The sequence below is a fragment of the Balaenoptera borealis genome (assembly GCF_965194805.1).
Source record: "Balaenoptera borealis genome assembly, chromosome: 2".
NCBI lineage: Eukaryota > Metazoa > Chordata > Mammalia > Artiodactyla > Balaenopteridae > Balaenoptera > Balaenoptera borealis.
In genome coordinates, this window is record NC_138867.1 from 113836740 (window position 1) to 113958062 (window position 121323).

General features: G+C 38.4%; 3 protein-coding genes across 10 annotated transcripts in view; 2 read left to right on the forward strand and 1 right to left on the reverse strand.

Moving 5' to 3' along the window:
- The first annotated feature begins 7011 nt into the window (after window positions 1–7011).
- SEC24A (SEC24 homolog A, COPII coat complex component) lies at window positions 7012–111332 on the forward strand. Of its 4 annotated transcripts, XM_082378904.1 has the most exons (27): window positions 7012–7197; window positions 7825–8053; window positions 9830–9907; window positions 40211–40290; window positions 49443–51354; window positions 64276–64758; window positions 69054–69224; window positions 71139–71216; window positions 71792–71952; window positions 72244–72416; window positions 74734–74836; window positions 75868–75994; window positions 77542–77651; window positions 79841–79953; window positions 81326–81444; window positions 86103–86158; window positions 87251–87457; window positions 88305–88425; window positions 88745–88903; window positions 94957–95130; window positions 98017–98127; window positions 99787–99962; window positions 103517–103654; window positions 106171–106275; window positions 106601–106693; window positions 107860–107963; window positions 108386–111332. In XM_082378904.1, the coding sequence occupies exons 5-27, from the start codon at window positions 51258–51260 to the stop codon at window positions 108498–108500; spliced, it is 3294 nt and encodes a 1097-aa protein (XP_082235030.1). In that variant the 5' UTR covers window positions 7012–7197; window positions 7825–8053; window positions 9830–9907; window positions 40211–40290; window positions 49443–51257; the 3' UTR covers window positions 108501–111332. The 4 variants fall into 4 exon arrangements, with proteins under 4 accessions (XP_082235030.1, XP_082235031.1, XP_082235032.1 ...); XM_082378905.1 differs by lacking the exons at window positions 7012–7197; window positions 7825–8053; window positions 9830–9907; window positions 40211–40290; window positions 71139–71216; XM_082378906.1 differs by lacking the exons at window positions 7012–7197; window positions 7825–8053; window positions 9830–9907; window positions 40211–40290; window positions 64276–64758.
- Window positions 11445–43209, reverse strand: SAR1B (secretion associated Ras related GTPase 1B). 4 transcript variants are annotated; one of them, XM_082379007.1, is made up of 8 exons: window positions 43058–43179; window positions 33699–33814; window positions 33043–33118; window positions 29001–29120; window positions 20438–20503; window positions 18866–18969; window positions 17682–17813; window positions 11445–16407 (listed from the first exon to the last, which is right to left on the reverse strand). In XM_082379007.1, exons 3-8 carry the CDS (start codon window positions 33098–33100, stop codon window positions 16291–16293), a joined length of 597 nt encoding a protein of 198 aa, XP_082235133.1. In that variant the 5' UTR covers window positions 33101–33118; window positions 33699–33814; window positions 43058–43179; the 3' UTR covers window positions 11445–16290. The 4 variants fall into 4 exon arrangements, with proteins under 4 accessions (XP_082235133.1, XP_082235134.1, XP_082235132.1 ...); XM_082379008.1 differs by lacking the exon at window positions 43058–43179 and adding an exon at window positions 42827–43022; XM_082379006.1 differs by lacking the exon at window positions 33699–33814 and having other exon boundaries at window positions 43058–43209.
- Window positions 111333–115362: 4030 nt separating the features above from the next.
- CAMLG (calcium modulating ligand) overlaps window positions 115363–121323 on the forward strand; it is an 8340-nt gene continuing 2379 nt past the window's right edge. Inside the window, exons 1-3 of one of the 2 annotated variants that reach the window (XM_082379000.1) lie at window positions 115504–115882; window positions 117466–117926; window positions 121283–121323. The exon at window positions 121283–121323 is cut by the window's right edge and continues 2 nt beyond it. In XM_082379000.1, coding sequence (XP_082235126.1) covers window positions 115711–115882; window positions 117466–117926; window positions 121283–121323 — 674 coding nt within the window. In that variant the 5' untranslated portion in view covers window positions 115504–115710. Of the gene's footprint in view, window positions 115883–117465; window positions 117927–121282 lie in introns of both variants that reach the window. The other variant, XM_082378999.1, reaches the window with a different exon arrangement.

Here is a 121323-nt window from a genome sequence, read left to right on the forward strand (position 1 = left end):
GCCCCCAAATCCCACTGGGGTCCATCTGGGGGGTCCTGCTGCACTCCACTGATCCCCAAGGAAGTATAATAAGTGATACCCAGCCAGAGTCTACTCACTGTCACAAGCACAACGAGCTTATACGAGAAAGCACTGAGGGGGCGAAGAGGGCCTGCTGGTTCCAAGGGAACCACAGCCGTTCCTGATCAACCCACATCATCTGAGGCCTGCCCGCCCACCCTGTGACCCTCCACTCCCTTGCTGCTCTGCCCCTGCCAGTGCCCAGCCCGGTGGCTCTGGGAAGGGCTTCCCAGAATCCTTCCTGAGCTGTGCCGTTTTCTCAGGGGACTCCCAGCCAGCCAGCCGCCAGTGCCGGCGGAGGGCTGCGAGGGAGGGCCAGTGCCCAGATGGGGGGCATGGGGCTCAGACTCGCCCACTGCAGAGAATCGCTCTGGGACTCCAACTTTCCTTCCTTCCTTTGGGGCCAGTCTCGGCCGAGGTCTGATCACTCCCAGATAGCTGACCAGACCAGACCACTTGCCTTTTCAAGTTTCCCAGTCCTGCTAAGAGATGAGCTTCTTCCTCGGTTTCCTTTTGGAAACTCCTCTTTCCAACAAGCAGTGGGATCCCGGGGCCCAGGACGTGTCAGTGACGGCCTGCTGGGGCTGTTTTAAGTCTTGCTGGATCTTCCTGGTTCCTCTCTCCCTCCGAGCCTTAACCCCCTTTCCCAGCCATTCCCTCCCTCCCCACCATCACCGTCCTGCCTTTCCCACCCCACCCTCTAGGTCCCAGGTAGTAGCTCTGAAGAGTTTCAGTGGAGTGGCCCCAGGGTGACAGCTCAGGGAACAAACAAAAAAAGGAATTCAGTGAAAATGTGTTTTTCTTTCTTTTATGAATTACTCGTGGATCACTTCTGCCACTGGTAAAGCCAGAACTTCTCCAACAAGAACCTTGCAAAAGTCCAGTGAATCAGTCGAATCATTCTGTGGATGCCAAAGAATATTTTGACCATAATACAGCACAGCCTGGACCTGACAACTTGTCACTTGGACTTTTTTTTAAATGGAGCTCTTTAGCAACCAAGTATAGAAACATGTTCATTGCACACGTCCAAGAGGCGAGCCCAAGCTCTTGGACGAGGATGCTGTTCTGCTGCTGGTGTTGGATTTCAGATCCCCGGGCTGGGCCCACTGTGAGCTCTCCTGAACTCTGAGACTCACTGTGGGAGGAGACTGATGGCGAAACCAGCGTGGCAAAAGTGTTACCATGGGGTTGCCCCCACGTGACACACAAAGCGCAAATCAGCGGGATGGGGAAGCAGCTCGAGCACCCATCCCCGACTCCAAATTTTCAAGGTACGACAGTGGCATGATCATCGACACTCAGTTTCATGTGAATTTTATCAAAACAGGAAACAAAGACAACGACTAAGTTTAAAGGGTCGGACAGATTTGTCCAGTCGGAGCAGACTCGGAGTGGGCTTCGAGGACTCTGGGCGTTGGGCTGGCATGAGCTACCATGTAGAGTTTAGTCTGCCTGCCCGCCCACCTTGGTAGTAGTGGCCAGTGCAGTGTCAGCATCAGCGTCCCAACCCCATTCTCTGTTTACTGCCTTTGAATAGACCTTCCTTCCCAGTGCTTCGGGTCACCTCGGGCCACAACCTTGTCTGTGCTGGATTGCTCGGTCTGACCTCACAGGAAGCAAAGGGACGAGCTTTCAAGAACAACCAAACTCTGCCGGGGGATGGGGGTGCCAGGAATGGCTCAGGTCCGGTAGACCCAGTACTTGCCTGTTTACCCTTCATCCATCCTGAGGCAGAGTCTGGGCTCCCTGGGGGTGAGGCTAGGGAGAGAACCAGGGTGGGAAGGTAGTGGGTCTGGCCAGGCTCTGGACTGGGTGGGCCAGGCCAGGCAGCCAGCACTCTTCAGAGGGGCTCTACTCAAGTCGGCCTCTGGATTCCGACCCTCTTCCCGATTGGCTCTTGCTTTGGATTGAACTATCCCCGGGGCCCACATCCTGCACGGAGTCCAAGTGTCTGTAAGGCTGGCTGGCCGGGGTCTCCCAGGCCACGCCCTAGAGCTGTCCTTGCCTGGCAGCTGTCCATCCCTAGGATGTCCACCGGGCTGCAAGAGGACAAGGATACCGGTTCCCACTGCTGGCCTTTCTGCTATTAGCCACGGCCCCTTCGCTCTTTTTCCAGCCTGCCGACGGCTTTGCCGCCTCGGAGGTTAAGATGGGAAGCTGGGAAGAAGGCAGCAGGCCTTTTCCAGACCAGAGGCTGAGGCAGATCTTTTGCTTGACCGTGTCTGCCCACACTCACTGGCCCTCCTCAGGGAGGGAGAAGCTGCTCTGGAACTCATCCGGGCTGTCACCACCCTCCCAGTCCCCACTGCCCACCTCCTTCCCCCTCATCACAGTGAGAGAGGATAATGTGCGAGGAAAGTATTTTTATGGATCATAAATGTATTTTAGAACAAATAAGGAGAAGAAAGGTAGAAGGATTTATTTTACTAAATGAGCTCTGACTCAGTGACAGTGTGTGAGCATTTGCAGTGTAAAGGTCTCAGGTTCCTTGGAGAAGCCACCCAGGTTTCCAAACATGGGTGTTGGACTGTGGATGTGTGAGCCTGTTCCAGAGCACACCTTGTGTGTGTCCGAGTGCATGCGTATCTGTGTGTGTCGTGTATGGGCACACGATGGGACTTGGGGGACAATTTCTAGAGAATCACCTGCTCGATTCTAACAGACATTGGCAGCAGCTGGATTTGGCATTTCCTTGCTTACTGCCAGATGTGGCCAACCTCTGCCCATACCCGAAGCTCTGTAGAATGGCCTGGGTGCCTGTAGCAAGGCCCTTGGGGAAGCCACTTCCCATGCCCCTGGCCCAGCTGGCCACATTGGCCAAAGAGTCAGGCTGGAGTCTGGGACCTTTGGTTGTTCTTTAAGGCACTTCCTGCTACTTTGTCCCTCAGATGCACAACACTCTGTGCTCCACATCGGCTCGGGGTGGGGGGATGATATGAATGTCACAGGAGGAGACACCTTCTGTCTTTGTTTCAATGAAAGTGATGTGCCATTTGTTAATATACAAGAGAAATATTGAAAATATATTGAAAAGAGCAATTTTAAATTATTTTTGGCTTATGTTGCAATATTTATTTTCTTGTATTAGAAAAGATTCCTTTGTAGAGAAAAAAATGTATTTTTCATTAACGCAAAAACCTATTTCTCCTTTTTGTACATTGTCCATGTTCGCTACCCTTCACGAGCAATAGAATGTATGGCCGCCTGGGGGTGGCCGGTGCCCGCGTGCCCTGCATGATTCTGTGTTGCCGCTGCCGCGTAGCTCCCAGTCCCATCCTGTCCTGCTCACTCATGGGGGTCTTCCAGAGCCCAGCCCCCACTATGGCCCGTGTCTTCAGGACCCCTCTGCACTCCTCGTGTGTTGGCAAACGCAGTTAATAAAGCGATGTTTTCTGTGCTGGCTGGTGTGAGGCTCTGTTGCACCAGGGGCGGGGGGTAGGGGTTCAGTGAAACGGCGAGCGTTCCCTGGGTGTCCCAAGGGACGTAGCGAGTGCGCAGTACGCACCGGGGCTGGCGTATTTCATTTGCTCCGCACTGCTGTCGTCCCCTGGAGTTCCGAGTGGATGATGGAGCTTCCCAAAGCCACACCCCTGGTAAGAGGTGAAGTTCAGCGTTAAAGTCGGGACCCCTTGAGCCACCTACCTGGGGCAGTGGGAAGGTTTGGGAGGAAACTCGGGCCTCTGTCCCTAGATCAGGAAAGGCTTTTGCCCAGGCTTGTTTTTCACTCATTATTTCCTGAGTACTTACTCCGGACCAGGCTCTGTAAAGTGTGGGGAATGTAGCCACCATCTCTGCCCTGGGGGAGCTCACGGTCCAGCAGGGACACAATGAGGGAACTGGGAGGTACCATGGAGGCCTGGGCTGATTGGGCAGGGGTGCATTCAGGTTACTCTGAGGAAGCAACACCATTCGTTCATGCATGCATTCAATCATTCATTCATTCACTTGACAATTAGTCTACTGAGCATACATCTCGTTCTGCCAGCGTGCTGGGTCGTACACTGTGGATGGCACCAGGACCCTGCCCTCCCGGAGCTTCCAGGCTTCCAGGCGATGTAGACTTGAAGAATAACTAGTTGCTCGTCCAAGGGGAGCTGGCTGGGAGGAAGGGACAACAAGCCCTCTGGGTAGAGGGCTCGGCAAGCGCAAAGATGGATTAAGCTACGTGCAGAGGGGTTTTGAACCTCCTCTGAGAGCCCAAGGGGAGGCTGTGTGCAAAGGGGCTTGAATTGAGACTCAAGGAATCTAGCTTCTGGGGCCGCTGACTTAGTTGTTAACCACAGAGAACTGCCCCATTTCCTCACTGATGCAATAGAAGGTAAGTCCCCGAGGGCACCTCCAGATCCAAAGTTCTGTGATTCCCCCCGATGCAGAAAAGTGATGGAAAGAAACCTGGGGCGAGTGTATGTGCTTTGAACGCCTATGGAGGGAGGTGTCTCTCACCGAGGGGCCACATCCCTGCTGCTGGGACCTGGGAACCCTGTCTGACAGAGCTGTGTGAGTTCTTTCAGGGCATCCAGCTGAGAGTGAGAAGGGCTCACTCAGCATCCTCAACCGCAGTCAGCATGAGGTGCTGGTGGATCAGCCCCAGGGTTGAGGGGGCTCCTGCTCGGCCAGCCCCCCTAGCTGTGGTTTGGGGCTGTCAGCTCTCTGGGCCAGCTGCCCTGGGCTCGGCACCCCAGCCTCTCCCTCCTCCCAAATCCAGGCCCACTTGGCCACAGTGCTCCAGAAGAGTGATGCAGGGGCTCTGTGGCCAGGCCTGCAGCTGCAAAGCTGTGGGGCAGGAGAGGTCAAGGTACGTGTGGGTCCAAAGCAGCAATGGGCAGTAGAAATAAAGTGTGAGCCACATATGTAATTCTAGTAGCCACATTTTTAACAAGTAAAAAGAAACAGGTAAAATGAATTTTCATAACATATTTAATGCATTATATCCAAAATATGATCACTTGAACCTGTAATCAATATAAAATAATTACTAATGAGCCAGTGGCACAGGAATCCGAGGGGAGGCCAGGTGTCCACTCCCCCCGCTTCGTTCATGCACACATTGATTCAGCGCTCACGGGGCATCAGCTGCTAGGCCCTGAGGACTCTGGGATGACCACATGCCCCTGTGCAGAGACCAGGCCAGTGTGGGAGACAAACTTTAATCTGATAGTCCCAAAGCCATGTGCAATGACACACAGACTGCGTGGCAGCGGGGAGGGACTCTCGTGCCCACCCTGAACTTGCCTTGTTCTTGTGAAACTCCTGCAGGGTAGGATCTGGGACGCCATCTGCTGCCCAGCCCTGATGCCGGATGATATGTGGTTTTTTTGCCACAATTTTTTTAAAAAAAGAATACTATTTAGGCAAAAAAAAGTAACCCTGCTACATTTAATAATGTATGACTGCTTTGCTGCAACAACAAACACAATGTTAAGGAAAAAGAAGCCATTCTAAAACATTAAAAAGAAAAAAGAGGGGATTCCCTGGCGGTCCAGTGGTTAGGTCTTTGTGTTCTCCCTGCCAGGGGCCCCGGCTACAATCCCAGGTTGGGGAACTATGATCTCGCAAGCTGCGCAGTGCGGCCAAAAAAATTTTGTTAATTAAAAATAAAAAAGAGTTCACATTGGGCCTCTCTGCCTTTCCTAGAGCACCCATGACTCCCCTGGGCCCCCCAACTCAAACTCAAGTCTTCTTTTTATTTTAACCCAACCCTCACAGTTTTTTGCACAGCGCTGTAAGAAAATATGTCTGACCCAGGCTGAGGAAACCAGGGTTCTAGTCTTCTCTCTGCCGTTGACTTGATGTACCTCAGTTTTCCCATCTGTAAAATGGGAGAACAGGTTGGGGATACTGCTTTCTCTAGGTCCTGGGGGGGAGGGTCCATGGTCAGAGGATGTGGTCAGTGAGGATCAAGTGAGAGCCTGCCGGGGCCCTTCATTTTACCTTAAGGCCAGCTGGGTGAGGTGGGGCTGGCTGGCAGAGGGGGGCTACGTGAGCCTCCAGACTGAACTTGGACAGAGCAAGAGCAGGAAGACGCTCCAGGCTTTCACACAATCAGAATGACATCATGGCCGCTGATTCATCTGTCACCAGGTGAGGGGTCAGTAGGAGCATAGCATTAGCCATGGGTGTGATCATGAGGTGAGACACAAGGTCCGGTTGGGACGGTGACAGGGTTAAGCACTGAGCAGGGCCTGCAGGCACTGGAAGGAAGGTGAGGTGTCCATCCTCCAGGCTTGGGAATGGGACCGAGGCCTCCCTGGCAGGGCTGGGGGGGGGGGGCTCTGTGATTTGGGTGACAGCAATTGTAGGGTGGGCTTGCCCAGGTCTAGGGGTTTGTGTTCAGTGGGCAATTCCCCCTTATTGTCCCTCCATCCTCAGTTAACATTAGCTGACTGTGGCCGTTCAGGTCCAGGGAATTCATCCATGAACACACCATAGAGGAGAAAGTGACTAGAAATGGATTCTTGTGGGCCTTGTGGTAATGGAGAATTAGGGACTGTGTTTTGGCCCTTTCTGGGCCTCAGTTTCCTCATCTGTCAAATGAGGATGAGAGTTCCTGCTGGGCCCACCATGCAGGGTGGCTGAGAGTCACAAAGTGGGCAAGGATGTGAAGGGAGCAGAATGAGGAACCACTGACTGGGTGAGGGGAGGGGGAACAGCGGTTTAGGCAGAGGGCGCTCTGACGCTGGCAGACTGACCAGAGGCCAGGAGACCAGAGGGATTTGTTTACTGACTCCCGGAATCCTAGAGGTGAAGCCGCGCTGTTTACAAGTTCTCACGGGCCTTCCTACGCCCAACCAGGACACCTGTGGTCTGGGGGCAGGGCAGGGACTGGCCACGTGCGGCCCGGGAGGGGTCGGCTAAGGGCGGGTTGTAAGCACCTGGTGTTCATCAGGGAAGCCACTCACGTGATGCCTGTGCCGGTCAGCTGCCTATGCCTGAGAAACACCCACCTTCCCAGCATTCCCGGTTCCTCGGTGGCCATCCTGAAACCTTGTAACCCAGGAGGCCCGAGGTAGCCGAATTCCTCCTGTCCCGCACCCTCACCTCCTTCTGCAAAGAAGGAACGTTCCATTGCTAGGGACTGAACGTTGGGAGCAACACGAAACTCAGAAGAGCGCCAGGGTTTGCAGGAGAAGCCAAGTAAGAAAAGTGACTCAGCAAAATAAACCATCACCTGTGGATATTCTGAACTGCTATCTTGGGACTCTGGGTGATTGCCCGGTTCTGGCGACAGGTGCTTGGTATACAAAACTTTGTTTCCCACATGCCAGCTGTAATATTCATGCTCATCAGCTTACAGAAGGAAGCCTAGCAGGCTTGGGAAGGAGCTGCCATGGACGGGCCTGATAGCTGCCTCGTCCAACGTAAGACTCCTAAATGGGTTCACGGCAAAGGGAGCAGTGTGCCCTGTAGGGACGTCAGGAACCAGAGGGGATGCTTAAATCTTAGGGACCCCTCTGCCCTCCAGGAGCACATCCTTCTGGTCAAGGAGGTGTATGGGACCAGTACCAACCTGCACCATCAGTCCTGGGTCCTACTCGGCCCTCATCCGAGGAGCTGCATCGGGGTGATAGGACCTCAGTGTTTAGAGGGGGGTGGAAAGCACATCTTGTCCACCACCTTCTCTAGGACAGCCTCTGAACTCTAGTGACAGAGAGCCTGTCACTTTATAAGCAACCCACTGCTAAGCCACCTGTATTAAATTAAAAAATGTCTTCCTTAAATTCAACTGTAATTGTCACTCTGAAACGATGTTTCTATTCACAGGCGGTTCTGAGCCCGGGAGCCACAGAAGTCAAGTCCAGTCCAGTGTTCGCTGGGCAGCCCTTGGGCTGTGTGATGAGTTAGGATACGCTGCCCACCTGACTTTTCAAGTTCAGGACTTTCCTAGGGGATGAGAAGGCAGGGTACCCCCCTCATCTACTCTATTACGCTTCTCCTGCTCGATGGATGGAACCACCAGATCCCCACACTGTGCAGGCAAAGCCAGTCCCAGGTAAGAGGTGCATGGAGAGGGGGGTCAGAGAGGGACAGATGTGGTCTCAGCTCCCCACTCCCAGCAGTACCCTCAGGGAGCCCCACTCCCTCAGCCCGATGTCTTGTAGGTCGTGTAGCTGTGTCAACAGCTCCAGCTTGTGTTTTATTTTGACCTCAAACATGCGTCTTCCCCGTTGTCAGCGCCACACATTCTGGTGCACATGCTCAGTGTGGCATTTTGGGGATACAAGTCTGTCCAGATGTTCTCAGCTTCAAATAGTGTATCCTGATCTGATGGCCCCATGAGCAGGCTCTCCTGGTGGATCCCCGGCTCCTGCCTTGGGTTGGAAAACATGGTCATACATCATAAAATGCTGGTTTGGGAATCAGTGTTAGAAGTAGCCTACTTATCATGACAGGTGAGAAGCAGGTTGAAAGATGGGAAAGATCAGCCCCGCTCTTCTGCCTCCTTCTCAGTTCAGGCCTCATGTTCTCGTCTTTCCCTCCACTGACATTTCCGTCTAAGATGCTCTCCACACAGCACCTCTTCGGGCTCTGGGCTCTACCGGCCCCAAATCACAGCGTGCCCTTTTCTGCTGTGCCTCTGTCATTGCTGTTCTGTCTGCTCGCACTATCCTCTCTCACCCCTTCTCCACTAACCAGTTTATACACCTTCAAGATTCAGCTCTGGTGCCCCTTTTCTAGAAACCTCGATGGTGTTTGGGGGCCTTTCCCTTTTGCCTTCCATGGTGCCTTGGGCAGATCTCTGCCCGTTTTTCATCATTCCATGCCAGTCCCCAGCAGGCAGGTGTTGAGGAAATTCCTGCTGACTGACTGGTGGAAGGGCAGATAGAAAGTAAGGCCAAATGTCCCAACCTGAATCCAATACCAGCACAATACTTGCAAAGTCCCTGGTGATAACGGTTTTCCACACGTAAGGTTTTGTATATGAGAGAGAGAAAAAAAGAGAGAACCTGGTGAGTAGGGACCCCGCCTCCTATTTTGCCCAGCACAGCCCTGCGCGTGGAGTGGTGGGCAAAGGCTGCTGCCCACATACCAGGTAATCAGAGGGTCAGGCACTGCTTCTCCAAAGATGGAAGGCAGATTGAGGCCCCAGAGAATCCAAGAGGGGTCCTCCTGCCACCCGACTGCCAGAGGCCTGTGGATTCTGAACCTGGCCCCACATAGAAGCTGAGGTGGAGAAAGACTCAGACTGTTCTCTGAATATCTTTGTGCCGCTGCCATCTGCTGCAGTCGGGAAAGAAAGCAGCGTTGTGTGGTTTCCTTCAGGAGCCGTCAGAGCTGTGTCCCCATGCAATAGAGCCCCTAGTTGTAAATAAGGTCTGGGGCCCAGAACAGGGCTGGAGCTCTCCTGTTCTGCACCTTACCCAAAGAGGGGCTCTTGGCCATTCAGATCTTGAAAGTGAAGTCCCTAGAATGGAGGAAAGTCAACGTGCTTTTCTCCAGACTGCAATCAATCTGGCGTGGCTTCCCAAACAAGAGGTGGATCTAGAGAGCTCAATCCAAACCCAAGGGCTAGGAGAAAACCCTAAAAATGGTGCTGTAACTTGGTAATGTTTATAATCTCTAGTTTCTGAGATTTTGCTAATCCCGGATGAAATGAGACTACAATTCCACTGATGAGGTTCACATTCAGTTCCTTTTAGCTCAAGAAAGTAGTAAAAACAAATCTCCATTTTTTTTTTTTTTAAATCTCCATTTTTGACCCCCAAGTGTTTCTCTGTCCACCTGTACCTCACCTCCAATTATTTCTTCCCTTTGTTTATTTTACCAGCCATGAAACATGACACCTGTGAAGATTTTTGACTGGAGGACTGTTACCCATTAACCCAGGCCCTTTCAATACAGTCAGGTAAGAAAGCTCTTCAGTTTCTTTTTGCAACATTACCAGCTTGTTTGTAGTGGCATAGTGCCATCACTGAAGTCACAGTGACTTTAATAAACATGTTAAATGGTTCACCGTAATGCCCCCAATCAAAATCCACATTCCAAAGCAAGGCTTCCTTTGTTTACTAAATAATAGCCAGAAAATTATTGTCTTGGTGTCTGATTTTAAATAAATTGAGTTAAGAGCCTTTGTAAACACAGGCTCTGACCTTTGTCAATTAACTGAATCCCCAGGTGAACCCTTTATAAGGGATGCAGCAGAAACAGGGCCTGTTTTAGGACCTTTGTTAATCATCAGGTTTCTAAGCTGTTGTTCTCACCTTTCAATTAGGAGGATGGTGGCCACCACCCAAAGGGCTTCTTTTACAGTTTCCTAGTTCCTCTATTCCCAAAAAGGTGCTTTTCACACTCTTTTAGGGGCTATGACATTGCATTACTTGTAGCTTTAGTACAAATATCAGATAGTCTAGTGGGATATTATATAGCTAAAGTCAAGAAAATGAGCTAAATAAACTGGACTTTATTTTCTTAGCATTTATCCCTTCAGTGCATTCACTACCTACCTATTAGTTTCAGTTCAGCAGATAACTTGAGTCCATACTAAATCTCTATTTGATGGACCCAACTGTAATAGAATCATGATTGTTTATGTTAAGAGTTAGCACAAAGCTTGATGTCCTGCACACTGTTAGTGGGAAGGTTAAAGGGATGGCTGTAGAAAGGTTTTATATTTGGATTTAAGTCTCAAAAGTAGCTTGATAATCCTTAACAAAATGATAAAATTTTTCATTCGAATCACCTGAGGAGTTGAAAAAAGTCTGCTTCCTGAGGGCAGCCTGGGATTTGGGTAATTCTGAATTGCGGCCAAGGTTGAGAACCACCGACTACAGGTTACATCGACATAGGATTTACTAATAAATGAATTCTCAGGGGAAAAAAAGAAAAGATAAATCTTTTTCTTCACTGATTGGCCAATGACCATTTAGTGTTACTAGTATTTAGTGTTATATTACTGTTTTTCCTAAATGAAAATCCACACACTTTGGCACCAGAAAAACCTGAGAACCTTGTTGAAGATTCGGATTACTGCCCTCCACCCCACCCCGGATTTACTGAATCACAATTTTTGGTGGGATTTTTTTTCTTGTGTGTGTGTGTGTTTTAAAGCCAGCTCCCCCCTGGCCACACACACACACACACACAGGAGATTCCGATGCATACTAAAGCTAGAGAACCTTGATGTAGATAAAACCAACCAGCTGCCTTATTTTTCACATTTCAACTGAATTGGCATTGTGTAAGTCCTACTACAATGCGCCCATGAGTTGTTTTCAGTCTTACAAGGCAAATTAGGCCTCGGTACTTAATTTAAGCAAAGGTTCCTTGGAATCCTTGCACAAAGGGCACGTTCTATAATCTTGATAATTTCAAAGTCCAAGAAATTTCTAATAAGCACAATGAAAATTACAATTGGATGGTAAAAATGGGACTTGACACCAGAGTGTTTCAGAGACCAGGTAATCATTTTATTTTTCTATTACTGACACTCAAATTCATAGGGGGGTGAAAAGACAATAGAACATAATCAAAATAACACACAAACACAATTCAAGGACATTTAACCAACTATGATAGCTGTTCTTTGTAAAATATATAAAGGTAAACAAACATCTTTATATAAATTAATGCTTAACAATCTGTATACACTGTAAAACAATTGTTAAAATTCACACTAAGATGCTAGTGCAAGCAGTGGTGTACAAAAGTGCAAACAAGGTTAGTGATGAAAAACTTATCACTGACTTACCACTTCAACATACTCTGCATTCAGTCAAATACTGAAGGCCTCACCACGGAAAACACTTTGATCACTTTTAAAGTTATGTGACTACATTCACCCTGAGCGCTCTTGCCTCAGTATGGCAACTGATTACGAGTTCAGGTTAGGAGCAGCACCAGGGAATCCAGAAACCCATGTGAAGTTGGCACATTCTGATGTGAATCTTCATACTTGATAATGAAAACAATTTCAAGGACAACTTGTATGTCAGAAACTGTAGAACTGTCACCTCCCTTTACCCTGAAATATTTAAAACTAAAATTAAATCTAATTCCCCCGCTTCATTTAAAATACATGCTGAAGAAGAATTCATCCACTCCAGTGTGGCTTTTCCAGAGAAAATAATTCTGCATGAAATCACTCAAAAGCCTTTCCCATTTCTGTCCTAAGATCTATTTGGGGTGGGGGCACTCCTGAAACAAAGTTTACTTTGGATAAATTTGCTTACTTTACTGTGATTACTTTGGATTCTGTTTAAAAGTGTGGTCAAAGCCCGGAAAAATCAATCAGAGGTATTAAATATATTAGCTACTTAATGTTCTAAATTATGAGGACAAAAATTAGTTCAAAATTGCATCTTCAACAGACTCTGTAGATTCCCTTTATACTCAGGGATCTTTTTATCCAGGTGTGAGCTGGGGTATGTGAGGGGTAATGGTTCCAGGGTTCAAGAGTAGAAACATGGTTTTAACAAAATTCCAATCACTTTACACAGAGGCACAGTCCTATATTTTTAAGAGCTTGTTCTCTTTCTTTTCCTTTTCATCTTTTTTTCTGGTTAAAAAGCACTAATTTGCATTTCAAAAGGACAATGATGGAAATCACCAGAAATATAAATATGGAGCTTTGAAAATTTAGTCCTTAATTGAAGATATACTGTTTTCTGAACTCTTAACTATTTATTACAAAAAAAAAATTTTAATGTTTATAGAAAACCTTTAATTCCCTATTAATTTTGCATCCAGAAGTTTATATTTGCTAATCTCTATTTTTTTCATGCTCTCTTGGAGATTTGTTGAAGCTTCACCAACTTTTACATACGTTTAAAATGATCCAAACAGGGACTTCCCTGGCAGTCTCCACGATTCCAATGCAGGGAACACGGCGATCCCTGGTCGGGGAACTAAGATCCCGCATGCTGCATGGCACGGCCAGAAAAAAAAAAAAATCCAAACCATATACTCTAAATAAAATCAACACAAGATTTTTTGAGAGACTTCCTTTTATATTAGCTATTTTCAAGGTACTCTGGTCAAAATTTATTTGGCAATAGAAGTCTTGCAAACTTCAGTCCTGTAAGTGACTAAGACTGAAATGCTACCTTGAGTCACATACCAAGTACAGTTTCAGAAAATGTAAACCTGTCTCCTGAAACTCTCAAATCATGTCAACTAGAGGTATTCTGTTTTTAAGGATGGAACTTGTGAAAATGCTGGGTTAATTAAATCATTTTGCAGAAGGCAAGAAACACTATTATCAAATATTACTCTATTTTAATGATTTACAAGTAGCTTATGTGCTGGAAAGTGCTACACAGAAGTGTGAGCCAGTTGAAAACTAAAGAAAAGAAATGTTCTGTGTATACATTGTAAACCACAGTAAATTTGTATAAGTACACAGGCACACAAAACTAAAATTTAGATCTATGCAGGCAATATCTGAATTCATACTTCTTTGGCTCTCAAAGATACTGGGTCAACTAAGCCAATGGTGAAGAATATTTTTTCATATGCTTTAGGAAATATCTGTGCCCCAATTTTTAAAAATGCTATAATCTTCAATCTAAAAATTCACCAAGATAAACTGGAATCCATCAATTTAAACAGTTACACAAAAGTATAATTAACAGCAGTCATTGAAACAGGTGTGAGGTTAAGAAGCTCTTCTTTAAAAATATAAAAGCCAGCTGAGACCCTCTATTTTTCGTTTTGGACTTAAGATTTTAAAACATCTTTTGAACACTTCCTGATTTGTATGGAATCCAATCTTAACTTGTATACAATAGTGTTAATTACATTTTCACACTTTACAGTGGGAGGAACAAAATTAACCTATGTCCCCAATACTACCATTTACCCAAAAACTACTCCGCAAATGTACACACTTGCACAGGCACATACAGAGTATATGTTTTCCCCATGTGCTTTTACTGCTTCTTGGCATTCTCTTAACTTGCTTCTCCTGAAGGAAGCAGTGACTCAGTGTATATGCTCTGAGGAGCTCTCAGAGCTAGATGGTAAGCCCAATGGCTGGGGAACTCCGAGGCCCATCTCCCTGGAGCTGGCAGGAAAGTGCAGCTTCATTTCCAGAGGTTCAGGCCATAAGACTCTTACATCATTGGGAAAATATCCACAGTTTAGCTGTGGTCCACAAAGTGACTTTGTTCCTTTGATCCCAGTGACAGACCTAGAATGAGAGTTCTGGAACAAGATATTTTGTACCAGAAAGCAAATCCCCTCTAGAGAAACCAGTAAGCTTTTTCCTTTATACCAACTTATAACACAAATAATTAACTTCTCAATTATCACAATAGATACTAGGAAATACTTGAAGAAAGGCATGTCCCTGTAAATATTGAAAAGGTACCATCAACAAGAGGCAATTACTTTTAATAAGGCTTAATTCTGTCTAGTCAAGATGTTAAAAATGAGTACTTTAAATATATCTGGCAGAATAAACCAAGAGGCTGAAATGTCATTTGCTACTTTTCCCATGGTGCTACTGACGTTTCTAGGCAGGGAGAAAGCTATTTATTTTTGTTTAGAAGGAAGCTGAAAGTGAAATAGAATAGGTGAATTCCTAAAACCAAATGTCATGGTGAAATGACCTTGTTGGTTTAGCTAACTGGTAATTCCTTCCAGGCATATCCTTCAATCCTTATTTGCTTCATATATTACATTATTGATGACAGAAAGGACTACAGTAACTCTGATTTGGACAATAGCTAGATAAAACACTAATTCTGATATTAAAATTACTCTTGATGGAATTGGAGCAATCTATTCTCAATGGAATTGGTTAAATATACTACAAAACCTTGGTTTATGACCAAGAGAGGAAACCTTAAGTTTGACAGTCTTTAAAAATAAATATTTGGCACTTGTCTTTCAGCTAATTATGGGAATCTCCGACATATGGAAAAAAAGAACTCAATTTCTCAGGAAATTAAAATGCTTTAAAAAGCTAACTAAAATCTTATCAGAAAGCCTATCAATGAGGCTTGCAGACACTATCACATGGCAAGAATTGTATCTAAAAACAAAAGCCTTTTGTGCTATAAAGTGAGAGCTAGCTGAGAATAACTAAAAAAAAAGAGAATTAAATACATGGATTCATTTTCTTTCCACCAAGAAATAAAATATGCCCAAAATGCAAAAGAGCTGTAGGACAGGAGCAAAATCCCCAAACATCTCAGTGACAAATGAAGGAGAATAGGCTCTTTTTCCTCAGATGCACGCCTCCACGATGAAACTGCGCACAAGACCCTACTTGTCGTTTGCCCTGGAGAGTACCATTAAGTATAAAGAGACTGGGGAGTACCTCTAAATGTAGGGAGACTGGTGCCTGTCACTACTTTTGGTGAAGAGGCACAGAATACCAAACCAGTAAGATGGAGCACTTCAGAATCAGACAACTGGAATGGGCCTATCAAACCAAAAATTAACCTTGGGTTGTACCAGAAGATGTGCTTTTTGGCAGAAGGCCGATCCCACAGGGACTAGGACATGGACCCCATCAGCACTGGTAATAGCAGTGTTACAGATAAAAATACACATGATTCAGAGATAAATGTGGTATAAGGTACAACCAAACACAACTTGTCTCCTGGAAAATGCAAAAGCCTCTAGGAACTTAAGCATTATTCTAAATATTCTGAAGCAGTCTCCTTTCCCAGTAACCCCCTCATATAGATAATAGTAAACATACAAAATTTCAGAGCATACTAGCCAGATAAGACACATTAAAATGAAACATTTGCCCAATAAGGGTGCCAAACATTAGGGTTTGCTTTATTGCATGACGTTTGCATAAGAAAAAATAATGAAAACTGTAAGGCATCATGCAATCATCAATAAGCTAATTATTAACTGTTCACTTAAGATAGGTGGACACATAATCTAAAATTTAAAAACTAGTTCCAAAAAAGTACATAAAAAGTTTAACATGATGAACTTTTAAATATGGTTTACATTTGTAGTTTCATATTGTTAAAAAGTGCTTCAAAGGTAGTCTGGAAAGTTGCTCTTTAAAAATGGTGCTGGGGGTAATGTTAGATTATAAACTGTAAAATCTAATTATTTTTATGGAATTAGAAAGCTACATTGTGATATTCAGCTTACTTGAATCAGTCTTCAATTCTCACTCAAATTAGGTTGATAAAATATTAATAATCTAAAAAACATCTGTTTTCTAACCAACAAGTCTATTGAGTTCAAGTTATGCATGTTGAGTGATCAAATCTCTGAGTAGGCCTGAATGGTGAGACCTTGAACTGATGCAGGCTGGTGTTAATCAATGTACTGAGCCATCCAGCGGAAGCCTTCTCCATAGCCTTGTCTTTTGAGCACACTACACATAAAAACTTCTAAGGGCCGGGCATTCAGTTCTTTCAGAGATACACTGCCCTAGAAGAGAAGATAGACATTATGTTGAATGACCCCTTAATGAAATAAAAGCTCCACTCCCCAGGAGAACTGCAGCTCGTACATCTTAGAACAAAGGGTGACTGTGATAAAGCCACGGCTGTTTGGCATCCGAGTACCCTCCCTTAAACACACAGGACGTCTCCTCTCACTCTACTGGAGGACAGGATGTCTGCTCAGTGGGACAGAGGTGAGCTTGTGAGGCACACAAGAATGAAAATAATCTGTGACTTAGAAAAAATTCAAGTTACCTGGGACAACTGGCTTCACTTATATTAAAAACAAACATTCTCTGAGTAGGTTTATGACTAAACAAGGCATTTCTTAAAATTAATGTGGAGCAGTGACTTTCCTGGCGGTCCAGTGGGTAAGACTCTGAGCTCCCAATGTGGGGGGCGCCAGTTCGACCCCTGGTTGGGGAACTAGGATCCCACATGCAATGCAGCATGGCAAAAAAAAAAAAGAAAAAATTAATGTGGAATTGAGTTATTAAAAAGAAGAAACAGAAAATAGACCAAAGTCTACCACATCTAACATAAGAGTCTCCTTCCATAGGCTGCAATATTTCTCTACTCTGGGATTTTTCAATACTAAGGTCCTTCCCCAAAACAAATACCAGTAAAAATGAATGCAAAAATAATGTGTCTTAAAGCTTATTATAAAGTATATGTTCAGAAAACCCCAACACTGCTATGGCCAAGTTTACATTTTATTTTTATCTCTGTTGAACTCAGGGCTTAAACACTGAACTGAGGGCCTAAATACACTACTGGTATGCTTAAACATTCAAGTATATTATTTAGTGGCTAATTCTGAAAAATTATGACAAATAAAACTTTGAAAGCTTTCATGTAGTTTCTCATAAGCATAGGCTTTGACATTTTTGATATCACCAAGAAAAGGTTTCATTTCATTCAGTGGTAGAAAGAAAATAAATGAGAACATTAAAAAAAGACCCAAATGTACAAATGACAGTTTTTAAGAAAAAAAATGAAAATGGGCTTATGAGGTAGGACAATAGTAATTTAAAGACATCTGGTTATACACCTGAAACTAGTATAATGTTGTATGTCAACTATACCCCAATTAAAAAAAATAAAAAAGCCAGACTGTACCAATTAAACCGATAAGCATGATTACTGTTAGGGGTAGTGTGGGAACAAACTATTTCAGAAGATTAAAAATAAATAAAAAGATATTTATACTACTGAATGAAATATTCACACTTGTCAAAAATTTTCCTTTTTTTTTTTTACCTTTCCTGTTGTCTGACCATATAAACCAAACATCTCTCGCAACCTCTCTTCACTGATGGCTTCAGGTCTGTCAATCTTATTTCCAAGAATCAGTATAGGCACATTAGCAACAGTTTCATCTGTCATTAGTGACTGAAAAAACAAAACAAAACAAAATGAACGACAAGATGTTGATATGAAACCATCTAAAGGGTTCATTGTGACAAGCTACCAAATGGGTATCAAGGACTGATTCTCTATCATACCCGTCAGTTTGGCTAACTTTCTTTGGCAAACTCTCCCTACATTTTAAAGTGAGCTCAACAAACCCAAAGCTCAATTCTTCTGCCTCCCTAAGTCTCCTTCTGTAAATGCTCACTCTGTGAATAGACCCAACACTTAAAGCATGCAGACCTGGTTTCATTTCTAGTTCTGCTGCTTTTGAGTTGTGAGATCTTACACAAATAAGGCTCATTGAAGTTCAAAGAGAATTTGCAATAGTACCACCTACCTTATGGAGTTAATTTGAGAATTAAATGAGGTAATATGCACAGTGTCGGGCACAAAGTAGGAACTCAGGAATTCCCTGACCCTGTTCCATGACCAGAGAACCTATCTGGACTTTTCCACATGAATAAGTACTTGTTTGCTTGCTCTAGGCAGAGGCATGGTCAGGTCAACCTTCCATCAAATCATGGACCTGCTTTCTCTGTGGACCCAGATCTAGCACTGACCTTGCCTACTGCTTCTGAGCCCCTTTACGAAGCATGTGACCTGGGAGACGGGAGAGGAGGTGGCTACACATGGCCCTGATCACTCCTGGGAGCGGTGACAAAGATAGCATGTTATGCCATTTCCAGGTTCTGGCTAACTCCTAAAGAAACCAGCATCCTAGGAGGACCAGGGGCTTAAGACAAAGCCACTACAGGAATGTAGCAGACATGAAATATACTACAAGGGCACACTCTGCACAGAGTGAGCCCAAGCCTTCAGGAAGGAGGTCTGCATTAGTACCTCCTCAATAGCTACAATTACTCCAAGCTACTCCCCCTACATTCTAAGTAGAATAATCTCAGAACTCCACAAATTGTCAGGAGTTACATCAGAGGCTGCAAAAAAGCCACACTCTGATACCTACATATCCAACCTATTTCCTCAGGCTTACCAGTGATTCAACTATGTTTAGTTTTAATTATTTAACTTACATCAAGTTCTTCTTTTGATTCTAACAGCCTTTCATGGTCTGCACAATCCACCAGAAATACAATGCCATTGATAGCAGGAAGGTAGTTTTTCCACACTCTTCGAGCTAATAAAAACAATCAGGAGTTAGATTTTATTTGCTGGTCAAACCTAGCAGATAGTTTGAGGGAAGAGTCCAATAAGATATCAAGTGTAATTATCCCTTAGCTGCTGCTACTTCACTATATACTCAAGTTAATCTTTCACCCAATATTGCCAAAATCTTTCCAGGTGACCAAAGAAGAAATAACAGGTTTTCCTTGATTGTGGGCAAGTCAAATACTTCACTCTGCCCCAATTTTCCTATGTTAGAAGAAGAATTAATATTTGCTACTAATGGACAAGGATGCACATTAAGTTCATTGGAGGGACCACTACTATTTCTTATATGCAGTATTCATTTTTCTGACATTCCTGGTTTATCAGTTTTTTGCCAGTGATAAATCTGGAGTCAGTGACAGAAGGAAATTCGTATCGGGTACAGACTTGTTAAGTTAAAATAATAAAGCAAACTGTTCTACTCATAAGAGAAATTAAAGTTTATGAAACCATTAGGGTAATTTTTGCCATGACATTCTCTTTTAGAGGGGAAAACAGTTTTGGGGGTACCCTAGGGGAAGGTAACTTTTTTTTCTGACTTCAGTTTTATAATACACCTTAAAATAATATAGAAATGAAGTCTCAAACTCCATTAGGTTCTAAATCTAATCATTAAATTCCAGGAATTAGTTTATGTATATTTTAAACAATTGATATATGTCTCAAATGTGCTTTCACTAACCACAGGCTTTGTAATATTCATTATTTATGAATTACCATGTGGTGGATACTGCTAAGTCCTTTTGGGGATATTAAAAAATAACTAGGATTTCAGTCCCAGAAAGTTTAGTAGAGGAAATAAGACAGTCGTTCCAAACTTGCAGATATGTATACAAACGCACTAATTGCTACGTAAGTATAGTTGAGAGCACTCCCAGCTGGGAGTGGCTTCTCAGGGGAGGCAGCAGGACTTACACTGGGCCCTGAAGGTGGGTTACCTATGTGCAGATGGGGATGGCATAAGCACAGAGGTGGGAGAACACCAAGATGGTTTGGTTTGGTTGGAGTAAAGAGAATGGGAAAGGGTATAGTGGGAAATAAAGACTCAAAAAGTAAAGTGCGATCAGATCATAGAGATCCTGAGTGCCAGGTCAGTGAGTTTGGCCTTTATTTTACAGGTAATGAGTTAGCCACTGAAGGTTTTTCATACAGAGCAATAACATATTCATAACATGATTACGACAGTAAGCGAAAGGTGGACTGGAGCAGAGAAAGAATGGAGGCTAAATTTTACTCATATGCTTTACCACCAAAAGCAATTCAGACTTAAATTGGAGTACCATGAAAATCATCCTCTGCATTTAAAGCATTTATCTAGGGGTAATAACTCCGAAATTTTAAGTCTACTCTGGCTTTCTTTGAATAGAATGAGATTTCATGCACTGGAACATAATGGTCACATTTTTATTAAATAAAACAAAGCAACAGAATCTCACCTTGAATATGTCCACCCAGATCAAAAGTTGTAAATGTCATGCCAGCAATGGTTAGTTCTTCTGACGCTAAATAATAATACAAAATATTTTAACAACATGAAAATTAGAAATCCATTCCTGGTATATATTGCCACTTAAAGTTTGATTTACTTTAATTGCAAATAAGGTCAAATCAAAAAGGAATTCTCTGTTGTAACTACTATATTCCATTTCATATTGCCAATATAATGCACGTAAATGGTAATATTCATTTCTAGTATTCACTACCCACCACAAATCCAACACTTACTTATTTTTCCTTCTCTATCCTGCTGAAATTGACAATTATTTACTGTGAATTCAAGTGACTGCTCCAACCTAATAATTTTTCCTGTAATTCATCTTAAACGATAAAGGTGAAATAACAGTATTCTCTCATGGCTGTCATATTTGGCAGGAGACAGTCTTTAATGACAAACACAATTATAATAAAAAATTTGGCTATTATTTCTTCAAATATTTTTTCTGCTCCCTTCCTTCCCCTTCTGGGACTTCAATGATAGGTTTGCTAGACTACTTAATACTGTCCCACAAGTCACTGAGGCTCTGTTGATTTTTTTTTTCGTCATTTTTCTCTTGTGTTTCTTTTAGTTTCTATTGCATTGACTTAAGTTCACTGGTCTTTCCTTCTGCAGTATTGGCACTAATTTGCTATTAATTCTTGGGACTTCCCTGGTGGTCCAGTGGTTAAGACTTGTGTTCCACTGCAGCGGGTGCGGGTTCAACCCCTGGTCGGAGAACTAAGATTCCACATGCCGTGCAGTGTGGGACACCCTCCACCCCACAAAAAAAATTGCTATTCATCCTATCTAGTGAAAATTTCATTTCAGATATTTTATTTTTCTTTTCTATAAGTTCCATTTGGTTCTGTCTTCTTTTTTTTTTTTTTTAAACAACAGCTCCTGTTTATTTTTTAATTTTTATTTATTTATTTAATTTATGGCTGTGCTGGGTCTTCGTTTCTGTGTGAGGGCTTTCTCTAGTTGCGGCAAGTGGGGGCCACTCTTCATTGCGGTGCACGGGCCTCTCACTATCGCGGCCTCTCTTGTTGCGGAGCACAGGCTCCAGACGCGCAGGCTCAGCAATTGTGGCTCACGGGCCTAGTTGCTCCGTGGCATGTGGGATCCTCCCAGACCAGAGCTCGAACCCGTGTCCCCTGCATTGGCAGGCAGATTCTCAACCACTTCGCCACCAGGGAAGCCCTTGGTTCTGTCTTATATCTTCCATTTCTCTCCTCATTATGTTCATGTTTCCCTTAAATCCTTAAGCATATTCATAACAGCTATTTCAATGTCCTTATTTGCTAATTCCATCATCTTTTTTACTTCTGCCATCATCTTTGTTACAATCTGTTTTTACTGATTAATTTTTCTCCTGGTTATGGATCATACTTTCCTGCTTCTTTGCATGTCTAATAATTTTTTATTGAATGTTGGATTTTTTAAAAATTAATTAATTTATTTATTTTTGGCTGCACTGGGTCCTCCCTGCTGCACGCAGGCTTTCTCTAGTTGCGGCGAGCGGGGGCTACTCTTCCTTGCAGTGCGTGGGCTTCTCATCGCGGTGGCTTCTCTTGTCGCGGAGCACGGGCTCTAGGCACACGGGCTTCAGTAGTTGTAGCTTGCGGGCTCTAGAGCACAGGTTCAGTAGTTGTGGCGCACTCGCGGGCTTAGCTGCTCCGCGGCATGTGGAATCTTCCCGGACCAGGGATCGAACCCGTGTCTCCTGCATTGGCAGGCGGATTCTTAACCACTGTGCCACCCGGGAAGTCCCTGGATGTTGTATTTTGTTGTACCCTTTTCAAGAAAGTTGGACTTTGGGAATTCCCTGGCGGTCCAGTGGTTAGGACTCAGCGCTCTCACTGCGGGGACCCTGGTCGGGAACTAAGATCCTGCAAGCCACGGGACACGGCCGAAAAAAAAAAAGAAAAGAAAGTTGGACTTTGTTCTGGCAGGCAGTTAAACTGCTTGCAGATCAGTTTTTAAGTTTTGTTAGGGCAGATCTAAAGTAGCCTTTACTTTGGAGCTACTTTAGCCCCATTACTAAGATATGATCCTTTGGAGTATTCAACAAGGTCTCTCCTTTTTGGCTGGTGCGAATTTGGATTCCCGGCCCCATGTGAGCTCTGGGAATTATTTGGCTAACAACTCCACTATAACTGTTCTTCCAGAAATTATTCTTTGACTGGCCATGTGTAGTTTCACCCTATGTATGCACAGATTGGTATTCAGCCATGAAAATATCTGGAGTTCTGGGATTTCCCTGGTGGTTCAGTGGTTAAGACTCCGTACTTCTACTGCAGGGGGCCCAGGTTCAATCCCTGGTCAGGGAAATAGATCCCGAATGCATGCCACAACTAAGAGTTCGCATGCCACAACTAAGACCCGGCGCAGCCTAAATAAATATATATATATATTTAATTTCTGGAGTTCCTTCTCTGCAGAGCTCCTTCCTCTGTGGTAATCTGCCCAGCAAATTCTAGTCACCTCAGCCTCCCCAAATTCTGGTCTCTGTCTCCTCAAGTCAGTAAGACTACTGGGTTGTTTGGGTTTCCTCTCCCTACACCATGATCTGAAAATTACCTCCTGTGATAAAACTTGAATAGAGAAGTGTTTGTTTTTCTTCTCTCAGGAATCATAGCCCTGTGCTAGCTATTGCCCAATATCTGATAACAGTTGTAGTATATATTTTTGTCCAGTTTTCTAGTCATTTACAGTGGGATGGTAATTCCAGACTCTGTTATTCCCTCATGGCCAAAAGCAGAAGACCCCCTACAATTACAATGAAAGGTTCAGTATAATTGTTAACTATTCAGTATAACTATGAGACCCCAGAGTAGTTTATCTTGCTAAAAAATTCTGTATGAAGACTGCCAACTGAATGAATAAGTAATACAATTTGTGTTCAAAGCATGATCCTTTCCAATAAGGAAAAGATAATGCTTGGATGTGGTTGGCAAACTACCTCTATGGTTACAATTCCTCAGTACACTCCCTGCTTTATAAAAGAAGTCCCAATTTGATTAATTAAGATACAGAACACTGTTAACATCCCAGCAAGTTCCCTCTTGCCCATTCCCAGTCAGTCCACACCTCCACTCCCAGAAGCAAGCACTGATCTGAATTCTATCACCACAGGTTTGTTTTGCCTGTTTTAGAATTTTATATAAATGGTATCATATAGTATATAAATTTTGTGACCAGCCTCTTCCATGCAATATAATATGCATCGTATGTATCAGCAGTTTATTCCTCTTTCTTGTTGAGTAGAATTCCATTGTTTATCCATTCTTTTTTTGAAGGACATCTGAGCTGTTTCCAGTTTGGGGCTATTACAGATAAATAAAACTGGTATAATAAACATTCTTGTATGAGGATTTTGGTGAACACATGTTTTTCATTTCTCCTAGATAAATACCGAGCAATGGAACTGCCAGATCATAGGGTAGATATATGTTACCTTTTTCACATATGCTTTTTCTTTTTAAATTTTTATTGGAGTATAGTTGATTTGCAATGTTGTGTTAGTTTCAGGTGCACAGCAAAGTGAATCAGTTATACATATATACCCATTCTTTTTCAGATTCTTTTTTTTTAAAGATTTTTAAAAGATTTATTTTAAATATTTATTTATTATTTATTAATTTATTTTGGCTGCGCCAGGTCTTAGTTGCAGCACATGGGATCTTTGTTACCGCATGTGGGATCTTTAGTTGCGGCATACAGGATCTTTTGTTGCGGTATGCAGACTCCTTAGTTGTGGCATGTGGGCTCTAGTTCCCTGACCAGGGATCGAACCCGGGCCCCCTGCACTGGGAACACGGAATCTTACCCACTGGACCACCAGGGAAGTCCCTATTTATTTATTTATTTTGGCTGCGCCGGGTCTTAGTTGAGGCACGTGGGATCTTCGTTGCCAAGTGCAGGATCTTTAGTTCCGGCATGCGGAATCTTTCATTGCGGCATTTGAACTTTTAGTTGCGGCATGCATATGGGATCTAGTTCCCTGAACAGGGATTGAACCCGGGCCTCCTGCGTTGGGAGCGAGGCATCTTAGCTACTGGACCACCAGGGAAGTCCCCAAATTCTTTTCCCATATAGGTTATTACAGGATATTGAGTAGAGTTCCCTGTGCTATATAGTAGGTCCTTGTTAGTTATCTATTTTTTTAAATTTCTTTTTAAAAAATTAATTTATTTTTATTTTTGGCTGCATTGGGTCTTCATTGCTGCACGTGGGCTTTCTCTAGTTGCGGTGATTGGGGACTACTCTTCGTTGCGGTGCATGGGCTTCTCTTGTTGCGGAGCACGGGCTCTAGGCACGTGGGCTTCAGTAACTGTGGCATGCAGGCTCAGCACTTGTGGCTCGCGGGCTCTAGAGCGCAGGCTCAGTAGTTGTGGCGCACAGGTTAGTTGCTAAGCAGCATGTGGGATCTTCCCGGACCAGAGTTCAAACCTGTGTCCCCTGCATTGGCAGGCGGATTCTTTTTGTTTTTTTTTGAATTTTTGAATTTTATTTTATTTATTTTTTTATACAGCAGGTTCTTATTTGTTATCCATTTTATACCCATCAGTGTATACATGTCAATCCCAATCTCCCAATTCATCACACCTCCCCGCCCCCCAGCTGCCACTTTCCCCCCTTGGTATCCATATGTTTGTCCTCTACATCTGTGTCTCTATTTCTGCCCTGCAAACTGGTTCATCTGTACCATTCTTCTAGGTTCCACATATATGCATTAATATACGATATTTGTTTTTCTCTTTCTGACTTACTTCACTCTGTATGACAGTCTCTAGATCCATCCATGCCTCTACAAATGACGCAATTTCGTTCCTTTTTATGGCTGAGTAATATTCCATTGTATATATGTACCACATCTTTATCCATTTGTCTGTCAATGGGCATTTAGGTTGCTTCCATGACCTGGCTATTGTAAATAGTGCTGCAATGAACATTCGGGTGCATGTGTCTTTTTGAATTATGGTTTTCTCTGGGTATATGCCCAGTAGTGGGATTGCTGTGTCATATGCTAATTCTATTTTTAGTTTTTTAAGGAACCTCCATACTGTTCTCCATAGTGGCTGTATCAATTTACCTTCCCACCAACAGTGCAAGAAGGTTCCCTTTTCTCCATACCCTCTCCAGCATTTGTTATTTGTAGATTTTCTGATGATGACCATTCTAACTGGTGTAAGGTGATACCTCACTGTAGTTTTAATTTTAATTTGCATTTCTCTAATAATTAGTGATGTTGAGCAGCTTTTCATGTGCTTCTTGGCCATCTGTATGTCTTCTTTGGAGAAATGTCTATTTAGGTCTTCTGCCCATTTTTGGATTGGGCTGTTTGTTTTTTTAATATTGAGCTGGCAGGCGGATTCTTTACCACTGCGCCACCAGGGAAGTCCATAGTTAATCTATTTTATATATAGTAGTGTGTATATGTTAATCCCAATCTCCTAATTTATCACTTCCCCCCACGTTTCCCCTTTGGTAACCATAAGTTTGATTTCAAGATCTGTGAGTCTGTTTCTGTTTTGTAAATAAGTTCATTCGTATCATTTTTAAATTAGATTCCACATATAAGTGATATCATATATTTGTCTTTGTCTGACTTTACTTCACTTAGTATGATAATCTCTAGGTCCATCCATGCTGCTGCAAATGGCATTATTTTGTTCTTTTTTATGGCTAAGTAATATTCCACTGTATATATGTACCACATCTTCTTTATCCATTCCTCTGTCGATGGACATTTAAATTGCTTCTATGTCTTGGCTATTGAAAATAGTGCTGCAATGAACATTCAGGTTCATGTATCTTTTTGGATTATGGTTTTCTCCAGATATATGCCCAGGAGTGGGATTGCTGGATCATACAGTAGTTCTATATTTAGTTTTTTAAGGAACCTCCATACTGTCCTCCATAGTGGCTGTACCAATTTACATTCCCACCAACAGTGCAAGACGGTTCCCTTTTCTCCAGACCCTCTCCAGTTCTTATTGTTTGTAGATATTTGATGATGGCTATTCTGACCAGTGTGAGGCGATACCTCATTGTAGTTTTGACTTGCATTTCTCTAATAATTAGTGATGTTGAGCAGCTTTTCTTGGGCTTTTTGACCATCTGTCTGTCTTCTTTGGAGAAATGTCTATTTAGATCTTCTGCCCATTTTTTGATTGGGTTGTTTGTTTTCTTGATATTGAGTGGCATGAGCTGTTTGTATATTCTGGAGATTAATCCCTTGTTGGTCTCTTCATTTGCAAATACTTTCTCCCATTCTGTGGGTTGTCTTTTTGTTTTGTTTATGGTTTCCTTTGCTGTGCAAAAGCTTTTACACTTAATTAGGTCCCATTTGTTTATTTTTGTTTTTATTTTCATTACTCTAGGAAGTGAATCAAAAAAGATATTGTGGGACTTCCCTGGTGGTGCAGTGGTTAAGAATCTGCCTGCCAACGCAGGGGACACAGGTTTGAGCCCTGGTCCGGGAAGATCCCCCATGCTGCGGAGCAACTAAGCCCGTGAGCCACAACTACTGAGCCTGCGCTCTAGAGCCCGCAAGCCACAGCTACTGAGCCCGCGAGCCACAACTACTGAAGCCTGCACACCCTAGAGCCCGTGCTCCGCAACAAGAGAAGCCACTGCAATGAGAAGCCCACGCGCTGCAAACAAAGAGCAGCCCCTGCTCGCCACAACTAGAGAAAGCCTGCGCGTAGCAACAAAGACCCAACACAGCCAAAAATAAATTAATTAATTAATTTTAAAAAAATATATATTGCTGAGATTTATGTCAAAGAGTGTTCTGCCTATGTTTTCCTCTAAGAGTTTTATAGTATCCAGCCTTACATTTAGGTCTTTAACCCATTTTGAGTTTATTTTTGTATATGATGTTAGAGAGTATTTTTAATTTCATTCTTAAAAATATGGAATGCTTCACGAATTTGTGTGTCATTCTTGTGCAGGGGCCATGCTAATCTTCTCTGTATCATTCCAATTTTAGTATATGTGCTGCTGAAGTGAGTACACATATGTTTTTTGATTAATTGAAAAATATTAGTTGAAATGACTGTGAGCCACAGGAAGGTTGAGATAGCATCTGTTTTGTGCCACTGCTTTTACTCCTAGTACTTAGAACAATGTCTGACATAGAGCAGGTGCTCAAAAACTATTTGTTGAATAAATTAAAAAGGGCAACATCATAAAATTTTTAAAATGACTTACACCTAATATAAGACCACTGTGTAATCTCTTCCATTTCTGTTGTTTTTGCAGATAATTTTATATACTCAATTTCACCATGATCATTTTTCTTTAACAGTATTGTTCTTGTATCAGAATCTTATTTGTCAAGCCTCACTTTCCTCTCCTAATATAAAAAAAAAAGTATCAATTTTACAAAGTCCTCCTTTTCCAACTTCACTCACTAACAGCTTTAGAGATAAAATGGTAATTTGTTTTGCTCTGTTTTCCTTCCTTGTTCTTTGTATATTTACTGAACTAAATTAACTATCATATTATTTACTTTTTAGTCCAGTTCTCAATTTTATACTCATTATTAAGGCCAACACTTATTATTTCATAATTAATCTATGGATTAACTTGTCTTTAAACTCTCTGTGTACTTGATTCATCGTCTTTTCAACAGTAAAAGTAAGTTCACAGGTATTTTAAGATTAGACTTCCGTTTCTAATAATTTTATCACTTTAACATTAACTTTACTTTCTCAAACAGTACCTATTACACAATCTTATATACAGGATGATATGTATTAAGTGATTTATAGAATCATTATTAATGTCTTTCAGGTAGTCTTTCTAAAAGGAAGCACAGTAAATTATTTTTTAATTATTTTAAAATTTTCTAGGGAATTCCCTGGTGGTCCAGTGGTTACAACTCGGCGCTTTCACTGCCGTGGGCCCAGATTCAGTCCCTGGTTGGGGAACTAAGTTCCTGCAAGTCGTGGGGTGTGCTCAAAAAGAACACCAAAAACCAAAAAACAAAAACTTTGTATAAGTGTATGAATACATGCCCTGTTTTTTGGAATAATTCTATGGTCTTTATATTAGAAATAGTTCAGGTTGTTAGGACTAGAAAAATAACTGGTTAATAAGTTGAGAGCTACCAGCAAAGTATAAGACTATAATCTGTCCATTGAATAATGATTAAAATAGTACAGTTCTAAAATTTGAAAGAAATTTAGGTTATGTAACAAGCTAATGGTGACTATTTATAACCTAAGCAATATGTTGTTGAATATCATATCATAATCCCTGAGACAATAACTTTTTAATTCCTCTAGCTGGACAATGGTATACTAACTGATAAGAAGATATGAGTATTATTTCAAGATCTAAATATACTCCCTAGAGTTGGGTCACTTATTATTTACTATACTATTTTAAGAACAGGTGAAATGACCTGATCATAATTTATCCACCAAAAAAACAAACAAAACCTTTTGGTTAGGGCCTATGAATTGGTATCACTTGATCAAGTAATATATTGTATGGGAGAATATACTTACTGGGATGTAACGTTGGGACATGTTGTCCAAGTCTATCATCTTTTAGCATGTGTAGCAATGTTGTTTTTCCCGCATTATCCAATCCAAGAAATACCAATTTACCAGTTTTCTTATATAATCCTGCAGAATAAGAGCTATGATTAGTCAAAGTGATATCTGACACAGACTACACAAATAAAATGACTTTAAATAAAAGTATAATATAATATTCACAATTTAGTTATTTAGATACTTTTCCTAATTACCCCAGATTTTTGATAAAGAAACACTTATTAACCTTTTGAACTTTTAAGATTTTATAAATTGGCCTGAAAAAGCTTGGATATCTAACCTATTTTTAGTTTTGAAGAGCTATTTTAAATCTATTATGATTTGGGAAGTCAAATCATTATAAAACTAAACTTTGCCCCGATCAATAAATGTGTGTGTGACCTAAACTTATCTTGCAATGCCAAAATGCCAATTCCCTTGACAATTTATCTTAAATCCTCTTTTATTTTATTTTCGTTTATCCCTTGATAAATATCTGTATCCTCTACTAGAGAAACACTCATAAAATACTTGACATCATGTATTTATAAAGCTAGACCAAAAGAAAAAGAGTATTTTTCCACAGATAAAAATAAATTAACCATTTTTGACAATAAAAATTACAGTGAGTTTTTTTCAGTAAAAAAGTTTAGTTCACTGTCAAATTTCCCTGAGAATAAAGTTAAACTATTCACATGATTGCATAACACTACGTAACAACAAAAATATCCAAGCACATAATTTTAAATATATCAATCAAGCATTGACAGATAAAGTGATAAACAGATAAAGACAGCATTGACCAATTTATAGTAGACTGGCATTTACTGCAAAATTCCATATTGAGCTATATATATATGTGTGTGTGTGTGTGTATGTGTGTATTTTAAAGACTTTTCTTAGAGCACTTTTAGGTTTACAACAAAACTGAAAGGAAGGTACAGAGATTTCCCATATACCTCTGTCCCCACACATACATAGCCTCCCCCAAGAGGACAAAAGTTTAATGACACATATTCAACAGTATACAGAGTATTTTCACCACCCTAAAAAGTCCTCTGTGCTCTGCCTATACATCCCATCCCACCCAAGGCCCAGCAACCACTGATCTTTTTATTGTCTCCATATTTTTGCCTCTTCTAGAATGTCATGTAGTTGGAATCACTCAGTATGTAGCCTTTTCAGATTGGTTTCTTTCACTCAGTAATATGCATTTTAGTTTCTTCCATGTATTTTCATGGCTTGATAGTCCGCTTCTTTTTAGTGCTGAATAATATTCCATTGTCTGGCTATACCATAGTTTATCCATTCACCCACTAGAGGACATCTTGGTTGCTTCCAAGTTTTGGCAGTTATGACTAAAGCTGCTACAAACACCTGTGTGCAGGTTTTCGGGTGGACGTAGGTTTTCAGGTGGACGTAAGTTTTCAACTCCTTTGGGTAAATACCAAGGAGCACAACTGCTGGATTGAATGGTAAGAGTATGTTTAGTTTTATAAGAAACCAACAAACTGTCTTCCGAAGTAGCTGTACCATTTTTCATTCCCACCAGCAATGAATGAGAGTTTCTGTTGTTTCAGATCCTCACCAGCATTTGGTGTTGTCAGCGTCTGGATTTGGGGCATTCTAATAGGTGTGTAGTGGTATTGAACTTCATTTTTCATGTCTTTAATTGTCTAACACCCATGGAATTACATGAGGACAGGGAATGCAGCAGCAGCTCAAAAAATACTTAATCAATAAATGAAATTTTTAAGACATTAGTCAATTACAGATTCAGGCCATCCATCTTCTAATAAGTTCATGCCAAAATTACATCTAGTTCTTTACCCACATTTAAGTTTAAGAAGTAAATTATTTAAGTCTTAATCTTTTGATCACATATTGACCAACAGTTCCAATCCTAAAGAGAAGACTGTTTTCCATATTTACTTGAGCTGGGATATTACATCTCTCCTTTAATTATAAATCTGACTAATAATCTCCTTAAACATTTCTATTTCTTAAAAGGTTTCTACATAGACTGTTTCTAACCAATGCACTCAATCTTACCACTCTTTCTTTTTTCTTAATATTTAATTTTATTTATTTTTGGCTGCGTTGGGTCTTTGTTACTGTGCACGGGCTTTCTCTATTTGCGGTGAGTGGGGGCTACTCTTCGTTGCGGTGCACGGGCTTCTCATTGCGGTGGCTTCTCTTGTTGGGAGCACTGGCTCTAGGCATGCGGGCTTCAGTAGTTGTGGCTCGCGGGCTCTAGAGCGCAGGCTCAGTAGTTGTGGCACATGGGCTTAGTTGCTCCACGGCACGTGAGATCCTCCCGGACCAGGGATCAAACCTATGTCCCCTGTATTGGCAGGCAGATTCCTATCCACTGCACCACCAGGGAAGTCCCTACCACCCTAACTTTTAAATAGTAAAAGTGTACAGGATAATATACTAAAAGGGAACAACTAGAGCATTTAATCTTTAAACTGAGTTGGACTAAATTCTTATTTTGTGGTAGGCACTGTTAAGCACCTGCATACATTATTTCACTTAATCCTCAACTCTGTGAAGTAGCATTATTATTCTCTTTTTTACAGAGGGGAAATGAAGACTCAGAGTTAACTTGCTCAAATGCTGAAGTCAGATCTGAGATTTGAACCTATGTCTGATCCCAAAGCTTTGGTTCATTTTCATTTCTCTATACTGCTTCCTAAAGTTAGCACTATTAACCTTCTTGTTCCTGATTGTGATGCAATCTATTTTGCCTTTTCAACATAATTCAGCATAGATTCATTGTTCTATAAACTGAGATATAGATTCCAACATGTTATAACCCAAAGCCCCAGCAAAATAAAGTTTAAAAGCCTCTATTTCTGACCCAGTTCTTGCAAATATGTGACAAAATATTTCAGTCTGATAAAAAGATTTAAGAATTCTCTTGGAGGTAGTATAGAGAGATCTGACATTTGACCTGTAGTAGAGCAACAGTATAAAATAATGTGAGGAATTATATTTTTTAAAAGAAAAAAAAAACACTCTGGGTTTTAAAAAATTTGCAATTAAGGAAGGTTCAACTAAGAAATAAAAATACAGTGACAAAATTTGATCTTACATTTTTATCCTTTTAATATATAGTAGTCAAACAAAATTCATATTTCCCAATCAAAATTTATTTCCTCAGTCAAGATTATGTTTGTGGAGAAAGAAATATTTATATAGGAGATATCATTCCATAAGTATGGTTGTGGCCAGTTTAGAACTATGTTGACCACTCTGTAATTACATGAAATGCTTCTCTTTCTGCCAGTTTACAAGATGATGGTTATAAGGAGACTAAACTTAGGACAAAATTTGAAAATAGGAGACTAGAAATATTTTCATTACTTTTTACAATAATAAAATTGTGTATATCCCAACATAAAAGTTAATCAGAAGCCTGTTTCAGGGAAAAAAAAAAAAAAGCCTGTTTCACCGAAAAATGTGACAAGTCAAGGGTGTCAATAAAAGAATGGGAAGCAAAGATTTTTCCTATCTTTAAAATCTATAAAGAGAGGAAAATCACTAGTCAGAATTGCTGGGTAAACAAGACTCATTTAGTAGGTTATAAAATGCCATTTATAATATATGAGGTACTTTATGGAACATGCATTTTTATAATAATAATAAAAAAAGAAACAATGCATTGGATTCCTGTGAGGATTACATGAGGTAAAGCATGTAAAGCTCTTGTGCAAACTGGCTAATAAATGGTAGCTATTCCTGTTAACAATATGCTTATCAACAACCTTAAAAGATAGGAATTATTATTATTTTACAGATAAGGAAATTAAGGCTAAAGTGGAGAAAACAGTTTGTCTAAGATTACTTTGGAACAGGTAGAATGAGTAATTGAACATGTTTGTATGATTCCAGAGCCCACATTTGTAACTACTGGGTTACATACAAAGAGGCTCTGGGCAAATAAAAGATACTTTTATATAAGTAGGATTAAATGGGATAACAAAAGAGAACAAAGGGCCAACATTACCTAAAAACTGTAGCACACTGCTGAAACCACTGTAAATCCAGTCAAATATGAAGGACATAGCCAAATCTTATAGGGTCTGGAAAAAAAAGTGTTTTGAATTTAGTAGTCAACATTAAACACCAACAACATTAAACATCAACTGTGAGTAAATAATCCTACAACCTTACTACAAAGAATTAAACACTCTTTTCCATGCCAGTCTAACCTGATCTATACTGATGAATAAAAAACAAAATGTCATTAAAATACCAAGTAGAGACCATTCTTTGCCCCTCAAAGTAGCAAACATGAAAAAATTATAACAGTCAAGACTAGAAAAAATGTGGTAAAAGAAGCATTATTAGTGGCAGTATAAATTGGTACAAATCTTTTTCAAAACCAATTTGACAATAATGTATCTGTTGATACCATTTGACCCAAGAATTCTACTTTTAGAAATTGTCCTAAATATGGAAAAGCTTATGTATAAAGATGTTTATCAAAGTGTTCCATAAGAAAATTTTTAGAAATAATCTATGTTCAATAGTAAATTAAATATAGTATCTATGGCATATGAAATATTTACCAAAACCTCGGAGTAGGGGACAGGAGAGAAGGGAGAAAAGAGGAGAAGAAAGGAAATTGATCATGAAATAAGTTTCCGAGTCTGATTTTACCGATGTGGAGTAAAAACCCTTTTTCTTTTTCTTTTGTTCTTTTGTAGCAGTTGGTACCAGATAGTAAATTTCTGGGTTTGTTATCTTTCTGCATTTTTCAAATTTTAATCATGTTACTAAATGTAAAAAAAAAAAAAAAAAAAAAAGATTAAATCACAGTAGAAAATACAGAGCATAGTTCAATTCATCATTTACTTGACATGTACTTGATAAACTAATATAGCTAATATGGAAAATAAGAGAAAAAAAGCCTCTTTAGAAAAAAAAATCACTTATACAAAAATATGCTTTCAGATCAACAAAGTTCATTTTCTAGAGCTGAACAAAAAAACCCAGGCCCAAAACTTGGGCCAAGTCCAAAAAGTTTGAAGGGTTGTGCTATGTTTGATATTCTTCAGACTAAGTATGACACACAATACTGCTTTCTATAACTGCCTCTCCCTCCAGTGGGCTGCCAAGCTGGACACAGATGGGCCCACCAAACTCAATATTCCTAGAGGGTAAGATGTTGAGAGCACATCACCTTGAGAGTCAGAAACAGAGAAAAGAGACAGCCTACCTCCAGTCTGTACAAGGCCTAGCAGTGTTTACTAGGAAATCCCCTGGATCCTGGCAATAGATTCTCCCCTCTTCTATTAACTTCTTACTTGAATTAGCATAAGCAGAATTTTGTTCTTGCAATCAGTTGATTCCTGATTAAGACAGAGTGGCTGGCAAACTATGAATAGTTTCATTTGTCAGTATCACAAGAATGAGAACTACAACAGCAACATAAATATATAAGAATCTATTATCTTAGAAGTTCTCATTTTACTCAAGTTGAAAATTATACCTCCTTCTACTATTATCATTTTAGGTCATGCAGGAATTGAAACTTAAAGTCAGAGAAAATATATACAGGTGGCTTGTCTTTTCTGAAGATTCTGAGGTATATGCTTTTCAAAGGGAATCATAATAATTTTCACTGTGGAGAATCAAATGAAGTAGTGGTGTGTTGAGATATTTTATTTAATTTAAAATACATTTACCTAGTTCATATTACATCCAAAGTCCTGAGCTAGACATCATGGGGAATACAAATATTGATGACAAACATGGCTCTTTCTCTCAAAAAGATTATAGAGTGATAAATTAGCTACACAAATGCAATTAAACTGAAAAATGTTAAAACTGAATAGGATATTATCTAAAATGGTCACAACTCACCCTATAGAGTTTCAAGACTTATTCAAACACAAGGGGAAAAAAATGCCCATACTGTAAATCCTAAGCTACTAGGGGAGTAATGATCATAAGAGCATAAAAACAAAATAATAAAAATAAATAACAGAGATATGAGGTATTTATGTGCATACCAACAGAAAGAGGTATGGTATGCTCACAAATACACTTTATATTTTGTATGAAAAAAGAAAACCAGTCCTGCTTGTCTCTACATCCGAAGTCCTATTTCTATAGTTCTATGGTGACACCAGGGTACAGCTAAGGAAAGGTTTCTTAGATGGTGTTTAGCCTGAATGGGTACAGCAAAAAGTTGGGAATTGTTAGATAATATGACTGGGGTTAGGGGACTGCAAACTGAGAGTAAAAAATCAACGGTGCTAATTAGTGATGCAGAAGCCAGATTGATAAAAAAATCTGAGACTAAATTTAGACATTAGGTCTTCATGCCTGCTACTTTTAATATATGGACATAAGAAATGATGCTGAATCCGCCTTTTAATTTAATAAAACAAAGCAAAACAAACAAACAAAAAATATCAGCTACCATTTATTGAACCCCTACGAGCATTATGGTCTAGAGGTTAAGAGCAGGAGCTCTGGTGCTAGGACTTTACTATCTACTTTAGGTAAGTTACTTCACTTTCCTCATCTGTAAAATGGGGATAACAATATTACCTGAGATGGTTATTATGAAGATTAATTACTACACGCAAAGCATTTAGTATTTCGCATGGAGGAAGCATTTAATTTTAGCTGCTGTTATTATTATTTCTTCTACTACATGGCCCACAGTACTAGACACTTTACAGATATCACCACTAAATACCCCAACAACCTTTCAGAGTACATATATTATTGTTCACATTTTACAGAAGGAGCTGAGGTTACAGTAAGTGAAACTCAACTATCAGTGATAGGCACAACTAAGTTTCAAACATGAGTCGAACTTCCACGTCCATCCCCTTTCCCTTACATTGCATTGGCTCTCTAAAGCTTTATAACAATAGTTTTAAAGGTTTAAATTTACTTAAGTCATTACATACCATTTTTAAATAACTCCAGCTCATGACTCTGACATGCAATTCCTTCCTCTCCCACACATCCCACACCCAGTCATTTCTTAGTTCTATCAATTTCTGCACTGAAGTCTCAAGCCTTCTTTGATTCTCACAGGAGCCACCTAGTCAAGAGCCTTATTGTCACTTTCCAAAACTACCGTCTTAACATCAAAATGTGTTTCTACCCATCTGTACATGCCCTCCAGAGTAGCTTCCCCAAAATGTCATCTTGGACTTGTTGCATAGTCAGGGTGACTATAACTCCCAGTTTGCTGGGGACAGTCTCAGCAAAGTTATTTCAGTGTAATTATTAACAGTGCTTCCTCTCACTCTCAAAAGGGTCCTGATTTAGGTTAAATTTTATGGCCACTCTATGCTTGTGGATGCAGAGCCACTGGAGGTTTGTGAGCTGAGAAATGATACAATCAAACTCCTAGGCCAGTATTCCACATTCCACTCTTAGCTACCTTTCCAAGTTTAATACATATTACTTCCCTACTTGTAGCTTTCCCCAGGCCAAAGTAAACTGCCTGCCATTCACCACTGGTGACCTGGACTTTACTACCTTAAAACCTCTGCTCATTATCCTTCCCAGCATCAGAATATTCTCCCACTATCTCTGCCTAAAGTCTCCTTGCCTCCAGCACCAGCCAAATGCTATGAAAGAAATTAATTCTCACTTGAGGGACAGATATAGGTGGAAGAACCAAAAGAACCCAGGAAGGGTAAAAGAACTAGAAGAGAGAGGCAAGGAAAGAAGTTAGCCACATTAAATGCAGAGATGTCACAGCTAGCTTTGGTGACAAGGAGACAACAGTTGACAGCATGAGTAGCCTGCAGTGGAGTGGTAGTACAGGAGAGCCTATGTCTGGTACTTAAAGCACAGCAGAGCTGTGTGACCTTGAACAAGTTAAAATCTCTCAGGGTGTTTTAAGAGCAAATGAGATACAATGCACAAAGTAAGTATCAATATTTAAAATCTGGCTTCTGTCATTATTGAGAAGAGAATGGGACAGGACGTTAACAGGTGGATGGAGGCAGTGAGGAAATTCTTCTTTCAAAAAGTTTGAAATGGGATGAGGGAAATGAGATTTTCTTCTTAAGGAAGGGTGAGGCTTGAGAATGTTGATAAATTTAAAGGAAGGAGCTAGTGGCAAGGAAGAGGTTAAAGATGAGAAAGAGAAGGAGTTAACCAAAAGGGTCAAAGGCTCAAGAGGAGCCTGGGCAGAGAGCACACTCTTTCTCTAAGATGAGAAGGAAGGAACCCAGGAAAGATGAAGAAGGGGTGTAACTACTGAGCCCGCGAGCCACAACTACTGAAGCCCGCATGCCTAGATCCCGTGCTCCGCAACAAGAGAAGCCACCGCAATGAGAAGCCTGCACACCGCAACAAAGAGCAGCCCCCGCTCGCCTCAACTAGAGAAAGCCTGCACAGCAACGAAGACCCAACACAGCCAAAAATAAATTAAATTAAATTAAATAAAAAAAAAAAAAAGAATAGCTATTGTGGGGAAAAGATCAAGTTAAAAGATTGCTAAAAAGAGCCAGGGACTTCCCTGGTGGCGCAGTGGTTAAGAATCCGCCTGCCAATGCAGGAGACGTGGGTTCGAGCCCTGGTCTGGGAAGATCCCACATGCCGCAGAGCAACTAAGTCCGTGCGCCACAGCTACTGAGCCTGCGCTCTAGAGCCTATGAGCCACAACTACTGAGCCCACATGCCACAACTACTGAAGCCTGCGTGCCTAGAACCCGTGCTCCGCAACAAGAGAAGCCACCGCAATGAGAAGCCTGCCTGCGCACCACAACGAAGAGTAGCCCGTAGCCCCCGCTCACCGCAACTAGAGAAAGCCCGCGCACAGCAACAAAGACCCAACGCAGCCAAAAATAAATAAATAAAAAATAAATTAATTAAAAAAAAAAAAGCCAGTTGCTAGGGTTGAAAAACATTCACAGCAGTACCAACCTGTACTGATTTCTATACCCCACCCCCCCCACCCCCCAAGCAATGCTCAGCTTTAGAGAACAAGGAGCAAATGGGGTTTAGGGACTTCCAGAACAGCAAATGAAAAAAAGACAGGGGAGCAGAAATTTGACAGTACTAGCGACAGAGACTGAAGTAATCTGATCAGAAGTTCAGGCTGAGTGGATAAGGTATAAACGCAGATAGCACATGGAATGGGGTGGGGATCAAAGGCAGGCTCCTCACAGAACAGAAATGGAAGAATAGGGGAAGAGTCTTTAGCTAAATAGCAGGTGTAGATGTAGTAAAAGGGTGCGAGAAGTGAAAGGTGGGTCAGAATTGTGCCTGAACAGTGGAGGAAAATGTGGGGTTCAGAATTCAAGAAAGGATTGGGTCTGGGTGGTGGCCAGCTCCAAGGCCTGGCTCTGGCATGGGCAGCTGAAGAGAATTAGAGGTGAAGGATTCGGGAAGCTGGGCTATTCCACACTGACGGGCAGTGGAATCATCTAGAAGATTGGAGGGCAGGGTTTTAGAAAGCAAGACTGTGAATCAAGTGGCAAAATCCTTACTGAAGATGACTGTTGGTAGGTGAGAGCCACGAGGACTCAGGGAGGGTAGAATGGGTAAGCCATGCAGGTAAATGGATTTTTTGCATAAGGATGGTACCAATTTACTTTTGTATAATTTGTCCCAAGATAACTACTCTAATAACATATATGGGGAAACTATTCTTTAGAAATTAATGAGATATTTACATTTCTATAAAGTCATGGTTTCTGAGATCCTTAAACAGAAACTCCTTAAGCTAGGAGTCATTAGTCATTTTAAAGTAGAGGGAGTGAAGTAAGTCAGAAAGAGAAAAACAAATACCGTACGCTAACACATATACATGGAATCTAAAAAAAAAATAAAAAGAAAAAGTTCTGATGAACCTAGGGGCAGGACAGGAATAAAGACGCCAACATAGAGAATGGACTTGAGGATGGTGCAGGGGGCGGAGTAAGCTGGGACAAAGTGAGAGAGTGGCATGGACATATATACACTACCAAATGTAAAATAGATAGCTAGTGGGAAGCAGCTGCATAGCACAGGGAGATCAGCTTGGTGCTTTGTGTCCACCTAGAGGGGTGGGATAGGGAGGGTGGGAGGGAGACGCAAGAGGGAGAGGATATGGGGATATATGTATATGTATAGCTGATTCACTTTGTTATACAGCAGAGACTAACACACCATTGTAAAGCAATTATACTCCAATAAAGATGTTAAAAAAAATAAAATAAAGTAGAGGTAAAAATGCCAACTAAGAATAAAAGTTACTTAGCCACAAACAGATACCTGAGCCCTGAGAACAGGTTACACAACACCATGAACACACTATTAAGACATGTGAAAAGCAAAGGTCAAGAACAAGGAAACATATACACGTCAGCAGATTTATTTATTGCATGAACAGCAAACAGGAAAAGTCGCTAAGCAGATTAGAAAAGTGATCTACTCAAGTAACATGAAAATCAGTGCAAAGGGTGTAATGGAACAGAAATTCTCAAATTACAAATAACTTCTGAAAGCCTTGCCTCATTAAACTCATAAGGACAATTCCATTTATATGAGATGTCCAGAATAGAACAGAATCTATTTAGAATAGATAGAATAGAATAGAATAGAATCTATTTAGAGTAAATAGGTTAGTGGTTTTCAGACTGGGGGGAAGGTGAAATGGGGAGTGGCTGCTAATAAGTACTGGGTTTCTTTTGGGGGTGATGAAAATGTTCTGAAGTTACTGGTTATGGTTGCACAACATGATGAACTAAAAAAACACTGAATTGTACACTTATAAAGGTAAGAAGTGTATGTACAAGTACCCTTTATGGTATGTACTCTCTCTCTCAATAAGGTTATTATTAAAAAACAAAGAAAATTAAATGTTGAAAATTTACATGGACTTTTAATATTTATAACTAATACAAGTAATTCAGCAAAATCATTTAGGTATGAACTTTTAAAAAATATACATAAGGAAAAAAAATACACATAAGATGACAAGATATAAATACTCCAAAAAGTAGTGCTGGTAGAAAATAAAAACTATTAATATTCTAAGGAGGTAAATCCTATTCAGAATAGAATTCTAGAATCAATACATTAATAACTTTGGGAAGCAAAGCATGGTAGAGCTGTGGTAAAATGGATGGAGTGCCTGTCCTAGAATTTAAAAAATCTAAACTGAATGCATCTTTTTTTTTTTTTTTTTTTTTGGCCACACCATGCAGCAAGGGGAACTTCCCCCACCAGGGATGAAACCTGTGCCCCCTGCAGTGGAAGCTCAGAGTCTTAACCACTGGACCACCAGGTAAGTCCTGAATGTGCATCTTTCGAAATACCATAATTTCATTCTGCGAAAGCCAATCTTTCTGAGTGCCAGTTTGCTTCTCCATATAAGGGAAATACCACCTGCCTCACAGAATGTTAAGAATGATTAACTATGATAATGTACATGAAAACACTTTGAATACTACCCCATATAAGGTGGTATTAATTCACTCAAACTAAATTAGTTAAAATTCAAAGCACAAAACTTTTAAATGCCAATTTTCAAGTTAACTTCAATATTAACAACTATTAATATGAAAAAGTATTTTTTCATAATGTTCTGATTTTACTTCAAATATTAATAGCACCATCACTGTCACCAGAAAAGGCATTAGAAGAGTTTCCTTCAAATCCAGGTAAGGAAATTTCACTAGGAGAGATTAATCACAATTTTCTACACAATTTTGTCAGGCTTATGATTAAAATATGTACAAATTCCATAAGATCAGTATACTATCTGTAAACTAATTTAGGAACTATACATACCTCTCTCTCAGATTCAAACAGTACTAGAAATACAAAGGCCAAACTCTGCTTGACCATGTTTTGTAGAATTTCAGCAAGGCCCTATGCCTTTCAGTCGTCCCTTGATGTCCTAGAGGATTGGTTCCAGGCCCCTACACCCCATCCTCAAGTCCCTTATATAAAATGTCATAGTATTTACATATAATCCACGCACATCCTCTAGTATACTTTAAATGATCTCTCAATTACTTATAATATCTAATACAATGTAAATAATAAGCGAATAGTTGTAAATACAATGTAAACGCCATGTAAATAGTCGCCAGCACTTGGCAAATTCAAGTTTTGCTTTTTCAAACTTTCTGAAATTTTTTCCCCCAAATATTTTCCATCCGTGGTTGAATCCTTAGAGTGGAACCCGTGGATACGGAGGGCCAACTCTGCTAAAAGTATGGACAGTGACAACGTTGAATGTTTTAAGACAATGTTACTTTATAAATACTCACCCCTAAAATTGTTAAATTTTCTTTTTACAACCTTTATTGAAACAGTGATGCAAATAAAAAAAAAACTCTAGAAAACATTTTAGGATTGAATGTATAGCAATTATAATAATGGAACTAAAAACTAAACCTTTTAGTTCGTGTAATGAACAAAAAGTACATAATCAATTTTCCTTTAAGGGAAAGTGATGCTCGATTGAAATAAGGTTAAATCTATGACAAATATAAATAGGATTTTTTAAGAGGAAAGGAAAAAAACTCTATATTAAAAAAAGTTGTGCACCTGAGTACTGAACTTGCCTATAATGAATTAAGAAAAAAAAAAAACAACTGACATAAGCAATGACAAGTTCAATCATTAAAATACTTTTAACTCAAATTGTTCTAAAAGCTATATACAAGGAAGAGAAACTTTTCAATACCATGATTTGAAAATTATTTGCTTAGTAATATTTTGCAGAAAAATAATTTGAGTTTCAGCCAAGTGTACTTAAAGAAGAGGGTGGAGAAATAATGAATCATTACTACAGAATTCTGATTTATAAGCTTCAAATGATGTGGCAGTGATTTTCATTTCTGATAGCCTACTCTTTGGTGTCAATTCTTGCTTGAAGTGCAAGGCAAAGGAGGGTTAAAATGTACCCTATTTAAACTGCTAATCTGCATAATTAATGACAATGCTTCTTTAATATTTCTAAAATGAAGGCAACACCGTCCTCTTCTGCAAACTCAGAAAACACCAATGAACTATCCTAAAGTTTTTAAAGTTCAAAATATTTTGGTGACGAACGCAAGCCCACTAAAACAACGTTTGATATACACATTGCTTTGAAATGTCAGCACCACTAATTATTGATAAAATGTAAACCTTCCTGTATTCCTCATGTGTAAAATAGAGATGATACTACTACTTCCTCACTGGATTGCTGTGTGCATAGCTAGCGCCTTACACATAGTAGAAAACAAATGTTCCTTTTCTTCTTTCATTTGCTTCATTTAGACTTACTCTAATTCGTATTCTAACACTCAACACTGAACACAGGACATTCTTCAGTGTGAGACACAGTGGTAGTATAGAACTTGATATATCAATAAAAACGTGCAACTAATATTATGTTTAGTTTTTCAAATTAAAAGGATTTCTTCACCTCATTTTGCCCCATGTACCTAACACCTTAAATTCCTGACGAGTTCGGTTTTTTTGGTCAACAATGTCAGAGTTTTAGCTGTTGTCAGAATCAATTTCTATCTTGTTGGAAACTCTTGAAATAATCCCTAAATCATTGCAGTTTTCCCCCAACAGTGTATCTTTTTCCCAGTCAACTGGGACTTGGGCTATGGGAAGACGTTAACCACTAGTGGGAAAGGAAGTTCGATTTGTCCCCACACTAAGTGGGAGAGCTGAGAACAACACGCCGCGTCACAGCCTCTTGAGCTGTCAATGATCCCCGCCGCCTTCACCTTACTCGGTGAGGAAACTGAGGCCGAGGGGAAGGAAGGGCTTGCCTGCAGTTTAGAGTCATCTCGTTCATTCCTGAAATAACCCACCGTTTGACAGCAGCGGTGTCCTATCCGGATGACCGTCAGAGAGGCCCCGCGAAGCACGAAAGGAGCCCGTCCTCTTTCCCGCCGCCAGATTCCAGGGCAGAAAACAGGAGCCCCTTCCTCGCCCGGCTACAGGCAGGGGCATTGGGTGGGCCCAGGCCCGAAAGGCGCTCCTTCCCCGGGGCCCACAGCTGCCGCCCGCCGGTTCTCCGGGCAGGAGAGGCCGCCACTTACCTGCGATTGGAGAGAACACAATTCCTTGCTTGGCGTCGGCCCTACTCACTCCGACACCGAACTGCAAAGCGCGATGGCTGCCGCTGCCCTAGTCCGCGCTAGCTCCTTCCGGGCCGGTGGGTGCTTCTCTCCCGAAGGTTCGCAGGACAGCAGCGCCGCGCGCCTCCAGTTCCGCCTCCTGGCGGTTCCGCGGCCAGTCCTACCGCTGAATGCTCCCAGAGCTGGGGCCTGCTCCCCATACACGCCTGAAGGGGTTGCAGGGGCTGAGGGCCTAGGCAGGGAAGGTAACACCGGTTCTTAGCTTGGGGAGATTATACGTGACATGCTTTCCTGAAAAAATACATTTTCAAAGTGCACCTGTTTCTTGAGTTCAAGTAATTTACAAAATGTAACTATGAGCTTTAAACAAGACTGTCTTGACCCCAGCCGTTCTTTGCTCATGGATGTTACTTTTCTTAAATGTATTCAAATGGGAATACTTGGGTGCCTTGAATGAAAGTGTGATGATAGTGCTTCCAAGATTGCTCTTAAGCCTAGGATTCTAGGTGATGTGGACAGAACAAGGAGGTGTTTGGGGACTGAAGCGGAGTTATTTGATAGATTCCCAACAAAGCCTGTAACCAGCTCAGCTGGATCTCCCCCTCTTTCGTTCCAGACTCAGGAAATGCCTTACCCCATTGGTCCTCCCTTCGCACTTGTTATTCTTTCTGCCAGAACTGCTTCCCCAAATCTCTCCTCTCCACCCAGGTAACTCCTATACACTCTTCAGGTCTCAGCACAGATAGCTCTCTCATCAAAGCCTCCCTCTCAGACTTGGTTAAGCCCTCTATTTCAGGTTTCCCCAGCAACTGTACAATTTACCTTATCATTGAAGTTATCTTGCTTATAATTTTACAGTTAAATATGTATGATTATTTATCTACAGCCTCCCCCAACAGGCATTCTAGAAACTTCCTTAGGTCAAGAACCATATCTGCCTTTCCCCTCTTAAACCGTTTTCAGTGCTTGGCATACAATAGGTGCTTAATACATATGAGCAAGTGATTCATTCATAATATGAAGGACTCCTAGCTACATTTTTGTCCTCAAGGGGTTAAAGAATTTCCCTGGAGTCCATTGGTCTGAGCTGGAGGAGCCTGCTGTTCCAGTCTGGGTTCACCTCTATTCTCCTTTCCACTCACCTAGTCTTAAATTCAGTTTGGTTTAATAAATACTTTTAAGTAGCTTGAGGCACTTCACCAGGCTCCTCAAGAGTACTCCACAGCTCTTTTCCTGGATTGCCTTTCTTTCCTGATATCCCTGGCATTTTAGTGAGCCTTTAGATAGAAATCTAAATTATGATTCCTGCTGACTTCAGCAACAGATTGTAAATCCTCTAGGAATGGGGGAATGACAATAAGCAAGACAGTCTCTTTCCTCCAGGGCCTTTCGGTTTGGCAGGGAGATGTGTTTGTTCACAACTAACTATAAAAGAAGGTAGGAGGAGAGAAAGGATAGCAAAGTACAAACTTATGGTAGGGGTGAGGAGGTGGAGAGGCAGGAGATATCAGTGTTTGAGGAGAGTCTAAAGGATACATAAGATATTTACCCCCAATCTTTTTGAAGATTGTTATTGTTATAAAAGTAATACTTAGTCATGGTTAAAAAGTTTGGAAAATCCAGAAAAACATAATGGAAACAAAAATCACCCTCTGTCACACCTCACAGATATAACCAGTTTTATAAGATTATAATCATACTATGAACAGTTTTGTAAAACGTTTAAAATTAAAAACATTCCCATGTAATTAAGTATTCTTCTAAATCATGAATTTTAATGGCTGCATTTTTATTTATTTATTTATTTTTGGCTGTGTTGGGTCTTCATTGCTGTGCATGGGCTTTCTTTAGTTGAGGCGAGCGGGGGCTACTCTTCATAGTGGTGCACGGGCTTCTCATTGCGGTGGCTTCTCTTGTTGCGGAGCACGGGCTCTAGGCGCCCGGACTTCAATAGTTGTGGCTCGCAGGCTCCAGAACGCAGGCTCAGTAGTTGTGGCGCATGGGCCCAGTTGCTCCACAGCATGTGGGATCTTCCCGGACCAGGACTCAAACCCATGTCCCCTGCACTGGCAGGCAGATTCTTTTTATTATTTTTTTTTAATTTATTTATTTATCTATTTATGGCTGTGTTGGGTCTTCGTTTCTGTGCGAGGGCTTTCTCCAGTTGCGGCAAGCGGGGGCCACTCTTCCTCGCGGTGCGCGGGCCTCTCACTATCGCGGCCTCTCTTGTTGCGGAGCACAGGCTCAAGACGTGCAGGCTCAGTAATTGTGGCTCACGGGCCCAGCCGCTCTGCGGCATGTGGGATCTTCCCAGACCAGGGCTCGAACTCGTGTCCCCTGCATTGGCAGGCGAATTCTCAACCACTGTGCCACCAGGGAAGCCCTGGCAGGCAGATTCTTAACCACTGTGCCACCAGGAAAGCCCAATGGCTGCATTTTTAATAGAGTATAATAGTTAAGAGTACAACCCCCAGCTATAGACTATGGTTCTAACATTATTAGCCACTTGAAGTTTCAGTTCCTGTATATGTAATATGGGGATTAATATCCAGCAGGGATAATATATCATAATGAGAGAATAACATTCAGAAAGGAATAGAGATGGGAAAAGCATCAGGCAAGTATTATGGTTTGACTAAATAGCTTTCGACAGGACTACCAGGGACCTTGACTCCCAAACTGTAGAGCCTTTCGGAGGTTCTGAGCAGAACAGGAATATGGTCAGCCATATTTTTGAAAGTTTGCTCTGGCAGCAGTGCATGGGTTGTATTGGAACAGGTCAGGACTGAAAACTGAGATCAGTAATGAGACAGCTGCAATCACAGAGGTGAGAGGTAACGTGGGGCGGTGCTGGGTCAGTGGGAACAAAGAAATAGGGAGTCAGACATGACTGATTACATGTTGGTAGCAAAAGTAAAGGAAATACCAAAGTTCAAAGTTTTAACTTGGATTAGTGAGTCTACTTCTATCTCCACTACAACCACCTTACTGCAGGCCACCATCATCTGTGGCCTGGGTTACTGCAACAACTCTTCTTTCCCCACCAGTCAATTACCCTCACAGCTGTTGGACTGATTTTTTTTTTAATGGATTCATCTTAAGGCATGAATTAGATCAAATTACTCTGCTGTTTACAACTCTTCAATTGCTTCCCAAAGTCTGTAAACTCTTTACAATGCCTTATAAGGCTCTTGCTGCTCTGCCTCCTGTATTTCTCGAATTTCACCTTGTGCCATTCTGCCTTGTTCACCACAGCAAGCTCATTCCTGCCTCTGGGCTTTTGTAGGTGCTGTTCCCTTTGCCCAGTGTCCTTCTTCTCCCCATCTTCTCCCTTTGTATGGCTAGCTTCCTTGTCCTTTAGATCACAGCTTAAATGTTACCTCATGTCCTAACCCTCCTATCCAAATCAGATCCCTGCTTCCTATTCTCTATGTCACTACCAATACCTCAACAGCACTTATCAAATTCGAAATTTATAAAGATATATTTATTTACATTTTTATTGCATTTCCTCCACTGTAAACTCCACAGAAGGAAGAGATCCTATCTATCCTGTTCTGTTTTTGCTTGGTGCCTGACATATGGAAGGAATTTAATCAATATTTGTTGAATGAATGAATAAATCAATGAAAGAGCTGATGAGTAGAAAGTACGATGAAAAGATAGGTTTAAAGGGGAATTTATATCTCAGATCTCTGATACCGTGGTGCCAGAGTGTGTGTAGATGGGGCAGGGACAGAGCGATATCTTCAGAGTTAGAAAAGGAAAAAGAGTTGGCATTTGATATTGTACCTCCAGTGCTACTCAGGGGAGATAGGGTCTGACCAGAGGCTAACACTATTTCAACTACACTACCAGGTCAGTATCAGATGGGACACAATGCAGCGTAATAGGTAAGAATAAAAGAATTAGAGAACAACATAGTTTAGAAACAAGTGCTAGTGGTGTGGTTTGGGCTACAGTTGCAATATGAACGTAGTGAATTAGTGAGGCTCAAAATATTCAGAATAGAAGATTGGAAGAGATGACGCTTTAAATTTATCCATTCAAAAATGTTTATTGAATACCTGTCAAGTGTGAGGCCCCAAGCCAAGTGCTGAGAATACAGTGGTAAATAGGACACTGGCCCTGGTCTCTACTTTCTTACAGTCTAAATAAGGAGACAGACATGAAATCAAAACGATTACCCTGGGCTTCCCTGGTGGCGCAGTGGTTAAGAATCCGCCTGCCAATGGAGTGGACACGGGGTTTGAGCCCTGGTCCGGGAAGATCCCACATCCTGCAGAGCAACAAAGCCCATGCGCCACAACTACTGAGCCTGTGCTCTAGAGCCCGTCAGCCACAACTACTAAAGCCCGCGTGCCTAGAGCCCGTGCTCCGCAACGAGAAGCCACCGCAATGAGAAGCCCGCTCACTGCAACAAAGAGTAGACCCCACTTGCCGCAACTAGAGAAAGCCCACGCACAGCAACAAAGACCCAATGCAGCCAAACATAACTAAATAAATAAAATAAACTTATATATAAAAAAAAGTTACCTTAGAATTGTCACGATATGTATAGAATTTTATTCCACTGAAGAAAGATAAACATAAACACAAGTATATAACAATGATGAGAAGTGCTATGAAGAAAAAAAGCAGGGTAAGAGGGATAGAAAGTGAGCATGGAGGGTATGTTGTTGTATAGGGTGTTCAGAAAAGGCCTCGCCATAAGGTATCATTTGACTAAAGAAGGGGTGAGAGATTGAGCTAGATGTGTGTCTTGAGGAAGAGCATCCCGGGTAATGGAAATAAGTATTAATGCAGACTTGTGCTTGGGTAGCTAGAGAGATAGCAAGTGCTGAGTGAGAGGGAGTGTAGAAGATGATGAGGGGAGAGAAGTAGCAATGTCAAGTCATCTGAGGCCTTGTAGGCTATGAGTAGGACTTCGGATTTTACTCAGAATGAGATGAGAAAAGCCATGCAGAGAAACTTTAACTTGATGGAGCAGGCAAAGGGAGCAATTACAGGTTTAGGGGTATAGGAAAATAAAAATGGAGTCAGTACTTAGGCGCTCCATTCAGCATGAAGGATGGATGGGAGAGATTGAAACCAATAAGACCATCCCAATAGCTCAGGTGCAAGATGATGATAACTGACCAGAGTGGGCAGTGAGAACTACATAAAGATGAAAAGTTTTCAAAGAAAGCAATGGGATTTACTGGTTTGGTGTGGGGTGACTGTACTTGTAATGTACCTTCAGAGCTACTGACTTCAGATACAGACAGATGTCCTGTGAGAGGCAAATGAGGCCAGAGGAACTGTTCCTAAAGTGGAGCCACAAGAGTTTCAGAACAAACCTGCTGTTTGTAATTGAAACTAGTTCTTTGTTTGTTTGAAATAGAAATAGAAAAAAAAACTCCAAAACTAGAAGACCTAATATAATTTCCCTTACCCTGAAAAGTAAACAGGATTGATCCTGCTTATCAGCTGACAATTCAAGAGTCATGAGCAGGCAGGCAAAGTGGACTTAGGCTGGTGTGAGCCTAAGTCCACTTCTGCAAATCAGCAAATTTTATTAGGAATGCATCTCCCTCTTTTGGGTCTAAATAAGTAATCAAATTTAATGAAATATTCTTTGTATAGTGTTGTCTCCTTACTCAAACACTTTTGTGTCACTTATTTTGTTGTATATAATTTTCTTAAATAGGGTTGAAGGCTCTGAAAATAATGTGCAGAAAATGTGATTCATAGATAAAAATATGAAGGGGCATATGCAGTAGAAAGGTCCTGTTGTTCTGAAAATCAAGGATAAGAAAGTAGAATATATTACTGACATTAGCTTAGAAAAGTGTATGGTAGTGTAGGGTAGATATAAATAATTGACCAAAGAAATATCGATACCCTTAACTGGTAATAGCACTAATAATTTTTCCATAAAATTTATGTGGCCAACTTAAAGAAGCCAGAGAAGGATTTGGTAATGTGTGGATAATATTTAATAGGAAAAGCACTTAAATGTTTAAATATGTTGTCTCACCTCAGTTATTTACACTTACCTTCCAACTATTCCTAAGGGTGTGCAGATGACAAATTATGCGTTTTTCCTCAATATTTTAAAGCTGACTACATTGAAAATGTAAAAAACACTTGAAAGACTGAACCATTAATTTTGTTTCTTGTTTTTGTTTTTGGAGTGGGGGTGATAATAGCAACAGGGATACTTAGGGGTGGAACACATTTTAGAAGAAGCACTGTTTACTTATTAGCAAATTATTTATGTTTATTTAACCTGATTTAACCAGAGGTTATTTACTTTTTAAAATGGCTAATTCTTCTTCATCAGTATTTTTTTTTCTCAATACAGATATTGCTTAAACAGAACAAAGTCCAGAGAAACCTTGATTTAACCAAATCAAATTCCTGTGCCAAGGTCAACAAACCAAGATCATTTAAAAGTTGAATTAAAAAAAAAAAGACGAATTCAACTGAAGCAAGTTTGAGACCAGGCCTAAGGATCTGCTCTTTTGAAGAGCGACGCTGACTTTCTGTCTGACCTCAGGGAGGTTCAGTTTCTGAGGTCTATTTTCTCTTTAAACCATTAAGAGGCTTGTGTTTGTGTATCTTTTCAAGTGTTCTTGGGATATGTGATTTGGGATTTGGTTATAGGGGCTCTAAGCTGAAAACAGTTTGACCAAAAGTATCATCTTCATCCTAAAGAAGTCTTGTATATTGTACAAAGGAATTTAATTTTTCAATTTCATACACAGCAAACACATTTTTACACATCTGAGGCAAATGATAAAAAAAGGATAAAAGTTAACATTTACTTATTTGAATTCTTACTCTTTTTCAGGCATCACACAACAGTTTAGTTCTTACTCTTTTTGTATGTAATATAACATTTCATAATAGGCATTTGATATTAAACGAATTAAGTAAGATGTATTTCACCCTTCACCGGTTTTGAAACTGTTGGCATGACATTTTAATGAACAGTACAAATCTGCAGTCTAAAGAAGGGCTTTATCATCAGCTCAGAACAGGAAAACCTAAGTATAATGAAGGTGGCTAAGATGACTACTGAGATCATTAATTATGTTGTCTAATCACTCCAGTTTCTACCTCCTTTTGGCCTCAAAAGTAAAAAAAAAAATCTACTTGCAAGGAAAAAAAAAAGTCTCCTTGACTAGAAAGGAAGTTTGAATGTTGTACCTTACTGCAAACTCTTAGAAGAGGAAATAAAACTGCCATTTAAATATGTTGTTAATGAACTTTGGCGTGACTATGCTATATGAATCAGCGAGTTTCAAAATTAAAATTACTTCTGAATCCTCCGGTCAAAAAGCAAAGGCCTCCTCTTCGATTTGATTACTCTGAACACATGTACATAATTAACTCCTTTTTAAAAAATCTCTTACAATTTACACCTGGAATATGATGATGAAATGTGAAATGAAATACTGCGACGAACATTAATCGGCTCAGCTACTCGGCATAGTCTCAGCAGAGGACGATGACGTCTGTCCTCTCAGGTAATCTTCACAAAAACTCGAGGAGAGGAACTGTCATTCCCACCCCACGAAAGCTTCCACTGAAACCCTGACTGCACTCAGATCCCGGCCGTGCCGGCTAGATGACGTTCATCACGGCGGGGATTTCCGTATCGGTGACACACGCCACTTCCGGCCGACGGTGAAAGTGACGTGGCAGGAGAGGCCGAGCTCCGTCCTTCGGGCCGGGACACCCGGAGCTGTCAGGTGGCTTCAGGGCAGCCCTGCGGTGAGAGAAGAACTCACCGATACCGGCGGCAGCTGCGAGGCCGGAGCCGGAAGTGCCACGTGTCCCGATTGCGCCTGCGCGGCCGAGGGCTGACAGGCAGTTCCGGCCAGGGCCTCCCTCCGTCTCTCTCCGCTTGGTTGCTGCCTACCAGCCCGGCGTTTTCGGCCCCACCGGCCCGACTTCCAAGCTTTAGCCCCCAGACCAGGCAGTCACCGCCGGCGGGCTAGGGAGAATGCGGCGCCATGCCTAGGGCTTCCTGCGCCGCCCTCTCTCTATCCCGCCTTCAGTCCTAAGCCGTTAGCCCCCCTCCCTCCGCTTCCAGCAGTCGTCTTTCAACTTTCGGCTTGGCGCTGCCGCAGACGCCAACCAGCCCCTTCCAACCCCGATAAACATCGTCGTCATGTCCCAGCCCGGGATACCGGCCTCTGGCGGCGCCCCCATCGGCCTCCAGGCCCAGAACGGGGCCGCCCGGGCCTCGGGGTCTCCCTACACCAACGGTAAGTGCCGCCCGGGGGTGGGAGGTGGGGACGGCGGGGGCGCTGGGGACGGCAAAGTTTGGGCCCCGGCTCGAGCTGACCTTTGGTTGCTGCCGCCGTCTGAGGGGAGGGTGACTTCCCTGCCCGGGTCAGGAACGGCTGGAGGTGGGAGGCTGAGCCACGGACACCGCGGCTCGTCTTTGTTTTTCATATTTATTTATTTATTCTTTCGTTCAGCACACAGTCGCTGAGCACTTGCTGTATGTAACGCCCTGGGTATACATGGGTGAAGAATACAGATTCGGTCCGTACTTCAAAACTGGCATACAAGGCTCATAGTGTCTGTTTATGTGCCTTTCCCCTCCTCGCCCCTATCACCCATGTCTTCTAGAGAGCAGGGTTTGGGGTCTGATTCATTTCGGTCCCGTCGGGCCTGCAGTGACTTGAGGGTCGTACTCAGTGTGAATTTGCGGAGACGAATGGATGATTGTGCCTTGGCGAGACCTCCTTAGGGCCTGCTTCATCTCTCCCTGAACCTTCCCCGAATTGTACTTAGGCCCCCTCGTTCAGTTTTTCAGCTTTAGAAGGGGAGGATCTCCTGTTTGATTTCCAGAGGTCTTTACATCACTTGGAAGGAGGTTGGACACAAGTCTCTGGACCTCTGACCAGAGTGTACATGTGGCACTATAATTTGTCATTTGGTGTGAGGGTGTCTTCTAATTTTATACCCCTTCTAGGATTCTTTAAATTGTCGTTATGTTGTGATTTGCTAAGTTTATTATAATCGTTATAATAAAGACAGATTTTCTGCCAACAGTTTGCAAAGTTACCAATTTACTTATAAATCTTTGGTTCTTGGAAACAAAACTGGTAGGATAATAGTAAATGTAATGCTTAAGTTGCCCATTGGAATCTACGATTGCTGTGAAGTTCGAGAAAATAATCAATGACTAAAATAGCTAATTTACATTGTTTTTAGAGACTACTGTTTTCTTTACAAAGAAGGCTCTAAAAGACTTTTAAACATGTCTATGAGTAGGCAGGTATGTAGGCAGAAGCAAGAATAAGTGGGGGTAAGCACTGAAATGGTGTTAAGTTGAATCAATTGTTCTTTTTCAAATTTATGGTAACATTATGTAAACTACATTTTATTTTAGGCTCTTTAGTTACATTTTCACCGAGGATGAAATTATTTTAAGACATTTCACTTTAAGGTCAAAACTCTTAAGCAAGATGTCATATGACTGTGGCTTTTTCTTATAATCTATAAATTGCAGTTTTACATGCTTTAAATGGCAAATCCTGTAAATATGCATGTAAACTTATATGTAAGTATATTTTTGATAATTTTGAAATGTTAAAGCAATTTAGCCACTGTATGTACTGTATTGGAGATGTTGTCACTATGTTGATTTGATCCAGTCCAGCAGACATTTGTTGCACACTTAAGTTCTGTCCTTGGGAATGTAAAAGAGAGTAAGAAAAGAGTCCCTGTACACAGGTTGCTCAGAGCCAATTCTGGAGTCAGATAGGGAAGGAAATCATAGGATTGCAAATATGTACCCCTGACTTTTTTTTTTGAAAAGATTTATTATTTATTTAATTTATTTTTGGCTGTGTTGGATCTTTGTTGAGGCACGTGGGATCTTTCTTTGCTGTGTGCGGGCTCTTCGTTGCAGTGCTCGGGCTTCTCTCTAGTTGTGGCATGCAGATTTTCTCTTCTCTAGTTGTGGCACGCAGGCTCCACGGCGTGTGGGCTCTAGTTGTGGCGTGTGGGTTCCAGAGCGCGTGGGCTCTGTAGTTCGCGGCACACGGGCTCTAGTTGAGGCGCGTGAGCACAGTAGTTGTGGCACGCAGGCTTTGTTGCCCCGCGACATGTGGGATCTTAGTTCCCTGACTAGGGATCGAACCTGAGTCCCCTGCATTGTAAGGTGGATTCTTTACCACTGGACCACCAGGGAAGTCCCTAGCCCCCACTTTTTAAAAAATAAGTTTCAAGTGTATAGCATTATAATTTGACATCTGTATACACTACAAAGTGATCACCACCACAAGTCTAGTTACCATCCATCACCATACACAGTTGACCCTTTCACCCATTTCATCCATCTCCCCAACCCCCTTCCCCTCTGGTAACCACTAATCTGATCTCTATATTGATGAGTTTTTGTTTTATTTTGTCTGTTCACTTGCTTTGTTTTTTTAGATTCCAAATATGAGTGAAATTTTATGGTATTTGTCTTTGTCTGCTTATTTCACTTAGCATAGTACCTTCAAGTTCCATCCACGTTCTTGTAAATGGCAGGATTTCATTCTTTTTATGGATGAGTAATATTCCATTGTGTGTGTGTATATTTATCACATCTTCTTTATCCATTCATCCATTGATGGACACTTAGGTTGTTTCCATATCTCGGCTGTTGTAAATAATGCTTCAGGGAACACAGGGGTACATATATCTGTCCGAATTAGTGTTTTTGTGTTCTTCAGATAAATGCCTGGAAGTGGAATAGCTGGGTCATATGGTATATACCCTTGTTAAGATATAATTTTAACATTCTTTTTATAAGCCCCATTTCTAAAGTTTTTTGAAAAAGTATTCTCAGTAAAATGGCTAATGTCCTGTATTGGGTTCCTTTATTGTTCATCCCACTAATAATAAAGAGAGTAGGGATGTGGTGGAGAATTGGAGGGGAGGATATTTCTCTAGAAGGTGAAAAAAAAGTTCAGTGCTGGAATCTAATTTTTTTGGTTAATTCTTTCTAGGCACTTATTGCTGCTTAAATATTCTATTGAATTCTCTTACGCTTCAGGTTTGATGTAGCTTGCTTAAATTACATATTACAGTTTAGTTGGATCTTTTGTTTTGTTTTGTTTTTAGATTATAATCTGAAAGGTGACTGAGGAGTCACCTTTTTCATTTTTCTGTAACTTGCTTTCATATTGTATAGTGTCATTGTATTACAGAATGCCTCACATCTGGACATTTCTTTATGTGGTTGATTATTATATTGCACTACAATCCAAAGGTTGTCTAGACAGGTTTTTCTAAGTCTCTGTGTAGATTTGTGTACACTTATTTCCTTTGCAGAAATTGATGGTGAAATTGAAAGACTACTTAAACTGGCAGATCTTCATCTGATTACCATGTAATAAGGGCTAAAGGCAAATCGTGACTCCCACTTTTTAAAAAAATTAATTTATTTGCACAGGGTCTTAGTTGTGGCAGGCTAGCTCCTTAGTTGCAGCTCAAGGGCTCCTTAGTTGTGACATGCAAACTCCTAGTTGCGGCATGCACATGGAGTCTAGCTCCCTGGCCAGGGATTGAAGCTGGGCCCCCTACATTAGGAGCACAGAGTCTTAACCACAGCGCCACCAGGGAAGTCCCATGCCTCCAACTTCTAATTAGCTTCCTTATTGACTATTTGAGTCAATTTGCTAAGGCAGTTAGAAACTATAGTTTTATTAATAGTATTTTTTTGTAATATTATGTAATATTCAACTTTTCCCCTTATAGATTGAGTGAGGAGGATATTCTACACCCTCTCTCCCACCCAGATTACCCTGTTATAAAATAATACTAGTTTTCCCTCTAGACTGTAAGTCCTATGAGGACAAGAATATCTGTTTTTGCACATCATCCTCTCTCCAGTAGACTCACACGGTTTCTAGCACATTTAAGGAATTACCAGTTTTATCGAATGAATATCCTAGAATTGGGTATTTTGCAGTTTAGTTCACTAAACACGCATTAACTTGTTCATGATAAGATTTGAGCTCATTTTCAACTTCTTTTTTTTTCTGGTGAAATTTTCTGTGGATTTTTGTACAATAGTATCAGCTAAAACACAGTAGAATATGGGGGGCTTGGTCATCAGTTTAAATGCTAGACTTGTGCTCATATCTCTATTTTAGGCATGACAGAAATGTAAATCTCTTTTAGTTTCACTATGAGGAAATCCATATTTATGATGTATTTTTAATATAGGAAGTCTTTAGTCATGATCAGAGCATGTTGAGAATAACATGTGGTCTATAACACTGATTGTTGTGGCTGAGTTCCCCTTAATGTTTTCAGTGGGCACAGTAACTTTGGACTCTCATAAGACTCTTTGCATACCTCTAATAGAACTTACTGCATTGAGCTTCTGGTTAGTCTCTGCTGTTAGACTGGGAACTCCTGAAAGACATAAAATTGTAACAATAAGCACTAACATTTACTGTTTACTTACTGTATGCCCAGTCACTGTGCTAGGTTGCATTATATGCGTCATTTCACTTAATCCTCACAACAGCCCTATGATAAGAGAACTGTTAGGTTTACTGACCAGGAAACTGAGATGAGTGGTCAAGCAACTGGTTCAAGGTCACACAGCTAATACGTTGTGGAACCTAGATTTAAACTAGGCAGTCTTATTTAACCACTGTTATTCAATTTACCTGGTAGTTATGCCTGAATCAAGGATCAGAACCTTCTCTTTGGTTTCTTTATGTAGGTGGATACATATAATTAGAGTAAACATTTGCTGATATTTTTTGAAATTGCCACCTAGCTTAGTTTCCTTTGGATTGTAATTAATATATGACCTGACCCTCACTTTTGTTAGTATTGAGTCCATTTCTTTGCTGTTTCAGTATCACATTTCATAAATGTCTTGTAGACCCTGAAATTGCCCATACCCCCACTTTGATTCTTAGCATTTGCTCTTCCCCTTTGATTGCTTTCTTAAAGCCGGTACGTATGTCTAGTGACTGACCCACAAGCTGTTTTCATGCAGTAGCATCCATTTGTTGCACTTATAGTTGCAATTGGTCAACTCTTTAAGTGATCAGAGTGTATTTTGATGTGCGGGATCTTTTTCCTCTTACCTTACTATTAAATTTATGTGAAAAGGTAGTTTATTCATTGTGTTCTTGTGACTGTTCAGTAGGCTTTCTTGAAGAAACTTGTAAAGTTAACCTTTATTTTGTATTCATTGAGATAGTGTATCAGAAGTATCTTTTAATTTTTACATTCTAGATTTCATGAATAATAATATGTCAATCATTTTTATATGTCATTGGTTTCTAAAGTTCACAAAGTTCATTTTGAAGTATGTGAGAATCACCAGTACATGAAAATTTTATTAATGTAGATTCTGGGATTCCATTGAGTCCTATAGAATAGAAATTTACAAAGGTAGAACCTAGTATCTGTTTTTGAAGCTGCTGGTTGGGTGATTGAGAAGCAATCACCTGCATCTATTTTAATCTCTCATTTGTTTCTTTTCTACTGTTTCTAATTTGGCTTCTACTTCTATACATCCACCAAAACTGCCCTTAATAAGGCCACAAATGACTTCTTGGTTATTAGGTACGAAAAATATTTTTCATTCCTTTTTTTTTTTTAATTCTTTTTTTTTTTAATTTTTATTTATTTATTTATTTATTTATGGCTGTGTTGGGTCTTAGTTTCTGTGCGAGGGCTTTCTCTAGTTGTAGCAAGTGGGGGCCACTCTTCATCGCGGTGCGCGGGCCTCTCACTATCGCGGCCTCTCTTGTTGGGGAGCACAGGCTCCAGACGCGCAGGCTCAGTAATTGTGGCTCACGGGCTCAGTTGCTCTGCGACATGTGGGATCTTCCCAGACCAGGACTCGAACCCGTGCCCCCTGCATTGGCAGGCAGATTCTCAACCACTGCGCCACCGGGAAGCCCTCATTCCTATCTTTTAATTGCTCTCTTTTACCTAAAATGTTGGTGTTCCTCAGAGCTTTCTGACCTGGTTCCCTTCTTTTTCTTCTTTTCTTAAAAAAAACAAAAAACAAAAAAGCAATAAACACAGTAAACATTTATTATTTCACATAGTTTCTGTGGCTGGCTCTTTTCTTACTCTGTACATACTCCCTGCATGATATTATTAATTCTCATGATAGCAAATATTGCACATATGCCAGTGAGTTCCAAAGTTATATCATAAGCTGAAACCCATCTAGATAGATGTCTTTCTATTGGACATTTCCACTTGAATCTCTTGGTGACACCTAAAGTATGTTGAAAATAATTCTTCATTCCCTCTTTCCTTTGCTATTCCCTGCCTTCCCCAGTTCTTTTCTCCTCCTTCTGTCCCAGTGAATGGCACTGCCATCTACTGACTTGCGCAGGTCAGAATCCTGGGAATCATCCTTGGTTCCTTCCCCACTTCAATTCCACATTAATTGTATATTCAGTCCCCATATTCAATTCCACATCAAATTCCATTGGTTCAATTTCCTCTATCAGTTTTTTTTTTTTTTTGGCCACACTGCGTGGCTTGTGGGATCTTAGTTATATATACTATATACCATCTTAATAGGGGAAGGGGAGAGAGAGAAGGGTACTTATGGGAAAACAATTTTTGGGAAAGATAAATTGGTCCTTAGTAGAATAGATGGGAGACTTGATCATTTTGTGACAGTGTATGTTTAGGTGTAGTGTGGAGACTTCTCATCTCAGGTAATGAGGCAGTCTTCTCTGGTTGCTCCTGGGGAGGAGATTTATGACAACTTAATTCTTTTGAGTTCTTTTGGGAAGCTCTGCTTTTGGGCAGGTAAGTGATTCCCGAAACTCATGCCCTGTACTCAAAATAATTTTTATGCCATGGTGGTATATTCTGGACCCCTTTAATGTCTCTGATCTATTATTTTGATGGGCTACATAATTTATTAATGACTTCAAAATAATATTAAAATCCATTTAGTAAAAACTTCATTACGTATTTACTACTGCATTTCTAATGAACTATTGCAAGTTGATACATATAAAAATAAAAATTTCACATTATAAGTCACTCAAAATGGATCTATGATAATGACTACTACAAAGCAGGTTCTTTTGTATTTGTCTTTCTACTGTGTGGTCTTATGACTGCATATTCTTTTCATTTTCTTCATTGATATACTGTAAGACTTTTGCTTATTTTGTTCATTTTGATGATATTTGGCTTTCACTTGGGTGCACTTGGCTTGAAGGCCTCTAGCATGATTGGCCTGTGATAAAACAACAAATAAAATACGAGAGTGGGCCATGAAATCTTGCGGCAATACTAGGCTGTGAGATGTTGGTTTTTATCCAGATGACCCAGAATATGCTTATAAGTTAACTTTTTACAAATGTTTTCATTGATTCAAACACCTCTGTATTCCCACTGCTGCTGTTTAGTCAATTATTTCTTACCTGGATTACTGCTATAGACTCCAATCTCTTCCAATCTCTGATCTCTCCTCCAATCCCCAAGAGGTTCTTTTATGTCCTAACCTCCTGCCTCACTTCAGACATTTGACTCAGTCACTTGACTCTGCGGTGCCATACTGATTTTTCAGACTGCCCTTTCATGACCACAGGCGATTGCACATGTTGTTCCTTTTTCTTGCACATGTTGTTCCTTTTTCTGGGAACACCCTTGACAGTCCTTTTCCTGGGGCTAACTCCTATTATCTCTTAAGATTTCACTCTGTTTTGTCCCTGCCTGGTTATATGTCTTCCTGTTTGGACTATAGCTACTTGAGGGCAGGGATGGAGTGGACCTTACTCACCTTGTGTCCTCAGTAGATATTTAGTAAAGTCTGTCTTTTCAATTAGTCAATGAATGGAGTGTTCCTAACCATTTGTAGTAAAATGAATGATTAGCCTAAATATAGTGTTGACAATAAAATTAATTAATAGTCTAAGATCTAAGAAAGAAATGAAAATTTTATTCCAACCAACCTGAGGATTATAACCCGGAAGACTGTGTTTTAGAGAGCTCTGAGGAATATTCCATCTGTTAGAGGTCAAAGTACAGTTATATACCTTTTTGAGACAAAGGAATATACATCAAATCACGTATTGACAGTTTACGTAATCCAGATCTGCATGTACAAAGCTAGTAGTAGAGTGTTCTTGGCAGAGTAAAAAGTGAAGAACCCTACAATAGAAGCATTTTTAAGCTTGTTGAAGGAACGTTAAGAAGGTGGATGTGGCTGGAGCTGAGCAGAGAGGAAGAGTAGGAAGTTCTTTGAATAGCTTGCTAGTAACGGCCTTTGACCATTAAAACAGAGTATTTGGGGCTTCCCTGGTGGCACAGTGGTTGAGAATCTGCCTGCTAATGCAGGGGACACGGGTTTGAGCCCTGGTCTGGGAAGATCCCACATGCCGCGGAGCAACTAGGCCCGCGAGCCACAACTACTGAGCCTGCGCGTCTGGAGCCTGTGCTTCGCAACAAGAGAGGCCACGATAGTGAGAGGCCCGTGCATCGCGTTGAAGAGTGGCCCCCACTTGCTGCAACTAGAGAAAGCCCTCACAGAAACGAAGCCCCAACACAGCCAAAAATAAATAAATAAATAAATAAAAAACAAACAAAAACAGAGTAATTGATGTCAGTTCACATAGTGGCCTTACCATAAGCAGTTACTAAACTCAAAGAATTGGTGTTCCATTATATGGACAGGGCTTTGAGTCTCTAGTGGAAATTATTCATTAAGCCATTTTGGATTGTATGATAAACTGTTATAAGGTAGAATTGTAAAGGTATGTGTTTATTTGGAACTGCAAGTCTGCTCCAAGTCGGCTTAAATACAGCCTGCATAGACATCTTTCCAAAGTTAGAGATATCAGATAAAAAGACCCCTTGGCCTATACAGATGAACAGATATTATTTACTAACAACAAAGTCAAATTAGGATGGAAACAGCCTAATAAGAGAAGAACCATGCATAATTAATACAACAAAGATAGAACTAATGAATCTGTGGTTCAAGACATTGGCTTATTGTCTGAGTTGACATAGTCTATGTTAAACCTAATCTTAAAGAAAAATTGAACTTTATATTAAAATTTGTTTAAAGAACAAGTAAAAAACAAATAGAATTAGAAGACGACAGGATACTTACTTCCAGATCAGAAAGAACGTATTATCCTGGCACTGTTCCATTAAAATGAAATGAATGTTCAATATTTTAAAAAAAGAAAGTCGGAAATGAGACCAGAAAGGAGGCCAGGGACATAGAGGATATTATAAGCTAAGATAAAGACTTTGAAAGTTTTGAGTAGGAAGTTGATATGATCCATGTTTTAAAAGGTAATAGGATGTGTAGGAAATAAATCATAGAGGGATAAAGGAGGATGCAAATGTATCAGTTGGTCACGGCTTTCAGACTTTGACTATAATCTACAATAAATATTTTAGTGACCCAGTATATATATTCATATATGTATGTATTTGTAATGAAACCTTACAATACTTGCCTTATTACATGTAATGTCCTGCAATATTTTCCATTCTTAACTATGTTCTTTTTCATTACTGAAAAGATAGTTTGTAACTCATTGATATTTTCCTTTTTTTTTTTAATTAATTAATTTTGTTTTTTGGCTGCATTGGGTCTTTGTTGCTGCATGCAGGGTTTCTCTAGTTGCGGTTAGCAGGGGCTACTTTTCATTGCGGTGTGCCTGCTTCTCAATGCAGTGGCTTCTCTTGTTACGGAGCACGGGCTCTAGGCGCGTGGGCTTCAGTAGTTGCGGCCCATGGGCTCAGTAGTTGTGGCTCACGGGCTCTAGAGCACAGGCTCAGTAGTTGTGGCGCACGGGCTTAGTTGCTCCGCGGCATGTGGGATCTTCCTGGACCAGGGCTCGAACCCGTGTCCCCTGCATTGGCAGGCGGATTCTTAAACACTGCTCCACCAGGGAAGCCCCTAAATTTAATTTAAATAAAGTATAAGACATCTTTACGAAAAAAGCATGAAATATAATTGGAAGATATAAAACAAGTTTTGAATAAATGGAGAGATACATACCATGTTTATGATAGAAAGGAAGTTGTTTTTGTTTTTGTTTTTGTTTCTTTCCTGCTGTGCTGCATGGCTTGTGGGATCTTAGTTCCCTGACCAGGGATTGAACCCTGGCCCTCGGCAGTGAAAGTGCAGAGTCCTAACCACTGGACCGCCAGGGAATTCCTGAAAGATTTTCTATCATAAAATGTCAAACAATCCAAAATGAGTATATAAATCAAATGTAATTCCTATTGACATTTTACTTTTTTTGTGTGGGAGACTGCATAGTCTTATATTTTTGTGTATGTCTGAAAATTTTCATAATAAAAAGGTTTATAAGAAAGGTATCATACTTACCTCTCTATAACTTCCTTTTTTTCTCTTGGTATTCTTTTTGTAATTTATTTCAGTTGGTAGATGTACATCTGGTTTATTCATTTTATTGATAATTAGCCCATTGTGTGACTAATCTACAAGTTATTTATTCAATCTCCTGCTGATGGATATTTAATTTGTTTCCAATTTTTCATTATTATAAACATTGCTGCAACTAACACATATGGATCTATTTCTTTTGTCCTGGAAGGATACCTGTTTTTTTTTGGTTTTTTTTTTTTGCAGAGCAATGCGTATAGACTCTCTCTCCCCAGCTACATATTACTTATGTGTGTATGCTTTTGTAGGCCTCCCAATCCTACCTCTCTTTCTATATGCATATGCTTATGTATGTTTGTATAAGTATTGTGTAATTTATGAAATGATTCAAATTAGGCTGATGATATTTGTACATTGGTTGCATGGATTGAGGGGGTATGATTGGAAGATATGTATTTTCTTTTTATACCTTTTGAATGTAAACAGTCCAAAGAAATTAGGTTTGTGTGCATGCCATCTTTTAAAAAATATTCATCTTATTTCTTTTCATTGTTTAGTTTTATGGGCAAAAATGACAGCATATTCCTGAGAAGTGATTCTAGAGATTAATTTTTTAATAACAGCTTTAAAATGTACAGGTCAATGATTTTTAGTGTATTCACTGAAAATTGGAACCATCACTACAATCAGTTTTAAAATATCTTTATCACCCCAAAAAAAGAAACCCCATACCCATTAGCAGTTACTACCCATTCCCTCCTTCCAGCTGTTGTAACCACAAATCTACCTCTGTGTTTGTGGGTTTTCCTGTTCTGGACATTTTATATAAATGATTTATACAGTGTATGATCTTTTGTGACTAATGCCTTTTAGTTAGTATAAAGTTGGGACTTCCCTGGTGGTCCAGTGGTTAAGAATCCGTCTTGCAATGCAGGGGATGCCGGTTAGATCCCTGGTTGGGAAACTAAGATCCCACATGCCGCGAGGCAGCTAAGCCTGCAAGCCACAACTACTGAGCCCACACACCACAGCTAGAGAGCCCGTGTGCTGCAACTACAGAGCCCACACATTCTGGAGCCCGTGTGCCACAACTAGAGAGAAGCCCATGCACTGCAATGAAGAGCCCACATGCCGCAACGAAGGATCCCACGAGCAACAACTAAGACCTGATGCAATAAATAAACAAATAAACATAAAATGTTAAAAAAAAACCCAAAACATTAATAATCTCAATAGTCTTTAAAAAAAAATAAAGTTTTCAAGGTTCGTCTGTATTATAGCATGTCATCAGTACTTCATTCCTGTTTATGACCAAATAATATTCTATTGTATGGTTATGCCTCTTTTGTTTATCTGTTCATTAGTTGATGGACATTTGGGTTGTTTCTCCTTTTTGGATACTACAAATAATGATGTTATGAACATTTGTGTACAAGGTTTTATGCAGACGAGGAGTGGAATTGCTGGATTGTATAACTATGTTTAACATTTGAAGAACTGCCAAACTATTTTCCAACGTAGTTGCACCGTTTTACATTTCCACTAGCAATGTATGAGCATTCCAATTTCTCCACATCCTTGTCAACATTTGTTACTTTCCAGCTTTTTATTTTTAACCATCCTAGTTGGTGTGAGTGGTATATCACTGTGGGTTTTTTTTCTTTTTTTTTTCTTGGCTGCATTGGGTCTTTGTTGCTGCGCGCGGGCTTTCTCTAGTTGTGGTGAGTGGGAGCTACTCTTCGTTGTGGTGTGCAGGCTTCTCGTTGCAATGGCTTCTCTTGTTGTGGAGCACGGGCTCTAGGTATGTGGGCTTCAGTAGTTGCAGCACGTGGGCTTCAGTAGTTGTGGTTCCTGGGCTCTAGAGCACAGGCTCAGTAGTTGTGGTGCACATGCTTAGTTGCTCTGTGGCATGTTGGATCTTCCTGGACCAGGGATCGAACCTGTGTGCCCTGCATTGGCAGGCGGATTCTTAACCACTGCGCCACCAGGGAAGTCCCTCATTGTGGTTTTGATTTGCAGTTCTCTAAATGACTAATAATGTTGAACATTTTTGCATGTGCTTACTGGCCATTTGTTTACCTCTTTGGAAATATATTTGAATGCTATTTAAAGCCTTTGCTCTTTTTTTTTTTAACATCTTTATTGGCGTATAATTGCTACACAATGGTGTGTTAGTTTCTGCTTTATAACAAAGTGAATCAGCTCTACATATACATATATCCCCGTATCTCCTCCCTCTTGCGTCTCCCTCCCACCCTCCCTATCCCACCCCTCTAGGTGGTCACAAAGCACCGAGCTGATCTCCCTGTGTTATGTGGCTGCTTCCCACTAGCTATCTGTTTTACAACTGGTAGTGTATATATGTCCATGCCACTCTCTCACTTCGTCCCAGCTTACCCTTCCCCCTCTTGTGTCCTCAAGTCCATTCTCTACGTCTGCGTCTTTATTCCTGTCCTGCCCCTAGATTCATCAGAACCTTTTTTTTTTTTAGATTCCATATATATGTGTTAGCATACGGTATTTGTTTTTCTCTTTCTGGCTTACTTCATTCACTCTGTATGACAGACTGTAGGTCCATCCACCTCACTACAAATAACTCAATTTCGTTTCTTTTTATGGCTGAGTAATATTCCATTGTATATATGTGCCACATCTTTATCCATTCATCTGTTCTGTGGTCATTTTTAATTAGGTTATTTGTCTTTTCATTGTTGAGTTGTAAGAGCACCATATGTTTTACTGTATTTTTTAAAGTATTGCTTTATTTGTTTGTAAAACTAATTTTTCCTCCTCTTATTGGAAGGTCCTGTCCAAAATGCACTGATGTCTTCACAAGTGTCAGTGAGCCAAGGATATAATTCTCAGCTTCCAGGATCCTACCCTCATCTAATACCAGCAAAGACTTTGAATCCAGTCCCTGGACAGTCTAACTCTGGTGGTTCCCAGACTGTTTCTCCACTAAGTAATTATCAGGGACCTGGACAGACTGTTTATAGACCATCTGTGGCTTCTAATCCAGTGACACCTTCACTTCGTAGTGGTCCTGTTCCCCAAATGCCACTACCTACTTCTCAGAACCCAGCTGCTACACCAATGCCTTCTGGTAGCTTTCTTCCTGGAGCCAACATACCACCACCTTTGAATTGGCAATATAACTATTCGTCACAGACAAACCATTGTCCTCGTGCGTCATCCCAACCGACCATGTCTGGGAATACAAATTTGACAAGTCCTCAATATGTTTCTTCTGGAGATACTTCACTTCAAAACAACTTCATAAAATCAGGTAGAGTTCCTATAGGACTGCTTAAAATGTAGAGATGGGAAAATTTTGCTTGTTTAAATGTTTTTAAATTATTATTTCAACCTTAAAATCATATGGAAGGCTATTGATATTTTTGATCATTGTTAATCTTTAAATAGATTACTTCTGTAATCTTTGGGTCAACTTAAAATCATGATTGTTTCTGCTTTGCTTCTTTCCTTTGAAGGTATCCTCTGAATTTCTTTGAGTCACCTATGATATTTCAGGGTTTCAGGTATGCATGCAGAACCACTTACTTAAGTACTGGCCATTACTTTTATTAATGGGTTTCCATCTTGTATTCTAGGGAAGCTTAATCCCTGTGGTCTCTCTTTGGACTTGATCTAAGGCTTGGCTTGTCTAATTGTTATGGCATAGACAATTTTTGGCTCCAGAAACCAGAGAATCCTGGAAGGGCAGGTGAAAACAGACAGTACTTTTGGAGTGAGGAGTATTATTGAGCACATCCGTGGTCAGAAAGCAGTGCACAGAGATTTATCTCTGGTTTTTTTTTAGGAGTTTTATAACTTTAGTTCCTACATTTAGGTGTTTGATCAATTTTGAGTTAATTTTTGTGTATGGTGTTAGTAGGTAGGGATTCAGCTTCATTCTTGTGCATGTGGATATTACAGTTGTCCCAGGACTATTTGATGGAAAGACTATTCTTCCTCCCATTGAATAATCTTGACACCCTTGTTGAAAATCAGTTGATCATAAATGTAGGGTTTATTTCTGTACTCTGAATTCTATTCCATTGATCTATATGTCTATTTTTATACTAGTACTAAACATCTTGATTAGTGTAGCTTTGTAGTAAGGTTTGAATTTGGAAAGATTGACTCCTCCACCTTTTTGGGTTTTTTTTCAAGATTGTTTTGCGTGTCCTAGGTCCCTTGCATTTCCATAAGAATTTTAGGATTAGCTTGTCAATTTTTGCAATAAAAAGACAACTGTGATTTTGATAGGGATTGTGCTGAATCTACATCAATTTGGGAAGAAAGCTATATACTCTTGGACTGACTTTGATCATTTTATTTTTTAACCTCAGTGCTTGGTCATATATGGTTCAAAAGTAGGTTCATTTAACCGTTTCACTATTCCCTTTTTTTATATTAAAATTTGTCTTAAACACTTATCAACATTAATAGTGTTACTTTGAAAAGCATTTCGGATTCTGTATTGGAATCTGCAGGTTGATTCTGCTCAGCAGACATCCTCAAGGAAATGAACTAGTAAAAGTTTCCAAGTGAAACAGTAATATCAGTCATTACCTTTTTATATTCATTTGTATTTCTGCATCTAGATACTACATGCACTTCATTAGTTTTGTAGTTTGTTAACTGCTGAAACTATTTTTCTTAGCCTCTTGACTAGCCACTGGCCCTGGTGAATGCATTTTGGACTTATAAAGATTAAGGCTGCTTCTAGAAACTTAGTTTCTTTGGAGAGATCTTCTTATCCATAATTGTTAGACCGAAAATCCTTCTGATTACTTTTATTCTTATTCATTTGACACCATGAGTGAGCATCAATCACTTGAAGTTAATGAACATTCACTTCTTTATTAAGGTAACATTTATTATATAGAATTTTAGGTCACATTTTAGGTAACATTTTTAGGTAACATTTATATAGGTATCATTTATTGAATGTTTGTTATTTTCCAGCACTTTACCAAACTTTAATGTGTGTTATCTTATTTAATCTTTACAGCAGTACGTTTTTATTTATTATTTATTTATTATTTTTATTTTTGGCTGTGTTGGGTCTTCGTTTCTGTGTGAGGGCTTTCTCCAGTTGCGGCGAGTGGGGGCCACTCTTCATCGCGGTGCGCGGGCCTCTCACTATCGTGGCCTCTCTTGTTGCAGAGCACAGGCTCCAGACGCGCAGGCTCAGTAGTTGTGGCTCACAGGCCCAGTTGCTCCGCGGCATGTGGGATCTTCCCAGACCAGGGCTCGAACCCATGTCCCCTGCATTGGCAGGCAGATTCTCAACCACTGCGCCACCAGGGAAGCCCTACAGCAGTACGTTTTATAGATAAGAAATGTGAGGCTTGAATAATTTTCCCAAAGCCACAAGAAAATAGGTTGGGAAAAGGTACTACTTAAAAGTAGGTGTAGCCTCTCATTAAAAAGCACGTGATCAATAATCTGAAATATTTTTTTGTCTGTAACAGAAGCCCTCAGGTAGAGCACCTTGATTACAGCACAGATGTGGTGAAAGAGACATAAGGAAGTGCCAAAACTTATGAAGGTTTCTATATAAAAGAAGGGGAAAGAAAGATACATAAACTAATAAAATGAACCTAAAAGAAATGTATGACTGCCCTTCTCTTTTCTTAATTAGAACTCTAAAAAAATTCACCAGTTTTTACCTCTGTTTTTTCATCATTGTTAGTAGGTGCCTGATTGTCTGATCTCAGAACTGTATCTAGGGATTTCCTTGGTGGTCCAGTGGTTGGGACTTCGCCTTCCAAAGCAGGGGGTGCCAGTTCTATCCCTGGTCAGGGAGCTAAGATCCCACATTCCTTGCGACCAAAAAACCAAAAAAACCCATAAAACAGAAGCAATATTGTAACAGATTCAATAAGGACTTTAAAAATGGTCCACATCAAAAAAATCTTTAAAACTCCCCCCCACCCCCGTATCTAAGTTATGCAAATTTCTAATTTGCATATTAAAATTCTCTGACTTTTTTTTCTAATGGGACGCCTTTTAGCATGTAATTAGTTTTAGGGATCTCAGAAGGCAGATTCTGAAACTCTATTAGTGTTCTAAATAAGAGTCATTCAACTTGAAAAAAATAATGTCTATTTTATGAAATGTAGCCTATTCTGGATTCAACAATATTCCTCTTAAAGCTGTGAAAAATCTCTATCAGCTCACTTGTATTCTGTTAAACATTAGGTTGTTACATATTTGTGGCCAGATGTATCAAACATTCTTATTCATGCTGAGTTGCAAATGTACCTTGCCCTTTTGTTCCTTTGACTTGTCTCTATTGCCATAGATATGTATGGGTGCTTCTTTGATAAGGGAGTTACATGGCAGTAATCTTTGTCTTCACTTTTGACAACAGGGCACTGATTAGTCTTGTTGGGAGATCATTTTTCAATTTGGCCCTGGAGAATTGAACAGTATTGAAGAAACATTGAAATTTTTCATATTTGGGTCTTTATTCCTTTGATTTTACAAAATACAGGTTTTTTACAAAATACAGGTAGAATATATTATATGTAAAATTTATTACCTATTTCACTTACAAATTCAGAGGATTAAAAGTCTTGTAATGAAAAATTAAATCACATGTATTTTATCAGTAGTATTATCAGTAGTATTTTATCTACTTTGTAGACTTTGTTCCTCCTCTTTGGCAAATGAGACGGTGGAAGCAGTATTATTGGTTTGAATGAACAGGTGGTTGTGGGTTTTGGAACTTTCCATGTCACACAGAAGAATTTCCCCAAGAGTAACTGACAATGTTTTTACAGTAGTCAGAACTTACTGTCCTAATAGAAAATTGGTGAAATTGAGGCAGTGAGATACTGGTAGATACAAGGACAAATACCATGTCATTTCTTAGTTTAGTTTGATGGGTACTTTTAAACCTCTTGGATATCAGTGTTTCATAAGGTTTATACGTAAACTTTGGATCATTTCCTGATTTTTAAGCCTAGGGAGTGTTCTTAATATAGTATTTAAGCAATTATTGAAAGTAAACTACTTTTAATTATTATTAGGTAAACACTGAACAGTGTACACATTTATTATCTATTTTAACAGGCTATACCCCCCAAAAAATGAAACAAAATGAAATAAAACTTGGAGAATTTAGGATAACCACAGTAGTGTGTAGTTTTAGAAAGCTAACTCTAAACCTAATTGATGATAGTGAATGGACTATATTGATAGGTATTCATAAAGTTTTATTAATGTTAATTTCTACTGGAATATTTGATGTGGCCTGTTGAAACTGTGACCAGTTAATGAAAAATTAATCAATAAACAGGGCATTGTATCTACTCTATAAGTGATTTGATGCTGACTTTATACTGCTTTAATAATTGACAGGTAAAACTTATGGTAGGAGAGACTTGGAAATGTGTAAAGTATGCATATAAATTAGAAAGTCATTCATCTGGGAAGTTAACTTATTTCTAGTAATTTTTGGTTTGTAGTTGAAATATAGATTTGGAAGTTACTTAGATTCGGTAAAAGGCCGTTTTGGCTTTTTTCTTAAGTTCTTAAGTGACATGTGAAAAACCACTGTTTCCATAGGATCTGCACCCCCCTTAGTGAATCCACCTCTGCCTACCACTTTTCAACCAGGAGCTCCTCTTGGGCCCCCTCCAACTGGAGGACCACCTCCAGTGAGGGCCCTTACGCCTCAGAAATCAACTCATAGAGCTGTGCCCCAGCCCACCTTTAATTCAGCTAGCAACCAAGAAGGTAAGCAAGACAAAAACCAAGTCACGTCCTAAAGTTTTGACTCAGGGTGGAAAGATGAATATTATCTGAATTCCGTGCATTCAAGTCATATTCTAACAGAAAATCTAGTTTTTTTGGTTAGGGATGCTCCTCAGGAATTTAGAGTTTAAAAAAGTTTCTCGGTATTCCACTGCCCTATTCTGGGCTGTGGAATAGCTTTTGGGATCACTGTTGACTTTTTTTGTTGCTGTGCAGATTTTAAAAATCATAGCTATAAAGTTACATGTCTATTGGGAGAGGGAGGCAAGAGAGGAACTTTTGCTTTTCTGGACATGATGTTAGAACTATCCTTTTAATACATTGGCCCTTTTTTATGGAAGCAGTATTTTGCTTGCCACCCTTACTGTAAATGTAACAAATATTTATGAGCCTAAATAAAAAGTCAAATATACAAACATTTTGATGTTTTATAGTTTTAAAGCATTGTCTTCAGAGGTAACTTTAACATATAAGTTTATTAATTTAAACAAAATATTTTATAAAGTAAGAAATTTGATTTTAGCCGTAATATAACCATTGCAACAAGATTGGAAATAGGAAAACAGAAGAGGAGGGGAAAAAACCACTGCTCATATCCTACTACTCAATATAATCAATATTATCATTTTTGTATTTTCTTCTACCATTTCCTTTTTTTAGTATTGTTAGTAGGGAAAAAACTGACCTGTGTATAATTTGAAAAGAATGGTGTTAACAATGAGTAACAAAATGATAAAGCCATGTCCCACTGGTTGCCACGTGATAATTTTGAATATCAAGCTACAATAAGTATTTAAACTTTTAACCAACTAAAAATATGCTCAATGTTTTTGTTTGTTTCTACAAAACAGTTTTACTAAGGTTTTCTGTATCAACTCATGGCTAAAGACCTGGTGGTCTTGAGAATTGGAAAGGAGTTACTAACTTTATTGAAACTATTAAACTTATCTATTTGGTGTTAAAACTGTTAAAAGTTAGCACCTTTATACTTAGGTGCTAGAGGTTGATGCTATTCATTGATTTTAGTTTCTTCTGTACCCAAATTAGAGCTAATAAATAGCAGAGGTACCTAATGATAAATTTTTATTATTCATTTTAGTGGTTGTTTGCCAGACCAAAGCAATTGTTCTAATTAATATATATCACCTTAAAGTTAACTCTAGATTCTACTCTGTTCCATATTTTTATTTTTTTAATTTATTTTCTTGTATTCTATTTTTTTTGAATTTTATTTTATTTATTTTTTTATACAGCAGGTTCTTATTAGTCATCCATTTTATACACATCAGTGTATACATGTCAGTCCCAATCTCCCAGTTCATCCCACCACCCCCACCCCACCCCACCCCCACCACTTTCCCCCCTTGGTGTCCATACGTTTGTTCTCTACATCTGTGTCTCAATTTCTGCCCTGCAAACCGGTTCATCTGTACCATTTTTCTAGGTTCCACATATATGCGTTAATATACGATATTTGTTTTTCTTTCTGACTTACTTACATATTTTTTAAAAAAGGTTTTTATCCTCATAAATTTATTTCATCCTTAAATAGTATTGATTTTGGTGACTTATTTTAGTGCGTACTGCTCCCTAGAAGTTTTTAATGCTGCTCTCACAACTGGTAAAATCTTTCAGACAGTATATAATTTTATAAACTACACAAAGTACCATTCTTTTTGGAAGCTTATAAAGTTATTTGAAACTTTTGTATATTTTGTATATTTAAAATCTTACATTGTTTGAAAATTTTATTTCAACATTTCACATTTCCTGGGCTGTGGTTTTAAACTATTTGTCATTTGGAAAGTTATCATAAATTTTAGACATTAGCTCAAATCTTGCAAAAATTATAATAATGGTTCTAATTTAAATATTGTTAATAAACTTCCTCCTTAGGTATTATACCAAATACCAATAATGGATCTATGGTGGTTCACAATAGTTATGATGAAATTGAAGGCGGTGGCTTCTTGGGTGAGATGCTATGAAAGTTTTTTTGTTTTTTTTGATATGTGTTCCTTGTAGGAAACAAAGAAGAAAACTTCATAATTATGTCACACAATGATACCTACTGTTAGCATTTTTTATCTCCATGCGTTTAGATTTTTTGTTAGGTTTTTTTCCCCTTTAGGATTGGGATTATGGGCTTTATTATTATTATGTTATGACCGAAGAGTATTTTTGTCAGTTAAATCTATTTAAATTTACTTATCCAGTTGAACATTTAGTATGTTTTAATTAAAGTTGTTTTGACTTAAATTTTAGTCTGAATACAAAGTTTAGTACATGATATGAGATATGAGAGTAAATTAATTATACTAAACTTATTTTTGTGTGTTTACAGCTATAGTCCACTTTAGCTAGATTTTAATCATTGCTCTTACTTTGTTACTAGTGTTTATTTGTTTTATTTTACAAAATTGATGAATGAAAGTACTAAATTACCCAAAGGATTTTGGAGTTATAATTTCTATAATTTAATGGATCTGTGTGTTGATTTAAAGTACTCTGGAGTGTAAAATAGAACTTAAAAGTTATCTTGTTTCTAGCAACACCACAGCTTACTAATAAGAATCCTACAATGAGCCGAAGTGTTGGATATTCATATCCCTCCTTACCACCTGGTTATCAGAACACAATACCACCTAGTACAACAGGAATGCCACCCTCTTCCTTGAATTATCCAAGTGGTCCACAGGCATTTACTCAGGTATACTTTTTGTTTTTGTGTTTTTACCTGTATTCCACTTCAGTTTAAACTGTATTCACATGGAAAAATTTTAGGAAGGTATAATGAACATTTTTAACCAGTTAGAATGGTAATGAATATTTCATAAGGCCTTTGTCCTCTTATATATCTCCAGAACCAAAAAATTGACCAGGAAATCTAGATTACAGTGTTGTTATTTAGAGAGAAATTAAGTAACCAAGTCCTTATACTCTTCTCTTTTCAACTGAAGACATTATAAAGGCTACTTACTTTGAAATTATGTATCTTTAGACTCCCTTAGGTACTAATCATTTACCTGCAAGCATGAGTGGATTAAGTCTACATCCAGAGGGGCTAAGGGTTATCAATCTACTTCAAGAAAGAAACATGCTTCCATTGACACCTTTGCAGCCTCCCGTTCCAAATTTGCATGAAGATATCCAGAAACTCAACTGTAACCCAGAGTAAGGCTTCAAACAGCGCTTCTTATTAAATATGACATTTTACTTGTTCTAAAATTCTTCCAGATTTTTTTTGAGCTTTATGTGTTACGAACAAGCTATACAAATGTATTAATTTATGAAAGTAGTTCTGCATGCAGAAAACAGCACTTTGTTAGTTGCTTACTTGATATTTGAAATGTTCTAAGTCAAGAAATAGAGTTGTAACCCCTGATCTGATAGCTACTCTTATCAGCTCTAATGGGACTATGATATTCATTATCATTATGGTGATTACATTATATTTTCAAAGTCCAAAGGACAGAGACTTGATTCTATATAATCCTTTATTTGCTCTCATTTTAAATTGTTTTTCATAACCAACATAATTATAATACTCTTTTCTCTCTTAAAATTGATTGTGAGTTTAAGTGTATATGAAGACTTTCTGATAAATTGAATTTTGTTATTTTTATTTTTTATTTATTTTAAAAATTTATTATTTATTTGGCTGCATTGGGTCTTAGTTGCAGCATGTGGGATCTTTGTTGTGGCATGTGGGATCTTCCGTTGCGGCGTGTGGGCTCTTCTCTAGTTGTTGTGCACAGGCTCCAGAGCGTGTGGGCTCAGTAGTTGCAGCACTCGGGCTCCAGAGTGCGTGGTCTCTCTGGTTATGGTGTGTGGGCTCCAGAGCGCATGGGCTTAGTTGCCCTGCAGCATGTGGGATCTTAGTTGCCCAACCAGGGATCGAACCATCGTCCCCTGCATTGGAAGGCGGATTCTTAACCACTGGACCACCAGGGAAGTCCCTAAATTTTTTTTAAAAAATTAATTAATTAATTAATTTTTATTTTTGGCTGCGTTGGATCTTCGTTGCTGCACGTGGGCTTTCTCTAGTTGTGGTGAGCGGGGGCTACTCTTTGTTGTGGTGTACGGGCTTCTCACTGCAGTGGCTTCTCTTGTTGCAGAGCACAGGCTCTAGGTGCACGGGCTTCAGTAGTTGTGGCACACGGGCTCAGTAGTTGTGGCACGGGGGCTCAGTAGTTGTGGCTCGCGGCTCTAGAGCGCAGGCTCAGTAGTTGTAGCACAGGGGCTTAGTTGCTCCGCGGCATGTGGGATCTTCCCAGACCAGGGCTCGAACCCATGTCCCCTGCATTGGCAGGCGGATTCTTTTTTTTTTTTTTTTTTTAAATTAATAGACTTTTACTTTTTTTTTTAAAAAAAGTATTTATTTATTTATTTATGGCTGTGTTGGGTCTTCGTTTCTGTGCGAGGGCTTTCTCTAGTTGCGGCAAGCGGGGGCCACTCTTCATCGCGGTGCGCGGGCCTCTCACTATCGTGGCCTCTCTTGTTGCGGAGCACAGGCTCCAGACGCGCAGGCTCAGTAATTGTGGCTCACGGGCCTAGTTGCTCTGCGGCACGTGGGATCTTCCCAGACCAGGGCTCGAACCCGTGTCCCCTGCATTGGCAGGCAGACTCTCAACCACTGCACCACCAGGGAAGCCCCAGGCGGATTCTTAACCACTGTGCCACCAGGGAAACCCAATTTTGTTATTTTTAAATAGTCTTTTTAAAACCTTCAGCAAAACTGAGCTTTTCAGTAATACACTTAACTTTTTTTTTTTTAAGATTTATTATTTATTTATTTAATTTATTTTTGGCTGCATCGGGTCTTAGTTGCAGTACTCAGAATCTTCCTTGAGGCATGCAGGATCCTTCATTTCAGTGCGTGGGCTCTTCCTTGTGGTGCACGGGCTTCTCTAGTTGTGGCGAGTGGGTTTTCTCTTCTCTAGTGGCACGCAGGCTCCAGGGTGCATGGGCTCTGTAGTTGTGGCACGCAGGCTCTAGTTGAGGCGTGCGTGAGCTCAGTCGTTGTGGCACGCAGGCTTAGTTGCCCTGAGGCGTGTTGGATCTTAGTTCCCTGACCAGGGATTGAACCCATGTCCCCTGCATTGTAAGGCAGATTCTTTACCACTGGACCACCAGAGAAGTCCCAGTAATACACTTAACTTTGCATATGCAAATTTGGGTCATCACCTTGAAATTCCAGTGCAATCTAGATTTATATAAAGAAAAATAAGTTCTTTGATAGTCTAGACTGTCTTTGCACAAGCTGAGAAGAAAATATATTTTAGTTATATAAAATGGGATTATAACCGTCTTCCCTTTCTTTCTGAATAGGATTTAAATATTTAACAAGGATAAAATTTGTGAGGGCCTATTGAAATAACTTCATTTGTAATCTGATCCAGTGTTAAAATGTGTACCTTTTAATAAGTTTTTATTTTTGTCCAAAAATAGTCATGGTAACAACTGACACATGATTTTTACGTTGATATAGGTTATTTCGATGCACACTGACTAGCATTCCTCAGACTCAGGCCTTACTGAATAAAGCCAAACTTCCTTTGGGACTGCTGCTTCATCCTTTTAAAGACCTAGTGGTATGTTTTACTAGCGAAAGTAAATGTCTTGTGGAAAATTATCTTGGTGGTAAGGAATTTTTTATAATAGTGCAAGAATTTGTTTGAGCTATCTTTAGGAATTTGACCATTGGCCGATTATTTGTATTTCAACCAAAAATATTATTATCAAACACTTTCACAAAGAGATAAAATGAACATATTGTTGAAAAATTCAGGAGGTACTGAATAGAATAGAGGTACTGAAGAAAATAAATAAATGAACCATACTATTTTAACAAGTTGTAAATTGTTTACCCATTAAAATACTTTACCCATTCTCCCAGTTCTTCCATTCTTGGAGTAAATTCTGTTGCTTTAAGAAGCTGTTTCCAAAAAGAAGAAGAAAAGAAAATACGCCCTTCTACTTTTGTCCTAAGGCTCTGGGACCTTGACATGTGACCACATATGGTTTGAGAGAATCAGTCCATAAGTGAAGTGACTTTCCCATAACAGACCTCCTTTTGGTAATAGGATTGTATTGCCTTTACTGATTTTTGACTTTAACTTTAAATCTTTTAAAATGTAGGATAAACTTTAAATAGGAGCATAATTGCAAAGTCCAATAAAATATTTAAATATAATTTAACCATACCTTACTTTGTGACAATTCTTTTATGAGAACTTAGTAGCCTGTTAATATAACATGAAGAAACTTCCTAATGATTTAATTAGTCATTTTTTTAGAATATTGATCCTTCCTTCACCATTCAGCTCACAGATACGTTGTAAATTTACTATGTTGGTTTTGCAATGTAAACTTTTAATGAGAAAATAAATACTTTTTAAAAGGCAAAATTTAATGAGAATGGTCCTGGGGAAAATCACTAGGGTTTAAAAACCAATACATTTCATTACATAATTTTTTGTTTGGCAGCTTGGACACATTTTTTTACCTTAGTTTTTTCTCTAAAATTACAATATCCCAACAATTACTTGGAAGGTATGGATTAATTGCTTGACCTTTAGACATGATCATCATTGCCTTTAATAAATTAGTCCTTTTTTTTCAGCAATTGCCTGTGGTTACCTCTAGTACAATTGTGAGATGCCGTTCATGCAGGACATACATCAACCCTTTTGTCAGCTTTCTTGATCAAAGGAGATGGAAATGTAACTTATGTTACCGAGTCAATGATGGTATGTTTTTTTTTTTTAACATTTAAACATTTCTACATGCGTTGTAGGGAAGTCAGATAACACAAATGTGAAGTTAAAAAACAAAACAAAACCTGGTCTTATTTACCCGTAATCCTTTCACTCAGATATAACTTCTTTTAACTTTTTTCTAGGCATTTATACTTATATATAAATAATTATATACTTCTTAAGCAAAAAATGTGATAATACTACTTTGATACCACTTTTTTACATTTATTCTATTGGGTATATAATAAATGGCATATTTCATGGTATTATTTAAGCCTGTAATTTAAGAAATATTTTTATTTAGAAATTGTCCCATGCCTTTTCTCTAGGGTGAAAGAAAATAAGTCCGCAGAGTAGCTGCCATTAGCTTCATTCACTGCTGTATGAAGGGAGGTGGGCAGTGCTAGAAGGTTAGTTGAATGTAGTTTTTTTAGTAACTGATGAGGAGGAGATCTTCTTCAGTAACTGTTTCACAATTTATATTTGAGGAATATCATCTAACCAACAACATTCTATTAGGATTAGAGAAGAAAAAAAGGGCATGCCGTTACCCACATTGAAAATTTGGTCTCTGTTTAGAAGGAAATTTCATTAAGCATTGGGAAATAGAGGAACTTGAGAGATTTTTTAAAACCATTTTTATTGTTTGTGTTTTTAGAGTAGAAGAAGTGAGGGTAGAAAAAGAGCATTCTTTTTACTCTGTAATGCAGAAAATATATGTATTTATAGTGTTTAGTACACCTTTAAAATCTTATGTATATATGCTTCAATATATGAAATTAAATTATAATAAGGATTGAAGTCACTTTTGTGTGCAGCCCAGACCATTTCATGAACTATGGCTTACCCTTTAGCATATATAGGAATTTTAATTTTTAAACAGTTACTGGGAAGACAGATGCAATGATAATTAACACATTATTGATGGGGGGATTTTTGCAGAAACTAACGCCTGTGGCCATAATATGTCTCTGGTCAAAAATGTGTTAATTTAGAAAATACTCTTTGAGCACTAGTGTTTTATAGGCAGTAGGCAACCGATATTCCATAGAGGTCTTATAACTATTGAAACTCACCATACCCTTAGGCTTTAACCTTTGAAGTATTTTACCGTAGCTTTCTAGGGGCAACCAGAGTCTGTACATTTCATATGTCAAATGTTATTATCCATGTACCACTGTGAAATTTAAGACAAAGTTTAGTCTTGCATTTAAGAAAATAATTGGCATTTAATGAATTTTTATTATCCTTTCAAACTACTTTAGGAAAGCAGCTTTCCAAGAATTAAGAGAAAAAAGGGTATTAGAAGATAGGGAAAGAAAAATCATAGTGCTTGTGGTTGTAAAAGCAAAACATGCTTAGTGCCATTCAGTGTGGAGGGGAATTGAATGGGACTCAAAAACAAAGTGTATTTAGCCCTTAATATTTAGTCTATATTGAATTATTTATAAATTCCTAAATTAAGAAAACAGCCAAATACAAGCTATATTAAACTTAATCCTTTCAGTTTTAACATTATATATTGTTAACTCACATAGTTCCTGAAGAATTCATGTACAACCCTTTGACCAGAGTCTATGGAGAACCTCACAGAAGACCTGAAGTTCAAAATGCTACTATTGAGTTTATGGCTCCTTCAGAATACATGGTAAACTTTCATTTTTTATGTAGCACAAATATTTCATTATACCTGGTTTTAAATAAAATATAAAGTCCTTTAACCAAAATTTTATATTTTTAATTTATAAAAGTTATCCTTGTTCATTATAAAAGTAGTTAATTTGTATATAAGGGTAAGTTTGAAAAGTAAAAGTGTATGTAAAGTTCCACTTACGTTTCTTGGGCATCCATCCAGAAACTTGCAATATAATATTGGGATCATACTTACTTTTAGGTCACTTCCAGTTTTTTTCTGTTACAAATAATGATGTGATGCACATCCTCTTTGCAACTACTTTTATACACTTGTGTGAATATCTGAGGTCTTGCATTTGAAAAGATAATAATTATGCCTAATGTTTAACTAGCACTATGCATTTTATAAAGCACATATATTTTTGATCATCACAAATAACTCTTAATTAAGCTGTTAATCCTGTTTTACGGATGTGAAACAAATTTAGTTAGGTGACTTTCCAGATCTTCTTTAGCAGGTGCTAGAGGTCTCATAAAAATTTAGGACTTTTGACTTGATTTCTCTTTCCCCATGCAATAATTGCCTCTAAGGAAAGGGAATATGTAGATAAGATTTAATACCAACTTTTAATATTTTATTTTAGTATATTTTTGTGGGATAGTCTCTATCTGGTCAATTGGGGACATTTTAGTATAGATATTACAAAGATTCAGTCTCTTTTCATCACATAGAAATTTCAGTGTAGAAAACATTTTTGTGACACTTAAATGGCTGGTGATCGCTTTCTGTAGTGTAGCTGTCCCTCTGTTGAATTAAAACCAAAAAATCAGAAGCATTTGTTCTTTTGAATTGGCCTTCCTGGGTTTCTTTAACTCCCAGGTTTTGTAAAAATGGCTTCCTTTAAATTTGGAAATTTGCCTATAGCAAGAGGTTTTCTTCCTTCCTGACTTACCTCTTGGGCAACAGGTTCTATGGATTTTGCAAGTGATATGTACAAAAAAATATAAAAGTTAGTATACTACACATGGAGTTCTGATTGTGGTTATTTGGTGCTTTTTATTTTATTATTATTTTTATTGGAAACAAAATACTTTTTATTTTGAGATAATTTTAGATTTATAGAAGGGTTTCAAAAATAGCACAAAAAGTTCACCCAGCTACCCCTAATGTAAACATTTTACGTAGCTCTAGGACAATCATCAAGCTTAAATTAACACTAGCACAACACTATGAATGAAACTACGGACTTTACTTGGATTTCACTAGTTTTTCCGCTTAACGTCCTTTCCCTGTCCCAAGATTCAATCCACGTTGCATTTAGTTTCTGTTCCTTTAGCCTCCTCCCATCTGTGGCAGTTCCTTAGCTTTTCCTTGTCTTTCATGACCTTGAGCTTTTTTTTTTTAATTAATTTTTATTGGAATATAGTTGTTTTACAATGTTGTGTTAGTTTCTGCTGTACAGCAAAGTGAATCAGTTATACGTATACGTATATCCCCTCTTTTTTAGATTTCCTTCCCATTTAGGTCACCACAGATCACTGAGTAGGGTTCCCTGTGCTAAACAGCAGGTGCTCATTAGTTATCTATTTTATGCCCAGTAGTGTATATATGTCAATCCCAATCTCCCAATTCGTACCTGCCTCCCCACCCCCCCCGGCTTTTTATTGAATTGAAAACAAATCTTTGAACTTGGAAGTTTAAAATATACTTGTACATTTTTCTGGAACTTGGCTGAAATGTGTTGGTTAAATAACCAGCTCAGGCTAACTTGATTTGTCATTTTCAGAGCTGTACATTTCCCTAAATTGTGAAATATAATGTACATATGGAAAAGCCTATGAAACATAAATATATAGGTTACCAAATAATCATAGCACCACTGTTGCACCACACAGATCAAGAAATTGAACATTGCCGATACTCATAAATGCCTTTCTGATCACATTTCTTCCTCTTCCTGTCCTAGAAAAGATACTCTTCTGACCTATGATAATCATATCCTCATTGTCCTTTTTCTAAGTATGCATCTGAAAAAAACTTCTTTCTATATTATTTTCTTAATGTATTATTACTTATTGTGGTCTCCACTTAATCTGTAAATAATGCTTATTTTATTGTTTTGCTATATATAGACACGACAAATGGTAAGTTTAAATTTAATTCTGTTAATTGTATTTAATGAGATCCTTTTTCTCCTTCAGTTACGACCACCTCAACCTCCAGTGTACCTTTTTGTATTTGATGTGTCTCACAATGCAGTTGAAACTGGATACTTGAATTCAGTTTGCCAGAGTTTGTTAGACAATCTGGATTTGTAAGTATCTTAATTCAGGTTAAATTATAAACTAACGGTGTTTGTAAAGTGAATAAGTAGTTTCAAACTATATTTTAAAAGTTATGTAATTATGTTCTAAAAGTCCACTTAAATCAGTACATAACTTTAGGCCTCACTTTCTCTGAGAAACATTAATTTATTTTAACTTTTTATTATGGAAAAATCTCAAATATGTAGTAAATAGAAAGAATGTAATGAAGTTCCAGGTACCCAGCCTTCAACTTCAATATTTTTAGCATTCAGCTGTTCTTGCCTCATCTAACCCTTCCCTTCCCCCTTTTTTCCCTAGAGTATTTTAATACAAATCTCAGTCAGTATATCATTTACCTAGAAATACTTGGAATTATTTTTAACCCTAACTAAAATATGAGAATCACATCAAACAAAATTAGCAATAATTCCATAATGTGATATAATACCCAGTTCAATTTTTGTTCCTGGTTGTCTCCAGAATGTCTTTTTACTGTGGGTTTGTTGAAATAAGAATCTAAACAGTATCTACACATTGCATTTGCTGGTCATATCTCTTAAGCCTCTTAAAATAACTGTACTTTAAGTGGTTCTTAGATACTTAGTGTAACACGTAAAAGCCAGTGTGACCTTTCAGTGTAATGAAATACTATTGTGCTCTTGTGTGTAAGGAAGAATGTGTAGGACCAAATCTCATCAGAAGTGGACTAACTCCCTCACCTTGGCGAAAGGCATTCTTGTTCTTATCAGCATTTGTATTTTTAATGTTGTAGGTTATGTATGGGGATTGTCTGTTGATGAGAGAGTTCACTGACTCACCCAAACATGAACAACAAAAATGAAAACTAGTTTGTCTTTCCCCTTATGAAACTATGGTCTACATATTTAAGTTCTTCAAAAACAGATCTTTTTGTTGATCTTCTTAAATGAATGCATTAAACAATAATTGAAAAGAGGTTTGGGCAATTTTTGTTTTAAAGATATGCAGTTCATAAATTTATATTACATTTTAGAGTTGGTGTATGGTAATTTTTTTGAAGTATTTTTTATAAATTAAAATCATCCTCAAACTTTTGTATATACTTTCCAGTATTTTTTATATATCATTTCCTAAGTGATTGATATAACTTTATATAGGTGTAATGAGTTTTGGATTGCTGTATTATTGCTGGGTTTTGTTGATTATTTGACTTATATATAGTGTTTTCTTTTGAGTAGTGTATGTTTTCATGGTGATTAAACATTGCACGGGTTAAAAACATTTATGTTGGGGCAGTTTTCATAACACAGAAGTAGATATTTGTATTTAACTCTTTGCAGATATTTTAGGTATATATGTATATGGGAAAACTATAAAATACTCTTCTGAATTTGTTTTTAGGCTTCCTGGCAACACTAGGACAAAAATTGGCTTCATAACATTTGATAGTACAATCCACTTCTACAGCCTTCAAGAAGGTCTATCTCAACCTCAGATGCTAATAGTTTCAGATATTGAAGGTATATATTATATACTTAAAATTATTGAACTGCCTGAGGAGTTTTTAGTTTTAGAAATATTTCATGACTGTTCAACAAACTAGCAGCATATGGTATGATTCTACTATACTGAGGAAAACCTTGAGTATAAAATCATAAGATTTTTGGAATTGTAAGAGTCCCTCAGTCAAATCTCTCATTTTATAGAAGAGGAAACAGAATTATGGAGGTAAAGTGAGTTCTGAACAAGTCAACAAAAAACAAGTTAACGTTAAAGCTCATTCAAGAAGTGTTTGAGGATAGACCTAGATTAATTGAACAGAATAGAGAGCCCAGAAATAAGCCCTCACATATATGTTCAGTTGATTTTTGATAAGGACGCCAAGACCATTCAATGGGGAAAAGACAGTCTTTTCAACAAATGGTTCTGGGAAAACCAAACATGCAAAAGAATGAAGTTAGACCCTTACCATAAACCATATAAAAAAAAATTAACTCAGTGGATCAAAGACCTAAACTTAAGAACTAAAACTGTAAAACTCTTAGAAGGAAACATAGGGGAAAATCTTAATGACATTGGGTTTGGCAGTGATTTCTTGGATATGACACTAAAAGCAGAAGCAACAAAAGAAAAAATAAATAAATTGGATGTTATCACTGTTAAAATACTTTTGTACATGAAAGAAAACTGTCAAGAGAGTAAAAAGAAGTCACAGAATGGGAGAAGATATATGCATATGCAAATCACACATATGATGAAGGATTAATATAAAGAGCTTCTCAACTCAGCAGCAACAACAAAAAAACACAATTCAAAAATGGACGAAGGACTTGAATAGACAATTCTCCAAAGATGTACAAATGGTCAGTAAACACATGAAAAAATGCTCAACATCATTAGTCACTAGAGAAATGCAAATCAAAATCACGAGATACCACTTCACATCCATTAGAATGGTTATTATTTTTTTTTAAATGGAAAATAACAAGGGCTGGCAAGGATGTGGAAACATTGGAACTGTCGTATATTGCTGGTGGGAATGTAGAATGGTGCAGTATTATGGAAAACAATTTGGCAGTTCCTCAAAAAGTTAGACATAGAATTACCATTATGAGCTACCAATTCTGCTTCCCAGTATATACCTAAAAGAGTTGAAAGCAAAAACTCAAACAAATACTCATACACCAATGTTCATAGCAACATTATTCACAATAGCCAAAAGTTGGAAACAACTTAAGTATCCATCAAGAGATGATTGGTTAAATAATGTGGTATATACATATAATGGAATATTATTCATCCCTAAGAATGAAATTCTGATGCATGCTACAACATGAATGAACCTTGAAAACATTATATCAATACTAAGTGAAATAAACCAGACGCAAAAGGACAAAGATTATATGATTCCGCTTATATGAGGTACCGGGAATGGGTGAATTCATAGAGATATAGGTTAGAAAGTAGATTATAGATTACCAGGAGCTTGGGGGAAGGGAGAAATTATTTAATGGGTACTATTTAGGATGATGAAAAGGTTCTGAAAATACATAATGATGATGGTTGCACAACATTGTGAATGTACTTAATAGTACTGAATTGTACACTTAAAAATGATTAAGGTGGAGCTTCCCTGGTGGCGCAGTGGTTGAGAATCTGCCTGCCAATGCAGGGGAAACGGGTTCGAGCCCTGGTCTGGGAAGATCCCACATGCCGCAGAGCAAGTAGGCCCGTGAGCCACAATTACTGAGCCTGCGCGTCTGGAGTCTGCTCCGCAACAAGAGAGGCCGCGATAATGAGAGGCCCGTGCACCATGATGAAGAGTGGCCCCCACTTGCCGCAACCGGAGAAAGCCCTCGCACAGAAACGAAGACCCAACACAGCCATAAATAAATAAAAAATAAAAAAATAAAAAAAAATTTAAAAGTATCTTCTAAAAAAAAAAAGATTAAGTATATTTTGTATATTTTGTATATTTTACCACAGTTTAAAAAATTAACTCCAAATGGATCATAGATCTGAGTATGAGACTAAAACTATAAAACTGTTAAAACACAAAAGTCTTCGTGACCTTGAATTAGGCAGTGATTTCTTAGATACAACACCAAAAGCACAAACACCAAAAGAAAAAACAGATAAGTTGGGCTTCCTAACAATTAAAAACTTTTGGATAAACAGCAAGGTCCTGCAGTATAGCACAGGGAACTATATTCAATATCCTGTGATAAACCATAACGGAAAAGAATATGGAAAAGAATATGTATATGTATAACTGAATCACTTTGCTGTACAGCAGAAATTAGCACAACATTGTAAATCAACTATACTTCAATAAACTAAAAAAAATTAAAATTTTTAAAAATTAAAAAAGATTAAAACCTTTTGTGTTTCAAAGGATGCCATCATGAAAGTGAAGAATGAGAGAGTGAGAGAAAATATTTGCAAGTTACGTATCTGATCAAAATATATATCTAGATTATGTAAAAAACTTCTACAACTTATTAAAAAGACAACCTAATTAAAAAGTGGGCAAAGGATTTGAATAGACATGTCTCTATTCAATACACCATACTCAATATTCTGTATATGCAGTTGGCTTACAATCCCTTGAAAAGATGCTCCATATCATGAGTTATCAGGGAAATGCAGATGAAAAACCACAGTGAAATGACACATCACACCAGTTAAAAAAAATTCTCAAAACCAAAATTTTTTGCTGCTCTGAGCATATCTGAATAGCTGGGAAGGTTCCATGAGTATTGGTTTTGGGGTTACAAATAAATTTTAATAAGTAGGCAAGTTTGCAACTATAAAATCTATGAATTAGGGGGATTGACTGTACAACTTTAAAATGAAATAGTTGAATAGAGCCCCCTTCTGTCTTGGTTGTTCCAGGTCTCACAACAGAGCAGCCAAGTCAGTCATTCATTTCCCTTATCTATTTACCCAGGTACTTATTTGGCATAAAATAAAATCACTGAACAGGTGATTCTGATGATGGGCCAAGTTGTGAATTTAATGATATGGTCCAGCCTCTCAATTTTATACATGAGCTGATAAATGGAATATCCCTTGCTGGATGTCACATAGCAAAACTTTTTTTAAAGGACAGTGACAAGTATTTGCAAGGATGTGGAGAAATCGGAACCCTCATTAACTAGTAGTAGGAATGGAAAATGGTGCCGCCATTAGGGAAATCATTTTGTCAGTTCCTCTGGAAGTTAAACATAGAGTTACCATATAACCAGCAATTTTACTTAATAGGTATATGCTCAAGAAAATTAAAAACATGTCTATACTGTAAAAGCAACTACACTTCAATTTTTAAAAACTGCTAAATATGAATTATTAAAAATAAAACAATACAGAACATGTCCACACAAAAATGTGTACATGAATGTTGGTAGCAACTCAGCCAAGAAGTGGAAACAACCCAACATAAACAAAATGTAGAATATCCATACAATGAAATGTTTTGTTACTCAGCAATAAAAAAGAATAAAGTACTGATAAATGCTACAACATGGATGAACCTTGAACACATGAAGCTAAGTGTAAGAAGCCAGTCACAAAGGACCTCATAGTGTGACTCCATTAATATGAAATGTCGAGAATAGGCCAATCCAGAGACAGAAAGTGGCTGCCTAGAGCTGTGGGAGTTGACAGGGAATTGAGGAATGACTTAATTGGTGTGGGGTTCCCTTTTGGGATGATGAAAAGGATCTAGAATTAGATAGTGGTGGTAGCTGTACAACTCTGTGCATATATTAAAAAATCACTGAATTGTATCTTCTGCAAGGGTAAATTTTATGGTATGTGAATTATATCGTAAAACTTTTATTAAAATCTGTTTAATTTTAAAGAAAAAGGAAGAAATCTAAAGAATAGTACATTTTTTATATGATAGTTAAAGTAAATATTTAATGTTTCAAATTATTTGTTGGTGTTATTTTTCATGAACATTATGATGAGCCTTATTTTTGTAATTTTTTAATAAAAAATAAACAGTACAAAAATGTAGAAAGTGAGACCCCTCATAATCCTGCATCACCACCCACATTTCCTTCACAGTTTGCTTCCTTCTAAGAAAGGATATTTAATTCCTAAGAAAGAACAAATTTGAATCCTGAGAAGCTCTTCTGATGTGGCCATTTAGCATACCTCCTGATTCACTTGACTTTGTAGTCCCATAAGTAGAATGGGGGCCTTCTTTATGAGAAAGTATGTGCTTTATGAATGACAGAGCTGTTGGTGGGCTGTATTACTTCCATGTCAAGACGCAGAATTCTTGTGTGTCATCTTAGTCAACTTTTTTTTTTAATGCCAAGAGTGTTTCTTTGGCTGGCTTCTGGGGCTAAGCAAGAATTCTAAAGCAGGATTCTAAATTGTCTTTAACCTAAGAAGCAGAGTACTTGTACAAACCCTTACTGAGTGCTTGTGGGTCAGTATTTTCTATTTGGGAGGCTATTTACCTTTTACATGGTAATAGATAAGCTGCAGTAAAAGCCTAAATCAGTGCTCTTTTGGTGACCCTGAACATACGTAGACATTGCTGTACAAATGGAGGAGGTGGCTCTTCTCTAAGTATGGGGGTGGTTAATTATATCACTGTTAATGTATTTGGAACATTTTTAACAATTAAGTTTTGTTTAAGAGAAATATTTATTTGTTCTTTCAGATGTTTTTATACCTATGCCAGAGAACTTATTAGTAAATTTAAATGAAAGTAAAGAGGTAAGGGACACTTTCCTGTCTGACATGTTTAATTGAAATGTTGAAGGAATATATTTTTAAAATGAACTTTAAGTAGAATTTTGCTTCTCTCTGTGACATTTGTAAGATGTGTAGCATTTTATATTTGCAGTTAGTTAAAATTCATCAGATGAACAGCTTTTGATTTTGCCCTTGAACTGATTGCTTTTAAGTTTAATGTATCCATTTGTAGTAGGGTAGAAGATAAGCCTATTCCATAAATGAGAGAAACCTGAAGGAAACCTGCCTTGCCAGCCATTTGGGAAATTGGGAGGGTTGCTGAGATAAGCTTCTGGTCACTACATAGAAGCACTTTAGGCTGCTTTCAGTGCCCTTTGCTTTTCTGATTCACAGAGTGTCATTGGGGTCAGTTCAGAAGAAACTCTTATTACCTGCCTGGAAATTGCCATGACATAATACAGTGAGAGGTGAAAAGAATGTGTCTGAAGGGGGGATGTTGTCTACCCTGTACATGCATATATGCCGTAGGGGTAACATTTTAACTAGCAAGTCTATGGTCTCAGCTGTTGGCAACGGTGACTTCGCCATAGTGTGAAGTATTTTTTTTCCCATTAACTCTCTTTATTTGTACAACCTAACCTGAATAGGTAGTTGTTTTTTGTTTTGTTTTTCTTTTGTAGTAATATTACTAGTTGGCAAATTTACTGGCTATCTTAGATTTTGCAATAGGGAAGAGTTAAACGCACTTTGGAACTGAAAAGAATAAAGTGTATAGAGGTGATTGAGAAGGCCATATTTCATGGCATTTAAATATGTAAAATCTCTAAACTGATGGTTCTTTTGGATACATTTGGACTTATAGTCTTGCTGGACTACTGCATGTGCAAGAACTGTAAGGCCCCAATTTTGATTTGTCTTGCTTGCCAATTTATAATGTTGACTTAAAATGGCTTTCTTGTCATTTGACCAACTTCATTGTTTACTGTACTGTCTGTAGATTCTCTGACCATCATCATGACTCAATGTCTTGTCTATTGTATGAGTCAGTGACTTAATGTGAAAAAAATTTTTTTTATTGTAACACTCTTGAGTTTTCTTGCTTTATTTCACAAGCTCGTCCAAGATTTACTGAAAACTTTGCCGCAAATGTTCACCAAGACCCTGGAGACCCAGAGTGCCTTGGGTCCAGCCCTTCAGGCTGCCTTTAAGCTGATGTCCCCAACTGGTGGTCGAATGTCTGTTTTTCAAACACAACTCCCAACCCTTGGAGTGGGAGCTCTGAAACCACGAGAGGAACCCAACCAAAGGTCGTCTGCTAAGGTTAGAAAGTCATCAAGTGCATGATAAGATTTATGCTGGTGCTTTGTCCCTTTGAGTACAGAGCTTATTTCAAATTTATTTTTCAGTTGTGAAAAGGAGGGAATATAAGGAAATGGATAAAGCGTTTCTCCTCTTTTATGTAGACATTTCTATTTTATTACATTATTTTCTATCTGATTCACCCATACCTTATGTATAGATCTTTAGCAGGCCATAGCAATGCCACCTGCCTTTGATGAGAAAGTCAGGCAGACTAAGAGAATGCTTGCCAGGGACAAAGTAGAACCTGGATGATGAATAAAAAGTAGTCATGGTTTGGTATATTGACTGCCATGGATTGCTTTTGAGCACCTTGTGTGTGTAAACTTAGTTTGAGATGTGTGTTTCTCAAAAGATTATGATAGTGTGGCCATATACTGTAATGATTAGGGTGTCAGTCTTGGAATAAGTCTGCCTAAGTCTCACTGCTTTTTAGATGTGTGAGCTTGAATAGTTACATAATTTCTTTGCCCCTCTTTTTCCTTATATTTATAAAATGAAAATATCGATAGTACCCATCTCTTATGATAGATGAAAAGTATTACATATGAATTTAGAAGCTTCCAGAATAATAATCATTTAATAGATTATCAGAATTAGTATAATAGATGTATTTCTTTTTAAAAGTAAAACAAAATAGTAAATTCTTAAGCAGGACATGTTTCATACTGAAAAAAGAGGAAATAACACAAAAGTATTTTGTAGAATGCCCAAGGATAATTGTTAACCCTTGGTATATATGGATAGGTGTATAAATTTTATGACAATTTAATGATTTAAAATTTTTTCTCTTCGTAATTATGAATAGGAAATTCACTTGACACCATCAACTGACTTCTATAAGAAATTAGCCTTGGACTGTTCTGGTCAGCAGGTAGCTGTTGACTTATTCCTTCTCAGTGGACAGTATTCTGATTTGGCTTCTCTGGGTAAGTTCTTCCTAGTGATTATTTTTCTCATGTGAATGTCAAAATGGTATTTTTATGATGATATGTTAAAGAGAGGACAGAGTGAAAGAATTCTTATTCCCTTGGGAAGTTAGTTTAGTTTATAATAAACTTTATAGTCTTCTACTCTGAATATTTATAATAGAGAAATTTCTATATTACTATTTAAAGGGATGAAATAATTCTTTTTTGCCAATATCTTAGGAGGCTAAGGAAAGATTGATTCAAATGCTTGTAGTTACTCTGGTGTAGTAATAGTAGTTAATAGCAGAATTTAAAAGGAGTATGTGTTCTCTTCCAGGTTGTATTTCTCGGTATTCAGCAGGTAGTGTCTATTATTATCCCTCTTACCACCATCAGCACAACCCAGTGCAAGTGCAGAAATTACAGAAGGAACTACAGAGATACCTCACTCGGAAGATTGGCTTTGAGGCAGTCATGAGGATTCGGTGTACCAAAGGTGGGGGCACTTTTTTTTTTTTTACACTTACAAAGGCGTAAATGTTGCTTTTGATATGAATAAATATACACATATTTTTACCTAGTCTTTTCTCATAAGATTTGTTCTTCTAAGGTATTGTACTTACTTTGATGGACTATACAATTAAGAATAGAGAAAATACATATTGAAAAACTAAGCACTATTTTTTTTATAGGAATTACTATTTTTAAAAATTTATTATTTTATTTATTTATTAATTTATTTATTTTGGCTGCGTTGGGTCTTCGTTGCTGCAAGCGGGCTTTCTCTAGTTGCAGCGAGCGGACTTCTCATTGCGGTGGCTTCTCTTGTTGCGGAGCGCAGGCTCTAGGTGTGCGGGCTTCAGTAGTTGGTGGCTTACAGGCTCTAGAGCACAGGCTCAGTAGCTGTGGCACATGGGCTTAGTTGCTCCGCGGCATGTGGGATCTTCCCAGACCAGGGCTCGAATCCGCGTCCCCTGCGTTGGCTGTCGGATTCTTAACCACTGCGCCACCTGGGAAGCCCTAGGGACTATTTTGAATATACTAAAAACCACTGAATTGTACACTTGAAAAGTGTGGGGGTTTTTGTATGTGAATTGTATCTCAGTGAAAAAATATCTCATCCCCAAACAAAATAAAACATATTACTGAGGGATTTTTATTCCACTTATTGAACAGTAGTAGTGGAAGATCTTTTTTTTTTAACAACTGTTTTTTAAAATTGTGGTAAAACAGACATAACATAAAATTTACCATTTTACAGGACTTCCCTGGTGGTCCAGTGGTTAAGACTCCATGCTTCCGATGCAGGGGGCGCAGGTTAAATCCCTGGTCGGGGAACTAAGATCCCACATGCTGCACAGTGCAGCCAAAAAATTAAAAATTAAAAAAAATTTTTACCGTTTTACCATTTTTAAGTATACATTTGAGTGGCATTAAGTACATTCTCATTGTTGTGCAGCCATCACCACCATCCATCACCAGAAGTAGGGTATCTTTTAGTTTGTGTTCTTCTCATTCTGCACCTGCTACTAATACCTTGCCACACTGTTGCTTTGGAAATAGTCTCACAGTTTCAGAATGCGTATGTTCAATGTGTTTTTCAGGATAAATGTTTTGTGGTTGCTAAATGTGACAACTATTTTCTTATGAAAGTGGGAAATTATAATTCTTGATATTTCATTTCTTCGCATTATCAACCTGTTTCTACTCTTTTATTCAGATTTTAAAATATTACTGCTCTGTAAAAGGGTGTGAAGCAATAATTTTTTACAGTGGAAAGATTATGTGAAATATGTAGCAAAAAATAGGTATCAAAAGATAAGGATCCACAAACCTGTCCACTGGATAGATGTTAAAATCTGTTGATCAAATGACGTGTCAAATGAAGTATCAGATAAACACTTAAGAGGTTGCCACGTCTCCAAACAGCGCACAGATATTGGTGTCACCCATAACCGATCAGTTTCCACAATAGCATTCTGTTTCCTTTTTTTTAATAGAAGCTTTATTGAGATAAAATTTACATATCATACAATTTCCCCATTTGAAATGTACAATTCAGTGGTTTTAAATATATTCACCACGATATTACCACGATCAATTTTAGAACACTTTCATCATTCCCAAAAGCTACCCTGTACTGATTAGGAGTCACTTTTCATTCCCCCACCTAGGCGACTGCCAGTCTGCTTTCTGTCTCTGGACTCGCCTGTTCTGGGTATTTCATATTAATGGAGTCATACAATATGAGGTCCTCTGTAACTGGCTTCTTACACTTTAATGTTTTCAAGGTTCATCCATGTTGTAGCATATATCAGTATTTCATTACCCCCCCCTTAAAAAAATATTTCGTTTGTTTTTATTTCTCATAGTATTCCATTGTATAGATACCTCATTTTGTTTATCCTTTTATCAGCTGATGAATATTTGGGTTGTTTCCACTTTTTGGATATTATGAATAGTATTGCTATGAACTTTTTTTTTTTTTTTTTTTTTAATTTTGGCCACGCTGTGTAGCATGTGGGATCTTAGTTCCCCAAGCAGGGGTCGAACCCACGCCCCCTGCAGTGGAAGCGCAGAGCCCTAACCACTGGACCGCCAGGGATGTCCCTTGCTATGAACATTTGTGTAGAGGGTTTTGGACCTGTTTTCATTTCTCTCAGGTCTATACCTAAGGTATATACTTGAGTCATATGGTAACTATGTTTAGCTTTTTGAGGAACAGCCAGACTGTCTTCTAGAAGTTGCACCATTTTACATTCCCACTAACAGTGAAAGTACTGATTTCTTCACATCCTTTTCAATACTTGTTATTGTCCTGTTTTTTTTTTTTTTTTTTAGCCATCTTAGTGGGTGTGATGTGGTATCTTGTTGAGGTTTTGATTTGTATTTCCCTATTCATGAATGAGGTTGAACATCTTTTCTTGTGCTTATTGGTTTTATTTATCTTCTTTGGAGAAATGTCTGTTCAGATCCTTTTTCCATTTAAAAACTTGATTTGTTTGTCTTTTTATTATTGAGGTTTTTTTTTAAAAATAAATTTATTTATTTATTTATTTATTAAACTAATTAATTTTTGTCTGTGTTGGGTCTTCATTTCTGTGCGAGGGCTTTCTCTAGCCGTGGCGAGCGGGGGCCACTCTTCATCGTGGTGCGCAGGCCTCTCACTGTCGTGGCCTCTCTTGTTGCGGAGCACAGGCTCCAGACGCGCAGGCTCAGTAGTTGTGGGCCCAGTTGCTCTGCGGCATGTGGAATCTTCCCAGACCAGGGCTCGAACCCGTTTCCCCTGCATTGACAGGCAGATTCTCAACCACTGCGCCACCAGGGAAGCCCTATTATTGAGTTTTAAGTGTTCCTTATATATTTTTAGATACAAGGCCTCTATCAAATATATGATTTGCAAAATTCTTTCTCCATTTTGTGGGTTGCCTTTTTCACTTTCTTAATGGTACCCTTTAAGGCACAATTGTTTTTAATTTTGGTGATGTCCCATTTATCAACTTCTTCTGTTTGTGTTTTTGGTATCTTATTGTAGCATTAAACCACTGCTTAATCCAAGGTCATGAACATTTATACATATGTTGTCTTCTAAGACTTTTATAGTTACAATTCTTATATTTAAGTCTTTGATTTATTTTTAGTTAATTTTTGTATTTGATGAGGAAGGTGTTTGACTTCATTCTTTTGCATCTGGATATGCATTTGTCCCAGCACCTTTTGTTAAAAAGACTATTCTCTCCCTGTTGAATTGTCTTGGTGTCCATGGCCCCTTGTTGAAAATTAGTTGATCATAAATGTGAGGGTTTGCTTCTGGATTCTGAATTTTATTCTTTTAATCTGTCTATCTCATGCCAGTACCAAACTTTCTTGACTGTTGTGACTTTGTAATAAGTTTGAAATTAGGAAGTATGAGTCCTCCCAACTTTTCTCTTCCTTACCAAGATTGTTACGATATTCTGGGTCCCTTGCATTTCTGTATGAATTTTAATTTCATCTTGTCAATTTCTGCAAAGAAGCCAGCTGGTATTGGATAGGAATTGTATTTAATAGGTAAATTTGGGGAATATTGGCATCTTAACAATAATAAGTCTTCCCATCCAAAAACATGGTATGTCTCTTCTTTAATTTTTTCAACAATATTTTGCAGTTTTCAGAATGTAAGTTTTGCATTTCTTTTGTTAAATTTATTCCTAAATATTTTTTTCCATTATATTGTAAATAGAATTATTTTTAAAATTTCTTTCTCCTATAAATATAATTCTTTGTATACTGATCTTGTATCCAGCAACCTTGTTGAACTTGCTTGTTAATTCTAATAGTTTTTTAGTATTTATGTTTTAAAGGGCCCATTTGTTGTATCCCATTCATTCAAGATTGATGGACCTCAGAAATGATTATTTCTGCAGATATTGGCTCTAAATTAAGGGGAATGTACATCCTAAAAGTGCTTTTAAGACTTTTTCTATTTAGCAGGACAGAAGCTATTTTATATGTACCTAACTTTGCATAAAGAGCTTGGACATAGAAACCAACCTATGCCCTCTTTCTAGAGTGCTTAATTTACTAAATCTTTGTGGTTAATTTGCTTAGGTTTCTCTCTCTTTTAATGATAAATTACATTAAATTCATATTACATGAAATAATATGCTCTTGGTAAAGCTACAAAAAAAAAAGGTACAGTACAAAAAGATATAAAATGAGAAATTAAACTTAAGCCAGTATAGTCTACCTCAGAGTTTCTCATATGCCCTTGAAAAAGTTTTCCCATGCATATATAAGCATGGGAATATATTTTTGCCTTCAAATAAAAGCAGCGAGGATCACATCTGGCTTCTTTTTCTGTACATACTTTGTTTTCGTATGTACAGAACTACATCCTCCTTTTTTTCCTGATTACTGTTGTAAAGTTGGTTTTTATTTCACAAGCAAAATATATACCTGTTATTGTAAAAAATGAAAACATTATTGATAAAGCTAAAGTCCTCTTGCATAAGCTTGTGTGTGTTATTTCACTTTCACTCCGTCCTTATGTAGTCACTATAACCACATTGCGGTAATGCTAAGTTTTTCTATACATTTACATACATATGTACCTCTCCATGGAAAATATATAGTACAGTGTAGTAGCATAAATAACATTGTACATGTTTTCAGCAAGTCTTGAAGATCTAATAATATTAGTTTATGTAGATCTGTCTCATGCTTTTTAACTTCTACCCAGTATTCAGTAGAATGTAAACATCACAATTTAGTTATTTTCCTACTGGTTGTCATTGAAGATATTTCTGATTTTTTTTGTTACGCTTAATTTTTTTTGCACATATAAATTTGGCACTTAATTGTATCTATAGAATAAATTTTTTTTTTTTGAGTTGTCAGTGTGAGCAAATACCAGTTGTGAGATTTGTTAGTAGAAACACTGTTATGAGGATATTTTACAAGGATATTCTAGGATAAATTCTTAGTTATGGAATGACTGGAGTCGAAATAAGTACCCATTTAGAATTTTGGTAGATATTGCCAAATTATTATCGAAAAAAGTTTTTTGAAAATTTGAATTCATTTAAGAAGATATCTTTTATTCCTTCCCCACTCTCACTAACTACTTATATGATTCTGCTTCCAGTTACAATGTGTGGGTTGTTTTTCTCCACACTACCAAGCAGTTAACTCAGTTCTGACATCGTCTATGTAGAGCTAGCATCAGATCTCACAGGTTATGGGTTCAGTCTCACAAGATCGTCTCCCATCCTTCCCCCCACACCACCCCATTTCAGAAGCCAGTTGCAAGTCCAGTTTGTTAACCTGTGCTTCTGACCAACTGGCTATAGATTGGATGTTCCAACGAATCCCTCCTTTGGTTGAAATTATTGGCTAGAGTGGCTTATAGAACTCAGAGAAACATTTTAATTACTAGATTACTGGTTTATTTTAAAAGGATATAACTCAAGAACAGCAAAATAGAAAAGATGCATAGAGCAAGATATAGGGAAAGGGAAAGGGAAAGGGCATGGAGCTTCTGGAGATTCCTTGCTCTCTTTGAGAGCTTCACTCTCCCCAAATCTCCATGTATTCACAATCCCAGAGCTCTCTAAAGGACCCCATCCTTTTGGGTTTTTATGGAGGCTTTATTACATAGTCATGACTGATAAATCACTGACATTTGGTGATTGATTCAACCTCTAGCGTCTCTCCCTCCCTGGAGGTAGTGGTGGGGGGGTTGAACTGGAAGATCTAACCCTCTTATCATATGGTTGGATCCTCTGACAACCAGCCCCCATCCTTAGGTTACCTAAGTGCTTTCCAAAAGCCACTTTGTTAACATAGCAAAAGATACCTTTATGACTCTCAGCACTTAGGGAATTCTAAGGGTTTTAGGAGCTCTGTGCCAGAAACTGGTGAAGACCAAGTATATATTTCTTATAAACCACAGTATCACATCTAAACTTTTTAATTTACTCTGTGCTATTCTGATAAGTGACAAGGATAAAATGTAAATATCTATATGTAGGTATATATAAATCATTTTGATATATTTTTCTTTTCTAGGTCTTTCCATTCATACTTTCCATGGGAACTTCTTTGTTCGGTCCACAGACTTACTGTCTTTACCCAATGTAAACCCAGATGCTGGGTATGCAGTACAGATGTCGGTGGAAGGGAGTCTTACTGACACTCAGTTGGTTTCCTTTCAGTCAGCACTCTTGTATACATCCAGCAAAGGTAAGTTTTTTTGTTTGTTTTACTGTGGCAAAAACACATAACATGAGATCTATCCTCTTAACAAAATTTAAGTCTAAAATACCGTATTGTTAACTATAAGCACAATGATATAGCAAAGGTAAGATTTTTGATTTGGCCATGTAGTCTATGGCTTGTGATAAACTCCTTGAGAGTCTAGTTAGTGTCTGAAATATGTTCTGGTAATAACAACAGTCAATAAAACTGAATTAAAAACCTTTTTCTCATAGTGCTTATTCTAGTAGGGGAGACAAACAATAAAGAGGATACATAAGTAAAATAGTAGTATGTTACATAGTAATATCAGTTAAGGAGAAACAGAAAGCAGGTGAAGGGTTTAAGAAGTGCTGAGGGGATGGTTTTTAAAGATAGGGTTGCCAGGAAAGGTCTCACAGAGGGTGACGTTTGAGTTAAGTTTTGAAGGAGCTCAAATGGAAGATAAACACTTTTTAAGGGTATAATTTGTTTAGTACTAATTAACTTATAATGTGTTTTGTCCTAAAGATGATGTGAAGGCTGGTTAAATTTATTTTTATTATTTTAAAGATTCACAGCTCTCACCCTATTCTGTTTTGTCTCCTTAAAAAAGGTTTTGGAAGTGTTTCTGTGCTATGTCTACTGACCTTCACAGCCCCACCAAAATCTATAAAAAGTGTATAATACAGATATTTTAATGAAAACCTTTAGTATGAGAGAAGTCCAGTTTTTGTACTATGATTGTAATACTGCATACCATAAATGTAAAAGTAAGATGGATTTCTGTCTCTAGGTATCATTTTTTATTTGACAGAAGAACATCCCAATCCTTTTTCTGCTCATTGATTTTTCTTAACATTTTTTAAAAAAACTAATATATAATTGACCTATGGTAAAAATCTACCATTTTAATATATAGTTCCACAAGTTTTGACAAATGTGTGTGTGACCACCACCACAATTTAGGTATCACAATCTGTTCTATTACCCCTCAAATCTCCTCGTGTTTTTGTAGTCATTCCTCTCCCATCCCCAGCCCCTAGCAACCATTGATCTGTTTTCTGACCCTGTAGTTTTGCCTTTGTAAGACTGTCTTGTGAATAGAATCATACAGTAGGTAGCCTTTTGTATCTGGCTCTTTCACTTAGCATAGTGCATTTGAGATTCATCCATATTGTTTCATCCAGCAGTAGTTGTTATTTTTTATTCCTAAGTAGTATTCCATTGTACCCAGTTTGTTTATTCACTTTCCAGTTGAGGTACATTTGGGTTGTTTCCAGTTTTTGGCAGTTTCAAATATAGCCCCTATAAACATTTGCATGTGGATTTTTGTGTGAGCATAAATTGTGATTTCACTTCGGTTAATACTTTTTTAGTGTTTTCGACGGATGGCTAGGTTGTATGGTGAGCTTATGTTTAACTTTTTAGGAAGTTGCCAAACTGTTTCCTAAGTGACTGTACCATTTTGCATTCTCACCAGCAGTGTATGAGAGTTCCAGCTGCTCTGCATCCTCACCAGCATTTGCTGTTATCAGTGTTGAGTTTTTGTTTGTTGTGTTTAGTTTGAGGTTTTCTGTTTGTTTTGTTTGTCTGTTTTGCCATTTTACTAAAGTATAATGATATCACTTTTATTTCATGTTTCCCAAATAACTAACATTGGATATCTTTTTATATATTTACTATTTGAAATTTAGTTTATTTCTAATGTTTTGTTTTTATGGAAAATGTGATTATAATATCTATCCATGTCCACAAATCTTTGTCATTTCTGAAAATTTCCCTAAGATGGATTTCTAGGATTGGAAATAAAAAGTATAGAGATCAACTGTTTAGAAAAATCTTGGTATTGCCAGATTGCTTTTCAGAAATATTTTACCAATTTGTAGTCCCATCCAGTGCCCTTTTCATTTCAGCCTCTGATTTTGTGTGCGTGTATCTGTGTGTGTCTGTATCTATGTGTGTAATAGTTGTTGTTGCCAATATGATAGGCTAAATATTGTATCTTATTTCTTTTAGTTATGAATGTTTTTATCTAGACTAGAAGCACTAAACAATGTTACCCTTTTTTGTAGATATCACTTCTTCTCTTTAAAAATAATTTGTATGAGCTCCTCCTAGATACAATTTCGTTAGTCTTCATGTGTCCCTGCAGGTTGTAGTGTGGATATCCTCTCTAGTTTTTTTACTTGTTCTTTTTCTTTGTTGTTCAAGGTCTTGCTCATTAGAAATTTTTTAAAGATTGACATGATATTTGATATTTTATGGCTCTCAAAAGATTTTCATTTTTGTTTCTTGTATTTATAGATTTTTATTGTTGTGGGTAATTACCAAAGAGGAAGTATTGTGACTTTTAGTTGATTTCTTTCTCTCTTTTTTTTTTTTAATGAAAGCTTTATTTGTTTGTCTGTTTGTTTATAATTTGGCTGTGCTGAGCGGCTTTAGTCTATTTCTTTTAAATTTTTTTCCTGTGATTAAAAAGAAACATAAAATTTCTCTGGACTTAAAATATCAAAACAAACTCTAGAACACATCTTGGAGTAGTGTTGTTTTACAGTATGTATATTTTCCCAAAATTGTTTTTGCGAAAAAGGATAAAGTAACCAAAAAATTCAGAAAAGAAATTTTTAAGAAGCTAGCATGTTACCATCATTTGGATATGATCCCTGTGGTCTTTTCAGTAATACCTTGAAGAAAAATAATTTTGTAGTAAAAAAAAATAAAAGAAATAATGCTTTAGAGTTTTCACGAATTAAAGTTTTGATACTGTCTCTGCTTACTATATATAACCCTGTTTGGTTCCAAATTCAAAAGAACTGATTTTTCCGAGTAACTTTAATACAAACTTTTTTTATAGTGCTGTCCCTCACTATCATTTGTGTGTTTTGTCCAAAGGTGAAAGAAGAATTCGTGTTCATACTTTGTGTTTGCCGGTAGTTTCAACTCTAAATGAAGTCTTTCTTGGAGCTGATGTTCAAGCAATTTCAGGGTTATTGGCCAATATGGGTAAGAATTGTTATCATCTATTGCAAATATATTGCAAGTAGTAACATTTGAAATATCCACATAGTTTTGTTTTCCTTTAAATAATTAACTTTACAATTTCAATATTTTGGATCCGGTGTATGCCTGCTAAGTAAATGGATCTGCTACAGATAACCTGATCCTTTTTTTTTTTTTTTTTTTTTAAATTTAAACAGCTTTATTGAAATGTAGTTTCAGTTTATTGAGATACAAGTGATACAACAATCACTTAACCCATTTAAGTATACAATTCCATTGTTTTGAGTATATGTATACAGATTTGTGTGGCCATCACCTCAATCCAGTTTTAGAACATTTCTGTCACCCCCAAAAGAACCTCATGTCCATTAACACTTACTGCTCACTCCCTTCTTCTTCCCTCACTGGCCTTAGGCAACCACTAAACTGTTTTCTGCCTCACAATCTGCCTGCTGTGGACTTAAATAACCATGTTTTCCTTAATATCTTCCATCTCAGATAGAGTTGCTTTCTTGGATTTTTTTTTTTTTTTTTGGATCCTTTTTTCAAATACATAGAGCTTAACATCATTTTGTTTCTTGCTCCCTTTCTCCTTCAGGGATGACTACCAGTGGGTCCATTTACTTCAAACTCAAATCTGCCTATAATAGGAATAATTACCTATTTTCTTGAATTTCCTATTGGGAAAATTTTTCTTTAATGGAACATGGTAAAGATTCTAACCTCACTTTAGTCTCATGTGTTGTCAAAACTTAAAAATTGTGACCTAAGAAATTTGAGGGTCATTGCCTTTATATTTTGTTGAACTGGTATGTTTTGGTAACAATGTGATTATTATTATTTTCAGTAACAACTATATATCAGGCAGTATTTGTGGATTTTAAAAAAATCTTCACAACAAATATTAGTTCTGTTATTAAATTTGGTTGATCCCAATAGGCACTTTTTTTTCACATTTTGTCAAAATCTTTAAAATCAGGATGTCTTCAGTTGATAGAGTCTTAGAGTTACTGTTGATCAGGTAACAGTAGTCTTCATTCTTTCTTGCTTGTGTACAAATTTGGTCATAGCAGTTAATAACATCACTTCATTGAGTGTATTTTTGATAGCACATGAATTGAGTGTAGTAGTAGTTTGAGAAGTCTTCAAAACAATTATGGTGTTTTTAGTATTGAAGAAATTTTTTGAGTATAAAGAAAAGCATAAAATAGTGGCATGACAAATGATGATCATCTAAATAGCCAAGGGTTCTTTCAATAAATATGAAATTAAAATTCTCTGTGTTAAGAAAGCATGTGTGTTTAATTGCAGAGTTTTTTTCTTTCTCAATGATACATAAAATAAAATGGTGGGTTACAATTAATAACATCTTAGATTTGGCAAAATACAGTTTTCCCATTTTACAGGTAAGGATACTGAGGCTCATGAAGGTTAAATTACTTGCCAAATATTCATACTGCTAGGAAATAGCAGAACAACATTTCAACACAGGTTGGTTTGATTTTCCAAAGTGTGTGCTTTTAACTGCTATGTTTGGTTCCTTGTGTATGTAATAACTTGAGAGAGAATTTGTATAATTAAAAAAAACTTTTCTTTCCTTAACAGTGGGGTAGCTAAACTTCTATCTTTTTTCTCTTTTGTCCCTACCTCAACCTCTGTTAGCTGTTGACAGGTCTGTGACTGCCAGTCTGAGTGATGCTCGGGACGCCCTAGTGAATGCTGTCATAGACTCTCTTTCAGCTTATCGTTCTTCAGTCCTAAGTAACCAGCAGCATGGACTTATGGTTCCTTTTTCTTTGCGGCTTTTCCCACTGTTTGTGTTGGCTCTCCTTAAACAGGTAAAAGAATCAGAATCAGAAACTAACACAGTGAAAATGTCAACAGCCAAAATTTTTGTCCTGTGAACCACTAAACATTGTATATATAACTTTACATCAGTTAAGTTTTCTGAGGACAGGGACCTTAACTCGTATTGTATCTTAAAGGATTTGTAACCAAAAAAATTTACAAAATACTGATTTAAAGTATGTGCTTTCTTTGTAAGAGATGCTCACTGATGAAGTATTCACTGATGTTATCAAAGATGCAAATGATCAGTTTTCCAGTTTTTCAAAACAGGAACTGTATATTTTACTGCTAGAGCAACAAGTCACACACAAGACTCTTCTTATGATGCTTTCCTGCTCCCTACAATATTTCAGCCATATTTCATTTCTTGTTTTTTGTAATGCAATTACTATTTATTTATTTAGGCTGCGTTGAGTCTTCGTTGCTGCGCACGGGCTTTCTTTAGTTGCAGCGAGCGGGGGCTACTCTTCATTGCGGTGCATGGGCTTCTCGTTGCAGTGGCTTCTCTTGTTGAGCACAGGCTCTGGGCGCACGGGCTCAATAGTTGTGGCACACAGGCTTAGTTGCTCTGCAGCATGTGGGATCTTCCTGGAGCAGGGCTCAAACCTGTGTCCCCTGCATTGGCCGGCGGGTTCTTTAACCACTGCGCCACCAGGGAAGTCCCACATTTCATTCCTTAATCTTACAGATGCCTTCTCATACATGTGTACCTATTTCCATGATCTGCATTATGCTTTCCTATCCTTGTCTTTGAGCTCAAATGTCGTCTCTCTGGCAGTTGCCTTTCCTTCTGTGACCCAGTAGCTCTTTGTGCATATATTTATTTATAGAGGACTTTTTAAAAATATATTTATTATTTATTTTTTTATTTTTTATATTATTATTTATTTGTCTCCCCTGCCTACCTTTTGCCCATACCCCTGGCTCCTGAAAAAAGAAAAAAAGGAAACTCTAGCCTGGTGGAGGAGGCTTATTTTTCTAATGTCCAAAATATAATGTCCTTAGAAAACAAACATGGTTACCAAAGGGGATAGCATGCATTGCGGGGGAGATAATTAGGAGTTTGGGATTAACATACACACTACTATATATAAGATAGGTAAATAACAAGGACCTACCGTATAGCACAGGGAACTATACTTAATATCTTATAATAACCTATACGGGGCTTCCCTGGTGGCGCAGTGGTTAAGAATCTGCCTGCCAATGTAGGGGACACGGGTTCCAGCCCTGGTTCAGGAAGATCCCACATGCCGTGGAGCAACTAAGCCCGTGCGCCACAACTACTGAGCCCGCGCGCCTAGAGCCCGTGCTCCACGACAAGAGAAGCCACCGCAGTGAGAAGCCCGTGCACCACAACGAAGAGTAGCCCCCACTCGCCGCAACTAGAGAAAGCCTGCGCACAGCAACGAAGACCCAATGCAGCCAAAAATAAATAAATAAAATAAATTTATATATATAAAAAAGTAACCTATACTGGAAAAGAATCTGAAAAAGAGGAAACTGAATCACTTTGCTGCACACTTGAAACTAACACATTGTAAATTAACTACAGTTAATAAAAAAATGTCTAAACTTGTAGACTTAGTATAACTTTCCCTTATAAAAGTTTATTAAAAAGCTCATGTTAACAGATCACCTGGGGAACCATCCCAGATTCCAGGATGAATTAAGGACTGCTCTTGTCAATTTGTATACTTTCTGAACTCCAGCATTGGCCTGTCAGGTGTATGTTGTCTCTTCCAGGCAAGAAGGGCAACCTGTTACACATTGATAGAAATAGCTTTTGAATCTACTTCTAGTTTCTTTAACTCAAATTATGTATTTCCACTTCTGAATATAATGTAAATGCACAGAGGTTACATAAATACTTAAATTTTAACATTTAAGAATCTGAGCTCTTCCCTCTTCAGGTCTTTCATTAAATGCTGTCCTTCACTGAGGCCTGCCTCCCCTCATCTCCCCATTTAATATGCAGTACTCTCATCCCATCTCACCCTGACATTCTTTATCTCTCTTTCCTCCTTTGTTTTTCTCCATAGCACTTAACACTGAAATACCACATATTTTGCTTGTTTATTATTTACTTCTCCCTTACTAGGATTTTTGTCCACAAGGACAAGGATTTTTAACTTGTTTGTCTACCACTTTGTCCCTGCATCTAGAACAGTTCTTAGTACATAGTAGGCCCTCAGTAGATATTTTTTGAGTGAATAAATGGAACTTCTTTCATTTCCCATAGTACTCTTTCTTTAACAACCTTTTCTCTTGCTTATTTATAGTCAGTGCATTTGGTTTTTTTTATTTGTTTTATAAAAAATATTTATTTATTTATTTGGCTGCACTGGGTCTTCATTGCGGCATGCAAGATCTTCATTGAGGCATGCGGGATCCTTAGTTGTGGAATGCAGGATCTAGTTCCCTGACCAGGGATTGAACCCAGGACCCCTGCATAGGGAGCACAGAGTCTTAGCCACTGGACCACTAGGGAAGTCCCAGTGCATTTGTTTTAAGGCATACTTTCACTGCTGTTATCTCTCTGCCTCTTTCTATTCCTTTCCATCAATAGAAATGGCTAAAACCTTACCTCAGAACTTCATTATTCTTCATGGAGCTAATATTCCAGTTGAAACTCACAATTACTTATTATCTGTATTCTGCTAAGCAGTTGTCTTCAAATTATTAATTTTCCTGATTGATTTGTGAGCTTTGTTACATTAATTTCTCTAACTGTGGGAGAAACAAGGATAGTTAACCACCATTAATCATCACCCAGCTTTTACAGAAACTTAGATCTTTGGTCCTTTATATTTCATACGTGTCTTTATTTTGTCATCTGCAATATAACTTTATCCTTCTTGCGATGTTATTTAGATTTTTACATCACTATTGCTATATGGTAGATAGAGTGTTTAGATCGATTTCATTGATTAGGAAACAAATGCTGGAGAGATTAAATGACTTTGCCATGGTCAGATAATTAATTTGTCAAGACTTTCAGGTGAGGATATAGCCACAGTTTAATAGATGTGTGTAACTTATTAAGGTGTATATATATATATCTATATATATATATAGATATATATATAGATTTTTTTTTTTTTTTTGGCTGCATTGAGTCTTCGTTGCTGCACGTGGGCTTTCTCTAGTTGTAGTGAGCAGAGGCTACTCTTTGTTGTGGTGCACGTGCTTCTCATGCGGTGGCTTCTCGTTGTGGAGCACAGGCTCTAGGCGTGCGGGCTTCAGTAGTTGTGGCTTGCGGGCTCTAGAGTGCAGGCTCAGTAGCTGTGGGCTTAGTTGCTCTGCGGCATGTGGGATCTTCCCGGACCAGGAATGGAACCCATGTACCCTGCGTTGGCAGGCGGATTCTTAACCACAGTGCCACCAGTGAAGCCCCAAGATATATTTTTGAAAGAATAATTAACGGTAAATTTGTTAATTCTGTCTGAAGATATTCTTTTAACAACTGATATTTGCAAAATTTTTTATGTATTTGTTAAATACCTTTTCTTTTTTTTAATGGGGGTGTATTTTTTTGTTATAGAAATCATTTCAGACTGGGACAAATGCATGTCTAGATGAACGCGTTTTTGCTATGTGTCAAGTGAAAAATCAGCCTTTGGTTTACCTTATGCTCACAACTCATCCCAGTTTGTATAGAGTTGACAATCTCTCCGATGAGGTAAGATTGATTCATTTTTTAGTTGCTTTTACTTGAAGGTTTATAAGCCTAATTATATTGAATCCACTGCAGAAATGAAGAAAGGTGTTTTCTTTTTTAAAGCTTCTCATTTTATTCCTATATAAAGAAATTTTGGTTTGGGGAAGCTCCTGAAAATAGTACCTTTATTTAAGTTATTAAAATAATAAGCTTTACTGTTTATTTAAGACAAATCTTTAGAGCAGATCTAAGTAAATGAAGAGATTGTCAGATTGACCAGAGCAACCTATGATTTATTTATTTAAGCAAATTGATCTGAAAGGAGTATCCCTAGAGTAAAATTACTCTTAATTTAAATACCTCAGGTCAATGTTTAGTGTAATGGTGTTCCTGAATTAAAGAGAAAATATTTATCTAAGTTGTAACATTATTTTCCCTTGATAGGAAATTAACCTGAGTTAAAGCTACAAGCATGAAAATGTTAAATCATAACCTTTCTTCCTACATTGTGATCAAATTAGGATATATATGTTGGAAGTAATATTTTGGTTAAAACCTTTTTGGAGTTTAAAGATTTTAGGATACCTTGCATAATAAAGGAGAAATTGCCTGTGAAATTTGAGGTAACTTTTTAGCAAATGAAAACTGTTGATGACATTATTAGTTTGTATTACAAAAATAATAACTCAAGATTAATCCTGTGTTTGACAAGTTCAACTAACTGGACCTATCTTTTTCTCACATTAAAAAAAAGGCAAATTAACATAAAAATACAAATGCAATATATTAGATGTGTATAATATGGAAACCACTAGAAAGAAGAAAAATAAATCACTCATATACATTCAAAGACAAGCACTACTAGGACTTTCGGTGGTGTATTTATCAGGACTCTCTTTTTTGCAAGTAAGCTTAGGAAGGAAAGGGGACTGATGTGGCACTCAAACACAAACCACACCAAAGGCTAGGGTATAACTAAACTCAGGTCTAGCTCAGATTCATAGACTCTCTAGCATTGCCTCGTTCTTTCAGATTAGCCTTTTCTACAAGACTAGAAAACAGAGCCACTGATAGCTTCCCATCTTTATCACCAGAGAAGGACAAGGCTCTCTTTTCCTAGTTCACATTAATTTCTGAATGGCTGTATTTAAGTTATAGTCTCTCTTGCTGCCCACACACCCTAAGGCCAGAGGTCTTAAGGTGCTGTGATTAATAGTTCCTGGTAGAGCTAAAGCCTTATCAAGGTAGTACCCCTTGACAGGTCAGTATTTTATTTACTTTCTCCTTTAGATAAGGTTAATTAAGTACCAAGTTTTAGTACTTAAATCAACTTTTGGTCAAAAATGAATCGTTATAAATATTTAAAGGTGTGTGTTTGTGTGTGTGTGTTTTAAGACGGCAGTACTATACTCAATTATAACTGAAAACCTTCCATTTCTGGCCTTAATAAATATTAAATTGGAGAGAACTATTAAAAACTCATTTGCATTAGACTTACTCTTCCCTCAGAATGTGTACATTGATCTAAGCCACGCAATCATCTGTTATTATTAACTAAATTCCAGACTTTATTTGGATCTCACTAATGTCATTTATCCATTTAGGATACGTGAATATTGATTGCATTTATTGTATTAGTTTTTAAAATAATAATTAAGATCAGAAATTATTTTGGCTTTATTGGGATTCATGGTGACTTTGTTTAGATAAGTGTTACATATTTCTTCCTCTTCTTTTTATTTAAATATGAATAATTGTGATTTACCTAAATAAGTTCCAAAGTCTCAGAGGTAACACTCATTAAAATTTTTGTTTGTTTAATTGTGGCTCCCTATTACCTGTATCTAAAAGCTTTAATCTTTTTTTTACTTTATTTATTTAGGTATTTATTTTTAACATCTTTATTGGAGTATAATTGCTTTACAATGGTGTGTTAGTTTCTGCTGTATAACAAAGTGAATCAGCTATATGTATACATATATCCTCATATCCCCTCCCTCTTGCATCTCCCTCCCACCCTCCCTATCCCACCCCTCTAGGTGGTCACAAAGCACCAAGCTGATCTCTCTGTGCTATGCGGCTGCTTCCCACTAGCTATCTGTTTTACATTTGGTAGTGTATATACGTCAATGCCACTCTCTCACTTCGTCCCAGCTTACCCTTCCCCCTCCCCGTGTCCTCAAGTCCATTCTCTACGTCTGTGTCTTTATTCCTGTCCTGCCCCTAGGTTCTTCAGAACCTTTTTTTTTTTTTTTAGATTCCATATATATGTGTTAGCATATGTATTTGTTTTTCTCTTTCTGACTTACTTCACTCTGTATGACAGATTCTGTGTCCCTCCACCTCACTACAAATAACTCAATTTTGTTTCTTTTTATGGCTGAGTAATTTTCCATTGTATATATGTGCGACATCTTTATCCATTCATCTGTTGATGGACACTTAGGTTGCTTCCATGTCCTGGCTATTGTAAATACTGCTGCAGTGAACATTGTGGTACATGATTAAAAGCTTTAATCTTTTGCTTAATTCTTTAGGGCGCAGTCAACATCAATGATCGCACTATACCTCAGCCACCTATTCTTCAGCTTTCAGTGGAGAAGCTGAGCAGGGATGGAGCTTTCCTCATGGATGCAGGCTCTGTGAGTAGTCTTGACTGTGCTGGATTCTTCTCTCTGCATACTGTTACCTTCATTCCATTTAATATTTCTCTTCCTTAACAGATTATATGCTATTTAATCTGTGTATTTTTGTATTAGCCACTTCTCCCTCCATAGTCTCCTTTCATGCCAAGCATAAAATGTCTCATCATGGTAAATAGTAGTTATCATTACTTCAGTTGAAGGCTGTACAATCTCAGTAAACATACTCATCTTTCTGATCTTTTGAAACATAGTCAGTGGTTAAAGGTAAGTCAACAGCTCACTGTTAAACTACATCTCAAAATAGTTTTCTTCCCATCCCTAGGTACTAATGCTTTGGGTTGGAAGAAATTGTGGACAGAATTTTCTCAGTCAAGTTCTAGGAGTTGAAAACTATGCATTAATTCCACAGACTATGGTAAGATTATGTAATTATAGTGATTGTAGTAGGCTTAAAGGCATTTCAAATGTGGCAAAACATGAACATCCTATTTTGAAATCATAGCTATATTTTAAAGGCATTCTTTAGGTTATTTTGCATCTTTGACTGACTTATTCTTATGTGTGTGTACTATTTTAGGGAGAAAGTAAGGAATTTAGTTAATGGCCAAAAAAGTTTGCTGCTGTTGGCATTAGTGTTAGGGCTCTTTTGTTTCTGTGTTTTGTGTTTTTGCAAGTGATTTCATTGTTCTTTGGCAGGGTCCTTTTAACCACTGCTTTGGAGTAAGAACTAAGCTAATTTCCACACAAGCAAATGACTTGTGACCAGTGTCAGTTGGATTTATATTGATTATTGGACAATGTAATAGTGGACTCTCTGTCACTAGCTCTGTGACCTTGGTCAAGTCACTAACCTGGACTTGACCAGGTTTGTCAAACCTGGTCAAGCCTCGTTTGTAAAATAAGAATGCTATTGCCTATGGAGGAGTATTTGAAATAACACGTGAGAAAGCCTGTGTGAAACTATGTACCATTTGTATAGCTGTGAATTTTAAAGTTAGAATTAATTATAACATGGTCTTATTTCACATCACATTTTTCAATTTCAACTCTCAGTTTGTCACCAGCTTTGGAATATGTTTTATGTCAGCATCTTTTCATATTTATGGGTTTAACTTCATTTATAAAAGTCTTTAGGAGATTTATATATTTAAAAGACGTATATGTCAGGATTCTATCTAGGATAAGCAGTAGCTTAATGGCTGGTCTGGATGACTAGGCATTTTAGATAATGAGGAGATAAGAAATGGTTATATTTGTAATAACTGCCTGAATGGATCAGTTAATTCTAGATGTCATAATGTATAGTCTATGGCTACTTCAGTGGAACAGTGGCAGAGTTGAGAATTGCAACAGAGACCAAATGACCTGCAAACCTAAAATATTTATTATCTGTCCCTTTAAGAAGTTTCCAACCCCTTACTAGAAAACTGTGGTATGCAGAATCTCAGGCTCCTCCCCAGACCTCCTAAATCAATGTCTGCAGTTCAGCAAGATCCCCAGGTGATTCATATACAAGATGAAGTTTGAAAAACACTGTAGATGATTAGAATAAGTTGGATGTTGCTGGTTTTTGTTTAATAGACAGACCTTCCAGAACTTGATACACCAGAATCTGCCAGAACAATAGCTTTCATCTCTTGGCTTAGAGAACAGAGACCATTTTACCCAATACTTTATGTAATAAGGTAAGTTGAATTTGTCATTTACTGATAGTGAAACAATTTGGCCTTGCAAGGATCTGTTTTGAGTCCTTGTGACTCAAATATGTGTGACCTTTTGCTTAAGCAAACTCTTTATTGATTGATTGATTGATTGATTGATTTGGCCACACCGAGCAGCTTACAGGATGTTAGTTCCCTGACCAGGGTGGGAACCCGGGCCCCGGCAGTGAAAGTGCAAAGTCCTACCCACTGGGCCGCCAGGGAATTCCCGCAAACTCTTTAGAAGAATATAGAAAAATAAATTTTTTTTAATAAATAGTACTAAGTTATGCTTTATATCCAGTTATTAACAAAATGTGTGTCAAAAGCTTTGTGACAAATCCACTGTTTATGTTACTATTACATTTTTGTCTAACGTATGTAAATATTTGTCTTTTATTCCTAAGGGATGAGAGTCCAATGAAAGCAAACTTCCTTCAAAACATGGTAGAAGACAGAACAGAATCTGCATTATCATATTATGAATTCCTCTTGCATATACAACAGCAAGTGAATAAATGAACAAATGAAGATACTTAGTAATTTCTAAGGAAAGTTACAATAATGCAGAACACCTGAAAATGTGTAATACTTTCCTTTCCTATTAGGTTTGTGGACTAATGTGATGATTATATGTTCTCACTGTGATCTCAACAAACTATAGCAAATAAAGGAACACAGCAAACATGCAACTCTGAAATACTGTATTTTTCAAATCAAAATATATCTACATATGATTGGATACCTTTTTTCCTTTGCTGCCAATTATGTTTGAGTTGTTATGGATCGAAATAAGACAGTATTACAGAGGCAAAGTACATTTTGTAAAATAAAGACTTCTGTGTTCCAAATGTATATTTCTCATTTTTTTCTGAATTTTTGCCTGCTACATTTAAAACCTCACAAGACTAAGTGTTGCAGGGAAGTTACAAATCCATTGATAATGATCTTTTTAAAATCAAAAAATTTCTTAAGTAAATAATATGTTAGAAAACTAGAATCCATCCCCCACAATTGTTTTTTTAAGGAAGAAAAAGGATCATTATGTTAACTAAAACTAGAGTAAACTAACTCTAGTCTAGCTTGAGAAGACAAGTGATACAGTCAAGCTTTAAAATCTGTCAGTATTCTCTATACTTGAAGAACAAAGTCACTGATTTGAAGTGAAAACTATATGTGGTTTTCTGATTTGACTGCAGAAGACTTGGTTGGACACACTGTCTTATTCTGCAGTGAAAAGAATCTGAGCTGTCTTCATAAATACGTTGGGACTGGCAATGATAATAAGGAGATGAGAAACTTAGTTATCTTGATCCTTTAAGTGGGTTTTATTTGGTACATTTTTGCTCTGTGATGTATAATAAAAGCATTATATTGGTGAAATGAGTATGAATGAAAAAAATTAAAGGTTTCTTAAATGCTGTCTCAAATGCATCAGTAACATTTTTCTAAGGCGTTTAATAATTAAATTGGAAGCTGCTCATAAGATTTATTCTTGGATATTAAAAATTAAAGCATGAATGCCACTGTTTGGTTTAGTGGATATTAAGATTATACAAATCTGATATATGAAAATTACAAAAGAAACTTGATTTCTGAACATGCTCAAGACACTGCTTTTTTTGATTTGGCCAGAGAAATATTATAGTCAAAACTATTCAGTGAATTTTGTTTACAAATAGGTAAATTATACATCTGTATGTTTAAAGTGCCGTGATAGAATATCTTTAAAAGAGTTTGGTCCAGTTTTCACAGATTCATCTTGTCTTATATGAACTTCTTAAAGTAAAAGTTGTTCATGAGTAGTACTTGATGAAAAGATTTTTGTTTCTTTGTTTTAATGGGTTAGAAAAATGTGTTTACAATCTTGATCTCATATGATCACCAATGAAATAGTAACTTTCAGGTTTACATCAATATGAGCTGACTTTAACTGAATTGTTTTGAGGTAGCGAAGAAACAGGTCCCACTAGAGTATATACTACTGCTTGCCAGCAAGATCAAAATAATTGTGTTCTATAAAAATATTATCTCCCTTAAGCAGTGTTAAGGTTTATTTTCAGTATGCAAGTGGTACATTGAACTGGAAATTTTCTTGAAAGCTGCTTCATTTATTAGGAAGCAATTTTCAAATTGTAGCTGGTTAGAATACATTTATATTTTCCCCTCTTCTGAAGAAACTGAGAGTCATTATTATGCACTGATGTTTCTTAAAATAACTAAAATTCTGTTCATAATGTGAATTTTAAATGTTGATATTGTAGGTTCTTTTTTAATAGTAGTAAAGAATCTTCCAGAGGGAAAAGTTTGTGCTCCTAGGGACAATAATCTTCCTTGTGCCTCACTTTTATCCCTAAGTGCGTATGACTCTTGTTATTACAACATGCTTTGTTAGTGTATTACACAAATTTACTTTAAAAAATTATTTTAGATATTGCATAACATGTGCAATCCAGAATAATTTTATAATAGCCAGGTCATAAAAAACATAACTTTAGTAAGGATTCACAATATTTGTTCTCCCAGTAATGAGGGAATGAATGAAACTTTTGGAGATATTGATATTAAGCAATTATTTTTTGCAATATTGAATGTGTTGTTTAGTTTTGTTTTTTTTAAATAGAGCACTACCTGCTATCTCATCTTGTATTACTTTTTGATGTAAAGCAACTAATATTTACACTATGCCATATTTTTTTTATTGTAGTTGTAAATTATGAAAGATCCTTGAATTTTCTACAGATCTGCAACTACTAAAATAACTGACAAGGGCAATCTTGTTATTTAAATCTGAGCATGGCAGTTCTACCATAAAAAGTACTCTATTTTTCTAATTTCTAGGATTTTTAAAATAACATTTCTGTAAGTCTGGCACATTAATATTCCCTCAAGCTGTAGCATTTATTTTAGTTTGCATATATTTTATTGTTTTAATTTAATGTAATATATTGAGTCTAATAGACTGTTTTACAATAATTAGAATAAAAGATTTTCTTCTAATCAAAGATGAATAACAGCTGTTATCTAGGGGACCACCAAATGTGATTTCAAGATTTCGTTAACTATTACAAATATAATCCTTATATAGAAATTTTAATTTTGTAAAGTAGTGTATAATATTGTAACATTAAATTCTTGTTTTCAAATTCAAAAATGTATTGATCTTCAATGTGCTGTGTTAAATCTTGCTTCTCTGAAACGTTAGAGACAAGATGTCTTCCTTTTTACAGTTTGTAATTTTCACTGTTTTATTCCTGTAAAAAAAAAAAGTCATTTGTAACCCATGCAAATAACCGTTTGAACTGTGCTAACTTATCAATTTGGCTATTCAATAAAGTTAATTGAAAGAGCTTACATACTGTGATTAGTTATTTAAATTGGTATGACTAACTTGACAGTCACTGAGTAGTGCTATGTTTTGCACCCAAATTAAGTAAATGGAAAACTATTGCTGAAGGTTCTTTAAACCTGAGTCAGTGTCTGGGAAGTCATAATCCAAATTCTGGATGCTCACTCTTCAAGAACAGCTAGGTTTAAAATTCTAGATTGAAAGGGTTTTCAATTTCTTTATTCTCAATATGTTTAAGATACTACTCCACTGTCTTGTGGACCCTTTTGTTACTGATAAGATGCCTACTGTAAGTCTAATTGTTGTTTATTTGAAGATAATCTGTTAGCTTTTAAGATTTTTCTTTTATCCTTAATATTCTATAGTTTTAATACTCTGAGTTTACTGTTTACCCTGCTTGCTTTTCAGAGCATGCTTTAATCTGGAGATCCTTGTCTATCTTCAATTCTGGAAAATTCTCAGTTATTTTTAAAATTTTTATTTATTTTGAAAATTTAGGTATAATTGACATATATTTTCTCTTAAAATATTTGTTTCTGTCATTCCCTCTATTCTTTTCTTACCTTCAGAATTCCTTTTTTTAAAAAATATTTATATATTTATTTATTTTAAAATTTATTTTGGCTGCTCGGGTCTTAGTTGCGGCACACAGGCTCTTTGTTGCGGCATGCAGACTCCTTAGTTGTGGCATGCGTGAGGGATCTAGTTCCTTGACCAGAGATGGAACCCGGGCCCCGGGAGTGCATTGGGAGTGCAGAGTCTTACCCACTAGACCACCAGGGAAGTCTCCAGAATTCCTCTTGTGACTAATTCCTCTGTGACTATGTCCAGTTGGAGTTTAATCTCATCTATTGATTTTTATATTTGTATAACTAACTATTTTTGATTAATTTCTGCCTATTTTGTTCAATAATGTATTAAAATTGTTCTATAAAATTCTTTCTGGAGTGAATTCCAATTTTTAATTTGGCTGGCAGAATTTAAATGTTGTATTTCTTCATGTTTGTTAGAATTTGGGTTTCTAGGCTTATTTGATTGGGAGGGTTGTTATTTTCATTTTAGCACATCTCTCTCTGTCCAAGCTTTCCCCCTCCCTGTCTATGGGTTTTCTAGTTGCATTTTCCCAAAACTAGGGCTCATTGAGGTGTTTTAGGGCTCCTGTCCAGTGATTTGGGGATATCACCATTCCAGTCACCAACAGTGGGAAGTCTAGTTTTTGCCCTCTCTTCTGCCTCTCTGTTTATTAAGCTGAAGTCCAATAGCAAATGATATTTTGAATATTTTTCAGGGAGGGCAGACCTCAAGCAGCGAGTTTGTCCTGTTCATCCCTTTGTCTCACGTGGAGCACTTTCAGGTCCTCTTACACATAGAATGTGCTACCATTGCCTGCTTCTGGATCTGCAGCCCAACAGGCACCTGACTTTAGCTCCACTGTGCTGTTTCTGATACTTTGATCTGCTGAGATGTTTCTCTTGTTTTTGAGGCCAGCTATTTCTTTTTTTTCCCTTTATGTTTTTTTTTAAATATTTATTTATTTATTTGGCTACGTCGGGTCTTAGTTGCGGTGCACGGGATGTTCGTTGCGGTGCGTGGGCTCAGTTGTTGTGGCATGTGGGCTTAGTTGCTCCGTGGCATGTGGGATCCTAGTTCCCCGACCAGGGATTGAACCCGCATCCCCTGCATTGGAAGGCGGATTCTTAACCACTGGACCACCAGGGAAGTCCCTCCCTTTATGTTTTTAACTGTTACTGATTGCTATGTGTAGTAGAGAGGTGTCCAAGCATGAACTTACTGTCTATATTTAACCCCAGAATTTGAATTCTACTTTTATTACTTATGACTCAATATGTTCATACATATTTGTCAGTTTGTAGCTACAATTTGTCAATAAAGTATTAATATTAGCCTACCTAAACAATGCTGGGATCAAATAAAAATTATACATAAAACTCATTGAAAATGCCAAGATTTGGTACAAAAGAAAAATTTCTGCAACTATTCAGGTAAATTTAATCTAGTGCTTTCAGTGCTAAGCATGGGGCAAAGTGGTCAATTTTTAAAAATGGAAAAAAAAATAATTTTAAAAAATTTAAAAATTTTTTAAAGGAAAAAAAACGAAACAAAAAAATCACACACACACAAGAAAAAAAGATGGAGGTGGGCTTGCCCTTGTAAAGTCTATAGTGAGGGAGATAAAAATTAAGACAAGAATCGTTAAGTATGCACATCATTTAGCAAGGAATCATATACCACTGAGAAGCACAAGGAAATCTAATAACTATGGAAACCCCACAGGGAAATGGTTTCCCAGAAATAAGTAAGCATGTAATATGAAATCTTGACACTTTAAATTCTTACCTGACTCTATCAGCCATCATACATCAACACATCTATCTAAAGAATCAAAATATCCATTTGGTTTCTATGTGCTATCTCAAGTGAAAAAAATATTTTGTTTACCCTGGAACTGTTTTTGGTCTTGACTCATCAGGATTTTACCTCATCAAGTTCTGCACATTTATTACTAGTACTTAATTATTTCAATTGTAGAAGTTTTTAAGGCATAGTCTGGGCCTCAGAGATGTAGATCTGTACAGATATGCAGGGAAACCTTTTCTAATGCTTTAAAATTACTAGCTAGGGCATGTCCCTGAGATTTAGCTATCCAATCAAGAGGGAATGTTCAATGTTTATACCTGAGCTCCTTACATTGTTGAACCCAAAAGATAAGTTGCTGTTTGTTTTTACACTTTTTTTTCAAAATCCTTTTCTGTCTGAGACAGGGTCAGGTGACTAACAGTTAAAAATAGTATTTTATTACCTTCTACCTAAGCAGGGTTTCACCCACTTGCTGACTTTGAGCAGGCTTCATTGCAAGGGACACACTAGGCTGCCTCACCCCCTGCAGCCTCAGGTATGAACTGGCCATGGTGTCCTCTCAGCAAGGGTTGACAAGGGATTCAATTCCTTCATTCATTTACTCATTCACTTAGTCATTACTGTGCACCAGGGCTGCATTATGACTTTTGTGGGCTGTAGATATTTTGCTTTCATGGGCTCCTTCCTCTATAAAAGCATATTTAAAATTATATTTTATGACTGTGTTAGTATGAGAATGACTACAATCTAGGCTGGATTCATCATTATACAAAAATTATTACTACACTTTTCTTCTGATTTAAAAAAAAATTCAAATAAATGAACTTATTTAGAAAACAAACAGACTCACAAAGAAAACAAACTCATGGTTACCAAAGGGCAAGGGAGGGATAAATTGGGAGTATGGGGTTAACAGATGCACACTTCCATATATAAAACAGATAAACAGCAAGGGTTTACTGTATAGCTCAGGGAACTATATTCAATATCTTGTAACAAACTATAATGGATAAGAATAATTTAAAAAAGAACATAGACATGTACATACATATATATCAATATGTATAACCAGATCACCTTGCTGTACACCTGAAACTAACACAATATTGTAAATCAACTATACTTCCATCAAAAAAAATTCAAAATAAAACATTTTCTTGGGCCCCTATTGTGGGCCCTCACCATGGCCTAATGGATAAAGCAACCCTGTTGAGCGCTCACACTGTTCTAGGAGTTGCAGCCGTGAACAAAACACATTACTTGTCTTCATGGAGCTTACATTTTAGTAAGAAGCAGATAATAAACACAAGAAGTACATTCAGCTTTCGAGTCGGTTATAACTGTTAAGGAGAAAAGGCAGATAAGGAGAATAAGGAGTGTTGAGAGGGGACGAAAAGGGAAGGCTTCACTGGGAAAGTCTTGAACAAAGACATGAGGAAAGCCTGGAATGAACCAGGTGTGTATTTGGTAGTATCACTGCTGAAGATGAGGAATCAGCACCAATAACAAATCCCAACCGCAAGGGTCCCTAAAGCGTCGCTCTCGGAGTTACGCATTCCCGAAGCCTATAAGCGAGGCCGAAGAAGATCACTGGAAACCAGTGCCTGCCGCTGCAATCTCCATTTTGCTTCCTGGCACCAGGTGGGAGGAGTTTATTCCTCGGTCCCATACGTTTTCCGTGCGTCAGGCTAGGTGCCGGTTTTCTTCACTTCCGAGGGATCGCCACCGGCTCCCGCTGGCGCGGGGAGAGGAGCAACGCGGGCCAGCCCAGGTGGGAGGAACTGAAGCTTCCAGCGATGCCCTCACTCAAGATGGCGGCGCAAGGCTCGCGCTTGGTCCCGTCAGGCGGCGCGCGTGCTTAGGCTGCATTTGCGGCCAAGCTCTAGGGAAGGGGGCGGGTCCACAGAGGTAGAGGGACGCTCGCCCTGCGGCCCGGTCAGGACTCTTCGTCGCCGCGGCTCTCGCTGCTGTCACCGTCACCACTCCCGGATTGTGGAGGGGAAGATGGAATCGGTCACCATCGCTACCGACAGCGGGGACCGGCCGGGGGCCCCGGCGGGCTCAGGCCTGTCGGCTTCCCAGCGTCGGGCCGAGCTGCGGCGGAGAAAGCTGCTCATGAACTCGGAACAGCGCATCAACCGAATCATGGGCTTTCACAGGCCGGGGAGCGGCGCCGGTGAGAACCTCCGTTTCCCCACAGTCTCCTGCCCATCCCTTTTGAGTCTTCGGGATCATTCTTCCTTTCCCTCCTCCACCCTGCTGACCTTTTTGACCAAACCCTGCTCTCTGACCTCCCCTCTGGCCCCATCCCTTTGATGATATCCTCAGTTCTCACTTCTTAACCCCACGACGTTTCTAGTCTCTTTCCTCAGTTTTCCGGGGGCTCCGCCCTTAGGTTGTCCCCACCTCCGCCGCCGGCTGCGAAACTCTCGCTCCTGAGACCCTGTGCCGTGGTGCCCTCTGCCCAGTTACCCTGAGACGGCCCCCTTCCTCCTTCCCCACTCTCTCGCCTCTCTTGAAGGGAGCACATTTTATCCCCAGACTGCTCTGTCTATTGTGCCCGTCGGGAAGATTGCCTGCCTTTATTTCCTTTCCAAATGCTTTCCCTTCCAGTGCCTTCCCTGGCTTGTACCTTCTTTTGCCTTTGGCTGTAACTCTGTCGGCCTGCATGAGCTTGTCTTTACTGAACTGCCCCCTGGTTCTTCCTACGTGGATCAGAGACTCTTACGGTCAAATCCTAGTGTCTGTGTTCGGTGCTCTCCACACTGTCATCTACAGGCCTTCTTAAACAGGTGAAAAAAATTGGAGGGACCGTTTTTTAGAAACCCAACAAGTGGGACGTGCCCATCTGAGGCGTTATCTCCTAGTGTGCTGAGATTGATGTGAGTGATGTCAGGAACTGCATTTAACACTGAAGAGAGTTCCTCATTTCTCCCCCAATGACATGTACAATGAGTTTCTTAAACATTTTTTTCATGTGAATATTTACTGAACACTCAGTATGAGCTAGTGTTCTCTAAATTACCATTGGGCGTTGCCTTTAATATTTGGCCTTTAGTCACTGATTGCACGTTCCTTAGATCCTTGTGACTTCTGCTCTGCGGGGCTTTAGATATATAGCTCTGAACTTTTAGACAGTTAACAGGTTTGCGACTGAAAACTGCCAAGAGAGGTAAGAGCCCTATTTCAAATTCTAGAACAATCATTAGGAGACACATTTTCCCCTTTAATGATTAGTAGTAGAATATTTATTCTTTCCCAAAACGTCTACTTTGTTATTTTGCTTTGAAATTTTTATTTTATCTGTCATTAAAGGTTTTTTTCCCCTTTGTTTTGTTTTAAACCAGAACAGCATCCTAAAACTGCTTAAATACCTGCTAATGGCTGCCAGATTACAGTAGAAGGATTACGTAAACCGTAGCTGTAGTATATGCCACACCCTATGCTGACAGGACTCTGGATTCAGAAATGTAATATTAAAAATACAGATTTTAAAAAATCTCCATCCCTAACTGTCTTTCCCAATTTGTCTAATAGCGTTATCTTCTACCCCCAAAGTTTGGGGTATATCCTCTGAAGGAATACTCTTTTTGACATTTTGAGTGTGTAGAGGAAGGAACTAGTTTGTCTTATGAAGAATCAGTATTAATTAAATTCAGAGGCTGTGAAGTTCTAGCTCTAGTGGCATATTTTTAAATACTAATAAGAAAGGTGTTTGCCAGTACGTAATACTTAAGGCTTCTAAATTTCTTTTCTCAGAAGAAGAAAGTCAAACAAAATCAAAGCAGCAGGACAGTGATAAACTGAACTCCCTCACCATTCCTTCAGTTTCAAAGCGAGTAGTGCTGGGTGATTCGGTCAGTACAGGAACAACTGACCAGCAGAGTGGTGTGGCCGAGGTAAAGGGGACTCAGCTGGGAGACAAATTGGACTCTTTCATTAAACCTCCTGAGTGCAGTATTGATGTAAGCCTTGAGCTCCTGCAGCGCAACAGAGGAGACCTGACAGCAGACACTGTCCAGAGGGGTTCTCGCCATGGCCTAGAACAGTACCTCTCCAGATTTGAAGAAGCAATGAAGCTAAGGAAACAGTTGATTAGTGAAAAACCCAACCAAGAGGATGGAAATACAACTGAAGAATTTGACTCTTTTCGAATATTTAGATTGGTGGGATGTGCTCTTCTTGCCTTTGGAGTCAGAGCTTTTGTTTGCAAATATTTGGTAAGAAACAGTGGAAAATGCAAACTGATGATAATAATGAGTGCTTTTGTAAGATTCATTGCCAACAGTAACTTAATATTTACCAGATTCGTGTGGATGTTTGGAGATGTGTTATAAACTGCTATTCGCCTTAGGTATAGAATGAGGTGTTCTGGTTAAATACAGAGCCTGATAATAATTGCTAAAATCTTTCTACATGCTAAGTAACGTTCTAAGTGCTTTACATATATTATTTCATTTAACCTCATCCTTATGAACCAGGTATCATTTTTTTTTAACATCTTTATTGGAGTATAATTGCTTTATAATGGTGTGTTAGTTTCTGCTGTATAGCAAAGTGAATCAGCTATACATATACATATATCCCCATATCCCCTCCCTCTTGCGTCTCCCTCCCACCCTCCCTATCCCACCCCTCTAGGTGGTCACAGAGCACCAAGCTGATCTCCCTGTGCTATGCGGCTGCTTCCCACTAGCTATCTATTTTACATTTGGTAGTATATATAAGTCCATGCCACTCTCGCACTTCGTCCCAGCTTACCCTTCCCCCTCCCAGTGTCCTCAAGTCCATTCTCTATGTCTGCGTCTTTTTTCCTGTCCTGCCCCTAGTGAACCAGGTATCATTTGAATCTGTTTTATAGATGAGGGAATGAAGACTCAGAGAGGTGAAATCATTTGTCCAGGGTCACACTACTAAGTGACAGCTGGGATTAAACCCAGGCACTTTGATTCCAAAACCAAAGGGTAAATTACCTACATATACTATATATTAATTACCACTTTTCAAATTTGAAATATTAAAATGCAGTTCCTATGGTCCTGAATGTGATGTAACTTTTTTATGGTTCAGAAGGCATTCTGCATTTTATAGTGTAGTATTATCATAGAGCATACAGTTCATTTCATTTTTTTTTTTTTTAATTTTTATTTATTTATTTATTTATTTTTGGCTGTGTTGGGTCTTTGTTTCTGTGCGAGGGCTTTCTCCAGTTGCGGCAAGCGGGGGCCACTCTTCATCGCGGTGTGCGGGCCTCTCACTATCGCGGCCTCTCTTGTTGGGGAGCACAGGCTCCAGACGCGCAGGCTCAGTAATTGTGGCTCACGGGCCCAGCTGCTACGCGGCATGTGGGATCTTCCCAGATCAGGGCTCGAACCCGTGTCGCGCAGACTCTCAACCACTGCGCCACCAGGGAAGCCCCAGCAGTTCATTTTTGTTGTACCTTCATATGCCATGGCTGTTCAGTGAAAGTTGGGATTTTTTGGTCCTTTTGTTTCATAGTATGTGGAGGAAAGAAGAAAAGCATAACAGTGTCTTGCTCTTTGAGGTATTTCCATTCAGTAGACATTTTAAGAATACCTACCAAGTACCAGCCACATAAGTAAATTTTCAGATAATTAAGGTTTATGTTATTAAGAAAAAAAGGGTTTTTTATTATTATTATTTTTTAAATTTATTTATTTTATTTATTTATTTTTGGCTGCATTGGGTCTTCGTTGCTGCACACGGGCTTTCTCTAGTTAGGGCGATCGGGGGCTACTCTTCGTTGCGGTGCTTGGGCTTCTCATTGTGGTGGCTTCTCTTGCTGCGGAACACAGGCTCCAGGCACGCGGACTTCACTAGTTGTGGCACGCAGGCTCAGTAGTTGTGGCTCGCGGGCTCTAGAGCACAGGCTCAGTAGTTGTGGTGCATAGGCTTAGTTGCTCCGCGGCATGTGGGATCTTCCCAGACCAGGGCTCAAACCCGTGTCCCCTGCATTGGCAGGTGGATTCTTAACCACTGTGCCCCCAGGGAAGCCCAGAAAAAAGTTTTTAAAAGCCTATTTTTTTAATGGAAATTCCCATCTTTTTAAAAAAAAATTTATTTATTTATTTTTGCCTGCATTGGGTCTTTGTTGCTGCACGTAGCCTTTCTCTAGTTGCGGCAAGTGGGGGCTATTCTTCTTTGTGGTGTGCGTGCTTCTCATTGCGGTGGCTTCTCTTGTTACGGAGCATGGGCTCTAGGCACGTGGGCTTCAATAGTTGTGGCATGTGGGCTCAGTAGTTGTGGCTCACGGGCTCAGTAGTTGTGGCACACAGGCTTGGTTGCTCCATGGCATGTGAGATCTTCCCGGACCAAGGCTCGAACCCGAGTCCCCTGCGTTGGCAGGCGGATTCTTAACCACTGCGCCACCAACGAATTCCCTAAAAGTCTATTTTTATGCCAGTTTTTTCTTAAAGAGAATCTGTTGAACAGATTCGATTTTTTTTTTTTCCTGATGATAAATTAGCATCATAGCTTTCAGCGTTTAGTGAGATGTATAGCTACTTTTTTGGTCTTATCTAAGGGGCTCTGTACTTCCATGCTTTTAAAATTATGTCCTATTTTTGTGTCTCATTTTTTGTGAGGTTTTTTGGCTTTCTGGGCTTTTTTTTTTTTGCTGTCAGATTTTCAGCTATTAATCACTGCTCTCACTATTCTTCCATCTAGTAATATTTGCTCCTTCACTCCCTATTTTAACTTTAGAAATAAATGTAAATTAGGTATTATTTGGATCTTTTCTGTTTTTTTGTGTGAGAAGTGAGATAACCAAGCCATTTTATCTATAATAAAAACACCTCGGGCTTCCCTGGTGGCGCAGTGGTTGAGAATCTGCCTGCCAATGCAGGGGACACGGGTTCGAGCCCTGGTCTGGGAAGATCCCACATGCCGCGGGGCAACAGGGCCCGTGAGCCACAACTACTGAGCCTGCGCATCTGGAGCCTGTGCTCCGCAACAAGAGAGGCCGCGACAGTGAGAGGCCCACGCACCACGATGAAGAGTGGCCCCGGCTCGCAGCAACTAGAGAAAGCCCTCGCACAGAAACGAAGACCCAACACAGCCAAAAATAAATAAATTTATTAAAAAAAAAAAAAACACCTCGTCATTTGAGGGCCAGAGATGAATTCATTTCTTGCCCCGAAGTGTGAGTGAGGTATGTATGGCATCTCTTTTGCGTATTGAGCGTTTTAGGTATGCTTTCAAATTGTCAGTTAATTACCTCTAGTTGAGAGAGATGTTACTGCACGATGATTATACATCAAATCACCGCTGAGAAGTTACCTTTTAAATTATTTAAAAGGTAAGTTTTTAAGAGAGAGGGAATTTGGGGGGATGTTGAAAGAATGTGACTTGACTTGAGAAACATGTTTTATGTTAAGGAAATCAAATCTCTTTATTTTTGTCACTCATTTGCAGAAACAAGAATCCTTTCAGCCACTAAAATTAAATATTTTATTACAGTTTTTTTGCTTGGAATTTTATAACTGCTGTTAGTTTGATTTATTGTGATTTGAACGATTATGTTGGAAATATGTAACTTTATCTTCTGTCTTCACAGTCCATATTTGCTCCATTTCTTACTTTACAACTCGCATACAT

Bases quoted from the DNA above. Each gene is read 5' to 3' on its own strand.
- SAR1B (XM_082379006.1), bottom strand. From the start codon at position 33,100: ATGTCCTTCATATTTGACTGGATTTACAGTGGTTTCAGCAGTGTGCTA. The intron at 29,121-33,042 runs GTAATGTTGGCC...CTTATTCTGCAG, and splicing joins CAGTGTGCTACAGTTTTTAG to GATTATATAAGAAAACTGGT. The intron at 17,814-18,865 runs GTAAGTTAAATA...TTGTTTTTTCAG, and splicing joins AATCAAAAGAAGAACTTGAT to TCACTAATGACAGATGAAAC.
- SEC24A (XM_082378904.1), top strand. From the start codon at position 51,258: ATGTCCCAGCCCGGGATACCGGCCTCTGGCGGCGCCCCCATCGGCCTC. The intron at 95,131-98,016 runs GTAAGTTTTTTT...TTTTGTCCAAAG, and splicing joins CTTGTATACATCCAGCAAAG to GTGAAAGAAGAATTCGTGTT. The intron at 99,963-103,516 runs GTAAAAGAATCA...TTTTTGTTATAG, and splicing joins TGTTGGCTCTCCTTAAACAG to AAATCATTTCAGACTGGGAC.